Source organism: Athene noctua, chromosome 26, assembly GCF_965140245.1.
Source record: "Athene noctua chromosome 26, bAthNoc1.hap1.1, whole genome shotgun sequence".
NCBI lineage: Eukaryota > Metazoa > Chordata > Aves > Strigiformes > Strigidae > Athene > Athene noctua.
Window position 1 is genome coordinate 4,287,314 of NC_134062.1, and position 143,315 is coordinate 4,430,628.

General features: G+C 44.2%; 3 protein-coding genes and 3 non-coding genes across 6 annotated transcripts; all 6 read right to left on the minus strand.

The window, feature by feature from the left end:
- Positions 1 to 1,307: 1,307 nt before the first annotated feature.
- Positions 1,308 to 3,052, minus strand: BSX (brain specific homeobox). Its single transcript, XM_074927618.1, has 3 exons — positions 2,788 to 3,052; positions 1,663 to 1,859; positions 1,308 to 1,553 (listed from the first exon to the last, which is right to left on the minus strand). Exons 1-3 carry the CDS (start codon positions 3,050 to 3,052, stop codon positions 1,308 to 1,310), a joined length of 708 nt encoding a protein of 235 aa, XP_074783719.1.
- A 24,833-nt stretch (positions 3,053 to 27,885) lies between these two features.
- On the minus strand, positions 27,886 to 33,195 carry HSPA8 (heat shock protein family A (Hsp70) member 8). Its single transcript, XM_074927472.1, has 9 exons — positions 33,066 to 33,195; positions 31,995 to 32,204; positions 31,288 to 31,493; positions 31,041 to 31,193; positions 30,383 to 30,938; positions 29,850 to 30,052; positions 29,340 to 29,538; positions 28,798 to 29,030; positions 27,886 to 28,357 (listed from the first exon to the last, which is right to left on the minus strand). Exons 2-9 carry the CDS (start codon positions 32,197 to 32,199, stop codon positions 28,172 to 28,174), a joined length of 1,941 nt encoding a protein of 646 aa, XP_074783573.1. The 5' UTR covers positions 32,200 to 32,204; positions 33,066 to 33,195; the 3' UTR covers positions 27,886 to 28,171.
- Positions 28,617 to 28,713, minus strand: LOC141970799 (small nucleolar RNA SNORD14). The gene has a single exon (XR_012635229.1). It is a non-coding gene; the product is annotated as a small nucleolar RNA SNORD14 (small nucleolar RNA).
- On the minus strand, positions 29,624 to 29,720 carry LOC141970800 (small nucleolar RNA SNORD14). The gene has a single exon (XR_012635230.1). It is a non-coding gene; the product is annotated as a small nucleolar RNA SNORD14 (small nucleolar RNA).
- Positions 30,128 to 30,218, minus strand: LOC141970798 (small nucleolar RNA SNORD14). The gene has a single exon (XR_012635228.1). It is a non-coding gene; the product is annotated as a small nucleolar RNA SNORD14 (small nucleolar RNA).
- Positions 33,196 to 36,951: 3,756 nt separating the features above from the next.
- Positions 36,952 to 80,636, minus strand: CLMP (CXADR like cell adhesion molecule). Its single transcript, XM_074927537.1, has 7 exons — positions 80,468 to 80,636; positions 46,078 to 46,235; positions 45,178 to 45,379; positions 44,200 to 44,367; positions 43,750 to 43,872; positions 41,985 to 42,126; positions 36,952 to 40,588 (listed from the first exon to the last, which is right to left on the minus strand). The coding sequence occupies exons 1-7, from the start codon at positions 80,493 to 80,495 to the stop codon at positions 40,294 to 40,296; spliced, it is 1,116 nt and encodes a 371-aa protein (XP_074783638.1). The 5' UTR covers positions 80,496 to 80,636; the 3' UTR covers positions 36,952 to 40,293.
- Between the last annotated feature and the right edge of the window lie 62,679 nt (positions 80,637 to 143,315).

Here is a 143,315-nt window from a genome sequence, read left to right on the forward strand (position 1 = left end):
AAACTTCCCGTTAGATAAATAAACAACAACAAAAAAATGTAAATAACCTAACAAAACACTGACATACCACCAGGTTGCTGGTGCAGCGGGGGTCGCACGGATAACAGCTGAGCCAGCACAGCCTCTCCTCCAGGTTTTTACGGAGGAAAGCCCCAGCTCTCCCCTGGAGATGCGGAGCCTCCACCACACTCCCAGCTCATTTGCCAGCCCAGAGAGAAAAAACAAAACGAAAAAAAAAAACCAAACAAAACAATAAGAAAAAAAAAAAACACTTAAAAATTTTAAATCTTCGTTTACCTGGAAATTAAAACCATTTCCCTGGCAGGAAGATAAACGCAAAGCGAGCGCGGCCGGTGACTGCTCTGCAACGCGGGGCTCAGAGAAGCGGGGGTGCAGATGCAGGCGCGGGGGGAACGGGAGCCAAACGTGGGACCAGCTCTGGGGCTCTTTGAGAGGGGAAAAAAATTTAAAAAAAAAAAGTATCCGGAAGGTGATTCACACCTGGAAACCGTGAAGAGATGAGGCTGCCCATGCAGGTGATTCTCCAAAGTGTAGAAAATCCCTTTTTCTCGCCGGGATTGTGTTCGCTCCGAGCAGCCCTGGCAGCATGGAGTTATTCGTGATGCTCCCCCCTTCCTTCCCTTCCCCTCCCCATATCGGATTGAAAGAAACGCTGATTTTGGTCTTACCTGTTTCTTTGGAGGGCTTTTCTATAATTTGTTAGTATTATTATTGAGGGTATGGGTGTCCTGGAGGCTCTGCCCGGGATCCAACCCGACCTACCGCACTACGGAGGGCGAGGGCGAGCACTAGCCCAGCTGGAGAGGTTTTAGGGGCGTTGGGGCGAGGTTTTAAGGGGGGTGTCACGCCCTGTCTGCCGCTCTCAGTAACGACAACATGCTGGCACGGGTATACATTTATTTTAAACTCGAAGAAATTTTGGGGAATGGAGAAGAGTCCGATATTTCGAAGGGAAGGGGAAACTTAAAGGAAACTCGCCTTATTTTTTTCCGGTTTTGGTTTTTTTTTTTTTTTTTTTTTCCTCTCTCTCTGCCCCCATCAGGCAAAGCTCAGGTTTGGGGTGATGCTGGGGGTGAAGCCGACGGTACCTCGGGGTCCCGGGCCCTCCCGCCCACCGGCGAGGGGGCTCCCCCCGCCTCAGCACCCCCTTCCAAAAACGTGACCTCCTTCCCTCCGGGCTCCGGCATCACTCAAGGCTGGGGGGGCAGGGGCGATGGAGGGGAGCGGGGCTGGGGAAAAGCCCCCCTAAGAGAGGCAGGAGAGCCCGGGCCGGCCCCCTGTCCCTCCTAGAGGCGGTGGGGGCCGGGGCAGATGTCCCCCTCCTCCAGGATGTCCACCTCGTCCTCGGGGTCCTGCAGCAGGAAGGGGCCGGGGGGGCCCTTGCGGGGCTCGGCGCCCGCCCCCTCGGGTAACTCGGGCTCGGGGGAGCTCTGCTCCCGGCTCTCCTCGCCGCCCGGGTGTTTGGGGTCGTCTTGGGTTTTCCGCAGCTGTTTTTTGTGCTTCATCCGTCGGTTCTGGAACCAGGTTTTCACCTGGGGAGAGCAGGAGGAGAGAGCGGGGCGGGGGGGGGGAATTAAAAAGCGGAGGTGGGGATGCTGCACGGGATGAGGGGGGGGCGCCGGAGCCCTTCCCGGTGGGTACCTGGGTCTCGGAGAGGCTGAGGGCCGTGGCCAGCTCCACCCGCTCGGGCGTGGAGAGGTAACGCTGGATCTCAAACCTCTTCTCCAAGCCGGAGAGCTGCGAGTCGGAGAAAACGGTGCGAGCTTTGCGGCGGCGACAGTGCTTCCCCGGCAGCTCGGCGGGAGCGTGGTGCTGGAAGAGGGCTGGCACCGGCACTCCTGGGGGGGGACACGGCCGAGACCCGGGCTGCGGCGGGGCAGGAGCCGGCACCGGGGCTGCCCGGGGGCTTCCTCCCTCCGCGCCCCCCGGGTGGGCTCTGGGCTCTCCCCCTTGCCTCTTTTATATTTATTTTCGTTTATTTCGTTTTTCAGGACGTTTTATTGGTTTGGTTTTGGTTTGGTCTGGTTGCTCTGAGGCTTTGCAAAGCGCTTCTCCTCTGGTAACACCCCCCCCACACCCCCTACACCCCCCAGCACCGCGGGATGAGGCTGGCGGGGAAACCTCCACCCTCCCGGCAATTAAACCAAAACGAAATGAACGCGAAGAAAACGCAGAGGAGCCTCGGAAAGGGCTGAGGGGAGAGCGATCCTCCGCGGCCGCCCAGGTGCACAATTTGGGGTGCCCGGTAAGAAACTTTGGAGGGGGGTTTCCTTCTTTGAGCGGGGATCCCAGCACTGCTGCGGGAGGGGGGCTCTCCGAAGCCCGGGCACCGCCTGGGGGGACAACGCGAGGAAAAGGAGATGTTATTTGTCCAAAAAATAAAAGCAATTTTAAAAAAATAAATATATAAATAAAGGCAATCGTGTGAATGGGAAGCTGCAGGGCGGTGGGCTCCTTTCCCCGGTAACGAAGCCGGCGCTGCCCGGGGCTCCCCGAAGCTGCGGCCGGGCCGGGGGCTGCGCCCGACGGGGCTCCCCAAAGCCGGGGCTGCCCCACGGCGAGGGGGGCTCCGGGGGGGGGACGCAGTCAGGATTTCAGTGAAGGATGCAGAAAGATGACCCCCGCCGCCCCAGAGGGACTTTTCTGTCACTGCTGGAGCACGTCCCGTCTCTTATGCACACCACCACTCCCCCCCCGAGTCCCCACCTCGATGCCACCGGGCCACCAAAACTCCGCAGGTCGCCCCTGGGAGGGGTCCGCACTTACCCGAGGTGGTGAGAAAATAGGGGTGGTGGTGATGCTCCGGCTTGTGCAGGGCGGGGTGCGGGTGGGGCGCCAGGAGGGTCGGGGTTGGCATCAGGGGGTACCCATAGTCCAAGAGGGGGACGCGGGAGGCCAAGGAGCCGGGGAAGTGCTCGGGGGGCACCTCCCGCAAGGGCTTGGGCTTGTGCAGCAGGATGTCCTCGATGAAGAAGGAGGTGGGCCTGGGCGCGGAGACGGGGTGCACGGCGGAGGTGAAGTTGAGGTTCATTTCGGTCGTGGCCCCCCCGCCTTGGGCAGCGGGGAAGGGAGCGAGCGGGGCTGAGGAGCCGGAGGAGAGAGAGCGGCCGGCTGCACCTCCCGGGCCCGAAGATGAGAAAAAAAAAATAATGCGAATAAATAAATAGCGATTAAAAAAAGAAAAAATCCGGAGCAAAAATAAATAATAATAATTTTTAAAATGTGTATATATATATGTATATTCCCCCAGCCAGAAATAAACTGAAAGAGCCGGGGGGATGCGAGGCGGGTGGGTTTGGGCTGCGCGGGGAGATGCGCGCCTTTGAGGCGCGGTGGGAAGGGGGTTCTCCGGCGAGCCAATAGCGATCGGGCGGGCGCGGGGGGGACGGACCCGCCGGGCCACCCAAACCACCGCCGCGGGGGCGCGGAGGGGGCGCGGAGGGGGCGCGGAGCCGCGCAGCCTCCCCAAGGGCAGCGCGGTCGCCCTCAGCCCCGGTCCCGGCAGTGGGGTTGGGGCGTTTTCCCAAATGGGAGTGTTTTCTCCTTTTCTTTTTTTTTCTTTTTTTTCTTTTTTTTTAAAAAAAAAAAAAAAAAAGGCAAAACTTGGTAGAAAAAAAAAAAATTTAGTGGCGTTTTCCCGACCTGTCCCACGCTCCGCTCCTAACTTGTCCCCCGCACACTGCTTGTGCCTCTCCGCTGAGGTTTTTAGCCCATTGGGGTTTTGCTCAGTGTTGTGCTAATACTTCTCTCTCGATATTTTTTTTGGTCTTTCCTCTGTTTATTTTTTTTTTTTTCCCACCCCCTAATCTGTAACATTCATTTCCCCGGAGTCAATTTGCTAAAATGAGGGTGATATACCACATCATAGCCGAGATAATTTCTGTTCGCATCTCAGAAAATTGCTCCAATTATTGATGTTAAACTCAGGGAAATTAAAAGAAGGCACTTCTCCTTCATCTCCTGATTTTAAGCTCTAATTTGTTGAAATCGAGTTGTCATCACAATTCCAATCACTACCTTTAATAGTAAAAGTGTTCTAATAGAGCCAGAATTCGCGCAACCCATGCTATTAGATAATTAAGAAAGATGTTAGAAAGGCAAGTGCTAATCCTTGGGCACACGGACAGCATTTCCATCTGATCCAGCAGGTAGAACAAATTAATTACCAGAATCAATTAGTCCTAAAAGTACAGTTCTCAGGGAAGTGTAAGCCATGTCTTCCATATGGATGAGCTGGTAAATGGTAAATAGACGAGGGGAAAAAAAAAAAAAAAAAAAAAAATTCTTTAAAAGAATAGAAATGGCAACCGTTGGGTTTTAATGCATCTGGAACTCGGAGCAGCCGAGTTTTCCAGACACAGTCACGGGTGGGCAAGGGCAGGGGCAGCCACCCGGTTTTTGAGAACAACCGGTTATAACGCGTGGCAGCTTTTAAAATACAGATGCGGCTGCTTCATCTGTCCCCCTTGGCCAAAACTCGGCGGGGGGGACACTATCTCGCCAGGGGAAAAAAAAAAAAATAGGAAAAAAATTAAAAATAAAAGCTTTTTTCTCCATATAGAGAGGCAGTGTGTGCTGCAGCCACGCACACGCGTAGTGCCCGCATCATACGCTGAAGCGATGTATGTCTGCACAGAGATACAGCTGTAGATGTACCTATAGATCCGTGCCGGCACAGTATGGATGCGGGAGCACCGCGGCAGGAGCCCTTCTGGGGGGGCAAGGCTGGGGGAAAGGCTCGCTGCACCCCGCGGAAAGCCCGCGGAGGCTGCGCTCCTCCCACCGCGGAGCTGCTTCTGCCGGTGCTGCCGGCAAAACTCCTATTTCTCCAGGGAAAAAAAAAAATTAAAAAAAAAAAATTAAAAAAAAATATATATATAAATTAAAATAAATCCATTGCAGCCTCCCCTCCTGAAACGTCCCTTTCGGCATCAGCCCGGGATTTTGGCCTGGGGTTTCAAAATACAACAGGTTAATAACTTTCTCTGAGGAGCAAATGGGGAAGTAAATGAATTAACAGTGATGAAACGGGTCTAATGCCCAACTTGTTAATGGAGGGAGCGCAGGCAGGCGGCGTGTAAACCGCTTGGCTGGCCATTTCATCAGCTGAGATTGCTTCTCCGGGAGGGCTGGGGCTTCACTCATCACTGGAGGGGGGTGTGTGTATATATACATATATATATATATATATATTTAAAGCAGATCTGAAAGATTAAAGACACATTACTTCAGGCAGATCGGGTCACAGGTTCAGGACTCAGGCAAGAACTTGCCTACCTGACAGCCACAGCGAGAGGGGCTGCTTCTCGGAGTGTCACTTTATTTTGGGTACAGGCAGGGAGGGGGGAATGGGGGTCACTCTTTTGGTGTTACCTTGCACCAACAACAGCAAAACCCGGCCCCAAAAAATCACGGCAGCCTCTCCCGGGTGCTAATTCAAGGGCAAGAATTAGAGGTGATACCCCCCCGCCCCGTCTGTGGAGGAGTCCCCTGAAAATAAGGTGACCCCCAGGAAGGGGAGTTCTCTGAGCTGCAGTCTGCACACCCAGGGATTTTTAAAATTTAACATTTTGTGGCTTTTTGCGAGAGGAAGGAGGTGCCGGGTGCTTTCTGCTGTCGGCAGGTGTGGTTGGCAGGGCGGCCTCTTTGCCCTACAGGCCTCTTACCCATTTTTCCCCCTTTGGCCCTCTTCTGCAGGTCCCCACGGTGATGGGACCCAGCAGTCCCCCCCCGACGCTCCCAGCCCCGGCTGCACGCCCGGCCCTGCCCTCGGACCAGCCCCCGATCACGGATTAGCCCTTTTTTCTGGTTGGCCAGACCCGTGCACACAGGCGGATATTCCCATGTATTTTTGCGTACACACACAATTCCCTTTGCTGCCAAATTCATGGGGGAGTCAGGCCTCCAAAGAAACCCTCTGTGGTCTCCTCTCCGTCAAGCGGGGTCCCCCGTTGGGGGGATCCCACAGCTTGGGGGATCCCAAATCCCACAGATTTGGCAGAAACGACCCCAAACCTGGGCAGAAGCTGGGACCTCGCTGGGCTGAAGGACACATCTAGGAGAGAAAACGAGAGGGACGGGGGTCAGTGTGAGGCAAGGAGAAGCAGCAGGTTTTACTCACTGTGTGTTTCCCTTCCCACAGAGGGGGGGGACACGTGAATTGCCCCTTGTCACCCTGCTCTTGCATCCTGTCCTGAACACCCTGTGCAACCCCCAAACGATTCAGACCTCCTCCAGAGGCCTGTGAACCCAGGTAGCCATACTACTGTAGAGTTTGTTTGTCGTTTCTTCAATAAAATTATTTCTACAGGCTCAGAGAACTTTATAAACTTTGCTGGCAACGATGCGCCCCCCCCCTCCCATGTACGTAGACACACACATACCCCTTTCACAATTTGATAACACACATAACACACGTGTGCTTTGCTTACGTAAACACCAGTTGTCATTGCTTGCACGCTTAAGATCATCTGGAGGTATTTTGGGGAAATTTTACCCAGGAAAACAGGAATTGATTTGACTTAAAACCTAGGGGGTCATTTAAAAGGTCGGTGCAGCTACGTTGATGTTAGGAGCTTTATTGCGGTGTTGCATTAGAGACAAATTTGGTGCAGTTTAAAAATACATGCACTTACCTTCCCGTGGCTCTTGAAGAGGTAAGGTAGCTTGGGAGCCTGGCCTTTTCATGCCTTTCAAGACAAATCCACTCAAAAAGGAAGGGTTAAATTAAAAACAGACAGCCTTGATATGATCAAAATGGGAGCCAGGCAGCAGGAAAGAGGTCTGAAGAGCTCCGTTTGAGTAGCCACACAAGTAACATAGAGAGAGGTCTTTTGAACACAAAGCATGGCTTAATGGAGAATGTTCCATGCGTGATGCTTCAGGCAGAACCGCTCCCCACCCCGAAGGAGCGAGGTGCCTCTGCCCGGAGGCTCGCTGGGTGCTGCGGGCGAGAGGGAAAAACACTCCTGCCCTTCACTGCAGCCGCTTTCCCCTTCCACAGCCCATCTGCCTTTGCCTACACCTACCATTTCTCCACAGGTCTCCAAGACCTGTCTCACCTGGTGCCCAGTCCGGCCTCCGACCACCCTGCAAACTCACTGGGGAAAATTCTGGCTCCCTAGAGCAGGGCTGCTGCCCTCGTGATGAGAGATTTTATAAATTCAACTTAACTGACATGACATAAAGGCAGTGGTGGGAAGCCCCCTCAGTGCTAAGTTAGGTCTGCACTGGCAGCTTTTACCCGTATTTCCGTATCGCCACGGATAATATTTTAATGTCGGCAGCCCTCCAGCATGCCCTGACACCAGCTCAAGTTGGAGGAGGGCTCGGTGGATGGGCTTTGAGGTCTAGAGCTGCCCAGAAGAGCAGGGCCTGGCGGGTTGTCTCAGGACGGATAGTGCAAACGATGGGGCTGAGAGAGGGTGGGAGGGGTAAGAAAATGTCAGAGAAGAGTTTTTACCTCCTAACCAGGGTTGATGGCAGCACCAGGGGATGATCCAGGCTCACATGGCCACCCCTTGGCTTTTGTCGCCTTGAAAACACGGCATCCTCCAGCCCGTGGACTGGCACGTTCCTCCTTTTGTAGCCGAGATGAAGAGAAAACATAATGAGGAACAAAGAAGTAATCAGCATGTTAATCTTACTCCAAAACACTCAGGTTAAAAGCTGGGTCTGTATTTTTCTGAAGAACCACTGAATTTACCCACAAACATCACAGTAATTTCAGGTCTCCAGTTCTAGGTAAAAAGCCCAGGGGAGGATGGAAGTGTTGTTGATGCAAGGGGGCCACGTTAGGAAGTGATTGAGACAAAAAGGCACTTAGGCTTGTAGCACTACCAATAACTTCAAGAATTTTTGTGAAAGAAGGATTATGACATCAAGGATGGGCAAAAATTGTTACAGAGAGTAAAAGATGAGACTTACATCCTTACATGACTTCCAAGCCCAACTGTCTAGGCACGGGGTCAGGGATTTCATTCCTAAATCCAGAAATTTGTTTCCATACTGAAAATTTCCATCATTATCTGATAATCCTGAACATTTTCTGAAGGCAGGATATTGGCATAAGGAAGACGAAAATATTATCATGAACAGGTTTGGTCTAAACCCTTCCCCTAAAATAGTGACTCTTATGAACTAAGACCTAGGATCTTTTTAATTATCTAATATTTGTATTCAACTTCAGCAGGGTTATCTTTACTGTTTCAAAACACAGTAAGATTATTCCTTCTTTTTTTTCTCTCTCTTTTTTTTTTTTTTTTTTTGGAATGAGTCAGAAATTGGGAGGGAGGCTTAGAAGTTTCTCTGGGACGTGCTTTCAATTAGTCTTCACTTGGTTACATATCAATTCCTCCTGCTCGTGTGACCAACCCACGGGCATTGCTTACTCCCTCGAGGCAAAAGTGATTATTTCACCCAAGACCATCTGTACTTCGGGATCTCAGCTAATCCTTTGCTCTCAAAAAATCCATTCTTGCTGCCATAGTCACTGCTTTACCGTTGCCTTTAGCACATAAATGCTTATTCATTTTCTTTCGTTCCAGCCGTGTAACAATCTACACAACTCTACGTTTTGATTCATTTTTTTGCACTAATGACTTAGAACCTCCCCTGTTTCCCTAATTTCATGACATATGAACCTTGTACATCCTTGCTTTTAACCTTCAGGACAGGATAATCCTCCTTTTCCCTTTCTTATCCATTCAACCTTTATTTTACTCCCATTGTTTGCCTGTTACTCTTTGTAACTCTGATTATCTGTCATATTCTTTCTGTAGCACCAGGTTCCTTATATGCCTTTTCTACTTAGAGGAACACTTTGCATATTTAATCCCTGAGCCTTCTCTCAGGCTGGCATAAATCAGGAGTAATACATAAAAAATAATGGAGACTATAAATCTAAATGATGCAAATATGTTGATTCTTTTCAATTCCACTTACTTTCCCACTTTAGGTGTCTCACTCTGAAGCCTTAAAAAATAAAAATCACACAAATTACGCACTCCAAGTTCACAGGAAGCTATTATGACCACGCAGTCTGAGCTCCTGCATCACACAAGCCCGAGTTTCACCCAGTAACTCCTGTATCAAACTCAGAAAAAACATCCAAACGAAGTGGCCCACGGAATAAGTATATCAGTTTTCCAACTCTATAAATTACGTTTGATACCTCACAACATATACATAGGCAATGAGTGTTTATAATCAGGGTGATCGGCTTTCTCTTAGCTCTAGGTCTCTAGCACGCCTCTCCATTCTTCCGTATTTATTCTCTGAGTAGCTCCGTTGAAAATCCGCGATTATTCACAAACTCTACACCAAGCTTTTGTAAATATGATTCAGCCGTCAAGTTAAAAGGTCAATCTCTACTAGAGACTAGATTTGATAAGTCACTCAGGGCAAGCCTCAAAGTACTGCTTAGTTTTTCCTCCTCGTTTAAATACACAAATTGTTATATCACCTTCCGCTGAGCTAGAAGATGTCCACAAGTGTCACGTCTCACATCTCTCACACCATGTGTGTCATATGCACCGTGATGGCCACAAACTGATGCTGTCTTAGCCAATCATTTTGTTAAAAGAAAAGGAATCATTCTTTATTGAAAGCTAATTAAACCTTTTTTCTTTCATGTTTGCTCCAAACAGATTGCAAAACTAGTTGGACCTAGTTTACAAAAAAAGATAACCTTTTTGATGATCAAAGGAAGAGATTGGTTCCATTACTTGCATTAGTCAGAGTTGTCTGCGCTGTGGCCTTCAGAATAAAGGGAGAAATGTACTTTAGAAAGATCTGAGTAACACGCTTTACTCGAAACATTTTTGTATTATATTGCTTCTTGACTGTTTCAGCTTACTCTGTATCTGTGCACTTTATTTTAAGCACTCCACAAGTGGATGACAGGTCTGGGGGAAAAAAGATAGAATCTAGCCAGCATCTCACAAATGCATCTTCAAATAATGCTTTAAAACTGGGAATTACATTTTGAAATGTTTTGGTTGGTTGTTTTTTTTTTTTTTTTCTACATTTCCAAGGATGAGGTATTCAAATGGCAATATAATATTGTCTAATGTTAAAAAACATTTTCTTACGTTCGTTAAAAACTTTCTCACGTTTGTCAATATTATTTTTAAATGGAAATATTAAAATGCTGCAGGTCATCTGAAACAAATAATGATGCGGGTGGATGCCTCATGATACATTAGTAAGATAGTATTTGCATGACTTTTCCACGCTTCAGAAAATAAACTCAATTTATTTAGTTAATGTATTTGATTCAGTCCAGCTATTTCTCACTCTTTCTGATATTTTATTTTAATATGATTTCCTGCTAAAAAAAAAAAAATTAAAAAATGAGGCTTATACATCCCTCTCTAACTCTCTCCTTTCCTCTTAGCCTGTGAGGTTTTAACAGAGCAGCCAATTTCTGTGAAATTAGTTGGGCAAATAGCAGTCCCAAACACTTTCCCAAAATGTTTCCCAGGTGAGTGGTTGAATGGAAGGCAGCAGCTTCGTTCTGGCAGTGGGACTCTGAGCTGAGAGGCTGGAGGAACCACCCAGGCTCGTGGTCCCTGACCCCTCACTCCCCCAGACAGGGGATGCACGGCCAGGGCCTATTCAGGCAACAGGGTGGTGCTGTAGGATCACCTTTAATTATTCCTTAAAGTCTATAGGATGTACGGCCAGGGCTTACCCAGTCAATAGGACAGTGCTACAGGATTGTCTTTAATTATTCGTTAAAGTCTATAAGTGCTTCGAGGGGAAATGGCGGCTTTCTGACAAACGTAACTGGGCTGTGGGATCAGTTTTGCAGCTTGCATGCACGCTGAAGAATTTCACATATGGACTAAACACATTCTGGATAATAAAAAGATCTTGTTTGGAAGTTTTCGAAGACTTCCCCACTTTGAAGAAACACCATTACATACAGAGTTTGTCTTATTTTTTTAGAACAGGAGAAACATGATGGAAAACCGCACAGACCTTAGAAACATGCTACGATTTCTGACTGACGGGAGGCACAAATTCGGTTTCTTTGGTCTTGGTTTAGCTTCCACTCAGCTGGTATTTTAGTATTTATAATAACGAGCTATGGGGTTTCCCAGTTCATAAATACGTTATCTGCTCTTCAAAGCTAATGTTAGAAACAATCAATGCAATGTAAGCAACAGGTTCACCAGTGCAAAGAAAGTATTTGTTCTCTGCCAAAATCTGCTTTTGTTTTCTTTCGACTTCAGGGGGATCAAGCCTTGGCATTCGACAGCCTACAGCCGTCTTCGCAATTTAGTTTGCCATTTGTTATTACACAGGGAAAATTAAACCTAGAAGTCCAACAGGTCAAGAGCCGTAAGCTTGAATGCAGGAAAACAGCAGCACAATTGTGAGAAACAACGTATCATACAGAACGTCCTCAAAGCTAAGGGGGTATTTTAGAATATTATGTGCATTATTGGCATTATAATGCATCTTTCCAACGGGGTCCCAAATAAGAAACATGTGCGTGCACGCCTGTGTGTCTGCTTGTCTGTGCATTTCTGTCCAACTGAGATCAGTACTTGAGTCTCAGAATAAGTACAAAAAGGAGAATTTTCCAGTTTGTATCTTCTGGCGAATGCAATTTCCCTCCCAACACACATTAAATTCATTTAGCCTAGTGCATTTTTAATAGACATTATTCATCTATTACCTTAATGAGCTTGTGGTGAAAGCATATTGCCTCCCAATTTTAACAAAAGCAGTCTAATATTGCTGCAGCTTTTTCCCCTTTTGCCTTCTAAGGCAGCAGCACAGAGGGGGGAAGAAAAAAAGCTATAGAGACAGATAAGGTTTTTATTCTGTGTCACAACACTACATTAAGAATAAAACCTTCCACTTAAACACTTAAATGAAAACATCGAGAAACTAATTTACCATTTGTAACCACATGATTTAAGTAGGAGCAGCTTTAATTTTCTTCCCATTTTCCTCATATTCAATGTGAGCCCACATTAGATTTCACTGGCTCAAATCACAACACTTAAAGCCACTTTCATTTTCTTTTTGATTAAATAATTGAAATTCCTGTCACTGCCTGCACTTTACTAGCACACAAATTTTATGTGTAAAGATAAATACTCTTTCTTTCTCCATTCCCTGGCTGTAGGCTTTTTTTTTCTTTTTTTTTTTTTCCTTTTTTTTTTTTTTTTCAGTTTAATCTTAAAAGCAGGCAAGGTTTAGTTTATTGATGGTTCCATAAAATGGATCAGTACTCCATTCACCTATTTCGTGGAATTATACTGCTCCCATTAAGTGATTGTTTGGAGAAATTATGGAAAGCCATCTTCTCTAATTTAGCTGTCATCGTTGTAAGGTTATTGCTATCCAATCCTAAAAGGACAGGAAGCCTAGTTACTCGTGCGCTGTTCCCTCTCCCACACGCACATCCATTAATGTCTGGAGCCTTGATTTTTATTTAAGTATTTGTTTCAATTAGGATAACAAGTTTTATTAATGCTCCCTAATAAGTTACTCTGACAAAATTGAAGACACTTCCCGTGGCAGCTCGGTGAACAGCCCAGTCAATATGCAGCATCGCTTGGCGCTGCCTGTAATGAGCAGCGGACTCCAGCTCAAGGGAGAAAAACCCCCAAGACTCACCCACCTTGGCACCTCTACCACATCTTGCAGGGCTGCACTGAAGCCCGTTTCCATTCCTTTTTCCTTTCACCTGAAGCCGCAGGGGAGAGTTAGCCCCCATTAAAACAAGCCTGTAATGGATCCCCCCTCCCGGTGAGGTGGCTGAAGAGGCCGGTGCCAGCTTGTTGTCATTGTCCCACCTGGCTGTGAGGGTGGACAGTTGTCACATCCCCAGGGGACACGGAGGGTGGAGGTGCTCAAGCAAGGCAGTTTCACAAACCTTGGGCTTCATTATCATTTCTGGTGTAGACTTCGGAGCAAAGTGACCCTGCACAAGCCTCTTTGGTCTGGGTTCTCCACTGGAGTCAGAGCTCTCCATCCTTCGAGCAGGATTTAGAGTGGCTCACCTTGGTGACTCTGTGCTCACTTCCATACAATGACACACACATACACAGACCATGGGTGCTCTGTACTTTCCAACATCACGATTTAACACTTTTTAACGGCTACTAACTGCAGGAGATTTGACACAAAATAATAGGTGTTGCCTGAAAACCACAGCGAAAGACCTACAAAAGACATCTAAGGCATTTAGAGAGACTCCGGAGCCTCTGTTCCTTCTCCTAGCCAAATGACAAAGGCTCATATGAACCTTCGTGTGTCGTGTGCGGGGCCACGGAAGAAAACGGAGAGACAGAACCCGGTTGGATCCACACTGGGCCCTGCTGTTTTAATCTCTTTCCTAAGGCATCAGGTTCCCCTGACCAGGAGGTGTTGCAGAGTCATGATGGACGTGGGAGAGGAGCGAGGCTGTGATGGGGGATAGGGGATATGGAGATAAATCAGTAAGGAAAGGACTTCCATGAACAACCAGCTTCCATTAGAAACACACATTATGTTTCCCAGAAGATCCATTTTGCCATTGCACCGTGGTGAGTCCTTCCCTAATCTGACACTGTGGTTTTTCCTGGGTGATGCTTATGAAGTACAGAGGCATCATGCAGGAGAAGTAGCTACCGGGAGGGGTCATGAGGTGCAGGAAAATTTCTTTCTCTTCTGCAGCAGCGCAAATAAGAAGGGTGCCATGTGTTGCCTCTAGAGTGAGCTTTTCACTAATGTGAAATAAAGACAGAGCATGGACAGACGTGGCCTGAAACGGCAACGGGCAATGCGGTTGTACCTGATCCCCCAGGCAAGCCCAACACGAGCTCTCAGAGCCACGAACGCCACCAAGAACAAGAAATGAAGACAGAAATGAGACTCTGAGTCTAAATCAAGCCAGGTTTTAAGACGGGCAAAGACTGGGATAATAAAGCTGCCCAAATAATAGTCCAGCCTGCAAATGACTTTGTACTAAGCAGCACTGGCAGCCAGCAAAAGAGCTCCCCATGTCATCTCCCTGATCGTCCCCAAACAGGCCCTGTGCATCCCACCTGGAAAGGGACAGGTCTGACAGCCTGGCTGCTCAACTCCTCTCCGATTCCAGCTCCCATAATCACCACGATTTTAAGATGCTCTACCTAACCAGAAGTTTCATTCCTCAGCATGCAGCAACACCCTCCTATTTTCTCAAAAGGAAAAGTCAGGATGTTTTTACAGTTCTCACAGAATAGCAATATGTTACTGCTGACCTCATATCTCCACCAGAGCAGTGATGGCTTTGAATTCTGTGTGGAGCTCTTCCAGAAGAGGTTTGTGAGCTTCAGATGATGTCCAGGTTTTCTAATTGTATCTGCTGAGCTAGTGATACTGCCCTTTGCCGCCAGCCTGGCCAAGGCTGTCTCGTACACAATCAAGAAAAACAAAAAAGGCAACTTTCATTTTTATATAACACATCAGTCCATTCCACACAATTTAGAGGTCTTCCTGACAGTGTTGAACATGCATTTTCAAATGGGGGGGGGGGGGGGGAAGTAAAAACAAACTGCCAGAGGAAAATTCACCACCAGCAGTTCCAAGCAAGTTAGGTCCAGAAGTTAGGGACCTTTCTGTGACTAAGGCAGTGCCACAGCTTTTAATCCTGCAAGGAGGTCCAAGAAACAGAAGAAAAACAGCTTTGTGATTCCCCCTCCCTTTCCCTCTAACTATTCACCCTAGAGGACATTGTTAACATATAATAACTGGGCATGTCAGAATCAATTAGGCAACTCATAATAAAGCAGATGCTGCTATTGTGAAGACGAGGCACTGCAAGTATGGGTATAGGAAGGCCTTCAGTGCAGTCCAGGCTAAGCAGATATGATGCTAATTGAATTCTTGCTGGCAATTTTTCACCCCTAAATGAACAAGAAAGAGAGGAATCTTAGAGTCTCATCTGTTTAGCTTGCGAACGGGAAAATGTTTTCAAGCCCAGCAAATGAGCAACCTAATCCACAGGGATGGCAGCAGGAGGGGTTTCTTTAAAAGCGATGCCCCAAAACCCTGATACGTTGAATGTGAGTTGTGCCCTGTTCTCACAAGACCAGCAGGGATCAGGGAATGGGTTATTTTATTTAACCTTGAGGAAACTGAGCATTTCTGCAGTTTTCCCTTGCCCAGAGGCCGGCGGTCCCACACAAGAGGGCTTGTCACGCTGTCATCAGCGCACCCACCTGCCACGTGCACCAAGGCACTTTCGGAGCTTTGAGGCAGCTCTGATGGCACAAATATTTCATATACAAACAGGAGAAGGACTTAATTAGACCCTGGGCAGCTGAATTAAAACCTACTCCTCCCCACGGCCATTTACTCCTAAACTCACATCTAGAATCCTACCTCTTAAAACCTGCCAATTCTCTCCCTTTTCCCTTTTTAAGGCTGCTCGGGAGAGAGAAGCTCAGCTCCGAGCTCTGGAGCTGAAACCCTCTCAGGTCTCCCTGAAGCAGCCTCTGACCACCGAGCAGATGGAGGGACCTGCTGGGCAGGAAAACTGGGGTGCACCAGGACCCCATTCTCTCCTCAATGGTGCTCAGCGCCCCCCCCCAAGCCCAGAAAAGAGAAAAGAGACCTTCCTCTGGAGGTTTAGATGCTGGTTTGCAAGTTGAGCCTCACTAAACTGGAGGTGAGAGCTCCTCATTTTTTATGTGGACTGAAACTTAAATTCCAGGGTTAAACCAGCTGGGTATTATTTTTTGGCTAATAGCCTTGCTTTTTATTACTACTGGGACAAAAGAAGTGGTTTCTCCACCTCATAGTTATCAATGAGTAATTAAGTCTCTTCTAGTAACCCTAAGCTGAGAAGGCCTTTTAAATTAAAATATTTTCCATTTGATTTTGTTAGCTGCTAAATGAAGATTGGAAAAAATAGGCTAATTACAGCTATCCTAATTAAGCTCCTACAAAACCCCATAATTACACCCATATTTATCACCTTTGTGCTGGACACTTTAACCTGTTGTGGTTTGTAATTAGCACGTCTGCATCGGGGGCCGTAAGCCAGCATCTTCTCTGCCCTGGTCCAGCTAGAGTTTTCATTGAAAGTGTGGAAACAAACTCTCTGTTTGTGAAACTGTAATTGGGGTAATTTATGAGGCTTTCTTATTAGCAGCGAACCTAGGTTAGAGAGCCGGGCTGCGTTTTAGCAGGCTAGGTGACTCTAGGTGTATTTTATTAAAGCGAAATTGTGGCATTACCTTTGAGCAGAACAAAAGTGGCCTTTTTAGAGGAGAGAGAGGAGGCAGAATTTGATCTCAGATCGATGCCTGGGCTTCTGGCTGACCCGCTCTCAGAGCCTTAGCAAGTTATCTCTTGCATTTAGGGGTGAAAAAAAAAAAAATAAAAATCACCTTGTGCCTCAGTTTCCCCACTCGTAGGAAGGAGACAGGCCAGCGTTTCAGGGGGTTGAGTTGCCACCTGCACAACATTCCTGCTTCGACCCACTTTTCGATATCTTCAGAGCCTGGCACCCCCCCAGCCCCCCAGTCACCCACAGCAAGGGTGAGCCCCCCCCTCACCCACAGCCGGCTGAGCCTCAAACGGCACAGCCTGCCCAGAGGGAAGGAAAAATGTGGTGCTTACAGCTGCCCCGGGATGCCCCACGCTGTGCAGCGGCCGGCAGGTCTCTCCTTGTTCCTGATGTGAAGTCCTTCATCCTTGGGCTGGGAACGTGCAGGATGGAGCAGGAAAGGTGGGCGCACTGAGCCAACCCGCGTGCCCATTCCTATCCTCGGAGGAACCAGAAGATGCTTAAGGTGTGTTGCTGGACGTGGGCTCACAGTTCAGAGCAGGGCTAGTTCCAGTTTTTCTAACTTTTACCCTGGTTTTAATCTCCTCATGCCTTAAAGCACCATCAGGCACTGCTGTGGGTCTAACTGGCAGCTCCCTGGAGCTGACAACATCTTATTTCAGCTTTTTTTTTTTTTTTTTTTCTGTAAGGGGGTAATAAAAATAAAATGAACCCCTCACATCCACACGCTAACCCAGAATAATATTTGGGCGGAAAAGCTAGATTCAAACACCCCCAAAAATGTTGGGGAAAGGGTGAAATCCTCCCAGAGCCAACGGCATGAAATGCCAGCCCACGTTTTGAGGAGGGGAGATGTGGTTGTACTTAAACTGCCGGGCTGTTACGTGGAAAGTTGTGCAAGTTGCAAGCTCTCGAAGTTGTTGCACGGAAGCATTTTCCTTCGGCCGAGCTTTAATGGAGACACAAATGGATTTAGAGGGGAAAAGCCTCTCCCTGGCTACACTCTGTGGAGCCAGGGGCAGATGCTTCTGGGTGCCCCCTGCACCCCGGGGGCTGAGAAACAGCAGCTTTGCAGGCTCGGCTTAACGGTGGGAAAGCTGAGTTTAAAACACCTCTCAGAAGCAGGACTGATATTTGCTAAATTCAAACCGTGCCGACTGCAAGGGAGACAAATCCCTTTCCTTCTGGTGCCCCAAGAACTCGCAAGCTCAGAGGAGCTGCTGGTTTTTCTGAGGAAAAACCCAGTTGCCTGCAGCACAGCTGAGCTGGATGTATACGCTCAGCTCTGCAGAAAAACCCTTCCCTGGTGCCTGGCTCTGCAAGAAACCTGAGGGCTCAAAGCGTCCCGTGGTGTAAAACTGCAAAGTAGGCTTTTTTTGCTGCTAGAATGTTAGTATTTCACAAGCCCGGAGCCCTGTGGTTACAGGAATGACTTGATTTCTCTGGGCGCTCCAAGTCACCAACCCAAGGGGAAAACCACCTGTTCCCAGATCAAGGCTCCCACATTAAAAATCACCAAAACTCCCTGGCTTCCTCAAAACACCCAACAAGGTGGGCTTTCATTTCCCAATCCTTTATTTCTCCTTTTCTCTCTCCCCTCCATCAGTTGCTTTTCCTCCCTGGGTGGTCGGGTATTTTCTGTGCCCTTTCTGCCTTGGGTTAAGGGATGCGCTTTGGGGTCTGGGTCCCCTTCTCAGAAGATGGGGCAGGGTGGGGTGACTGCCTGTAAAACCATCCTGCTCTCCAGCACAAAATGTGAGTGGCTTTCTGGATGGATCAACCCTTTTCCCTGACAGACTTTGGGAGGTAAAACACACTGAGGGGACTCTGCGCTGCAAACCCTAAGCTGTTCTGCCTGTCTCGCCTTAATCAGCTGAAAAAAATAAAGCGTCCGTGGTGTTTATGCACAGTGAGATAGCAGACGTGATCAAACAACAAATTGTTGTCTTCTAATAAAAGCGCACTCGTCTCAATTAAACTGGGGGTGGAGGGGGTCAGTCTTTTGAGGACAGAGTTCTAGATAAACCCCACAATCAAAGCGGCGGAGACTTCAGCAGAAAGCAATCGGTGCCCCCATGTTTATTAGTTGTGAAGAGTTTATTGTAAGACACACACACAAAAAAAGTAAATATGAGGGGTGTGATCTTTGCACTAAACAACACTGCCTTTATGGCAAGACCCAGAGGAAGGATAGAAGAAATTTGTTAAATCATGTCATTTTACAGTTCTGAAATAATGGGCACCCAGCACTGCCCACACTTATGAGGCCATTCAGAGCTGATTTATTGCTTGAGACCACAGAGACAAAAATCAAGCCATTACAACCTTTTAAAAGCTTTCTTGCAACAAACTAAAAATATCCATTGCTGACAGATGCAAGCTGTCAATAAGGAATTTAAGAACTCAGTATGAAGAGTGGAAAGAGTGCAAAGTCTTGATAAACATCTCAAATTGGGTCTTACTCAGTGGGAAACAAGTAGTTTATAGTGGTAATTGTAAAGGGCATTTTACATGGAATCAATTAAATGAAAATCTTTTAAACCCTTTTTAAAAAGAGACCTTTTTAAGTTAACAGGTGATTTTAATTGGAACCATGGGACTTGCATCACGGGAGGCGGGTTGGGTTTTTTTGTTGAGGTTTTTTTTTTGGAAGCATTCAATATAGGGGAAAATCGATACACTTCCATCAGCATCTGAACTCCTAGAGTCTTGCAAGTTGAATAGTGAAACTAAGCAAGAATTACAGTTTCCTCTGGCTTTGCAAGGCTTTTCCTAGCAATTAAATATGCCTCCACCATAATTCCTTAATTGTGAAAGGTGCAAGAGAATTTATCAAGACTGAGTACCTCAGGATAATTATTTTTAGTTAGAATCCTCTGCCATAGCCTACTATAAACTAGCATACATTTTTAGAGATAATTTACCTTTAGAGGAGATGTCGAGCATCCCAACTGACACAATCAAAAGCAGTAATTGCATGTGAGCAGCATTTTACTTTTAAATTCCTTTTCTTACTTCCTCACCACCATCAAGGATGCTCTGCAGAATTAACAGCAGCAGGCAGTGCCTGCAAGCCCAAGGGACTAACGCCATGAGCAAAAAAAAAAAAAAACCCAAACTTTCCCTCAAAAGCAAATGACACTTTGAGCAATTGCTTTTTAAGAGCTGGTGAATTCTTTCGCTTCCCATTGCTCCGCACTCCATCAAACCCAGCGCTACCTGCCCTGCCAAGCTGCAAGATGTGATCCAGAAACACCAGCTACCTATCTGGGAGGAGGCTGGGGAAAACCAGGGAGAGGGATAACGTGGTCCCCAGGTAAGGACCTGGCCCTGGCCACCTTCACGCAGCAGAGAGTCAGCAGCTCCTGGGATTGTACTGTGATCTTTGCAGCAGTGTGAGTTCCTTAAAGCAACCCTGGAGTTACATCCGAGCGTTATCTCGAACAAATAAAAACGTGCAAGTCTCTAAAAAGGAGCATTCAGGCCTCCCGGGTGTGGAAAAAAAAAAAAAAAAGCGCCTGGAAAAACAGCCTGGCTGAATGCTGGGAGGAGTTCAAGGAGGCAGAGCAGCGGGGATGGGGCATCCCAGCATCTTCCCTGCGGTTACACCCTTCCCTCCTTCCCAGAACTGTAGGATTAAGAAAAGGGGCCAGCAAGGTTGAAGACATCAGGCATTGCCATGAGTTTATTTACTTTACAGAAGCGTTTGGGTCACAGGAAACATGAAACCCCCCCACAAGTATCAAACCAGCACCTCTCTGCTGCCTGCTTGTCCGAGGGTCAGGGGTGACTTCGCCGCCTCCTGCCCTTCCCCAACCCTGCAGTGCCTCTCGCCCTTCCCCACACACTGTTCCCAAACTGGTGGGTGACTGGGCGGCTCCAAAAAGCCACCAAATCCCAAGCAGGGCAGGTGGGGGAAACTGAGGCAGGGAGTGCAGAGAGGGGGAGAAGGCAGCAATCCAGCCTCCGCATCCCCGGCGTCGCGCCCGCCCTTCCTCCGTGGAATTGATGTGCTTCTGCCGTGCACTAAGTGATTAGTCTGTGGCTTCGCCGAGTGTAAAGTTATGGAGTGGGAGATCCAATCACAGGCACAACTCCGGCTGTGCTACAGGCCTATTTGAAAGGGTAAGTGTTCTGCATTTTTTTTCATGCCTGCAACAATCTAGGCAAATAGGCTTTTAAATTAAGCAGTGATTTGGAATATAAGTGAGTGCATTTAAGCTGCTAAGAGATGGAAAGATCCTAATGGCTGAAATATTTGTCATATCACAAATAAACTGGCTGTATCGGGAGCTACTAATGTAACTAATTTTTACCAAATCCTTCACTGCTCTGTGATAGAAAATGAGGTCAGCATAGGTTGAAGCAACATAAAATGAGCAGCTGCCAGAAGGCAGCACAGAATACTGATAAAGGACTCTGCAGAAACTGTATCACCTGCCCACAGGAAAAAGGAATCAGTTTGTTCAAATTAAGATACAGCTTTTCCAGAGCATTCAGGGTTTTAATGAAAAGGTGCCAACAAATACAGGCTTTCAGTGGATCTGGAATACAAATGCATACCGAGATACTTCCTCAGAGCCTCCCTGTCCCCCTAGACCTGGGTTCATCCAGTTTTTCCACGCTTTAACCGTGAGGTTTGTGTGACTTTTGAAAGGTGCTGGGGTGTGAGAGAGGGCAGGAGGGTGCCCCAGGGCAGCCGATGAGAGTCCCTGGGATTTCTACAGTTCCTCTGGGGCTTTCCAGTTACAGGAATTAAACCTTCGTTTGATCTGCCACTCACAAGGAAGAAAAGTGAAATGAGGAGGAATTCAGAGGACTTGGTCCAATTTAAGAGAAAAAACAACCCCAAAGCCCACAGTGTCAGTGCCTGACAGCGCCAGGAATAGCTCTTGCACCTCTAGAGGTTCAGGAACCAAGAGCAGCCCCCCCAAATCACCTCGTTTCTGCCATGCCCCAGCGCAATCCTGTCACACCAGTACGAGGTGCTCCCAGCTGCGTGTCGAGGATAACACACCCGGGGAAAAGAGGAAAATTCTCGGAGTCAGAGATGCATCAACAGACTGTGTTTTGCCTACCATGCTTTGAAGGCTGCCTCAAACATTTGGGACCAAGTGGGATGCAGTCATACTCCGGTTATAGGAAGAAAAACAACATAATTGTTTTCATTCTCATTAAAAAAAAAAAAATCAAGAACACTTTGGAAGAGGAATTTCCTCCCTCTTTTACAGGCATGAACAGCCTGTCTTTGAATAGGGGAGGATTTTGGTCATAATAATTGGCCCTTTCCATCCCTAAACCCCAAATGAGTGGGGAAAAGAAAAGAAAAAAAGCAAGTAACTCCAAATAGGAAATGTCAAATGGGAAACTGAGGCACAAAATATCTTCTGTAAGGGAAGAGACTGAGTGTCTTCTCCACCACGGCAGTCTGGGAGTGACTTCACCGTGGCAAAAACAGGTCAGAGAGGGGACCAGGGCACCCAGTTATTATTTGGGCTGGTCTGTTATGGCAGGCTCAGGCACACATCACCCCATCTCCCCGTGCCACGTGAGAGGCTGGCGATGCTGAGAGCAGCTCTCCTGGGATCAATGCACAGAGAGCCTTGGGCTGGGGAGCAGCGACTACTTGGGAACATCGGACGATTTAAGAAAAATAAGATCAACATGGATTAACAATAAAACTTCAAGCTTGCTGCATTTCCTAAATGGAATGTTAGAAGGGTTCATATTTGATAACCATTAAATGGTTTAATGAAATAATTATAACCCAGACTCCTGAGCCCGGCCACAATCAATAACTATGAGCTCTAAGCAACAGCATGATCCAAGTTCTGCCATTTTCACAGTGCTCCCCAGCAGGCAGAGCGTGCGACTATAAATGCGACTGACAGTAAAGTTGCATTAAAACATCCCCATCAAGGGCAATAATAGATTAAAGGCTACTGAGGCGCTGCAGTTGGCTGGTCAATATGCTTTATTTTCTGCATCACCCCCAATTTTGCCACCTTCCCACATACTATTAGTGGGAGTCGATTTGCTGTCAATGACTAGCCCCGGCAAAAGATGCATTAATGCACGCTCACAAAAGCAGTGCGCATGGCATTATCACTTCACTCGCTTTCAAATTACAGCCTAATGCTGTCTCCAGGCAGCTTGTGACACGTTAACACTATGTGCGATTTGTTGGTATCGGGCTAAATATTTCATGTCTAAAGATTTCATCAGAGATTTGATGACAGAAATAAACTACCGCCCAGTGGGAAATCGTTCCGAATAATAGAATTAGGCATTGTTGGAAAATCGACAGAAAAGGGATGGTGATGTGGGATAGCGGAAGAAGAGCAGAAAAAGCATGAGGGGAGAAGGAGGGCTGAGCAGAGGGCTGCTGAGCACCCATTTGTCTGCTACCTAAAGGCAGTGTTAGTAAGAAATCCAGTGATGGGGCAGAGATTAGATCTCAGGTGATTGTCTGTGCCTTGCTCCCAGATACCAGGCTTAGATGCTCTGTCGCTGCTTTGAAATGTCAAAGAATCCCCCATAACACGAGACACAGGTGGATATGCCTAGAGGATTGCTTTATTTTCTGTCAAAGCTCATAAACCGGCCCACAACATGTATGCCTTTGCGTCCCACAGGTTGCATTGCCCTTTAGTGCCACTGAGAAAGGCTTTGAAAACTGAAGGCATGGACCAGTGTGAGGATGAGGGGGGCACGCAGTGGCACAGCAGCCCAGGCTGACCCTCAAAAAGCACAGTGGGAGCAGGAATTGGGGGACCCCGTGAGCTCGCCCACAGATAACTCTGCATGGGGAGCGTGGACAATGCACCCGTAGGAGCTGGGGGTTCCCACCTGAGTGACTAGTCCTGCACCCCGAGTGCCGGGTCCCGGCCACTCGCACACCTGGGGGCCTCATCCTGCTTCCTGGGGAGGCACCCCAAAGGGGCTGAGCACCCCGGCTTTGCAGCCTGGCTGCCAGCAAAAGCCTTTATTCAGCGCTGACTCGGGCGCAGAGCTCACAGGCAGCAAACCTATTAATCCCTGCCTTTTCAAGGCCCCAGGACCTGAGCATTGACCATCTCCTCCAGCAAGCGCTCCCGTCTTTCAGCCTGAACAAAACAGCTACGGAGTCAATCGCGTGATGAAAAAACAGACACTTGACCAGAGAGAGGAGACAAATACAGAGGCTGAGCCGCGAGTGAGCTGCTTGGTCTCCTGGTTTAGTTGCTTTTTGTCTTTACATCAAATCCTTCCATAACAGCAATTTCAAATCGCAGCTTTGATTCCTGCTCTTTCCTTACAACCAGCCGTTGCCACCCACTACTGAACTCCCAGCTCTCACTATTTCACTTCTTTTCTCTTTTTTGTGTGGGTTCCTAAGGGTTGTTTGAAAGAGTTAACAACACTTTTGCAGTCGTTGGGGGTTAGGGAGTTCCCTCTCCTCCCAACACAGGAAAGTCAGGCACAGCTTGGTTAAGGCCACTGCAGATTATAAACCTGCAAAACATGAGTGTTTAACCCCAATGAACTGTCTTTCAATAATGCTTTCTTCTTCAAGAAACCGTGAAAGCTTCTTCAAAGCTCCCCTTCTTGCATTTTGCAGCATGTGCAGGAAATAAACTGAATCTGACTCCCAGAGCGCACACGGGTTCCCCTCCCTGCGTAGCAGAGTACTTAAAGTTTTATTGTAAAGCTGTATAAGGAACCCAAAGCTGCTTTCTTACCTCCGCTCCTGGACTCCCTGTGTAACCCTTAGGTTGTGTTTTTTGAAGAAACTGAATTAGGTGCTTGAACAGGGCTGCTTGGAAAGTCAGCCTGACTCTACCCCGGCTTTGGCTTCCCACTGGTTAGCAAGAATGAGGCTCTCCCCCAGCTGGGTCATGGGACAGCAAGAATCTCCTTCAAGACCAAATTTAAGCTGCATATCTTTATCCCAGTATTATACAAAAAAAAAAAAAAAAAGCACTGTCTCTCTCTCTTATGCACAAACACAGAGAAATTTGGCAATACCTTGCAGCAGGAGCATTTAGAGGGGGCAAGCCAGTAATATATTCCTTGTCTCTTCTACCAAACAGCTACAACACTCTTTATCTCTGAAAACAGATGCCAAAACACTTTGAAAAGCAAAAAAAGATTTCATTCACCTTGGCTAAGACACCCAGAAAGCAGTCAGCCATGTCCAAACAGACTTCTGAGCTTGTAAAACAGACCCTTAAGCTAATTTCTGCCTTCTCAACAGGCTACACAGCATGTTTGTGTTACCTGCAAGGGAATCAAGGGTTCCCTCCTCAGCAGAACCAAACTCAGCCTCTTCTGGTGAAATATCAGGTAAAAACTCTCCCTGAAGCCTATTTACTGAGACAGCTTTCATGCTTTCCTTTATGACAGATGACACTGGTCACTGACAGACTTCAGCTGAGCTGGTCTTCACTATTCTTTAGTCTCTGAAGCATTTGAGAGCAGCTGCAGGGAGAGGCTGTCCCTGGACATGAGCATTTCGGACTCCCCTGCGCTTCAGTATGAAACCAATGCAGAATTATTCCCTCAGCATTTCAATACCAAGCAGAGAGACTTGGAAAAGGTCCTCTGCTCACCACTGAGGCTCCAATGGGAAGCTGCAAGGCTAAATTCAAAACGAATGGTCTTTCCTTTACTGTTACAAATGCAGCTTCAGGAGAGGCAACCCAAATGAGACTTTGAGGAGGGAGATGAAGGCCCCCTAAATAAACTGTAAATTAACTTTGCCCTTTCCAGTAAGGCAGTAACCAAAGGAGGGAATTCATAGGGCCAGGTCTTTCACAGCCCTTAGAGGAGGGGACTAATGGGGCAGATCTTACAAGAAAGACAAAGTTGCATCACAGGGTATGGGAGCTGAGTGGCCCAAGATAAACATTCCAGTAGCTGCTTGGCTGCAAAACTCCCTAGTTCAGAAAGCTGGGAACCTGAACGGGGAGTCTGCCTCCCGCAGAGTGCTGTGCCTGTCGGAGGCAGCATCGCTGCTTCTGTTTGCCCCTCCCAGAAACAGCTCTTATTCATCGGTAAAGAAAATAAAGCTGTGTAGCCTCCCACTTTGGAAGAAAACAATATCCACAAAAGACGCACAAATTTAAATTGTGGAGCTGTTACCTGCCTTTGCTTCTTCGCCTCTGTTCTTGTATTACCAGCACCCAGCAGAGAAACACGACGGCTACACAGATGCCTGCCCTCGACATCAGCTTCAGCAGGTACAGCCGTGGGGGGCTCCAGCCTATTAACCACTCTGCCGCTCATTGAGAAACGCTTGTAACAAGGGCAAGAAAGCTCTTCGAGTTAAATTTTTTTAACAAAGAAAAAAATTGAATTCAAGTTTTTAAAGAAAAGAGCTTGAATGCAAGAACTTCTCAAAGTGGCCATGCATTCACCTAAAACCAGTCCCCCTGTTCTGCACACAAATCTTCAGGCTTCTTTGCGGTCGTGAATGTAAAAACTCACAAGTTTTAGCACTGTTTTTCATTCATTTACTTCACCAAAACTGCCCATGCCCTTGTGCAAGTGCCAGTGTGACTGGAGCCCCCTCACAGCCTGGGTCCCGCATCCCCCCGCGGCCCGACCCTCGGGCTGTACCGCTGCTGGTTCACAATTCACCCCACGAAACCTCACCCCGACACCCCCCAGGGATGCCCTCCTGCAAACACTGTGCTGGCTTAACCTCCTGTTTCTAAAGTACCACTTTCCAAAAAAACCCAAAAAAACCTTCCATTTAGTGTCCCCTACGGCAATAAAGGCATTAACGCTATTAATGGGAGATGATGCTGGGGACGGTTTTAAAGGGCATAAACGTTTTTGGAGGATTTAATTCAAAACCGGCAGGGGAGGGCAAACCAAAAAAAAAAAAAAAAAAGCTGCTTCTCTGCCATTCTGCGGTCAAGTGCTGTCATCTGGTGGCCAAACGCCGGCAGCGCTGGTGCCCGGCTGAAATGGGTGTGGGGTGTTCGGGGGTTGGTGAGTCGGGGGGCCTTGCTGGGCAGGCTGGGGGTGCACGAGGAGCTGGAGGGGGCACAGCCAGGCCCGCACCTGACCCCGGGTGACCAGAGAGCCCAGCCCGTGCGGTGTCGTGCTGTGCAGTCACAGCTGGGGGACACAGGGCACACACAGCCACCGCCGCTTGTCCCCCCAAGCCGCAGCGACCCGTGACAGAGCCCGGCTTTCCCGGAGAGGCCCTGCCGGCGGGACGCGTGAATGAACTCCGTTTCGCCGTCAGGCAGCTTTCCTTTACCCGTTAACCAGCTTTATCTCAACCCACGAGTTTTCTTTTTCTCCTTCTGATTTCTGCCCCCGTCCCACAGCAGGGGTGAGGGAGCTGCCGGCAGGCTCCAACCACGCCAAGAGGGGAAGGTGGTGATGTGGTAATTCTGCATTTTTTAAGTTTTTTTTTTTTTATGCTGTCCCTCCTGCTGCCCTCCTGGAGTTTTCCAGCAGGTACGTGGTGCCCTGAGCAGCTGGCTCAAGGTGTACCTGGGTGGGGGTCACTGCCCAGGGCCCCCTCCTCACTCATTACCCAGAGGGAAGGTAAGGGTGTGCTGCCCCCGGGGGGGTCTGACCGGGCTGACAGGGTGCTCCAACACTGCAACAGGCTTCCCAGAGAGGTGGTCGACACCCCCCACCTGTTTGAGGCCTTTGGACAATGCCCCCAACAACGGGCTTTAACGTGTCAGCCCTGAAGCAGTCACACAACTCATCCCACGTCCCTTCTAACCGACCAGGATTTTTATGGACTTCATGGAAATTGTCACCCCCCCGCAGCAACCTTCTCTGGGAGCACTACAACAGACCTTACATACACCATATACTAATTATATTTAAGCACAATCATTGCTAATTACCACTTAAAGCCACCTCCCCAGCCAGCAATGAGTTCTCTAAATGAAAATCCACCTTCCTGCAAAAATTAGGGGGGGGGGGGTGTGTCCTTGAGCTCTAAGTGCTTCAAGGACCAGAGGATAATTACCCACACTTCGCCATTTTAACATTCTGCTCTAAAGGTTCTTCAGTGCTGTGGGTCAGGGGCAGCTTCTCCAAAAAGGCTCAAGGCCTGTTACACCTTCTTTCCTGCACACTTGCTTTTACTGAACAGAGGCAGGGGGACAGCGTTCTCTGGGGTGGGGGCTCTTGTGCCACCCACTTACCCCCTCCTCTCCCCTCCACCACAGCTCTCCCCACACTTCACAGCCAGACGGGCCCTTGCAAGAGGGGAGGGTTGGAGGAAAGGGCCAAAAAACCCAGGTAGAAAAACAGTTCTGGGCCAGAATTCTTTTAAAAAACCTTGAAACTTAATTCTTCAGCCCAAGCCAAGAGAGATCAGTTAGGATCTTGGACTGAAAGGGGCAGTTCAGGCTGAGCTTTGCTAAGAGCAACACTCACATCCCCCAGAACAAGGCTTACTGTCTTCAGAAACTGAAGTTTAACGAAACACTTGAAGCTGCTTAACCTCAATCCTTCTGGCCAGGTCACATTCAGCTAGCTTGTGTAATCCTCTTAGATTGATCATTATTTTCACTTTATTTTTTACACTGGTCAGTGGGTACAAAGAAGTGAAGACAGAAACAGTGTGATGCCCATTAAATAGTTTTTATTCCTTAGGACATGAATTGCATTTCCACTTGTTTACAGTACTGTAAAGTGCAATGGTATTCATCTCCCCTCCTGTGCACATGTTCAAGTATTTAAAATGCCCAGAAAATGTTTGTTTCTTTTTATTTTTACAGCAGCTCAGTTATGGAGTTTTAATCTGGCAAAATATACCCAGATGTGCCTACAGGTTTGGGTCCTTCAATCTAACCCCCACCTGGGGGTCCTCCAATACTAACTGCTAGTGGAATGCATCTCCCAGCATCTTTAGTCTACCTCCTCGATGGTTGGTCCAGAAGAAGCTCCACCAGAGGGAGGAGCTCCACCACCGGGGAATCCTCCGGGCATCCCACCGGGCATTCCTCCTGCGCTCTGGTACAGCTTGGTGATGATGGGGTTGCACACCTTCTCCAGCTCCTTCTGCTGGTGCTCAAACTCCTCCTTCTCAGCCGTCTGGGAGTGAAGACAAAAGCTCAGTTATCTGAAGTGTCTGGGCTTATTTTCAGCCCAACTTCAGCCCCACCAGGTCACACCTGCACTAGGATAGACACAAGAGTGTTCTCCCTGTCCTAGCTCTAACAAAACCAACCTACTGATTTAGGACTGCTCCTGGAGCAACAGGACCTCAACCTAAATATTTGAGAAGCTCACCCTTGCACAAGCTAGGCAGCCTGAAGGAGGAGGAACAGAGCTCTACGCTCGCAAGCTGTGGTCGCTCAGACATCCAAGGAAGGTACTTGGACCAACACAAGTCTTTCGACTTCTGGTGGAAACTACGAATGGCTTTGGAAACACTTTCATCACAGCAACCGGTACTTCTCCATTCTCTCGAGCTTTCTTTGTAGCTCAGCAAGACTAGAACTAAGCACTGACCAACAACCAATGCGACATACCTGATTCTTGTCCAGCCAGTTGATGATTTCATTGCATTTGTCCAGGATTTTCTGCTTGTCCTCATCAGAGATCTTGCCCTGGAGCTTCTCATCTTCAACAGTAGCTTTCATGTTGAAGGCGTAAGACTCCAAGGAGTTCTTAGAAGACACTTTATCACGCTGCTTCTCATCTTCTGCTTTGTATTTCTCTGCTTCCTGAACCATCCGCTCAATGTCTTCCTTGCTCAGTCGGCCTGCAGAACACAGCAGTATTCACATCAGTTTTCTGGGTTTTTTTTTTTGTTTTTTTTTTTTTTTTTTAGCAGAGGATTAGGTTACAGCCTCCCACACAAGTCCTACACTTCCAAGTTGTAAAAGAGACCCATAAGCTATCAGGTGTCCTCATCTTAAACTACCTCATGGGCCTTCATAAACTCATGGATTACTGCACTGAAAAACACAGTTCATGGTTATCAAAACCCAGTTTACAAAGAGAAGTAGTTTGACAAGCCTAACTTAAGCAGCTCACCGGTGTCCCACCCTCCGAAATATACGACCCTTACCCTTGTCATTTGTGATTGTGATCTTGTTCTCCTTGCCAGTGCTCTTATCCACAGCAGACACATTCAGGATGCCGTTGGCATCAATATCAAAGGTTACTTCAATCTGAGGTACACCTCTGGGAGCAGGGGGAATTCCAGTCAGCTCAAACTTGCCCAGCAAGTTGTTGTCCTTAGTCATAGCACGTTCTCCTTCATATACCTAGGAACAAGAACCAGCAAATTAAGTTCTAAGTTTGACCACATGTTATTAAGTTATAATGGGGTATTATCCTGAAGTGACACAGTCGCTCAGACATCCAAGGAAGGTACTTGGGCCAACACAAGTCTTTCGACTTCTGGTGGAAACTACGAATGGCTTTGGAAACACTTTCATCACAGCAACCAGGTGTTCATTAGCATCCCTTGCTAGCTGCAAGAACACAACACCTCTGGCCTAAGGTTTACTTCAAGTATCAACTGCTAGAAGTGTTGAGTCCTACGATTATGCGAGTGCACTGTCAGCTTGCTCACCTGGATGAGCACACCAGGCTGGTTGTCCGAGTAAGTAGTGAACGTCTGTGTCTGCTTGGTGGGGATGGTGGTATTGCGTTTGATCAGGACCGTCATGACGCCTCCAGCGGTCTCGATACCAAGAGACAGAGGGGTGACATCCAACAGCAGCAGATCCTGTACGTTCTCAGACTTGTCTCCAGACAGAATAGCGGCCTGAACAGCTGAGAGAAGAAAAAAAACAAAACCGTGAAGAGCCCTACAACAAATGCACTGCACACTACAGTTAAGCCCACGGCTCGCTCAGACATCCAAGGAAGGTTTTGGCCATCATTAGTAGACTTCTGGTGGAAACTACGAATGGCTTTGGAAACTGATTCATCATTGCAAGTCACAGTAAGCTTCTTACTGTTTTGAAAAGCTTTACTCAATTCAGATGGAAGACCTAGGGCCTACACTAGTACCACTCTGAGACTTCAGATAGTACACCAAGTTGGCCAAGACCACCACCCAAACGGTTTTAGCATGCAGATGATGCAAATTTTTGTCATTACCTGCACCATAAGCCACAGCTTCATCAGGATTGATGCTCTTGTTCAGCTCTTTGCCGTTGAAGAAATCCTGCAGCAGTTTCTGAATCTTTGGGATACGAGTAGACCCACCAACCAGCACAATGTCATGGATCTGCGATTTGTCGAGCTTGGCGTCCCGCAGGGCCTTTTCCACAGGATCCAGGGTGCCACGGAACAGGTCAGCGTTCAGCTCTTCAAAGCGAGCTCTGGTAATGGATGTGTAGAAGTCAATACCCTCATAGAGAGAATCAATTTCAATACTGGCCTGCGTGCTAGACGACAGAGTACGCTTTGCACGCTCGCATGCCGTGCGGAGGCGACGAACTGCTCTCTTATTCTCACTGATGTCTTTCTTGTGCTTGCGCTTGAATTCAGCGATGAAGTGGTTGACCATGCGGTTGTCGAAGTCTTCTCCACCCAAGTGAGTGTCACCTGCAGTGGATTTCACCTCAAAGATGCCATCTTCAATAGTCAGAATTGACACATCAAAGGTGCCGCCTCCAAGGTCAAAGATAAGAACATTCCTTTCGGCACCAACCTGGAAGAAGAGATCTATTTTCATAATGCAATTCATTTTTTACTGCTAGTTAAGCAGGCTTACTAGTTGGGCATTGAAGACAGTAATCACTCCACAGCATACCTTCTTGTCCAGACCATAGGCTATCGCAGCTGCTGTCGGCTCATTGATAATTCGCAGTACATTGAGTCCTGCAATGGTTCCAGCATCTTTTGTAGCCTGACGCTGAGAGTCATTGAAATAGGCCGGTACAGTCACTACAGCATTAGTAACAGTCTACCAAAAAAGCAAACAAACTGTCAGTTATGTATGTTAACTACACACATAGGTGGAATTATTCATTACATTTCACTCGAATCCTAAACCTCACCTTCCCAAGATATGCTTCTGCAATTTCCTTCATTTTGGTTAAAACCATGGAAGAGATTTCTTCTGGGTAGAAACTTTTTGTCTCGCCTTTGTACTCCACCTGGACTTTTGGTCTGCCAGCATCATTCACCACTGTGAATGGCCAGTGCTTCATATCAGACTGGACAACAGAATCATCAAACCTACGCCCAATCAACCGTTTTGCATCTGGAAAAGAATAATTGGCCATATTAAATGTGTTCATGCACCACAAAACCCACGAAGCTCATCCCAGAAAATACATAAAATCCTAGTACACTACACTTAATCTGCAGTTATTACTGTCTTGCAAAGACTCAGCTGCAGGCACCTGCTTACAGACGTATCACCCCTTGGATATGCTAACTCATCGCTATCACCTCAGCCACCACAGCAAACGCTATGGCTCCCGTACCACAAACCACAACGCAGCCTAGGAATTAGAACGGGATACTTAGTCAAGGCCACTTAACACACCCTGCAGCAAAGCAAGTTTTTAACTGTAAGGTACACTTATTCAGTGCGTAATAAAAGCCTAACTATTAGTAATAGTTTTGTATTATTCAGACTAAAACCAATTAAGACATTTCAGTTTCCAAGAGGAAGCTTTAACCCTTCTACTGGTCAACAATTCTTATAACCAAGTAACATTTACCACCCCCATGAAGCATACAAATCTTCCAACCTCACCAAAAACAGTATTGGTTGGATTCATTGCAACTTGGTTCTTTGCAGCATCGCCGATCAGCCTCTCTGTATCTGTGAAGGCAACGTAGCTTGGCGTGGTCCGGTTACCCTGGTCATTGGCGATGATTTCCACCTTCCCATGTTGGAATACACCAACACAGGAATAGGTAGTGCCAAGATCAATGCCGACAGCTGGTCCCTTCGACATCTTGTCTGAATTAAAAAAAAAAAAAAAATTTGACCTGTAAAATTCAACTCGAACTGAAATTAGTTCATCAGTTAACCCACGTTTTAGCAACTGCTCATGAGCGCGCTGGGTTAACTCAGTTCACCGCTTTATCCGCCGCGGCCTAAGGCCCCACCACGTGGTCCAGCGCCCGGCCCGGGACTACCGCTCCCATGGTGCACCGCGCCGCCCGCATCACGTGGCCGTCGGCCGACATCTTAGGCGCTGGGAAATGTAGGCGCCGCTTTGCGGGGGCCGAGCTTGGCACAGCCCCAGCCCCGCTGCGACACCAACCCGCCCCGCGCCCGCCGGAGAGACGCAGCGCCCCCCTCCCAGGCCCCCCGCCACCACAGGGCGGCCCTGCACGCCCGCTCCTTCCCCCTCCCCGCCCCCGGGGACTACAAACCCCAGCATGCTCGGCCCCCCGCCCCACCTCTCCGCCCTCCCCCGCACAGCCCCAGGCGCTCCCGGCGGGAGGTAACATGGGCGCCGAGTCTCCTCTAGCTATCCTCCTCCCCCCCCCCCCCCCGTTTTAGCGGAACAAAGGGAGTCAAGCGAGGAAAATCGCCCCTAGGTCTGATTTCGCTTAAAAAAAAAAAAAAAAAAAAAAAAAAAAGGCGGCAGCAGCGAACAAAGCTCGACAAACCGGCCACGCTGAAAAAAAAAAAAAAAAAAACAAAAAACCCGACACAACACCACCGCAGCGCCCAAAGGGCCTCCACCCCCCACACCCTGCCCGATCCCCCACGACTCAGCAGCCCCTCCCGGTCCAGGGACAGATCACGGCCGGGCAGCTCCCTCCCTCCCTCGGGCCGCCACCCCCTCCCCACGCCGGCCCGCCCCGTTACCTGAGCGGCGCGGACAGGCCGGAACACGCGCAAATGAACCGAGGCGGCCAACACTGCTACTCAGAGACTGTGCGGGCGAGCTCCCCGCCGCTTTTATAGGGCCCTCAGAACCTTCCAGAAGCGCCCGCCTCTCTTCTCCGCTCCAGCCAATCAGCTCGCGGATTCCGCCACCCTTCCAGCCAATGGCCGCCTGCCGGAACCCACACCCGTCGTGACGCACGCAGGAAGGGGGCGTGCCCGCCGGCCGGCCGGTATTCTCGAACCTTCATGCGCTTTCGCCTCTCCCCCACCCCAACCGCTTCCCGCTCCGCAACGCTCGGCCCCCGCCCGCAACGGACGGAGGCGGGGCTTCGCCTGCGCGGGAGCCAATCAGAGCCCTCCAGCGGCCGCATGCGGGTGACGACACCGACGAGCGTAGGCTGAAGGAGGGGGCGGGGGCAGAGAAAGGGCGCCAGAGGGCCAGGAGTAGCCAATCGCAACGCGGCGCCGGAGGCTCGTTTGCATATTTCGCGCGCGAGGGGGAAGGCGCCGTGGGGCGCGAATGACCAATCGGGTAGCGGGGATGGCGGGCTCATTTGCATAGAGCGTTGGGGCCGGCGGGAAGGGGGAGCCGGGCCGGGGGGGTCACAAAATGGCGGCGCCATGCGGGGAGCCCCGGCCCTCCCCTGGCCCCGGCCGCCCGCCCCGCAGCACCCCGCAGCAGGCCGCTTCCCTGCTCCTGCGGCCGCCGTCCCGCCGGTTGCGGTGGGCTGGCAGCAGCCTTGTTCCGAGCACGGCTCCACGGCAAGAGTGGCCGGTTAAACCCAACTAAGAGCAGAATTAACGGCAGGAGAATCAAATCCAGGCAGAAAAGAGGCGTTTGGCTTTCCAGTAGGAAAGCCGGGGGTGCGGGGGGGGGGCTACTGTGGGAGATGCCCTCTGCCCTGAGAGGAGCGGCAGCATTTCTCCTTTTGTATCTCCCAGCTCGTTCCCAAAGGCCTCCAGCAGCGTTTGCTTCAATAAATCTCACTGCAAGACCCTGCACGGGCAGCGTGTGGCTGCTGTAATCCTCCATGTTCTGTTTCACAAAGCAAAAGGCAATATTCTGCAGTTCCTTCCCACACCCTCATTCTCCCCCAGGCAGAGGAAACCACGCTGTCTGCAGCGTTTTAGGGCAACGCCGGTTTCTCTGCAGAGCAGAATCCGGCCTCCACAGAACCCCCGGGTTTTCTCATCCCATCAGCAGGTAAGGGACAAGCTGACAGCCTTTCCTCTGCCCGTGCTGCTCCCTGCGTGCTCTCAGCCTTCAGTGGAACGCGGAGAGAGGCTCTGAACGGTGGAAAACGGGGGTGCTCGGCGTCCTTGGGGATCAAGCGAGCGGATGGATGACGGCAAACGTTCAGCTGGTCACAGCAGAGCCTTAGGCTGAAAGCTGATCAAAGGTCATAAATCATGTAAGGTCAGGCTCTAGCAGGAGTGCTGTGAATTGCATCAAATGTTTACACGGCATAAAATGCTGAGCAGAGGGAGTCACTAGGAGGAGGGTGACAAAAAAACTGTATCCTGGCCAGCCTCTGTGACCCTGTGCAGTAGGAAAAAGGGCAAAGGAACTTGGATAGTTGGGGGTTAGAATTGCATGGAAAAGCATTTTTGGTGCTCTCTTAATGCTGCCCACAGGGTTAACCTTTGACAAAAAACACTCCTGGTAACTGAAAAGTCCACTATGGGGTGGGCACTAATAAATCTCTCTGCCTTATCCCAAACAAATGACTGTGCTACTTTGCTGTGTGCAAGCCTGCATCCCGAGACAGATCAGTGTCAACGTCTCTCTTTCATGGCAGTTTTGAGTGACCTCTACTAGGGAACATGACACAGTTACCCTGGATCAGTTGACAGCTGGTAACCCATTATCAGACCACTAACGTGGTGCACATTCTCACTGCCACACGCCGCCAGGCTCCTGGGGGTGTGCTGACCCATGGGAAGTCACTCGTGTCAGAAGTCATTCGTGTCAAGCAGCAGTTTGCGGCTCTTATTCGTGCTCTGCCACACACAGGGCTGGAACCTGGGACCTCTGGTTGACAACAGACAGCATGGCTGGAACTTGAGTGTACAAGGTTAGAGACGGGAGCAGCAGCAGCAGAAGAAAAGGGGCTCCATATTGTAGGGTGCTAGATGTGACTTTTCTGTGCCTTTAAAGATAAGGGCTGTCAGTACAAACTGTCACCCCATATCTGAGCAGGTACAGCATGCAAAGTACACTCCACCCTTTCCGGAGTACGGGCTGCTGGAGCACTCAGCTCCCAGGCTCCACGGGAGATGCTTCTCGGGCACGCAGCCCTAACTTGCACTGAGCACACCGTGCGCCAAGTCTCATGGGAACCATGCTGTTAGCAAGGGATTGCCTTTGCTTTGGTTTTGGTTTGTTTTTTTTTTTTTTTTAAATCATGGGGAGAATTTCAGTAGGACCAATGAATAGCATTACCTCCACCTTGAAATTAAAGAGTGACATTTAGATGTGCAACCGTACTTCTCACAGCAGACTGATAGCAAGTGAAGGCAGCCTAAACCAACAGTGAGTCAGCGCAGGGAGGAGGGCAGTTTGGCAAATGACTCATTTCATTAGAAATTAAAGGCTGTTAACTTACTGGACTAAAGTAGCTCATTTACTGTATATCAGGAAAATTAAGGCTCAGCAGGCTGGACACTGACAAGTATTCTGTGTGTTTTTTTTTTTTTTTTTTTTCCGACAAATGATGGATTCCAACGTTATTTTTTGAAGCTGATTTAGTACATCAAGCACTGCTGCTTCTTTAAGAAACAGAATTGGCAAGAGAGTGGAGATTATCAAAGACACACTTCCTGTTCACAACAGCAGCATGTGTTATTTATACAATACTTGCATCTGCACACCCCAGCTGAAGTTTGAAAAATCACTCATTACCAAGGCAGCCCCTTCCCTCTCCCACTGTGTTCTCCCCCTTCTGGGTGTCAGTAAAAAATGATTCAGGTTAAAAATAACCCAAGATACCTGATACCGTACAAAAGTATGGAATTGCACAACGTCTCTCAAAATATGTATCGCTTAATCAGAATCTTGGATGTCACCAACTCAGGAGGGAGTCAGTAATAGCGTTTTCTCATGAGTCAGGAGCAGACAGGACACACCTATGAGACCACTGTGTTGTCACTGTGTTTTCTTTTAAATACTGTGTAATTATGTCGCAATTTTAACTCCCAGATTTCAGTAAAAGAAGATTGCTGATGTTGGGAGACCTCTGTGCAAAACACCCCCAGGGAAAGAAGGCTGAAGCACTGTAAGAGAAATCAACCACAGTCACGTTTAGTTACCCTAAATTTCACCTACATCTCCCTGACCGGAGATTCCTGTTAGGCAGTTCAAAAATGTTTATCTGCAGAGAAGATCTAAACTGTCTGAACACAGCTCTTAGTTGTTCAAAGTTTGTCTTCTCGTGCCCAGTTCAGGAGATGAACTGAAACGCAGCGGGTGGTTCAGGAAGGTCAACAGATGCAGGAGTGGGAGGACAGTGTCACTGCCCAGTATCACTGGAGTTTTGTATCTGTGCTGGCACTGTTTACCATATTAGCTTGAAGCATCTACATCCTCAGCCAAAACATCTCAGGTGAAATAGCTGCATGGAAGTCAAAACACCATTTACTTCAAAACACCCCAAGGTTTTGTGTGTTTCATACCGTGCCATGTAATTTAGACTGAAAAAATACCCAGGAAAAAGATCAGCTTCCCCACACTTTCTATGTAAATATGCAAATGGTCCTTGTTAGCTTAAAAATGGTATTTTTGACTCCATACTTTTTTCCTTGCATTCAACTTGACAGCATGTAACACATCATACCACAGAAGACGGAGCATTAGCACAAGTTTAGTTGAGCTGTAGCACTTCAGCTGCAGCACATTTATTTATAAAACAACCAACCAAGAAAAAAAAAAAATTATGAAACATTGATTCAAAGGAATCAATAATAAATATTCGCTTTCCTCTGAGTTGTTCAGACACAGTACAAGTACACCAATCATAGCAGGTAGGAGAGATGTAAGCTTAGTTTAGCTGCTGAGAAACAAAAGAAAGCTATGTAACATTGTATGCATTTAATCACACTAGTAATAACTGGTATATGACAGTAAATGCTTTAAGTACAGTATTTTACAAAATAGTTTGCCTTATGGTTCATTTGCTTCCCTTGTGCAACTCCTAATAGTATCACCCGGAGCTCAGAAAATGTCCCTTTGAAAATGTAATGCCTTTGAAATGACCTTTTTCTCATATTTCCTTTGAGTAATGAACTTTTTCCCTTTGGGCTTCAGGCTAGCAACTGAAGTGCAGAACAGACTTTGCGTTCACCTGCAAGATCACGGATGCGTGGTCTGAAAAGCATCGGCGTTTCAGACTTAGTGAGTTTAAATCACCGTGGTGCCCACGTTTTCTAACCAGAGCCACACATCTTTGGTCCGTGGCAGGAGATGGCCACGGTGCTTTTTTGGATGGGGTTTGTACCCAGGGCAGCCTGCACGTGCACCTCCCGCTTCCCGACAGGGCTAGGAACAGCCGGGAATGATCACACACACCAGGCTGCAGCAGTTGCTTCTGACTGACAACATCACCCCAAGGTCCATAAGCCTTTCATCCCATGCAATCAGATAACTCCTAGAACAAGGAGTGACTTCTCTGCTCCAGGAGAGGTTTGCCACGGCTGATTCATCCTGCAGCCTATTCCCAGAGGCCTCCAGGACAGAGGCTGCCAGGAGCAGGCTGGGCAGATTCTCCTAGCCAGCAGCAAGTGCCCTCCAGGCTGCAGACAGAGCATCCTCCTCTTTGCTAATTGCAAGTCTGGCCTGTGACTCAAAGCTAACCCACAATATTTAATACTCAGATTGTAGCCAGCTCAGCTGTTGGAATCGTTACCCTCATTTTGTGGTCATAAGCTTCAGGTTGCTCAGGCATGTGAGAAAAACACTCCTGGTTTTACATGTATAAGTATCCTCAGATGTAACACAGGTAACGTTGAGCACAGTAAGCAACCGTAGAAGCTACAAACTACTTCAGCAGTCCTGCTCATGCTCTTCAGAACTCTCCCAGCTCTGCAGTGCCTAAGCCTTCAGGGTCCAGGAAAAGAGCAACTGCAGAGGAACCCCAGACACTTCGAGCTGCTGCTTCCAAGCAGCGACAGCCACTACGAATCCACCAAAACTCAGCTGATCCAGGAATGTGCCTCTGGAGTATCCAAGGAAACTGTCTAGGTAAAATGACACAGTATCCAACACCAGGAGCTGTGATGAAAGTAGAAGCTTATCAAACACCTAATACCAGATGTCTCCTCTGTGAATGGAGACTGCCTTCCCCGCACAACGAGTACTTTGTCCTGCCAAGGGTGGCTGGGTTGACTCTGGGGTGGAGAGAGCAAGTGAAATTTTGATAGATGTGATGAAAATGGGTGGTGGCTCCTAGGAAGAGAAGTTCTTAGATAGTAGAGGGCAAGTTTCAAAACTATTTCCCATAAGGAAGTAGCCCAAGCAGGGCTTGGCTTTGATCGAATTGTCCAAGATCTCAAGCAAAGAAGAGAGAATTCTGGGTCTCAGTCAGAAAAGGAGATTAATGACAGTCCCTGGAGTGAAAGAATTATAGATTTGTGGTTCTTCCGTGCTGAGCCATCCCCTGTAAATGCATTCCACAAATTGGAGAAAACCTTCCCTCCCTCAAATGGGAAAAGAAACCCTCGAGGTTTTTGAACAGAAAATCATCAGTCCAGGAGTACAGGGATCAAAAACCTACAAGCTCAGTGTCCTGTGTGCAGCAGTGATCAGAGCAAAGTCCTTCAGAGGAAAATATAAATGACAGATCTGCCTCCAGAGGAAGCCCGTCCCTATCCCCCATCGTTTCCTATTAGCCTTCAACTTGCAATGTAAGACTTTCTATTCCTTGGAAATGTTTATTCTGTTTAATTTAATCACAAAAAATATTTTTATGATTCTTGCAACTTTTTAAGAGTTGTGCTAAGGTTTAAGCCTCAACAATAGCATGTGGCCCAGCATTTGGTGTATAAATGGGACAATGCACACAAGTGTTTTCTAATGGAAGCAGCACTGTGCTTATTTACCTGTCCCTGGTGCATTTTCCTCACTACGTGCTCTGTCACTCTATCCTTCAGTCTCACCCGCATGCCTGAAGGTCAGCTCAAGAATGCTGCTCATTCAGCCTTGGGAACAGCTCTCCATAAAGCTCCTACAGCATGGCTCACCCCAGAACTGGTGAATTCACAACCTGGCGATAGCAAAGATACCTTCCAAATGCTTCCTCCAGGCTTTTTGGTAGATTAGTGGCCCTCACTTTTCGAGGTACTGCCTTCGTTCTGAATTCAGTGCCCAATCCCCATCACACTAAGGCTCCTTTGCCACAGACACTGCTCCAGTGGAGTTACTGCAGCTTTGCAGTGCTGACCGTAAAAGCAGAGTCAGGTTCCTGGCTGTGTCTCTCTGGGTGCATCATTAAGTTTATTCTGGCAATTAAAGCACCTCTGTTTCCTTGACGTAAAGGGTCCTTTCTCTTTAGTACAAAGGTTATATAGTTCAGACACATGCCTTAATACTGTATCTCTCGATCTTCTTGAGTGATCCTTTCATTTCCACTTCAGTTACAGCCCCAAAAAGTATTTCACTAGAAGAGTGAAGTGCAAAAAACGTGAAGCATCTGTCACTTCCCTCTGAGGTTGAACACCAGACTACCCTCAGCAGAGAGTCTGCTTCAAAATCTTCAGATAAGACAAGGCATCTCTGAGAGAAGTTCTCGGAAACCTTTACAAGAGACTTTTCCCTCCCCACAAAACCTCTTTGGAATATTCTTTGTCTTTATGTCTCTGTCGATCCCTTTTAAAAAATCCTGAGGTTTGGCTTCGTTTCATTCGTACAGCGCTTAGCTGTTGTAGTTTTAAAATGCTCAGCGTTCCATTTCCAAAAAAGATAATTTAAAAAGAAGGCTCCCTTTTCCCTCATATGTATCTTTCTTCAAAAAAAAAAAAAATTCTGTACCAGAACCTCAGTGCTGGAAGATGTAAGAAAGAGTTGAGTGGGAGGGCTTCTTGTGGTGTGAATAATCACAAGTGATTAAAATTAAGCTGGCCAGGAAGATAACTAGCTAATCTAACAATTCCTATGTGGCTGGTGGTACGTGAAGTGTTTCTGGACAGCAGAAGTCTCCAGACGACGGGTGGGCAGTCACACAGTCTGGAACGCTCGGCTTTGGGCGGGCACCATGACCAGCGTCGCTCCCATTTTCATCAGGTTAGTGTAGTCGACTTTCTTTGGCTCAGTTTCTTTTCCTTCTGCCTCCCTCTGGTTGTACTGGGGAGGAGTTAGATGGGGAGTAGCTTCCGTTGACAAAGTCCGTTGGCTGCGAGAGGCACTGTTGGCTGTCGACCTGGTTGAGGAGGAACCTGAGCGCGAGCTCCTGGAACCAGAGGAAGAGGAACTGGGCTTCACGAGGTGGGCCTTGGGTGCCTCTGCATCTTCTCTGCAATCAAACAGATGACAGGGCTCAAAAACCACGAGAGCAGAAACACGTATGCATTTTACCAGACTGAAGTGCTGCTGCAATAAGCAGTTGCTTATGGAAGCTGCAAATCACAGGGCGTATTTGTCCAGCAGTTTGAGCGAGGTACAGGGTTTTCTGAATTCTGTGCTATGTAACTCTGTGGACTGAACTCCCTAATTCTCTGTGGAGCTATTGGTCAAATGGATTTAGAATACGCTGCACACGACCGGCTCTTTGTGAGCGGCTTTGAGGCCTGTGGAATGAATGCCAAGTGTCAGTGCAAACAGTTCAGATAGAACTGTCTGCTCTGTAATCCTTACTCATAGTGACAAATGACCTAGGCAGCACTAGCTGAGACCAGTTCTTCTGGTTAAAAAAAAAATGTGGGTGGTGAAAGAAGTGCAAGAACTGGGCCCAGAGAGAGAGAAGAGGTAACAGTCATGCATAAAAAGGTGATACAAGAGGCTGAAGCTCAAACTAAAACCAAAAAGGCATGCAAGATTTGAAAGCTGGGAGAACAGGAAAAAGGGAAGGGAAGAAATCAGCAGAGACTACCTTCTCGCTGGCAACCTGACCATCAGGCAGAGTAATCAGCTGCTGAATGTCACACGATGTCACACGAGGGCAGGCAGTCTTTTACAAATACACACAAGGATGGAACAAGGCAAGGACTTTCTTCAAGGGCACAGCAGCTACAACATATTCCTGGAAATATCTTTTCCCAGTGCTTTCCTTCCTGAGAAGTTTAGGCTTGATTGGCTCGAGACCAATCTCTGCTTAGTGGGGTTAAGTGGCAGGGCTCACACGCATGTAACAGATGAGCACAAACAACACGCGTCAGCGTTCCTGGTACACCCGCTCAGGGCGAGGCTTCTCAACTCTGCACGCAGCAGCTCAGGGGATTTTTTCACCCTGAGCTAAATCCAGAAGCACAGTTGTTCAAAAGACTCAAGAAAGACTCTGAGAACGTGCCTGCCTTACAGCATTCCCAACAGAAATTATAATTGAAAAGAAAAAAAAAAACAAAACAAAACACCCCACCAAACCAAACCTCGGTGGACAAGTGGATTGAATTTAATACTGGAGAGGATTATGCAAATGCTTTAAAATGCTGAAATTGCAAGTGTGAGAAAGAATATTTTGTTGACTTTTATGCTAATTTGTCCCGGAGGCAGGGGGTGGGAAAACACATTTTCATCTATCTAATTTTCTGGGAAGTCTTCACGAAGATTCTCACAGTCGAGAAATTTGTCACTGATATTTCAGGGAAAGTTTAAAAGCTTTTTAGAACAACCTTTAGAACAACTGTAGTGAAAAGATGTGTGAAACTGAAAGAAGGGAGGGTGGAAGGTGGGGGATTAATAAAGGGTGTTACCTGATTTCATTTGGTGCCTCCTCTTCCTCATATCTCTTTTTTTCTTTCCTCCTTATGGTCAGCCTCACCACCAGGAAAAGGAGGGAAAGCCCCAGCACCACACCACAAACTGCTCCAGCAATCACGCCGATATTTTGTGCATCTGTTGTCCAGAAAACAAACGTGCTAGTCGGTAAGCTCTCACTAGGGTCAAATGGTCAGATTCTAGTCCATACCACAATTTATAGCACTGGGTATAAAACAGAACAGAATGTTTTAGGCTGCTTATTTAGGCGTGTCTCCACACAGACGTTGAACCGATTTATCCTCAGGCTTTGTTTCTAAACCTGAACTAACAGGGTATTCACCTCTGGAAGGGTGGGATCACAAGTGCTGGGCCTTCAGCTGTGGGTCAGAATTGAAATGAGGAGGAAAAATCTTCTCATAAGAGCGCAGAAACCACAGAAAGTACAGAGACAGACAGGAAAGCCCACACGTGACACAAAGCACCAAGCAGTTTCCTACAGGAGGAAGAGTGTTTGAACTACAACTGTTTTCCCGTGAGGATTTTCTTTCCCCTTCAACTCACTCTGAAACGCTTACAATCCACTTGCAGAATGAATTATTCAGCTGGGGAAAGAAGTGACCTAAGGGGGTAAGAGAGGAAGGAGGAAAGGGAGACCATACTGTGCAGGTACTCAGCATTTTTCACCCAAAATAATGAAGTTAATGAGAGAATGCTTCCTAGCATACATGGGCCCTTAGTTGATAAGTTATGACAACTTCTTCCGATAAGAGTGGTTAGGTTGGATTTGGATGAAAGTTGTTTCTTTAAGGCTCGTCCCCATGGAGGGTTTAGCAAATCAAAGCGAGGTTTTGAACCAATTCAGTTCAATTGCCATGCAAGCTGCCTGGATGCTTTTACTTCAGATGCCTGAGGCAAATAGATTTTCCTTGCAATATGACCATATTCCAGTTATTTCAGGCCTGGCTGGGCAGAAAAATTCCAAAGCTATGGAATCTCCAACAAGAGACTTCTCTATTCGCAGTCTTTTATCACAGCAGTTTCAGCCCCTGCTGATCTCCCCTGAGAGCCGCCCATAAAAACCTGCTAAACCCTATTGTTTGGATTTGTCCTCAATGCTGGTGCCGAACTCCACCCTTGGCCTGGCATACATATGCAAAGGACACGGGGATTGAGGCACGCACACACCCTTGATGGGGTTAATCTCTGAGGATTTTAATCTCTGGTGTTCAGGACAGAATTTATTAAATCTAGATTAAAACCAAACTATGTCAAAAGTTGCTTTTTATCCTGCATATTACTTAATGTCAAAGTCAGCCTTTCCAGCTGCCTTAGAGATACTCTACTGTCCTAAGTGTGACAGATACATAACTTGGAATTGGAATAATGGAATAACCACATGGGGATTTTATAATTGAGAGTAATTTTATGCCGTCACTCCAACAGCCACAAGTACCTCAAAAGCTAGAGACTCTGGAACCTCCAACCCGCCGTGTTTTCCCTCCTATTTCACTAGTCGTTCTCAAAATCAAAATTTCTAACAGACCAAGACAATTTGAGCCCAAATGATGTATTTACCCCTTTAGGTTATACAGAGGACTGCTGTGCAAACCGTAAGTGCAATAAATAAGAACTACTTCACACGATTCAAGTCTGAAAGGGCGAAGGTGTGGCACAGAGGTTGGCAGCCCGAGGCAGGGCAGCTGGGAAGCAGCACTGCTTGCGTGGTGGTGCAAGTACTAGTTACGTGCCCATACTTACGCTGCACGGTCACCTGAACAACACAGCTTTCTTGTCCTGCCTCGTTGGTGGCAATACATTTGTATAACCCTGTGCTCATCTGTGTAAGATTCTTCAGCAGGACTTGTCCGGGATTAGAAATGTCTGAAACGGGAAAAGCCATAGTAGCGTTCAATCAAAAACGACTAAGAAACCTTAACAGCGGATAGGATGCAGAAGCACAAATTGAACTTCTGGATCAAATCAGTTCAAGAACAATCAATGATGCCTCATTTGCCGACCTTTAGCAAAACACTAAAACTCCTCCTGCACTTTCTGGCTCAGGGTGCAGCACCCCACTGCGGTAGTACTGTCCTATCACGGCTATCGCCGCCACCGAGTGAGCCCCCCGTGTAAAAAGCAGGCACGTGACTGTACACCGACATCATTCTGACTGTACCAAGAGCTCTGAGAGGAAATGACCTGACTTACTGACTCTTGATGTAGGCGGGAGATGTTCAGCTCTCTCGTCTTCCTCATTTATGCGCTGCCATCGGTAGGAGATGGGGGCAGTGCCAGCAGCAGAACGGCACTGCAAGGACAGCTCTTGTCCTTCCAGTAGCTCCCCTTCTAGCCAGCATTTGGGCTTGGAAGGTTTTTCTAGAAGAAACAGAAGACAGATCATGCAAACGCAGAAGACTGTTTTCTTGGTGGAAACCCTTTCTTTGGCAAAGTATGTAATTTAAGCAGCTCCCAAGAGCTGCCTTCTCTGGAAAGCATTAAGATGATGTTTGTTAGGGGACTTTTGCTGCAACTGTGTGCAACTTCATAGCCTAAGAAGCGGAGCGGGCTGGCTCAGACATAGAAATGACACATTATAATATTCTGGGGCAGCCTGCCTCATGGATACTCGCATCAGTGGAGCTGTATCACCGTGTTCCTCTTCTAGGTACTATTTAGAGAACAGCCTTTCCCCTCTCCCTACTTCTCCATTTCTTCCTTCTCCCCACAACACCTCTTCTGTGAGATGACAGAATGCGTGAAAAAGCCAACTAATGAACTGAAATCGGGAGAGAAATGCTAAACCTGGCAGCTTATTTGTCACCTGGGTCAGCTGGGGTCCTGGGACATGAACCCAGATTCCTCAGCAGAAGATCCGGACAGGGCGATCGCCAGCTAAGCTAGAATATCAGCCTAGTTTTTGTGATGAGATCATAGCAATAATTTGGCAAGAACAGTTCATATGATTTTGCAGGTGATTATACTTACCTCAGACAGTTCTTTAGGCTCTTCCTGTGTCCTGTCCTTTGCCAAAAAATTGCAAAGGCAGATATGGAGTTGAACAGTGAAACCTGATCGTGAAATGTCTTTGTATTTATACCCTGCTGAAATAAATCTCTCTCCAGGAAATGAGTCTAGAGATTTTTTATTTTTTTTTTTTCTTTTGGAAGAACAATAAAATGACCTTACCTACAACCTTCAGGGTGATGCGAGCCCATTCATACTGCCCAGCATTTTTAACCTTACATATGTACTTCCCCGCATCACTGGACTGCAGGGATACGATTTGTAAGGATGCATCTCCAGCAAGGAAGTTGGATGTGAAGGAAACGCGCCCTTTCTGTTCCTCATTCAGGTCATCATAAACGCGGCCTCCAGAGTAAGTGATCACCTGAGGAGCAGAGAGAGTCACTGAGCAGCTAGTTGTAATTTTACTTTCGCACAGAACAACAAATCAAAGCATTTCCAGGAACTGCTGGCTAAGGTTCTGCATGGTTAAGTGACTTGCCAAGGGTCACACAGAAAACCTGTGGCAGGGTGGAAAAATTAAACCCGGATTTCAAGTCTGAGACCGATACATAAACTGTATTTATGCTAGAGATTTATACTGGAGTATTTATACTACTGTCAAAATAGACATCTGCTTATGCCACAATATATAAAACCATTTTAATTTTGGCTAACTAATTTAAGTTCTTGCAGACCCAGTTTTTGTAAGTATTAAACTACTATATTTTTTTTTTTTTCCTAAGGTTTTTAAGGTTTCAAAAAGTGGGCCTACACAATCTGAGGTCATTTTTGAAAACGTGAAGGTCAATTCTGAAGCTTATCCTGTGACGACTGATTACATAACAGTGTTAGTTTAAAGAAAACTCGATTGTAACACAACCTGTTCCAATACAGTATGCGTGAATATCAAATAGCCATTCTAAATTGTTCTAAATAAATTATCTGTGTTTTCTAAACACACCTTATTTAATCAGAATAGCTTGCAAAGGTCACAGAAGTCTCTCTAAATCAATGGCTGCTGCTGCTGTCAACATTAACACGACTCTTTTCTCAGCAGATGCTAATTGTGGCTGAACCTACCGCTTTTTGTACTGTTTCCGAAATGTGCAGCAGCCACTCAATATCCAGGCTCCCTTGCTCCAGGAGGCCCAGGCGGTGGTGACAGGGCAAAGTCACGTTTTCTTCAGCCACTCTCTTAAACTCAGTCTGAGCCCTGGACAGCCAAACAGAGCAGGAAGCTGAAAGACAGACGCCGGTGGTCAGAGGCCAGGATTAAGGACGCATCTCTGCACTGACAAGCGTTGCTAGCTTAGGTTTCCCTGAATTCTTCCTTATTTGCTTCATAGCATCGAAGAAAACGCAATAGCTTGGCTTCCTGGACACATTTCAGCTGATTACGAGGGACATCTATACATACATAGGCAGTTTCACACTAATATTTAAGCATGAAGAACAGATGGCTTCACACTCCAGAGCTGTCAATGCTGAAGTTGCACCCACATCCTCTACGCATTCAAAATTTCAGATAATCTCCTCAGTTTTGCCTTCACCTTTTATTACCTTCATTCGTAAGCCGTATTTCCAACCAGAAGACCTGCAAAGCCCATCGTTTTATTCCTAGGTCAGTCTGACAAAGGTTGGAGTCTTTTCCCTAACGCTGGGTGACGTTTGTTACGTGCATTTCAGCACTGGAAATAAGAGACCAGCTTGGGAACAAGAGGGTTAACACCTTAAGAAAGGCACAGTACAAGTAGGCTACTGAAGTGTCTTTGAATAGCAACGTCAAAAAAAATCATAAGTTGTCGAAAAAGGTTTGTCAGGATATATATTTTTTTTTTTAAAAAAAAGGAGGGAGTAATTGCCAAGCTGACCCACTAGAGGGAAGCAAAGCCTTTTAAATGTTAGCCAGTAAACCCCAAAACGCACGTTAAATCCCCAAAACCTGGACCAGGAGACGGTGCACGGTAGAAAAACATGATGTTCAACCAGCACTGCGTTAATCACTGCGAAACTCGCGCTTTTCTTTCCGACTTTCCATACTGCATCCCTGCTAAAACTGAACAAAATCGGGCTGGGCTTTGCCCACCTCCAACTTTCAATTCCTCATGGGAATCACTATGGTAAATTCAACCTCAATTAAAACTGACCCCAAAGATCAGAGGTATGGATGACCATGGACATTTAGGTCAGGAAGCCCCCGGGTCTGCTATGACACCAAAGTAAAAATTTTCCAACCAAGTTTCTGCGGGGATTTCTGGGGCACAGATGCCTCCTGCCTTTTGTATATGAATCTTCTGAGTGCGGTTGGGTTGGTCTTCAGTTTTGCTGTTCAAGAAGAAAGCCTAAAAGCATTTGTTTGGTTGGTTTTTTTTCCCCCCCCTGTGAAATGAAGTGAGATGAAATATCTTGCTTCTTAGACCAATTACTGTAAAAGTGATGAAAACTGGGAGAGTTGGCAGCACCAGCAAGTTACGTGTGTGACTGACCACACAATCTGTGATTACGTAGCAAGATTACTGGCAAGAACATCAGAAGCTCTAGTTACATAGATGAATTCGTTCTTATACTTGTATTTCAACAGTTGATCTTTTAACTTTCCCTTTATCTTTAAGTGAAAACAAACCAAAACAGGAATAATTACATCCAACATGACACTTCCACACTTCTTCCATTTCTTCACGACCATCTCCAGCTTTAGAAAATTCATTCTGTTCCTGCTCCCGTACTGAGATCTGTCTCCGAGTTGTTAGCATGACCATCCCTCAGCTCCTGAGCTTCTGGTATTTAACCAATACTTGCCAAGGACTGTAGATACAAAAGGTATCATCTACTAAGTGCAGGCGCACATTTAAAACCCCTAGAAATTTAAGACAGGTGGAGTCTTGCAAAGGATTAAGCTCTTCTCCCCTACGTGAATCACTGTGTGAATCGATGAGACCGAAAGCTCCTTTTCAACCACATTAGCTGCTTTCTTTAAAGGGAAAATTAATCCAGTTTATCACTGGATTCTCAAGTCTCAAAGCTCCATCTGCCAAATACAATTATACATTCTGCCTAAGATGAACGCCTGCTTTCTCCTACAGTCCACATTGCTGCGGGCTGCCTTCATTAACATGCTGCTGCTCGCTAGATGACTGGTCAATAAGTTTAATTGAGGCACCACAACAGTGAGCATTCACATAACATTTGCAACATTTTCTAAGTCCTGTGCCAGCAGAGCACCGAGGCTTTGTGCACAACTCACAGGGGATTATACATTTTTTTAAATGTAGTTTTACATTAAAAGCCTTGACCGGGACTGTAAATCACCTTTTGAGGGAGTACAACAAGCATCATTCCTCTCTGGCTTGGACAGACTTTTCTTACGAGAGCTCACACCTTGGTCTAGCTCTTGTTGCCCTCAGCAAACATGTTTGAGAAAGAGCCCCGTGCCTATAAGCTCATCTTCTAAACGGATTGGGGACATACCCAACAAGATAGTGACTGCAGATTTTTAAAGCACCCGTTGTTTTTCCAAAGGTACATGCAATCAGAGATAATCTGGAGCTGATTCACCACTGAACTGATAACCATATTGTCACACACATTGAATACTTTTCCACGACATGTCTATCTTACTAAAAAAAAAAAAACCCAAACTTGTCGCTTTAACCCTTATTAGTTCTTTAGCAATGCCCACAAACTCAGAAGGAAGTCTGTAAGCCTTGCAGGTGTTCTTGTCTAGAACTTTATTTTCTCTCCAGTCACCTATGCCCGTACAAAGTCAGAAGGAAGCTCAAAACACAGCTTCATTAAAGGACCCAACTTAGGGTGCCAGTTACGAAAATTACCCACAAAAAAAATCAGAAGAGAGCTCGAGGTGAACAATCCTCACGCCTTTCAATAGTTTGGGTAGGGTCTCACTGTAGCAAGCAGTGATGACAGGGATTTTACTTTCAGATATGTGCTGGGATTTACAATATATGCCTTGGAAAGAAAAAGGAACTAGAAAGCATATTCAAGTCCCTTCTAGGTTATTTTGTTGTATTATTCAACAAAGAATAAACACCTTCTGAAGTTTTCTTGTATTTGCGTAGATGAGACCTAGTGAGTACAAGTCAAAAGACATGAGATTTTGCTGATAGTGCTTCTCCCATTTATTTCCCCCCCCGGCCCCTCAGTTTAAGTTTCATTTAAATGAGAACTAAAGGAGAGTGGCTGCTTATGGCCAGTCCCTTGTAACAGCAAACACCTCCATGTGGCGGCCAGGACACACGGGGGCTGTCCTGCAGAAGCAGCTGGCTCCTGGCCAGCCCTTTTGCTGGGCTGGATGGGCACACAGCTGCCTCCACACCTTTCTCCCTTTGAAAGCTTCCAGCCACAGGAGGGCAGAGCCTACTCAGAATAAAGCCTTAAGGGCTGGCTCCAGCAGACAATAGATTTGAGACAATAGACGATTTTCCCAGAAGTCGGATCCAAGAGTCTCGCTCAGTAATGCCACATATATGCAGGCTCCACAGTTCTTCCCTCCCAAACAAAACTCCCCTTTTCCCCTTCCACATCCTGCAGGGAGCACTTCGGGAATTGCGTCTTTCAGCCTTACTCAGGCCTTACTCAGCCCCTGTCCCATGACTTCAGAGGGAGGTTGGTTTGTTTTTCCTGCGGAACAAGAACCCTTACAGCATTTTGAAAACATTGGCCGTGGGCCTGAAAAAAAAAAAAAAAAAAAAAAAAAGCAGCCTTGGGTGCAGTTACCGGGCTTGCTGGCACACCACAGGCAATGCAGGGTTCTGTATTTGGGGGGAGAGGAGACCATTGTCATGTCTATTGTTCAGAAGACAATAACTCACTCAACACCCTGCAGACAAAGGAGAAAGATTGTCTTTCATCCCTCACTGATGTTTTAAATATCCAAGAAATACAGAGCAACAAATATTTTAAAAAATACCAAAGCTAGAGCACACCTAAACAGACAAACCGAAAGAGCACAAGCACAGATTTGCTAAGGGAAGGGCACAGACTGGGCCAGGGCACACAAACGGAGTTTTTAGCCCTTTCCATACCACGCCACTCCGCCTTGCATACATAGCAGATTTTAAAGAAAAAAAATGGACAATATCCTGCATGTTTCTCATGCAAAGATGTCTAGTCCTAAGGTATTTCACAGCACTCATTTCAACGTTTTTGTAGGACGACTGATTTCGAATGTATATTGCGAGAGGGTTTGAATTTCCGAGAAGTCAGCCCTCTGAAATGGATGTAGAGGGAAGGAACCATCTTCTGTGCAATGCAGCAAGCGCTGAGCAAATTGGGACTGTGTGTTTGGCTGCATCACAAATCCTGACCATCCCAAGCGGTGTTTTCATGTCTGAACCCTCACCGTGATCACACAGGCTTTCACATACATGCTGTGATGACGCTCAGTTTATCTTCACAACCATTCAATAGCAAGTGTATGTGCATACACAAATGCACATATGTACCAATAACATCAAATATACATAAACATACAAGCAGAATCAAAGTAAAAATAAATGTTTTGCTGACATTTTTATTTGTAGGCAAATTCATGTGCTAAAAGCTAAAGAGCTTCCAGATTTAAATCTTTCATTAGGTTCAGAAGAAGGTTTGAATTAGGGAGCAATGCTAAATATAGATTATACTTTTTAAAAAGTCCTAAGTTGTGCTAGATCACTGAACTGCTGGAATCAGGAGGAACAGCCTAGAAAAGCTTCAGGGAGTTGACATACAAGAAATCCATAATGCTTCGTAAACTTGGCCCAAACCATACCTACACCCAAGTTCATTTAAGATGTGAATATCCAAAAGTGAGCCTTGAAAAATTTCAGTTGCTCCCAGAACATCTGTGAAGTTTATTCTTCAGCTACACTTTCTATAATTTATTTTCCCCTTTTATCAAAGGTGGCGTTTGCAACAGACTAATCCAAGACGCTGACGTCCAGGGAGAAGTAGAAATGCAACTTGTAATTTTTCCTGCAAGCTGAGACATCCTGCACTAGCACCAGACAGAGGGAAGCGACTCAGATCTGCCGCTGAGAAAGCTTTCTTCAGTCCAACAGCAAAAGGAGGAATTGCAGTGGTGTCTGCACACACACACACACGTTATAGCATTGTCTGGACAAGTTCCATTTCACATGTCATAGGTGCTCGATCTGCTTTTCTTCATTGATATCAAAATGCTTCATGGATGAAAGTGTGACAGGAACAGTGAATGGCCACTGTTGCCAAGGCACATCACGTCCCCTCTGAAAGAAGAACAGTCCCCTACAGACAAGTTGTCAAGTGTAACCAATAATTTTGTGGTCTGGTTTTGAGTCCTTCGTGGGATACTCTTAAAAATTATTTTCACATCTGTGTGATTTCACTATCTGAAAATAGGGTGCTTCTGGGAAAGAAGTTTTGGTCCTATAGTCCCGAGTAACACACACTCTTCTCAAAATCCAGGGAGGCTGTTGGAATAAAACCACCTCAGTGTATCAGACAGTCCCATGCTATAGCTGGTCTCAGCTGGACCTGCAGGCTGAACTGCTTGTATAAGTCAAAATGATCCAAATCAGCAAAAACGTTTGACTTTTAAACAGTTTAAATTAGTTCAAAGAATAAATATCCGCTGAATTTTTCAAGCTTGTAGTGTTCCTCCTGCATATTTGACTCATTCTTGTGCTAAAAACATTTATCCCACTCCAGAAAGTATTTGAAAACAGAGTATGCCTGAATTAGTTATATCAAGAATAATATGTTTGAGAGTTAAGAAGCAAAAAGCCCAGCACAGCCTTGCCATATTGCAACTCTGAACCACTCCTTCATGCCAGGAATTTAAGACGTTTCACATCTGTTAGAGTTTGATCTTGTTACAGTCTTGTAGGAAATTATTTACTAAGCTTCTTTATGGAAAAGCAAAAGCCTGCTCTCTGTCCAGTGGTAATGAGCAAAATCTGAGCGGTTTGCAATAAGCAAATTTAGATTTTTTTACATGCTTAAATAGGAGGTTGACGATTACTTTTATGGCCTATGAATTACAACTTGAGGAAAACTTTCAGAGATGCTCAAGTGACTTGGAAGCTCAGATCAGCTAAACGCTCAAGACTCTCCAGACGTTAGTTCTCCAGCTGGGCATTTCAGGCTCAGGAGGCCTTAAAATTAAGCTCTCTATCGAGAAAGCAAACATTTCCCTCCACACACACACACTATTACTGTTCAGTAATGATGACAGACACATGCACATTAAGGCTTTTATCTCCCCTTTGACTCTTTTCCCCAGTTTCTGCTGTGGATAAACCAAGACAGGGCATAGCTATGTGGGTTTGTTCCAGAGCTGTAAGGAGAACCCACAAGGTCAACACCCCCTGCTCACCCTCAGACCACACCAGCCCTAACAGTTAGTTACCCTGATAGCATTTTAGGCCAAAATAAATATAAAACGGTGTCTTCTTACAGACAGCTATTTTGCATTCTTTGTGCAAGGGAAGAGAAGCTGGGGGCGGCCGAAGTCTCCTAAGGATAATTAACTCAGCCGAGGCTGTGCTCTGGGACATCTGCTTTCTGTATTCCTTGGCTGGCAGAGATGTAAAGGCCAAAGGTTGCCTTCTCCCGAGAGCTCCAGCGCTCCAAGTGACCAAGACCTGGCCCCCAGTGCGTGCTGCCTGCAGCCTGCTCCCCTCTGCCTCCCTTTGATTTCAGGAATTTGGTTGTGAAGCAAAAGCATCTCAAGTAAGAAAAATGTGAGCTAACAGTCAGCTCCCGCAGGAACAGGCTGGCTGTGTTAAAATAAAGAGGTCAGCCTATCCCCATCCATATCCACATGGCATTGCAGAGGTTCTCTGTAATTGGAACCACATGTGCTTGGGGCTGAGGTTGGAGGAGGCTGTTAAAACAGAAAGCAAAGGGGAAGAGTCCTGCGTGTTGCTGAATTTCCAAGTGGTGACGTGAAGCCTTTGGAATTGAAACCGCTGAGGAGCTAGGAAGGCCCACGGAGAAGAGAAGCAGCAACATTTCGCAAAGCCAAGCCTCCGATTTTTAGAGATTTGCAACAGCTAAGCAAGAGTGCAGGAAGGGGCTAGAATCTGGCTGGTGATACACAGGCTCCTACCAACAGAAATGCCACCAGCTGCAGAAGCACGGGCAGAAGTTGGCCACCGATCCTTCCCTGGGCAGTCTCGGAGGAGGCAGGGAAGCCATCCGCGGGGTAGCTGTGCAGAGGCAGCGCCCATGGAGTGCCTAAACCCACCGTGTGTTCACGCTGCCCCTAAACATGAACCAGATGCTTCGCCCAGGGCAGGTCTGGGTCTCACCAACGGCCCCCAGCAGCAAGGATGCAGAATTCCCTGGGGGAAACTCAGGGTTTCCCTGGTAGATTAAAGGCAGATGAAAGATCAGTCCTGCATTACCCAGTGGCCACACACAGTCTAAGGATCTTACCTATACATTCCTAGAATCGAGAGGTAAAATTCTGTCCCTGAAATTGCCAACAGGGAGTTTGCCTTCATCACCAACCCACACAAATTCAATTCCAAAGCATGGAGAGATTTTGGAATATTAGAAAAATATAGAAGTTTTCCATTTGCTGAGGATCTTCACAGGCAACCAGCAGCTATGTATGTCCTGGGGCTGTCCTTTTCCTCATTGCATTTGAAAATCAATTGCAAGCAGGAGATTCTGGGTTTACATCCCTGGAGACCAGAGAACAGAAAACAAGGCATCAGAACTGCATCTTCCTATTTACTGGTTCACAGAATGTTTGCACAGAGGAATGTGCCAGTCTCTTAGCCTTTAGTCCAAGCAATTTTATCAGTAAAATGGTCCAGGTGTCTCCTGTTTACGGTAACACAGCTCAGCTAAGCCTTTCAGTAATGCAGCTTGTGTGGACTAGATCTGTCCAGAGAGTTTGTCAGCACATAGTACAGATTCCTTGGGGGCTGAAGCACCTTTAGCTGACCGATATTCCCTTTCTCTGCAAGCATCTCTGGGCTGCTTCATGTACCTTACAAAAGCAAGAGAACAAGACATTCCACTCCTAAACATCAGAAATTTCACTCCTTCCGTCTGGTTTCAAATGAAGCTTGAAAGTCTGACAAGAAAGATGGTTTTGGTAATCATTTCTAGAGTGTCTTCAATCTGAGAAGTCTTCCCGTGAGCCTATAGTTGCTGTCAGTTGACAGACATAAAAATGAAGGCACACAGAAATGAAGTTATCTGCCCAAGGCAGACACCAAGCAGAATCCAGAATACAAACCAAAAGAGACAGCAACAAAACTGTTTTCAAAACAGTATTTGTCCATCAGATCTTCCTTCACCAATTGCAAAATCCATGGAGTAGGTTGCATCAGCTGAGGTAGCTCTGAAAATCGAGGAGAGGAAGAGACTTGAGAGGTTGATAAAGATTCCCAATAAAACCATTCTTGTACTGAGCATTCTGTCTCCTTTTTCCCCTTAGCATCAAAGTGTCAGGTGTTAACCAGAAAGCACTGAACTGACTGTGCTTCTCTGCAGCTTTTTGTCACAGAAATTCAGGTTGGTTTAAGCTTGCCAAAAAAGGTACCGAGAAACCCAGAAAGTATTCACAAGTACTTTCTGCATCTTCCTCTCGCGGAGATTTTCAACAGTTTGATGTGGATTTAAGGTACAGGCTTCAAGTCCCTGTTCAGCACATCCACGTTACCTCGGTGAGATGTTCGGCTGCGTCCTCATAATTGCACGTAACGTGGTATAACACTCACCTACCCACGACAAGCACTACTAATATGATACAAAATGAATGCCTCATGTATTAACACTCTGTCACTTTTCATATTCTCACATTCGCTCCATCTCAAATCCTCAGCTACAGCCTGCCCTAGGGCAGAAAATGAACAGCAGAGCAGCAGCAGCTCCTCCCCATCACCCCCATAAGTCTTGGGAAACAGATACACTGAACTCTGCAACGCTTTTGGGGCGAATACAGGGTGCAGTCTTCTGGCCTGAGCACAGGACCAGCAGCTTCACTCTCTAAGGGTTACGTTGCAGACACTGTCTGTGCAGCTGTCTGCAGCCGCTATTTCTCACCACTGCTACGGGAGTTAGGATCCGTTATGTTGCATTTACTGAATCCACCAGAGGTTTGAAAATTAAAGAAACCTCATTTTTCTTAATCCTCATCCTTGCACTATCTTCAGCATGAACCAGAAGGAAGAAAAAAAAGGCGGATCAGGTTCTTAATTATCACTAGGATTCCACTCTCTCCCTGCATCTTTCCCAGAGTTTGGCACGACAGCGTACCAGCTGCAAGCAGGCTCTGAGAACAGATACATCTTTTCTCTCATTTTTTTCCCACTGTTACCAGGAGTTATGGCATCTGGACATGTACACTAAAGTCTCAGACAAGTAGAGGCGGAGCTCTGTAAATCCCACTTTCTGAATCGGAGCTATGAATTGAACAAGTGGGGATTACGGAATACAAACCCCACTGTAAATGCTCGAAGAAATACCCACCAACTGCATTTTAGGAAGCTGGCATCAAGCAGACAATTCACTAAGTCTCTACACACTGAATATTCCTTTGCACCGTACTGAAGAAAGTCTAGTCTTGCATTTGGTGAGGCTCAAAATTATGCTGAGCTTCTTCCCAGTACATTTACAAATCAGAGACTGGAGTGAATACTATACTCCTGAGAACTTGCACTGGCTTTAAAAAGACAGAAGCATAATTTGGGACGTGTTCTCCCTTCAGAGGGACAGCTTTCCAAAGTGGAGCAAAACAGCTATTTCAACTGACAGCAACACTGCACAGCTGCTGCGAGTGGTTCTGAAGTTAAGAAAAGGACTGAAAAGTCAGGCACAGGAAATAAGAAGACATTATTTAACACAAAATATAAAGTATGATAGATCCCTGCACATACTTTTTTTTTTTTTTTTCCCCTCCCAATGCCTGCCGGGAGCACAGCTGAACCTAAGGCATTCTCGTGCACTGACAATAGCCAGAGACAGTGGAGTTTGAGGAGGATTCCACTACCCACAGCACTCCCAACTTCTGGATCCATTCCACTTGACAACAGCCTACAACCCTAAAAAGGACATGACTATACAATGAAGTTACATTAATCAAGTTGATTAAGTGCAGCAACAATGCTTCAACCTAAGAAACAACATAGGAAAATGAAGAATTACTCAGTTTTGTTGGTTTGTTTGGTTTGGTTTTGGTTTTTTGTTTTGTTTTTTTTTTTTTTTCCCCCTTCTGTGAAAGATTTGGAACATTTAAAAACGTGGAAAAGTGTACTGTTTATTGGTGTTCAACTGTCTACTTCTTTATTTATAAACCTGTGTTGTTAATCTTAGTGTAGATTTATCAAAACCCTAGTTTTACGTTAAAAGTTCAAAGCATGAGGTAAGTTACCACATGAGATGCTTGGAAAAGGCATAAGCACTAAAACAGAAAGCAGATTTATTTCACTTCCTTCAGAAATAGAAACATGCTCAAAGTACTGACTTTCCAAATCCAATTTTAACTGGCTTTCAAACATGCAGGTGGAAAGACAAAAAAAAACCACTTCGGTATTACTTGAGCTAAATAAAACCAGCAAACTGTTGGGGGGACTATAGGGAGGGATACTATTGCAGAGTTAAATAGCTCAAAATCTACCAGAGCTGAACCAGACTGAACTAGTTAAGTTCTAATGGTCTGATCAAACAAACTGCCTCTGCAATAGGAATGAGATTGGTGGGGAAGCAGATCTTCTCTGCTCACCTTAGGGCTCCAATGCCAGCAGCTGAAATGCACATTACATATATTTTGTGTGTTTGCAAATACCAAGGGCTCCGCAAAGCAACAAAATCTGCAAAAGCCTAGGGCCATAGCTAGGGGAAACCCTGAGTGAGACCGTGCAAGCATCATGCCTGCCAAATATTCCTGTGACCTTTGCTCAAAAGAGCAATTCGTTCTCCTCTGGCACATGTCCCTTTCCTGAAGCGAGGGATGCCCCAAGTAAGACCAGAGAGGCAGAGCCCGTTTTAAAAACAGGCACTGGGTATTGGCGCTCCGAGAGCAAAAAAAGCCCTGTCAGAGCTTCAGTGCATCATCGAGCTCTGGTGAGCAAGCACAATGTTTCCAAGATGCTGAACTGGAAGAGGGGTTTGAGGCGGGGGGAGGAGGAGGGAAAAAAAATGGGATTCAGGCAACAGTTGAACAAATTTGCTAATTGGATGTGAAAAGGTCAGGCATCTTATCAAGAAACATACTGTAAAGGTCAGGTGAAGTACACAGAAGTAAGCCTAGGAGGAACGGGTAGCACACATGACCAGCTCCACCACTGGGATTCTGAATTTCCGCCCTCCTTTTCAGTTTATCCGAGAGCTCTGCCCAACTTGAAAGCATCACTGAACTTTTCCTGTGTTCTTATTCAGACTGAGGTCCCTACTGTGGTAGGGATTTCCTCAACATCAAGAAGGATTTCTATCAACAGCCCTGACTTATCATAAAGCAGATGTTGAAGAAGCATTATCAAGTGTTGGATAAAAGACCAGTCTGAGAATAGAAAACAGACTATATTACAGTATTCCTATCTTGTGAACAACTGTATTTTGGGTTTTGTTGGGTTCAAAATATGTGTCCGTCATCTTTCAGAGTCACTTTTAAAACTGCTGTTGAGGGCAACAAAGAATATCGGTAGCACCCACCTCCCAGTATCTCAGTTTTATCAGAACTGCTTTAGAACCACAGGTAGTGGAGGTTGAGAGGGACCTCACGAGATAATCTAGCCCAACGTCCTGCTCCCAGCAGGCACGCCGGTCTCTTAATCATCTTTGTGGCCCTTAGCCGGACTCGTTCCAGTATATTTATCTGACACTGGGGAGCCCAAAACTGGTCACGGTACTTCACAGATGATCTCTCCAGTGCTGAGTGTAGACAGAGGATCACCTCCCCTGACCTGCTGCCTACACTCTTCCTAACAGAGCCCAGGATGCTGTTGGCCTTCTTTGCTCCAAGGGCACATTGCCGGCTTGCATTCACCTTGTCCAACAGAACTCCAGGTATTTTATCTGCAAAGGGAAAAGGATATAAGCTACAGGATGCAAGGACTCCAGAGCCAGTGCAGGAAACAAGGATCTCAGTGGGTCTGTACGGTCTGATGAGAAGGGACGGAGGAAAAATTTTTGCTGAATGATTTGGGACACTTGGTAGTGGGGAGTTCTCAGGAAATTCATCTGGACTTCCTAGCAGGAAAGATCAAGCTAGGAAAGGACCTCAAGCCCTGATGCAGATGTAAGGTTTCCTGGACAAGCTGCATCTTTTCTGCGCCTCACTTCTGTCCTTTCCAATTTATGTAAGAAAACCTGCATGCCTCAGGGATGCACATGTAAAGCTTACAGAGGGAACAACAAAATTACAGAGAAATCAGAGGCAGGCTTCTCAGAGGTGCACAACAAGTGGATGAGAGACAATAGACAAGTTCTAAAAAGGGGAATTCTGGTCAGATGTTAGGAAAAAAAAAATCACTATGAGAACAGTCAGCCACTGGAACATGGGCTCGCAGATTGTGGAATCAGCATCCTTGGAGCTATTCAAAACCGGACTAGCTGATATCCTGATCAGCCTGACATAAGCTGACCCTGCTTTGAGCCAGAGACCTCCAGAAATCCTTTCCAATTTGTACTGTTCGGTGACAAGCTCTTAAATCTTCCAGCAGGTCAAGGAGAGACCCACGAGACTCAAATCCCACTCCCTAAGCCTTTGGCCTTCCCGCTTCACTGCAACTTCTAGACTGCCCAGGAAAAAGCACACAACGCTCCTCTCTCACTGCCTCCACCCCAGAGCAGTTCCTAAGGGCCACAGTTTGCTTTCAGGCACCGTGACACACAAACTGTGTACACAGCTGCTACGTCGGGGTGGTGGGCTCCTCCATGATCGAGTCCATTGTCCTGTCTGGCAGCCATCTGCCAGCCACATTTACAGCAAACCCCAGCTCTTCTACCATGTGTGGTCTGTGGGGATAAATAAGCACATAATTTATTTGATGAATTCAACCTTTTTTGTTGTTGTTGTTTGGTGTTTTTTTTTTTTTTACTGCTGACAGTATCTGTGAGCAGGTCACAGCTATCTCCAGTTTCACTCCAGTACCACCTTTTTTAATTTTTCTCTCCTCACAATGGAAAAAAACCCAAGCTGTTGGAGCAGATCAGATACATCACCTGATATTGTTTCTTGATTGTCTGAACTTGCAAATAAAGGCATATCTATTAAACACCAGGTTCTCCCCAATGTTTACTTGGGCAACACTGAAATTTATTTCAGAGTGCCAGAAAGATAACTAAATCATTAACTGACCACAAAAAGGGACCAAAGAAAATGTACCAAATATTTGCACAGTACCTTACGTTATCCAGCAATGCTCTGATTTGGGGAACTGAAGCAAGGACTGGGGAGCTCAAAGACTCCAGTTTGCTTCCTTTGTCTCCATATCCTATTGCAATTCTGGAAATGCGTATAAACCCAGGTTTACAGGGAGGCACCCTCTCCCTTAGTCACAGAATATGCTTTCCTGCCAGCTGCCACCAACTTTTTATATTATTGCTATTCAGCATTCCAATGGGTTAATTTTGCCTTCAAAAATTCCCAATGCTCTTGAGCCAGAATTGCCACAAAACCCCACCAAAATATTTGGCTAGTCTCTGCAGTACTCATGGGTTTTTGCTGGTTTGGCTTCTCTAGGAAAATCCATTTTCTTTAATAGGAGCTGACACAGCTTCTCCCCCCCGCCCTGCTTTAAGAAGGCGTTTTCAGTCAGAAGGAAGCCTAGATATAAAAAACCTGTTTAAACTAGAGCACTCAGGTCTTTCTCTGCCTCCCCAAGGTGCTGTTCACGCTCATACCCTTCACTGAGGGCAGGCACAGCTGCAGGTCCTCAGCACCTCTGCAAACCTGCCATCAAAAAACCTCAACTGTGACTTGCTTGTATTTTACCTTGCACATCCAGAAATTGTGGATACTCAAGCCTATCTGTTACTCCTCAGGGATTTGGATATCACCAAAGAGAAATAGAAAAGTGTCAAGAAAAGTCTATCACTTATTTACTTGGCAGTCAATTAGTTTTGTATGCATAAGCAAAACCATCCTTAACGTTACCTTTCCCCACTGATGCCCCCGTGTGACTTGCACACATTGTACAGTTAAAAGGACGAAATCATGACTCCCCCATGACAAGATTTTTTTTTTTTTTCATAGCCCCATAGTGAAGCTCCTGTTTTCAGTTTGCAAACTGAAAAAAGCAGATACTGAAAGCTCAATTTGTCCATGGAATTAGTCACAAGGAGTTAGTGGCAGAGTTGGGACTAAGATCTACAACTCACAAAGTCCATCCAAATCAAACTACACACTGGAACCACCTCTTGACTGGCTGCTTGCAGAAGGCAGTAGTTCTCAGTGCCTCTAACCACCAGGCCAAGCTTTAATTCCAGCTGAATTAACTTATGGCACAGTCTTTTCGGTTCTTATAAAAGTCAAGTTACATTCAAATCTTATACACGTTACCACTTGGTGCAAAGAAAAGGCCACCGAAAACAGGCTGTATGCCCACTGTGCTAAATTTCAAAGACTGGCACCCTATACAGACCACAGTGGGAAAGGGGAAAGAAAAAAAGAAAAAAAAAAAAAAAAAATCAGCTCATGTCAGCTCATTACTTCTAGTTTCCAAATAGGACAGAAAGTGAAGCCAGCACAGAGCTCAAGCTGCAAGGAGGTAGCTGGCTTCTTGCCCAATACATCGGTTCATTTTTCTGAGGCCCCTTCAAGCTCCACATGGCTAAAAAAGGAAGTTGGAAAACGTTATATTGGAAAGGAGAAATGCTGCATCTCTCCCTCTCGCTCCCTGCCTGGAGGGAACATCTCTAGGTGAGCTTCGGCCACCCAAAGAAGAGGAGCAGCTGCTGTGGTGTCACAAAGCAAGCACGGGAACAGTGACCAGCCATCGGCCATTCCCGACACTCAGCATATTCCTGGCTGCTGCTCAACCACTTGGCTGTAAAACACAGGTGTCAGGTTATACCACATCCCCTCCAGCTCCCTGAGAAACTCCAGGTCCCGAAGAAAAACACTGCTGAGTTTCTTTTTCACGTAATGCTGGTGCCACGTGAGCAGAACTGGCAACGGACAGTGTTTCCTTCAAACCCTTGCACAATTGTTAACAAAACCTAAATATTTTGCCATTAGTACTAAAAATGGCAACAAAAATCCCTATCCACGCTGCAAGAGCCAGGTTTTCTTGCAAGGCTTCTACTGCCTGGAATTTCCATAGCACTGGGAATAAACGCTCTAGAAAACCCCATCGGCTCTGCTGCAAACATCCAAGTGGGCCCTTTCCTCTTCAACCTTCTGTTGCTCATTAGGAAACTGCCACTGCTGTGGTGTTGATTTTGAGAATCTGACCCTAGGTCACTGGATGGAGAATAAACCAGCCATTTCACCCCAAGCTACTAAAGCTGTGAATTCCAAGAAACCCCCTTCTTTCCAAACCAGTGTCCCCTCCCTCCATGACACCCCCCCCCGTACAAGGTTTTGGGACCAACAGGGTGGGGAAGGCAGTTACACAACAGCTGCAGGAATTGAGGGGGAGAATTAATGTCAAAACTTGCTAAAACATGAACCCAGGAGCCTTGTGGATTCAGTCTCTAACATCCATCAAACATGATTAATTTTAATGTCACAGCATTTTAATGTCAATTACTTTTAATGTCACTGCTTCTTAGTTACTAGTGCAACCACATTTTAGAGCCGATAAGAGATTCCCCCAAAGAACTTTTAAGATCAAATAAATAAAAAATCAAAAATAAAAGCGACAAACAAGCAGCAGCCTGGTGCCTCCCTGCTATTGTGAGGCTCTTGATGTGGTGAATCTATTTCAAAGGCTGAGGCCATTGAGAAAGAGCATCTCAGGCTCTCATGTTTAGGGCCAAATTACTACTTTGTAAAATTTTGCTTCTACTCCTGTTTTTCTGACTACATAATTTGGCTAATTGAAGATGTCTGTTAGACATGTGGCTCGATATTATTTACATTAGGCCAAGCCCTCAGACAAGGGTATATTTTGTTTAGATGCTCCATAGAATAGAGGATAACAAAGGCAGTCATGATGCTGGGTCTCTTAAAAATTTGTGTATAAAAGAGACAACAGGCAGATTGAGGCTGATGAGGAAACTCATGGAAGAGGACTTACGTTACCGAGTAGTTGGGGAAAAAAATTGCACAGCTATTTTGGAAAGCAACAAGAACGTTAACTCCTCACAATTTCAAACTCATTCAAATGTTGCAAATATAAAAGCCCGCACTTTGATTCCAATTCCTCTCGTTTTACACGCTCTTTGGCAGAGACTGAGAAGCAGCGGACAGATGGAAGAAGAAACAGCACAGAACATACACAAAAAGAGGGACAATGAAAGAACACACTCTATACCCACATATGGAATGTACTTGCTTGTTGCCTGCTACTCTGGAAAACAATTAAAACACCCTCCTCTTGATGCAAAGTTCAAATAGCTGCTGTGTATCCAGAAAGTCAATTGTTTTTAAAGGCTTGAGTCAGGCTGAAAAAATAATTGTGGGTATGAACAACAGGAAAAATTGATATGTGAACTTCTGTTTGTTAAGCATTTTTTTTGAAATAGCTGGAGAGGTTGACAAAGCCTCAAACCCCATGGGGTTTCTCAAAACAACAGAAGAAGCCTCGTATGTATCTTTAGAATAAATTATAAGACTGAGGATAACTCAGGCCACTCTTCTAATATGAAACTTATATGGGTAAGAAAAAAAGATATTTAAACGGACAAACTAAAGAAAACAAAGAAACTGGAGAGTAAATCAGTCACCTGCATGGTCTTTTTTAGAGTCTAGGAACCAACTGGGTCCACTCATTATTGATACATACTTGTCTACCCACATTTGCACTTGCCGCCTCACTTATTGGTAATGCACTATGCAGCTCTCTGGGACTACTGCAGTTTTACTTCAGAAAGCATATTTTAAGCCCGTAACAGTTCAATGGGACCTTTTAAGTGCATAGCATCCATCAAATTAAGTCTCAATTCACAATACAGTTGTAAGAATGAAACACAACATCTCTGAATAGATTTTTCAAAGCCAGAATAGATGAGTTTTGATCATCCAAGTTTTCACTACAGCAGAAAGCACAGAACATCCCCATGATGTTTGCACAGTTTGACAGCTTGCAGTTCTATTGGCATCTCCCTGCAAGCAATAGCCCTACTTAATCCACAGATAGACTGCTTCGGTGGCACATGAAACTCCCTGATAATTCCTTGAATCTTAACTTCTGTTCTTCATTTGTCAAGGTTTAGCTTCCAGCTACCAGCTCTTAACGACCCTTGCATTCAGGATTAGAGGGCCCTCTAAGAAGAGTTATCTGTTCCATACAGCAGGGGCTGCCCTGATCTTGAATTCCATCCAAAAAGGGTGAAGTTTAGCATGAACCAGCCCCAGCTGTCAGCTGATGTTAGGATCCAGGGCTCATTCAGAACTGAGGGTGAATTTGCACAACTTGATGAGTTCATTTGTCTCCCTCTTTTCAGAGAAACGTGCAATCACAGCACTCTGCCTCCTCATCTGGATAAAAGTGTCAGTCATGTCATCCTTGCGTCTGTGTCCACCTGGCCACACTGGTGCTCATCAAAAAAACCCCCCCACGTACGATAAAAGGTAAGTAGGCAAAACACGAGAGGAGCCAAACCGCACATTCTGACAGAGCTTTGTGGATATCTGACAGCAAGCACAGCCCAGGCTCATCTCCCAGTCCCAAACAGTCCACATTTAAACAGACTTCCACCTTTCCCTTCTGGAAAGGTCTAGTCCCACAGGGCAGAGGTGACAGTTTCCAAAACTGGCATCAGTAGCGGCCATTTCACCCTTGGTGACAAGACACGGTGGGAAGCACCTGGTGTTGCAAAGTTACAGACTGGCGAAGGCAGAAGACACATTTTGCTCAGGAATGCACCTTAAGAAACGGGAGCATTCAACTGCTAGAGAACAGATTCAAAGTGCTTAACTTCTATTCAGGAAGACATTAGTTATTGAGAAGGCTCAATCACAAGTTACATTAGATTTATTTCTTCAAGTATATATAAATATGTCATTTTCCCCAACTGCCTAATATTGGGCAATAAATTTCCCATACGGTATGTGATTCCACACAGTGTCAGTTGTGGGTTTTCTTCATCTGATACTGGACCATTTTGGAGAGAAACAGGCATTTAGATAAACCCTTAGTCCAGTAGTTCTTAGCTCCTTATTTCCGATTGCTCTCAGGCAGGAGTCTGACTCACTGGCTGAATCTATGTAAGAGAAGTGAAATACTTATTAGGGTTATTGTGGAGTTTCCAAGGCATCTGCCAGTCTGATGCAATTGTGACAGCTCACAGAACTGAATCAAGGGCATGAACGACTGTGACAAACCTGTGGGCCACAGCAGGGAGTATGGCTGAATGAGTACATCGGCCATTGGCTGACTACCAGTATCAGGAAAAATCTGGCCAGGGAAGAGCCCCTTTTTTGTCCTGTTCTTGTACTCTTTACCTCCAACCAGCTCCTATTAATAACTGGAAACAAGATAACGGGCTAAGTGGGTATCCTAACCCTCACTGTATCTCTTATTCTGTAACACACGCTTAATTAGATGCTGGCACTGTCTGGGACACGGTTTTAATGTGTGAACCTTGCACTGACAATTAACATGCCTGTTTGCTCTTTGGTTCCCTTATCTGGAGTGACAGGAGATACACACCCCTCATTTCCCTGTTACGAGCCTGAGTTTACCCTTCCAGCCTCTGCCTCACGCGTTTCTTCAGCCCAGCAAGCCTCAGCAAATGGAAAATTTGCAACAGCTTCATAACACTGGGAATAGTTTATTGTGTTTGCCTAGTAGAGAAGGAAGAAATCAAATGGCTCCATACTGTAGATAAGAGCAGTTCATCAGCCCCAGACCACACAAGTCTCCACATCTGGCCCTCATTAACATCTAGAAACAAACCCACAGTATCTGTCTGCCAGGCAATGGGTCTTATCTGACATTTACACAGAATGAGCCAGATAACATGTGCCCACTTGCAGGGCCCCAGTTGATCCTCAAGGATCGTTTGGGATGATTATAGGTAGCAGCATGATTGGAGCAGGCACCACGGGGTATCCTGAGTAAGATTTACTGTCTGGTTTGTGGTGAGGCCAATTCCCTTGATCAGCCAGCTGCTTCTGGCATCCTTCAGCATAGAAACTGCTGTTTGGGGGGATGGTGCAAGGAGCAGGACATTGTGATGGGTTTGCTCAGAAATGTTTTATTCAGGCTGTTTATCCTCAAAAGAACACTTTCCTTTTAGATTAAATTATCTGGATTCTGTTTATTCTAAACACAGGAGACAGGACTCAAGCATTTCCTCTTTTAGGAAGTATGGCTGAGTATTTCCTACAAAATTTATAAAGAACTGAAGTAAGGACTTGTATGGCTCCTGAAGATTTCAAACTCTTCTTCCCTCAATGCTGAAAGAGCTGACTGTCAGAGCACAGTTACATCCCAGCAGCATGAAATACAAATGCAAACAGAGAGCAGCTATAAGCCCTTTGGAAAGGGTAGGCTGATAAAAAACCGTAATCAGACTATTTACCAATACTCCACATTGTTTTGTCTGAAGACCGTAAGCCACATTATATAATGAGACATTTCCCTTTTTACAGATGGGGAAACCAAGGCTCCGAAAGGACTTGTGAAACCACCTACTGGGATTACAGTTGAGATGAGACAAGTTAATGAACAACAGATCTGAACCTTAGCAGTGAAGAGTTTTCATCCAACAGACTACAGAGCGACTACTGGAACTGGAAGGAAACCCACAGATTCCTGTTTTCCCATCTCTTCCCCTTACAAACAGTTCTGACTGTCTTCCTGTAAAGATACTACCAGGTTTTATATGCCATTTGCCATGCATTACACACACTGTACTTCCTATAGTAAGTCACCATTCTCTCCCTGAAGGACAAGGGAAGTGTCTTGCTCAGTATTCCAGGAGTCCTGAAAGTCAGATAATTAGCAAAGCTCCTCTGCCCACCAACCTGTCTCAACATTCACAGCACAGCTCAGGACTGATCAAGTGCAATTGTGCAGTATCTTTACTCCCTCACATCTTCCTAAAACATTTTCCCTGGCATCTACTCTGAATGTTCATGTATTATGTACTACTTCTGGATCAGAGGGGGATGTGGAGAATACACGAACAGTGACTGCTATTTAAAATGTCTGCAGAAATAACATTTATCTGCTACATCAAGTCTTCCCTGCCTGCACAGTCTGAACAGAACCGATGGTGGGTGTTTATAAAGCATGCATAATCGTTACCTGCTCCATTACTGTTATAACGCACGGTTGGCAGCAAGTGCTGCCCATTGTGGGGCTCCACCAGCTCCCTGTACTAGGGGAATTCATGTTTTCTTTTTAATTCTGCATCATAATTAGGCCCTAATTTTATGCATATTGGCTCAGGATATTTTTCCTTTCTTTTACACTGTCAGTCTGCTTGCCACATCCTTGCTGTAGGGGATTCCTCACTTTAACTCCTTCTCTTGGTAGGGCAGGATGGCCTCTTCTGGTTGAGGATTATAGACTCTGACAGTGCTGACACAGAAAAATAAAACCCCAGAATGATTTAAAACAATGAGCAGGGCTGTTCCCTGAAGATCAGGAATATATAGCTACTACTGCCCTTTCCTCCTGTAACTCAGACCCAGTCTAAACTTGGCTACTTATTCGGAGAGGCCAAGTCACAGACCCCTTGACAGCCTCCACCCCATCACACACTCTTCACTTGTTGATAAGATTATCAGTTTTTAGTAACAAGGAGACCACACACTGTGTCTCCCCTCTGTGAACTAAGTATTTATGGCCCAGTCTCACAATAGGAATGATACTAATTTCTGGGGCCGGGACACTAATGCATAAAGGGATGAAGAGCCTTTAATATACTCCCTGAAAGCCAAGAATATCACAGACCTTCTAAATCCAGGGCAATTAGATGATACTGCCAAGCAGATCCATACTGAAAGGGTGCTAAAAGGCATCTTTTCCAGAAGAGGGTATTGAGTGAGCTCAGTTCCTACCTACTCCACTCAGATGCTTTAGAAAAACAGAAATTTGCCTTTTTAGTGGATTTTTTTTCTCCGTTCTGCTTATACAAAATCATCATAAAAAAATGAAGAAGCTTTTAAATCAACAGCAAAGGTGGAAAAGCAGTGCCAATTCCTCCCTTGAGGGAACAGGAAATTAAATTTCCCGTCCAAGAAGGGGAAGGCTAAAGATGTTCCTATGCCAGACTCGCTGCAACAGGTGCTTTCAGCGTAGAGATTTTCCACCCCACTGCTGTGACACTGCCAGAATCTGGAGATTTACAGCAAACATCCCAGACCCCACCAAAGGCTTCCAAAGCCCCAAACCACGAGAGAAGATGTGCACATAGAGTTAAAAGAGCTTCAGCATACTCGAAGCATGTCTCATTGGCATGAAGGATGCCAGCAGCTATCCAAGTCGCTGTTTTTCTGGGGAGGCTAGGTTTTCCACGCACGTGGTTGCAGAAAAAGGAATATTGAGAGGACAACCCTGAGGACAGGGACTAAAAGGGAAGCTGCAGCCAGAAGCAAAGCACACTGCACACGTGGTTTTGCGCCATGTACTATGGGAGAGGCTGCAACTCTGCAGGGAAGACGGGAACGAGTGGCACAGGAAGGGGCAAGGTTCTTACCCATGTCATATGCCACTGCAAAGTGATAAAAAAAAGTGTTTGCATTCAAGGATTCTCCTCGGAGAAGGCAGCCTTTGTCAAAATAAAGGATGTGCCTATGCTCAGCACAGACTCCATTAAGTGGCAGTTTTAAAATATGTAGAAAGTGCCCAGTATAGCTGTTTCAGCAATAGTAAATCACTTCTAGCAAACTATTGGATTTTTTACTGTTCACTTAACATATCTGAGCTGGGTTAGGGTGTGTCATACACCAGTATTATATTCTATAAAACTAACCATGCATGAATTATCAGTGCATCGGTTTCTGGAAACAAAGAATGGAACAGAGAACGGCCCACATCTTCAGGAGCCCTCAGAGAACCACTAATATTGGGGAAAAAATTACAAAATGCCAATATTGTCTGACTGGCTAGTTAAAAAATAATCCTTCTACATGCATGAATAATCAGCTCCTCTCCCCATCTTTTTGCTCAAAGATGTTTCTAAGGAGGTGAAGGGCAAATAAGGAGAGAATGAATCTAATCAACATTTTAATTCCCTTTAAAACACCAGTATACAAGTTGTTCTGAAAGCTGAGAAAACCAATCTAAGAACATACCCAAAGAACAGTATTTATGGTTTCCTAGATTTAGATGTCTGTATGAGAGATGACCGATTAAAGTAACTAAAATATTTTTGAAAATGCCCAGGTTCCACGCTTTCAGAAAGGTTTCCAAATGATCCGTGTTCAAGGTCAGACGAACCCCTAAAATTAGTACTGAGCACTTGGCAGAAAAGCTTGGTGTGCAGCACTTGAGGTGTGGCACAAGTCTGCTCCATGCTAGCCAAGCCAGCACTAAATAAAAAGGACAAGCACAAGGAGCTCAGGCAAAGATAGAGAGGAGAAGCATTGTAAGAACTGAAACCAGAAATAATCAAATTATTCCGAAGACAGCTAAACTTGGTGACAAACTAATGGAAGATTTTTACCACTTGAGGCCTTCAAACCAAACCTAGCTGTCTTTCTGGAAGACAAGATTTTACTCAAGTGATTAAAATGAATGCAGGAACAACAATTATATCCTTTGCCCTCCAATATACTCTAGCAGTATCCAACACTGCCCTCAATTGCCCTTTTTCAAAGGTAAAGAGAGAAGGATGAGTTCCTTCTGCAAGACTACTTGAAAATCCTTGTCACTGCATGTGGGATCTCCCAAAGCTTTCTCAGATATGCCTGTAAAAGAGATTTCAGTTCCATTTTCTTCCGTTGCTTTACCGTGCTCAAATCCAGAGAATTCCAATAATCTTAACTGCACACTACAGGGCTGCTCAGTAATTAGGACCATTAGCAAAGTGTAATAAACTTGCTAAAAGTTACTGTTCTGTGATCTGGCCAGAACAAGCCCGATTTACATAAGCCCACAATAAGTGAGCACCCTCAGCATCCCACCTGAGTGATGGTTCAGATGTCTGGATGTCTTGGGTTCCCACTTTTCTGTCTTCTCACTGCATGAATTTATGCTCTAGATTTACACAAATAGATACTAACCCGCTGCCTTGGCTTGTTTAAAGAGTAGGCAGGAAGAAAACTCTGATTAAGACATTCTGGATTGCTATGCAAGCTACAGTTGTAGGAACAGCCCAAACAGGCAAAGAAAGAGAGTCCTTGACTCAGAGCACTTACAACCCAGAGAATATCATCCTAAATAGTTCTGTCTGGTGCAATAAGGCCCAGTTTGTTCCATTCACATTCTGGTTTTGGCTTTCCTCCTCTCTTCTGGTGCTTTCACAGAAGAGGATATGGGGCACGGGAAGATGCTCGCTGACAACTCGAAAGAAAAAGAAACACTGCAGCCTCCACTGCATTCAATGCCTTTTACTAATGGGTACGTATTCACTGCTATCCCACAATGGAAGCAAGATGCCCAGGGCATTACTAAATAGGAAAAAGATGCAAGCTCAAGTAATTAGAGGGAAAAGTATGGTGCAATGCAGGATCATTAACTCCAGAGCAGAGGAGCTCAGAGTTTTGAACTTTTCTTGTACCAGGTCATATTGGGTCTGAATTAAGTAACTGCTGCAGAATTGTCTCTTCTGTTTACCCCAGGGGTAGCCTTGGGCTAAATGGAAGGAGGTCTGACAGAGCCAGATAAGCTGGGATCCATTTGCCACACGGAGTGGCACTGATGGGAGGACTCCTCACCCATTAAACTAGTGCCTGACGTGTCCTAATAGACTCTGGCTTTGGATTTCTGCTGCTCCATTTCTACACTGATTTCAAAGCACTTTACAGCTCATGAGGGAAAGGTCGCTACACTTGTGAGAGCTCTTACACTTATTGTGCGGAACGGCAGCTGAGGCACAAAGCAGTTGAAATCAGCGTTTTCAAACGCATCCCCAAAACTCTGAATGCTTAAAGAACACCTGGCAGCAGACAGCTGGTGTGACCAAGCTCATGAGGGCCTTGACGTGCCTCTTCAAAAGTAATGACCCTTTATAACACTTGAAATGAAGACCCTCAAAATGAACAGGCACTTAAAAATGGAGACTAAATTACTAAATCACTGAGTCACTGGCCAAACCAAGAATGGAATCTAGACAGCTGAATGCTGCTTTGACCAAAAAATACTTGCAATTCCTCTTTGGAAAAGAAATTTTTAAAAATCACAGCATTTGTCAACACAAAAGCTGTGCTTTGTCTGGTTAAAATTCCCTTTGTCTCCAAGCAAGAGCTTGAAACAATAGAAATGAAGAGGGGGTTTGCCTCCAGCACAAACCACATTAGGACAAGACAAAGCTGTACTGCGGAAACATCCATCCAGAGAGGATGGATTCAGTAAAACAGTTCCTTATGTGAAACGCTGAGACTCCGAGGGGATTAGCAGCAAGCTCTCTGCAAGTGCCACCTCAGTCACATTCTTGATGGGTGCCTGCGATGGAATCGACCTGCTCAAGGCATCAAAACAGAAAATGCCACAAAAACATCAAGGCTGATGACCAGGAATGCTTTGAAGGTCTCAGAACCATAATAATGCCAAACTGCTCATCTGGAATTGAATTTCTGAACTTTGCTGACAAAATGTATGTAAGTCTGCTTTGTGCTCAAGTGGCAAAAAATACCCAGTGTTTGTGTGTTACAGCAGCAGCAGTTCTGCAAAAGGACACGCTAGTCCTCCCTTCCAGAACAGATGAAGCTGGCACAGGCAGCTCCCAGTGACATCCAAGCCCAGGCAGACCAGAATAAACACACGAAAATGAGGAACTCTACCACCACCTGAGGAACAACAAGAGGGGATTTACGGCAGTAATAAATACGTAATCCCCAGAACTTCGTTCGGACACATATCATCCCCACTTTAAAAGCAGAGGGTCATGGATGCTCAGTCACCCCACGAAGCTAAGCAATCATTTCATGCTGCTTTCCAAATCTGCTCAGGTCCAGGAGGCAACTCCCATCGTAAATTGACTCAATATCTGGCTCCTAACGTCAGACCAGGTCTGCTGCTCATCATCTATTAGAACAATGTAAGACAGTCTCCCCAGTTCACAGTCCTGGTCTTAGCTGGGGCCTTTAAGAACGACTATAAAGCAAATAAAGCAAGCGGTTGCTAATAATAACCCTTACACTCAGCAGGCCCAACTTCACTCGCAGCCTAGTGCAGTATGACTAAGGAAATCAAAGTGTGACTGAAAGCTGTGACACCATTTTAAGACTGTTTTTTACACTTGAGCAGTTTGAAGTAATTCTGCCAGAAACATCTGAAAATGAGGTAGCGCTCCGGCTTCCATTGGCAATCGTGTTGCTTTATCTTTTGAAGGACACACTCACTCATAGGCTTACCACTGGATAAAACAGACCATCAGATTCTTCACTTCGTGTACCTAGAAACCATGGAGGTCCCCTCAGCAGACTCCTTTCCCGTTTTGAGCACACTAAGCTCTTTGCTCTCCACGAGCAGTACTTTCGCATGCTCACGTCTTACAAGACCCACAGAGCATTTAGCAGACATTTGCTGAAGCTGCATGTTGCTGCGCTGAAATGAGTCCTAGTGCCAGTTAATGCCTGGGGAAAATGAAGCAATTTCCTTAATATTACTCAACAAGGCAAGATCTGCAGCAGGATTCCCAGCACCCCACCAGACACTGGCCTTGAGTCTCACTTCAGCAGATTTGCTCTGGAATTACCCCACCACAGCAGAGTTCCAAATCTGGCTCTGTACCTTTTTCTGCAGAGGTTTGATAAATGGTTCTTTGTTCAGAAAAAAAATAAAAGCCCTGATGTTTGGGAACGTGGGTCCTTTTTCCTCTCGTCCCTGGAATTGTGATTGGAAATAATTGGAAGTGTCACTGGAAGTAATCAGAAGTGACAGTCCCTGGGCTATAAGGCTTTTGCTTCAAGTCTAACGATCCCCCCGCAACACAAAACCTAAATTTAAACAATGAAGTCATAAAGTGATTTGCCTTCAAGGTTAAAACCCTGCAATATATTTTTTTTTTTGAAACAAACAAACAAAAAAAAAGTGCCTGACACTGTTTTAGTTCAATATTCAAGGTTTGCTGTGTTATATGAAAGACTTCCCCATGCACACACAAAACCACGCCACCATTTCCTAGCACTCCACAGCCCTACCTTACAGATAAAGGTTCCTATCTATATTAAACATTCCTATGGCCTTTAAAATTTTATCAAGCCTTTAAGAAGAAAAAATAGCCTAAGCAGGCTGAGCTATGAGACTGAGCCAACACGCATATCAAATATTCCAAATACTGGAAAACCACCTAATTACGTTGTTTTTGCTGAGGCACAAGAGGGGAAGAGAATGGAGCCACTTATGTTTTTTTTAACATTCAGGCTCTGGAAAGGTCTCTTACCAGCCCAATTTGTACTAAATGCCATCCAGGCACACTGCAAAAGAGAGAGTCTCTGCTCAAAAGAATGTACAGCCTAAACAACCCTAGAGTAAAAGTTGCAAGGCAGTAGAAAAGGAGTTACAGAGGGACCAACATGACTTGCCAAGATCTAGAACAGGGCATGGAACTGCATCCAGATTCCCAGCCCGTGCACTGACCACTCCCTAACGCTTTCCTGAGCTGTTGCTGTTTTTTTTTACCTTCAGACACTGCAGCAAAGTGCCCCATTTCCCTCTACAAAGCAGCCTTTGAGAGGCTCTTCCACTGACAGGGTACAACGTTGTTAGAGTTACTATGCCACCGCTGCTAGTTAAACCGTTATAAGGAGCAGTGCAATTTTTGAGTGCCTGCTGGTGTACACGCTTTAAGACAGACATAGAAATATTCCACACTGTCAAAAGTCACAGGGGAGGACAGGGGACTCCCACTTACCACTTAGTGTAGCTGGCTTCCAGGTTCTGCTCGGCCAAGCAGCTCAGCACAATGGACACCTTAACTGCATAAGATGACTCCACAGGTATAGGCTAGCTAGAAAAACTTGATTTTCCTCTTCATAGAATCAATTCAGGTTGGAAAAGACTCTTGGGTTCATCGAGTCCAGCCCCACTCTACAAAGTTCTCCCCTACCCCACATCCCCCAACAGCTCATCCAAACGGCCCTTAAACACACCCAGGGATGGGGACTATCCAGCCTTTTCCACTGTCTAACCGCTCTTTCTGTGAAAAATTTTCCTAATATCCAGTCTAAACCTCCCCTGTTGGAGTTTAAAGCCGTTCCCCCTTGTTCTGTCACTAGTCACCTGTGAGAAAAGACCAGCACCAACCTCTCTGCAGTGTCCGCAGAACAAAGTCATTCAGCGACTAAGCACACACAGCCCAGAATTTTCTTCCCATCAGGGCTCTTCCAGTAACCCAGCAGCCATCCACACCACCAGTGGAGTTTCTCAGCACGTTGGTACTCAAAAGTAATTGATACTTTATCAAGTATTTTATTACAAAGTAAGGATAAATCAAATCTTCCCATTGTTTGGAAGTCATCTCTCCAGATGGCAGCTGAAGGATCTCAGCTTGATAAAACGTAGCTGATGGATTCAGCTGTTGGTCAATGATCAGCCCATCATTACTTCTACCCATGTTTGAGGACATATTAAAAGGGAAACAGCTTTAAGTCGGAGTGTCAAGGGTTCTCGATATGTCATGTAAGTGCTACCTTACCTTTAGTCAGTAGGCACCCACCTGTGTCAGCTTCCTCCTCTGTTAGATGGACTTTATATATTTCTCTACCCAGAACGGCCCTACTAGACAAGTTACCCACAGCTTTATATAAAGCATGACATCACAAAGCATGCTACAATAGTACTGCAGTATTAGGGTAGACCAAACGCAGACTAGTCATGGTCATCAGTTGCCTCTAACTGTGCACGCTCCATTTCAAAAGACTCTTTCCAGGAGAGCAGCCTCTCTTCTGCCAATGCAGATTATCAGCACAACAAAATTTCCGCTGACCTTTTCCTACCAAAGGCAATTAAACTGCAGGCACTAAGCTGAATTTAGCCTTTCTACCTAGTCAGTCAGGAACAAGTCACATACACTAAGGCTTCAGATGCATTTTCCAACCACAGAAACGGGTGTCAGCTACACAGGAGAAGAGACAGGCAGAAAATATACTGTAATGTATATTGATTCTTGAAGGACAGCAATTCTGACATCAGGAATCCGGGTCTGGCTCATTAAGAGAAACGCTGAGTTACAACATTTGCCTGTTTCAACTGCCAAATGCTTTTTGCGTAGAGAAGATAAAGGAGCAGATGAGGACAGAACTTGTTTCGTGACCTTCTATCACATTCATCACCTTCAGTGCATCTTACAAGCGCATTGTGCTGTTGCAGAGAAAAGACAGAGCTACCTAATGAGCTGCATGAGGAAACCAAGGTACCAAAAAAGTGGCTTGAGAAAAGCCTAGCACTGGTGCTTTGCTGAGGCAGGATAGTACCCATCCTCCATCCTCCTCACGCTGCCCAGCTGCTTTTTATAGTACTCGGGCAGTGAGCTTCTTGGGAAAAAGGACCAGCTTTATTCTGGGTTGTTCCCAGCCACGACGCAGCCACCCTCTCTGTACTCTGCCCAAGGAAAGCGTGTTTTAGGCAAGGTTTGAACCCTTGGCTGGAAGAGGTGGGCTGTTTTATTCCACCCAGCAACCCTGAAGCAGCAGATTGAAGGGAGAAGAGAGTCCAATAGATGAACAAAATAGAAACTCACCCCACTCACTTCTGTTGACTTTCCATCACTTCGCACATTTTCCATTGTTGTGTTTCCTGCACAGCCATTTCTGCACCCTCCACTATCCTGTCATTTGAGTATCTATTCACAGACCTCAGTGACCTAACTTCACCCTTGGCTTTTTGCTGGGCTGCTTCTGTAAACTAACCGTTTCTAAAAACAGATGAAGAAACAGCTTTGGGAAACAAACAAACAAACAAAAAAAAGACCCATTCATCTTTTCGACAGGGCACCGCCAAGTTCCCACTGCACCCAAAGTAGCCTCTTTTGTAACATATTTGTGCGTGCAAGATAGGCACAATATTGTGTGCACGTGAGCCAAGGTGTCTCTGCAAGGGTATCCAATACGTTACAGACACACACGCAAAGATTACTTAGCCTTGGCTACCACAGGGGACTGGTTTAGCTAGAAATCTAAGGTAGAGCTTGACTAAGGCTGTGGGGATTATTTCTAAAGAGGCTGCAAGTGTCTCTAGTACCAAAGAAGTGGGGGGCTGCGAGCGGCTTTCTGTGCCTTTCTCTTCAGAAATAGTTCGGTGCAACAAGCACACTTACACACAAAAGATATTTCAAAACCACACAAGGCTTTGTCAGAGTGACTGTTTACATTCCTTTTCAGGCAGTTCCTGAAAACTCAAACAAATCCCAAATTGCAAACCTGCTCAATTCCCTATAAAGCCCTAGTCTTTGCCTTGAGGAAAACAGGGGTGTTTGTTGTGATCCCGAGGAAAAACATCAGGGTATCTCCAAGCCAGTTGTGCAATGACATTTCTGGGAAGCTTGAGCTGCTCTTGCACAAGATTTGCTTCTGAAGTGGGCCAGAGTACCCCACAAAAACAGACCACTAATTCTACATGGAGGAGACAAGGTCCAGGGTGGGCACAAAGGCAAAACACCAGTTGCTTTCCATGGGAAACTCCGACAAGTTGCCTCCCCTGGCTCTGTTTCCCATAAAATGAATTAATTCTCAGAATTTCAACTCAACTTTGGCATGCTGCTTTTCCTCACTCTGGAAGGTTACCTTTTTCCTCTTCTTCCTCGTGGTAAAGTAGAAAAAACAAAAATGATAAAATTAACCCCCAAAATAAACATTTTTTATTTTAAGATGCTACAAATCCGAATTACTTCATATAAAACAATGCACTACTAGAGAAAAATAGGCCATTTCTCATCAAGTGTCTTGACAGAAAATATCTGATGCAAACCATCCCTTGGCCTTAAAAGAATTTTAGTGTCTCACAAGAAGTGCTAACCCTGATATCCTGCCAGATAGCAACTCAATTATGTCTAGCTCCTTTGAATTTCCCCTGGAGTGCCAAATGGATATGCTGCTTTCCTTTGCTGCCTTTCCTTAGGTACTCCTAGAGCTCTCTTCTGTTAAAGAGCTCTTTGCCCTGTCCTAGAATTGAATTCACACTATTGTAACAGACTGAATCTTGCGTACAGTCGATATTTTGTTGACAGATTTTGTAGTCTTTAGGGCAGAAATGAGTTGTCAATTATATGAAGCTGTCCTTGGGAGAATAGTCTTTTGACCTAAATACACCAAGAAGTTACCTGCATTCCTTCAGAATCCAATGACACACAGAGAAGGTGAAGTCCACACAGCAAAATCACACACAAAACCCCTTTTCAGTTACAGATTCTTCTTTTTGTACTCCACTCCTGAGCCAAGGCTTTGTTTTTGTTAAGTGCTGTAAAAAACACGGGACAAAATCCTTGTCCCACCAGGCTTCTACGTACGCCATGGAACAGGCAAAGGCAAGAGCAAAGCCATGAGAGAACTAGGGAATAGCAAGTATGTTATATACTGTTATTGCTGAGGAACTCAGGACAAACCTGGAAAATCAGCAGAAATATAAAATCCATCAGCTTAGTTAGAGGCTGCTTAAAAGAGTGTCCCTTGTTTTTTTACTAGTTCCAGGCAGAAGCACTTCATTAAAATGTAAAACTTCCCAGTAACCTCACTGGGAGCAGGACTGATTTTTAATTTTTTTTTTTTTATAAGTAGCACCGCAGTGGTTTGTGGCTTTGTTGGGGCGTAGCATTGCAAGGGTGTAAGGAGAAGCATCTCCAGGAGATGTGATAGGGCACGCTGCAGGTTGCCTGTGCTCTTCGAGCAGAAAAGGCCGGAGTCAGTGTACCAGAGCACAGCCCCAGGCTGACCTACCCCTGCTGAACGCTGCAGAGCTGCTTCCATATCATCACGGATTTCCAAGCTAGAAGTCTGGAGAATACCTCGGCAAACGCGTGCTGTCAGACCCAATTGCTCATGCCAACAGGCGCTGGAAGGATCCACGCCATAACCTTTTTCCCAGTGCAGTGAGACAGTCAGAGTTTTGGTGTTCAGTGCAGCAGCTGTACACCCCTGGGACAGAACTGTAAGAGAGTCACTGACCTCAGAGCTTAGAGGGCAGAGCTCAGCGACGTCGGTAAAAAAGGCACTTTCCTACATTGGTAGAAAAGGTACTTTTGCTAATACAGCTGCACCAACTCTAACAACATCACCCCGGTACAGCACGTTGATTCTAACACACTGAACGTGTCCTTGTTCGATCGGACTCGATGTGTATTGCGGTGAGCAACCCCTAACACTAATGTAAATGTTCGCTGCCGATAGCAGGACACCAAGAAGCTGGGCAACTGATTTGGCTTGACACATCGACTGCTTTGAATCTTGAAGGCCCTGGTTTGTGAAGGGCAGAGCACACACCCTCGCCACAACAAGAAAGAGCGTGTGATACCAGTGTCAAAGCCAGGCAGAGGAGCATTGCCCATGTAAGCATATTTGATTAGAAGAAAATTATCTTTTTATTTTAATGGAAGGCTCATTGAAAATGTTCAAAATTGACTTGAGGGGGTGAAAAAAGGCAAAGGACACTACCAGCACCAGAAAATGTAAACCAGTTCAATAAAACGTTTAAATGAAAGCATTTGCTATTTTTTTTTACTGGCTGAGAAATACAACATTCTATTATGAAGTTTTGACACTGAGAAGTGAAGAATCACAGATATTTCCCTTGGAAATTTCCATCTTGATTTTTAAGTGCTGTGTGTTAACACAAAGAGTTTGAAACAATTTCGACCAGCTGTGGACGGAGACAGGAATCAGTATCACAAACACTGAGATGCTGGCACACGCTTTAGCATGCATCATCTTCCACTCCTCACTCCTTGCTTCATTCACCTAGCCTTTACTAGGGAAGCATGGTCACACTCTCGCTCACATTTCGGAAAGGCTTTCATCTTGTTTTAAAAGCCTCCTTAAAACTAATTGGCTTCTGTTTCCTGTCTCCTCACACCACTGCTCACTTGCCCCAGAGAGGCAGAGAGTGTAAAGGGCAAGGACTGTATACATTACCCATCCTATTAGTATGTTTAATAATGAAGACCCAAACCAGGCAATCTCCCTTTCAAGTTTGCTTGGCTTCTCTAAACTTTTTCTTCACACTAGTCTTTCAGTTTATCAGCAAGGAACACAAGCCATCATTGGCACTTCTAGACCTTTTTGCTGCAGAAAATCTGTTAGACTTTCTCTAGCTAGCACATGAGACTCCCCAACCTCGTTTTCAGGACAATCTAACACCAGGGAATCACAATACTTCCTTACTTCTCCCTGGAACATGCTTCTAACATTGGTAAATGAAGCTGGACGCAGAGCCAGAAGACCAAGTCACCTCTTGACAAGACAGGCAAGACAAGGGGCAGATCAATGACTAACGTGGTACCGGGAAACAAAACAGTCCAGGTTTTGCTGTGGCTTTGAGAAGCCACTTATCCTCTCCTCACCAGTGCTTGGACAACACCCACACAGAGGCTGAGAAACTTGACTCATGGGTGAGGGCATAAGCTGTTGAGGGCAGGGATTGTCTTTTGTCTGGGTTTATGTGTTACTAGCGTAGTGGAGATGCCTAAATCCCAAAGACATAAGAATAACGACGATAAAGCCCATTGTGTTTTATAAATAAAAGCAGCACTAGTCACTCAAAGGTAAGGTGTCACTACATTACAGCCAAAAGCACCTTTTCTGTGGCAACAGCTCACTCTTTTTGCTCCAAGCCTTCAACATACAGGACTATTCAGCAGCTGAGTTGGTGGATCAAAGACTGCAGTTGCCATTTGTCTCCGTCAGTGAGGTAAGCAACGTACCTTTCTGTCTGATTTCCCCAGAGCCATTTTCTTGGCCATTTCTACAGGGCTGACCCACCCAGACACCTCTGACAGAAGCCTAGCTGTTCTTTCTAACCTTGCTGTCTCATCCGGTGTCTTCTTTACACACCGTCTCCAGCATATTGAGACACAAATGGCCAGAGAAGATGTGCAGGGGGGTACAAACGACTGCCTGCACTCCCCTGCAAATTCTGCAGCGTGTCCAAGCCCCCTGTCGCATTCCTACAGATAAAACCTTCTCTAACAGCGATCCCTAGAGCACCTACACCTAGAAATCTGGCTAGTCCGTGTTCCACACCAGTGAGACTTAAGGAACAGGGCAGGGCTATCCCCTGCAACATTTCTTCAGAGTGGTCCAAAAACTCTGTTCTACCTGTGCCCGGCCACATCAGCCCACCACCCCGTGGGACTCAACTCTTCCCAGGGAATCAGAGACCAACCCGCTTTTTCACACCTGTACCCAGGTTTGTGGGGAACAGGAAGACCCAGGAATCACAGCCTTTGCCCTGCCACAGCAGATTTCAAAGCTGTCTGCCTGTCAGCACGATGTGGTGAGCAGCACGGAGACAGAAGCTCACTCATCACATTACAGTGCCTCTGGAGATGCAGAAAGCCAGGCGACTCCCGAGGCTGTCTTGTAGGCAAGCCCCCTCAAAAACCTCAGGGCTGCAAACTCTTTTCTCCACAGTCTATGGCTTTAACAAATAGCTCTCTTCAACCCTTCTGCCTTTACTCTCCTTTAACATCTCCTTTCCCATTCTCCGTTCCTCTCCAAGTCAACCTCTGCCTCTTTCCTTTCCCTTCTTTCAGCAGCCCTCTTTCTTCCCATTTCTTGCCTTCCTCCTTTATCTCCCTCTCCCATCCTTTTCCCCCTCAACTCCTCCCTCTTGCACTTCAACACATCTGTTTCTCATCTAAGGCATCAATTGGAAACAATAACCTCTTTTTATTTTAAAATCTGAATGTTAAATGCCCAAGCAAATCAAAACAGAGTTAAACAAATTTGACACTATGCCTGAAACAAAGAGATTTTGTTCACCACCTTTTTTGCCGAAGAGGTTCAAGCCCCTCACTAGTTCACTGCTTAGGCGCTGCCCTCTTTAAAACAGAAAACATATATTCCAAAAGGAGCCTGTTTTAACAGCCACTTCTAAAAAATGAATCCAGATATTAAAAGAACTCTGGCTATCAACCTGCTAATAAAGCAACAAGAAAAGCATCATATCCCAAACAACACGGAAATTGGAGTTTTACATAAAACTTTTTTCTTTACAAATCCCTTCCTCTAGCTCATCAGAAATGAATTTCAGTCATGCGGAGAGGGCACATGGAAGCTCGATTAAAAACGCTAAATAAAACCAAAAAGCCCACCTACCTAAAAAGAGAATTGAAAGTGCAGACATTCCGTCTCGAAGCAAGAGGGACTTTTCCTCCCTTTTTCCTCCTTTCTCCCAGGAACGGCAGGCAGACCTGCACAGGATTCAAAGGAACGCCTCTGGAATGCACTGAGTGTAATTGCATCCATGTGCCAGAAAAATAACCAACTTCACTCTTTCTTCCCTTCTGCTATTCATCTCCTCGTCCATATTCCATCCAGATTCACTGAGAGTTTTTAGATCTCTGTGGCCGGTAATTCAGGCCCTTGAGTTTCTGGAAAAGAAGAGACGGAGGCAGTGCAGCAAGGAGTTTACATCTACGGCAGCATAGAACAATTTTGCTGTCTGAAAAGGAGAGAAGCAGGGGAAAACACTGTGCTCAATGTTCACCACATGGCTGCCTCCCAGAAGAGCCCCTCCCTACCATCAGCTGGGATTAATAGTGAAGACCAGTCATGTGGGTGAGGTAGAGCTGATTTCTAGCAATAATATATGTATTTACTTTTGAAGGAGAAAGAAGAGGATTTTCTAGTGTCAAAACAGTTAAGTTTGGAGGCAGTAAAAATCCAGCATGGAAAAAAAAAAAAAAAAAATCAGATTCATCACTCAAGGGCTGGAGAGAGACTCTTGGAAAAAAACACACATGCTTCAGAATGATAAACACGCTCACATGTATACATTAGCTTTATTCACTTTTGTAGCTAGTAAATTGCAGAATTAAAGCTTTTTTTTCTTACTAGAATACTTTCTCCATTTGTTTCATGGTTTTCTTTTTGAGTTTCTAGGAGAGAAAAAAAATCCTGAAAACCCCCTAAAATTTAATTTTATGTTTTCGACGTGCTTCACTGAGGAGAGAAAAAGCCAAATCGAGCAGAAATTGGTTGTCTACATTTAGTGACCGCTGTGGGATGCAACTTATCACTCCCTCCCAAAGGCTGTTTTAAGGCAGCCCGAGGGACGCTTAGAGCCCATCTTCAGCTTCACCATAGTGCAGTTAACAAGTGGTAAAAACCAGCTCAGATATTCCATTTAGGCCATCACAGCAGTGAAGACAAACCTCTCAGTTCCTGTAAGAAGGATCAGATGTGGTAGGGAGTTCACAGAAAATGTTTTTTACCGTTTACTGAGCAGAACCAGCCAAAGAGAACTTTTTTTATTCGCTCACAGCAAGGCCACGGGGACAGGGATGTTCTGCGTGTGTGTGTATACACAACTGTTCTGATCTGTACTGCACACCCCTACAGCTCATGCTTACACCTTTATAGCCACATGCCCGAAGATAAATCTACTTAGAAAAGCAAAGCACCTCCAGCTAGCCTACTTGGCTATTAACAGAAGAGTAACACTGGCTACCTAACCCTCTGCAGTGGCTGTAAAACCATTCAAGAAGCTGAGTAAGCACCTGGGTGGCTATCCTGTGCTGATCTGGGTGTTGCCACAGCTCTACCAGGACCCCAGCTAGCAATTTTACACCTTCTAAGGTGCATCTACACATGCAACAATTGCGTATTTTTCCTAAATACAAAGAAATGTCCATCATACACAGCTGATAGCAAATCAAACAAGTGTACTGATCTTGTGCAAGTGGAGGCTGAAGGAAAGCTTTGGAAGGCAGAACAAAAATCCTTTCTCCTAGAAAGAGTAATGGAAGTATTTTTTAAGACCTAAAAGTAGCAAGCCACATGCAAGGCTGCCAGCCTCTGGTCTGAGACCTCAGACTTCAGTTTCAAGCTCTCATTAGCTCCATCTACACAGAGTATAGCTATAGTGTAACTCCATCTACACACAATTTCTATATACTACCCTTGTAAAATCAGGGATAGTATGCCGCTCTCCCTCTTCAGGAAGGAAAACTTAGAAACTCTAGGAATTTGTTACAGTACAAGCTTTTCAATCATTTACTAGAAGACAAGAAACACTGCTACCCTGGACAAAATCAGACCCTAGATTCAGGTAGATCCCATCAGAGAGAAAGAGGAGGCATAAAAATTATCCTTCTGCATCCTGCTTCATTAAACTTTAATTTTCCCCTCCCAGCCTCAGATGGAAACAAAAGCAGCATTTGTCTCCTCCTCTCCAAAACAGCGGTTCTCTCTAACAGTGAGAAAATGTTTTAATCAGTGTAATCAACTAATATAGACTGATGATACAAAAGCAATCGTTGTCAGGTGAACAGAACAGTTCCTGCTGAGCACCTCTGGCCAGCCCGTCAGCCCGTAAGAGCCAATTCCTTCAGAACTTTTCCCAACCCACTTGACCAAAGAGGCAGCTGGTTTTCAAACAGTTGAGTGGATCTGCAAGAACATCATCGATTTTCAGTGTAGGACACAAATCAATGGAGAAAAGTGCATTTAATCCCTTCCCCCGCTCCCCAGAAGCCAAGCAGCCCCGAGCTTGTCTCTATGCATTACGAGGCTGACAGAAAATGTCCCAAGCTCTGCTGTAAATACCCAGCGTGCTGCTTTGCTTTAATAGAATCAATGCATCAGAAACCAAGACAGGAATCTTGTCACCCTGCACTCACTGCCCAGCCTCCACTGAACTCCACAGAGCTGGGGGGGGGGTTTGAGGGATGTGGAGGGGGATGGAGGAGAATGAAAGAGGAGGCCACGCATGAAAAATCTCCTCTTCATCATCAGCTTGGACAAGTCATTCCACAGCCTGTTCTCACATTACATTCAGCCCCTTCAGGAAGCTCCTCAAGAGCAAGTTACGCTTTGGGGTTCCATGGGGATTCTCCCTCTGGTGTTCATACCCATTATGGCCAGGGCAGCTCACTGGTTTGCCTGGCAGTTCCAGCAAGAGGCTGGTAAGGGCCGGTGTAAGTACCTTTGAGGACACCCATGCCACTGCCACCAGCACATCCTCCCAAGAGCTTTGCTGATGGTGTTGGGGGGAGTAGGTCCTATCTGCAGCTCATGATTTTTCCCAGAAGGGGCAAATTCTTCTCGTAGGCTTGTGAATGCTTTCACCTGTTACTGTACAATGCTAGCGTGGTGGGGGAGACACGTATCATGCAGTTCTCATCAGGGAGAACGGTGAGAGAGAGAGAAACTGGTATCACCAGCATTAAGGAAAAAATCTGTCATTAAAAACATTTATAAACTGAGTTCATTTTTCAGGGTTCCTGTACTGCTATTGACAGGCCCCGGCTTTTAAGTCTGGGGTAGGTTCAGATTAAAATACCTGTGTACAAACATCTGTAGGTATCCTCATGGGCCACAGACCAACTTTTTTTGTGGCCTTTCCTATTGCTGTCTCAGTTTCAGCCCCTTCCATAGCTGCATGAGTGACCCCTTTCAGGAAAACACGCTCTCTCGAATCTACATGTCCCAAGAGCCCGCCCAGCACTTGTTAGCTCGTTCCTGCACCTCATCTAGAAGCATGTGGGGGGACCCTTTCTCTTAGCCCTACTAATTTTTTTGTTGTATCATGCTATTCCTTTCACCTTGCTCTCCCTCCTCCCTTGAGGTGTAGCTGCCCCCACTGCTGCAGAGCAGCACACTTTCTTCTCAACACCAAGTAGTGCTACATATCCCCAGCAACAGCAGCTCTAACACCCCCCTCATCCAAAACATAGCCAGAAGCCCTATTTTCCTCCAGAACTGTTATTACATAACAGTAGCACAGACTGTTGCTACTCAGCTACCCTCTTGCGTTGATTCTTTATGAAGTCTGTTCTCTGAGACTCCCCATGTAGACTTAACTCACGCAATTTAAATTATTTAAGTGGCTTATTGATACAGCCAGTGGAAGAACAGGGTTCATCCACCAGGACGGCCAGATGAGCACTCTGAATCTTGAGCAAAACCACGTTTCTGCTCAGCTTTTGGATTTGCAACTGAAAAAAGGCACAAAAACTACTGGGACAAAGAAAAGGCAAACCACACAAAGCAGTCTCTGAACAAAAAAAACTCAGAACAAACAACAAGAAATACTGGGGTAGAAAATAAAACCCTTCACAGATATCTTTTCACAATAAGCTGCTGGTAGAAAAGCTGCTTTAATACTACATCAGGACTCAGATATTAACTTATAAACAAGTTATTATTTAAGAAGCTCTCGTCTCTCAAGTAGGCTTCAATAATTGATTGTAAAAGCACTATTAGTCATTTAGTATTAGTAAAAAATCTCACTTCAACAAGCCTTTGCACTCACAATGTCAGTAAACGTATCTCTGAGCAAAGAACAAGCAAGTAAAAACCTCCTTAAAGCTCTAGCTAGTTTGACAGTCTGCACAGCTGGTTACTCCAACATTTATTTTAAAGTTTGTTTTACAGAAAAATACTCTTAGTACTTTTTTGGATAGCCTCATTTTTACATAAGACTATAACTGTACTCCGCATACGTCTTGCATCAGTCTGCAAGTGTACTCTTCAAGGAACAGAAAGAGTCCCTCACACACAAACCCAACGTTTTTAGTCTTTATTAACTTTATGTTGCTACGATGATTAAGAACTAAGTACAACATAAACTACTTGCATCATACTATTGATTTTATAGGAGAAGGCAAACCAAATCCAAACCTACAAGACTTCTTTTCATTAACAACAAAAGCTTTAGATAAGATAATAGGCAGGGGAATATTCATGCTGAGACTGAAACTGCAAGTCCTCAGCCACAGTCCCGAACTTTTGTACTTCTCATTTCTTCAGCCTCAGAGAAGGGGAGAGGAGGATCAGGCATTTCCATTGGAAATAGTCGCTCTGTGTGATTTCCACACAGCTGCTACCTTTGCTGCTGCTCTTTTACAACAGCCACCAGTTTGTTAGCAGCAGTGTTTTAACAACCGAGTCAGATCTTCCGCGACCCTAAGGAAAAGGAAATATCTGTATCAAACCAGAGAAGGCAAAGAAACAGCTTGTATCTTCAGAAATTTCTCTCTCACCTATTAACCTTGTCATTAGGGACCATGGCATGCATCAAGCTGAACTGTTGACTCAATTCAAGTTGGAAGTGGGCAGGAGTTTTTGCTGCGCCGTGGCTGTTTACACAGCCACAGAAAACAAATTTGGAAACTTCACTCAACTGCTTAGTGGCTGTACTAACCCCACGCATTGTTACAATGACCTAGCATGGCGGGGGGCGGGGGGAAGGCTGAAGTGAAAAATGATTAGTGAAGACTTGTGGGCTCATCCTTAAACAGTTTTTTTCTAGGTCAATGTTAAAAAAAAAAAAATACTGTGAAAATGACATGGGGTAACGTGGTTTGGAATGGCAGCTGGCCTGTTGCAAATCAGGGCCAGGCAGAAATATTCTGTGCCTGGAGCTTTGTTTTAGTCTTCGCTAAAACAAAGTTCCCTTAGAGTATGTGGAGGATAGAAGAGCTGATTTCTTCAAGGATAGCCCGTATAGAGCATTACCTGGAACGGCATGATGGATGCTGTGAGGATGATTGTGTGGCCTTTGAGCATCCGTGGTTCTGGACTCTGTTCTGCCCCTCTTGTCTAGTCTCTGAGATACAACAAGCTTTGAAATTGTGCCTCAGTTTACCTGTCTATAAATACCATGGAAAAGGATTTTTTGAGCTGCTCAGAACCAGTTTTTAAGCGCTTTGCCAGTGTAAGATGTTTGTAGGCTATAGGTAGTTTGGTTAGATGAAATCTGTTTCTTCCTTGGCTTTACAGTTGTTGCACTTGAGTTGTATTTTCTTTCTTAGCAGCCAGATTTTCTAACCTCAGTGGCTAGAATGACTAGATAATTTCATTAGGTATCCAGTGTTGCAAGAAACATTTACAAAGCTATTAGGACAAATTCCTTGTTTGCCAGCGCTGTGCTGAGCATCTAGTTCCTCAGAGTCAATTTTAGAAATGCTCAAATATACGAATGCTGAAGTATGCATGTTTTTATTGAAATTGCTCAATATCTAGTTTTAATGACTGTTCATGGCTGTCTTGCTCTTATTGAGTAAGACTGGCATATTTTCCTCTCTTGGATGGAGTTGCTTGAACACATTGTTGAAATATTTTGTTCATGCTATTCAGCTGTTGTATCAATATTGTGCAGCGTGCAACTGCGCTTACAGGCTCAAACGTGTGGAGTGTGTTTTAAGGTGACCTGAAATTTAAGATATTTCACATCTGTCTGCATGTTTGAGTCATCATAACTGGCTTTAAAATGCTACCCTTTGCCTACAGTATGAGTACCACCAGGAATTCTGCTTAGACAGCCATGTGTTACTCATTGATTGGGCTCTTAAAGAAAATAGCTCCTATTATTAGTCCGTTGCTGCTTTTACTGGAGTTAATCTGGCTAGATCTGGCTGTAAAAAGGGGAAAAAAAAATAATCAGGAAAATACTTAAAAATGTGCTGTGTGTCAGTGAATGACCTGCCTAGCAGGACATTAAATTTCTCCAAATATTGTCTGAATTTGCATTAACCACCAGGCGAAAAATTCCACATGTGTAACCCAACTCCTTCTCGGTCCATGCGGTGATAAATTCAAGCTGCTTATTTATTTATCCATGTTTTTAATAGGAAACAAATCGTGGTGAGCCATACTGGCTGGAACAGAGAGAACATGGCTAAATCCTGCAGTTCCGTGGTTATAATGGCATGTGAATGTTTCCAAACCTATTGTTTGACTTCAAAGCCCTTCTAGAAAGCAGCCCTTGTGCAACCTCTGTTTGTCGATACCTCTGGCTTAAGTGGACTGTATATGACAGTCTGCTAAGAGTGGGTGGAGCTTGGGGTGCTGAAGAGATGCCAAACCTGAAAATGTCCCTTTGAATCAAAAGGAATTTGTCATCGAATTATGATTCGTTGATTCATTATGATTCTATCATTGAATTAGAGGTGACTTCGCATGTTTGATGAGTACCAACTTTTGGTCGTGAAGCTTGATCTCTGGACTTGCAGTCCTGGTGTTTAAATATTTTAATGCAAGTGTAGTTGGACTCCTGCAGTAACTGTGGGCTGTGGCCCACCGTAATTGGGCCAACTCGCTACTGGTTCCAACTAGGAAATGTGGTGTCCTTGAATTTCTGAGTCTACTTTTATCTTGGTGTCTTGAACCTGATGTCTCATTCCTACTTACAGATGGTTAAGACTTAATCCAGTTTCCAGGAGAGTTAAACAACGCCTACATTACTCTGAAGGAATGTCTGGAGAGTGAACAGGGTTTTTCTTTCTAGGTAGAATGTTCTCTCTGGGCTTGTTTTAGAGGACTTGGTCTTGTTGCATCTGAGGCTACATTGTGAGTACTTTGTACGTCACTAAATTCTCTGTGCAATATGTACAAGGATTGCTTTATTTGATGACAGCTTTATTGCACCGGTTGCTAATGTAGTTGAACTTGTCTAAGTTGCTGCTGTAGACTGTATTGCACCACGCTGCTTAACACTATGTGTATTATAACTGTTAAATTTAATTACTACAAACGGATTTAGTGTACTGTTGCACTAATAAATAAAGCAAGGCAAATCTCTGTGTTGGTGACCCGAGTTGCTTCTTAAGATTTCATTAAATCCCTGAGACTTTTGGGTGCCTGACTCGAGGAACTGATGGTTCTGATTTTTACGGAAAGTAGTCATGTGCTGATGGTATAAAAATGGGAGGCTTCCAGCCTGCTCAGAAATGACTGTCAGGTGCAAAATGCTGGCTTTTTAGTGTGGATTTGGGTTTGTGCTCTGTGTGTCCATATGCTTCAAAAAAATGTTGAAGCTTGTGAACTTGCTGGGGCACACTTACATGTGCAAACATGTTGTTGTACACTGATGCATATATGAACTACATAATTGCTCAGCTTTTTTGTTGCGGTTTGCTTGAGGCAAGTGTCCTGTGAGCTTATGTTTAAGTAATGCCACCTAAGAGAATATTTTAATGCATATTGCTAGCTCAGTGTGAGCGGTAAGGAGTGAAGGTTCCAAGACCTGGTCTTTCAGCTCCTATTAACATGCCAGTGCGGTCACTGAGGCTGTGACACTGAGTATGGCTAAAAGACACTCAAAGGTTTACTGCTCAGCTGCTAAACCTTTTCTGACTGTCCTGGTTGCACCGAGGCCATTTAAGCCTAAAGGACTTTTGAGAAATGATAAGAACTTGAACGTGTGCAAGGGACACAAGGCCATGGGAACTTGTGATGCCAGCGCAGACAATGTTCTTAAAAGTTCCTTTTACAGCTCTGCCTTTGTTATCCAGCTGTGATGGGGTGAAATCCGTCCCATTCTTCAGAAGAGCTCAAGCAGTGAAATAAGGGCAGTGAATGCTACAGACTAGTGCAGGAAATCCCTTGACTCCTTCCTCGTGGTCCCATGTTCTTGCCTGGTGGTCTCAGTGATAGTCAAATTGTTTGGACATGGGGGAGAAACCTGGAAGAATCAGGACCATGGGTAATAGGAGTAATTTGATAACTGCTCTGGCCAGTACATGAGGCAGCAATTGTTTGTCTCACAGGAGACAGTAGTTCAGAACCTGTCTCTTGATCCCTGCCTTAGCTCGCTGAAGTGAAGTAAGGCTCCTGTCTCCTGTTATTTAACAAGAGCATCTATTCCGGCATCTATTTCTCTTTTCATCTCCTCTGAGGTATTACAGCCTGGTTCCTGTTGGAATTCTTCGTATAGATGTTGAGAATGGTGTGCTGGACTGACTCCGTCCAGGATGGGTCAAGTTCTGAAGGAGTCTTTCTTTGCTTCTCAATCTGGGTCTGAATAAATTTCAGCGTACGGTTATTGTTCTGTTCTTCACTTTCTTCCACCTACTGTGACTGTTCGTGGGAAATGGCATGGGTTTAAGTGTTTGGAAAAGGCTTACCACACATGTACTGTGCTGTGAATTAATCACGTTATTAAATGGGTAATCTATAAAAGGTATTCCTGGTTACTTGAAACTGGTTTTCTGTTGATTACAAGGAGTTCTAGTTTAAGGAGAGTGGACAGACAAGATGGGTTTGTTCAGGTTTCTTGATAGCAGAACTACAGTAGCTTAGCATCTCTAAGGAAACCAGTTTTCATGGTCTCAGCAGCAAGGAGAGAAGCAGAAGAATCTCCTTCCTGTGTGCATAGAAATATTCATGAAGATGTTGAGATTGCTAGGTTGGAGTGAGAGCGCTCCATCAATAAATAAAGAGCTTCGGTATCTTATGACATTAGTGAGGAAAGAATGACATCTCTTCTGCTTTTATTTCATTCTATTGCAGATCATTCAGGTTATAATATTCAGCTCAAAATGACATTTGAAGCAAGTTTCTGAGGATTTGATTTTTTAAAAAAGTGCTTTGCACTAAAGGAACCCATTAAGCTCAGTGGGGGTTGAGCAGCTGTGTAAGACTTCCCTACACCCTCTCCATGGGCATCTCAGTGTCTGAAAGCTCTGGCTGGCAGGTTTGAACGCCCTGACTTCAGGCTGGAAAGGTCCTGGAGGAATATCAGGAATGCAGGTTCCCCAGGAAGCCTGTGTAGGGAAGGAGGCAGAGCAAGCTGGTGGATTTTCAGTTTACTGTAAGGGATGGTAACTGCAGCAGAACTTCAATCCTGTATTTCCAGAAGGATCAAGGTTGGGTTTTTTTTTTAAGTAATTAGTCTAGTACTAATAAAAAGATGAGGCCTATCTAGCTGCTTTGTGAAATGCTGGGGTTTCAACCCCCAGCCCCAAATCAAGGTTGACATGTGGGTGATTCCCACAGCCCTTCCCAAGGGGGGTGAGGTTCCCTTTAGGCTTCCCCCCAGGGTGGGCCGGCCTGGCAGACAGAGCCATTGGGTAAAGGAGCCCCAGGGGTCCCGCAGTGAGTAACCCGGGGTCAGGTGTCCCCCCGAGGGATAAAGCTGGGACCCCTGCAGGAGGGGCAGTGTCTGTGTGTGAGGTGGGTGCCCTGTGCAGAGTTCCCTGTTGGGGAAGGACCTCCCGCCTCCCTGGGACTGGGCTCCACTCAGCTCTGGCTGTTGTAAACGCGGGCTGTGCAGAGATTCAGTCTGTGGCTTCCTTGGTCTTACGTGTTTGGCTGGTTGACTCGGTTGTCTCCCGTCCCTTCTCTGGCAGACTGCATGTCACCATTTATTCCCCCATTGCTGGTCGTGCGGTGTCGTTGTTGGGGTCAGTGGGGTTGATGTCGATTATGGATAATCTGACTTGTTTGTACCCCCAGCGCTCACCCACGTGCTGACCCTTCTGTATCAAATACAATTTGGTTATCGGTTCATCTTTCTGCTGGCCGTGTCCTTTATGCTAGGCCTGATAATTGGCAAAACACTTTGGTATCTGGTAAAATCTTTCTCTTATGTCACAACTGTTTTCTGACATAGATAATGAGAGCTGGTTTTAGACTATGCTGTTACTGTGTTTCCTTCAATAATTCCTTGCCCCTTCCAGGTTTCTCTGTTCAAGTGATCTGCTTATTGACCATTTACTTAAGATTTTAGCAGCCTACAGGCTATTGCTTGAGTCCTAATCCGAAGCGCATCACCTGAAAGGCAATATTACTTTTATTTGGGATTGTCTGCTTGTATGAAGAGCTGTACCATGGTAGACTGGGGGGACTCCCTTGCTGATTCTGTATGTAGTCCCCTCCTAAAGAGGAATGCTGGTCTGTCAGTTCTCCCCTGCACTGCCTCTGCTGGGTTAGAGATCTCGGTCTCTGAGAGGGAATTGGGTGGGAATCCCAGTGTTTCAATGTGATTCACTTCTAATCCAAATGTATTAAAGCTGACCAACCTCCAGACAAATGTTGTATATGCCCAATAGTTTTCTGGCTCAAGTAAACTCTAAATCCTTACATGCCTCTTTTCTATTTGCAGCACAGAAATTCTCTGGAAGTGCTCATATAGCACAGGAAGATGCTGCTCACTTAGTATAGATGCAGCCTGGGCTGGGAAGAGCTAAATTCATATTCCTATAGGGTTTGGAATAAAATGGAATTCTTCCAGCTGAGATTCTCCTCTCAAAGGTCAATAAGAGCTTTTGCTAAGTATCTGGGAAGCTGGAGGCTGCCACTTTGTTAACTTCTGGCATCTCTTCCAGCCCTTGAAATGAGCTGGTTGTTGTTGTGAAAGAATTGCAAAGGGGACAGCCTGCTCGGTTCCTGAAGAGGAGAATCTCCTCGGGATATCATTAGAGTCCTAGCCTCACGAATATGATCTGAGAGGCAGCAGTTCTGCCTGTGCAGACTGTGCGCACCTCCCCTGTAGAAGGTTCCTGCTGAAAGTGATGCTCAGCCTAAGCACACATGGCTGTTGTGGTACATCAGTGGGGTGGTGGAAGAGGAGGAGCCTGGCAGACAAACTCCTGTTCTGAATGACTTTACCTGGAGGTAATCTTTTCCGCCAGGCTGAGTCTGACATTAAAAATGGAAGAGGCCAGGGACATTTTCCACCCAAAGCTCAATGGAAAGTGGCAGGTGTCAGATTTTTGCAAATTTCTTTCTCTTAACTCACAGGCTTCTGCTGACAGGGACTTGAAGGCTCCAACCTGAAAAAGCTCCAAACTGAATTTGTGCAACTAACTTAATATACAAAATATTTTTAAAAGGTGCAGGGGAGGGGGAAGGACAGAGGTTAAAGGTAGAGATGGAAATTATTCAGCTCGGAGAAGCAGCGTGGGGGAGAAATCTCAGTTGTACACCACTAGTCAGCTGAAGATGTTCACTTGCATGCTGGTTTAGTCACACAGAATACTGTGCCTTTGCCAAAACACTGAACTCAGAAGAGGATTTTCCTTCTCTTGTCATTCAAATAGACATGGAGAAAACTGCTCACCAGTCAGGTCCTTTGGCTAACCCCTCCTGGGTTACCAGCTGCACCTTTTGTATTAGATTCAAATATGTGTATCCTGTATGTAAGCTAATTCTCAGTATCATGCTATTTCGCAGGCTACCATCAGATGAGGAACAGATGCTACAAGAAAGTAGATTCCAAATTTAGGTGACTCATTTCCTGCTTCTAACAGATACATGACAGATCTGTCTTGGGCAACACTTGTGTCTTTTGTCATGGCAATAAATTTCATGGAATTAATCAACTCTGCAGACTGACTTGGATAAGATACAGTCTTGAGGCATGCAGTGAAGATAAAGTGTTTTAACCAGTTCCTGTGTCCGTTGCATGGTGGTGGTCATACATACTCTTAGGCCACTGATTGCAAGGTTGTGCAGCGCAGTTTAGATTGTGATGGGAGACATTCAGTGCTTGGGAACCTCTGTATTAAGCTGGTGTTTAAACCATGTCATGCTTAACAGCAGTGTACAAATTCCCACCTGGGAGGCAGTGCTCTTCCCTCCCCATGTCCCACTCGTGCTGTCTGGGAAGAATAAAGTAAAATCAAACATTAAACCTTTGACTTGAGATATGCTAGCCTGAGACATGCAACCTAGAATCTGTCTAGGCTCCACAGATAGGAAGGCGACTGTGTATTGATTGCTTGGAGGGAACTGCTTCGGGTATAACCGGTTTGCAGCGAGGGGAACTGTGTGTACAATACCTGAGCAGATGCTTCGTCTGGATGGGAACTAAATGGACCAACTTTCTTTTGGACACTTTCATATTCAGATTAGTGAAGCAGAAGAATGCTTTTGGTGAACCTGCTGGCTCAGCTAGGCCTCTGGATGAAGGACTTGTGTTAATAAATACAGATGTATTGCGTTCATGGAATGTCAAACTAATCCTGGTTGGTTTTATTGGGAACGTTTTTCAGATACGCAATGTCGTGGCGTCGTACAAGAGTGTGAGAGGAAACAAGAATGGGAAGCTTTGCTGCCTGACAATGAGATCAATCTGTTTCATGTGCTCTAAGTGAGCTATCAGAACCTGCTACACTTAATTTTTTTGCTTTCAGTTTACACTGATTGAAAACTAAAGCTTGAAGTACTTCATTAAATAAACTTTTCTGCTTCAACCTCTAGTCTCAGCTAGCTATGCAGGTGAGCTTTCTTAGTGAGGTATTCTTGGCCTAGGATTCCCATTCCATGATCAATGGCCATGTTAAAAGAAAAATAATGCTGCATGGAAACAAGCAGCTAATATCCAGTGCAAACTGAAAGTTGAATTAATTTTCTTACAGTAATATTTAGTGATATCGCTTCGACATTTCGCTGCTTAAAGTCAGTGTGATGGTTTAAATTAAATCAGAAAAGGTAAGGATGAAAAACGTTGCCTTCTGGAATTAAATATTTTTATTTCTACCCCTCTGTCCCTCACATCTTGTTGGTGGACAGAAATAAAGTAATTGACACCGTTAATGTTGCTGTGAAACCTTCAGGTTTCAGTGGTAGGGGCGCCTTTCAAAGGAAAAGAGTTTCATCAGATATATTGCAGCTAGCTGTATGAGCTTTAACTCCCCTTCTCTGGATAGAATAATAATTATTTCCTCTAAGTTTGGTAACCTGAGGATGAGAAGTTAGAGTTGGGAGAGGAAGAAAAAAAAAAAAAAAGCTCTTTCCTCTCGGAGAAATGCGTTTTTTTGCTTTTGTGCTAAATGTTTTTCGTGAACTTTTAAACAAGTTGCCAATGTGTTGCTGTGAAAATTAACGAGTCTCCATAAACCGGTTATCCAGTAATAGCAATGTGAGACATGCTATTACTTCGACAGTGGCCCAAACATAAAAGGTTTTTAATTACGCACCCACCCACCCAGCCGTCAGCTCAAGAGCACAGCTGCGAGCTGAGAGCTCACAAGCTGGTAGAAACCTTCAGGGGAAGAGTGAGGGTAATATTTCTGAAGAGGCAGCGCTTCCATCGTTGTACCATATCCTATTCCGCTGCTGCAAGGTTACTTATTAGTCCTGTCTTAGTTGTGGTTGTGGTCATGCACAAAAATATTCTCCCTGCCTAGTGGAATATAAAATCTAAAGAATAGAACAATTGTACTTGATCAGAGCACAAGTCCAGAAATAGCAGTATCCTGTGTGATGCTGGCTCATAGTAAGAGCTTAGTGGGGGGAGTAGAAGCAGCGGGCAAGCACAGTATGACCTTCTCCTTTGCATCACTCTGATGTTTTACAAAGAGCAGTTTGGAGATTCCTTGAGCCAGAGGCTGTAACTGCCTCCCAGTGTTTGATGGTTGAAAAAGTAAGCTATTTTAACTCAATGGAGCTGGGGAAACTGGAAGATAAAAGCCTACTCTTTCCATCTAGTCTATTGATGACTCAGTACTGCTTCATACAAGTAGATGGCTCAATGTTTTATCTAGCATCCCATGTCATCGCTTCTGTGAGATTTCCAAAAGCATAAGCAGTCTTAGGCTTCAATATGAGTCACTGTGTGCTTAGTTCTAAGCGTTTAGATAAGATGGCCTATCAACATATTCCTGTGTTACAGAATAAAGTAGCATTACTGCTACTGAATTCCTTGAAGTACCTCATGTGTTTTTGTACTTAGGCTTGCATTATTCCTGTGCTTAGATTTACATACTGTATATAATAGCACACAGATAACCACATCTATGATTCTCTGTTAATGGAAAATTGGTCCTTTAACTGCAGCGTATGTAAAAAGTTGAGCTTTGCATGTTCCTTCAGTATGGGGCTCTGAATTATTTATGACTGACCTTCAAAAAGCAAGGAAAAAAGAAAACCCGGTTAATGGAAATGCTTTCAAAATGTAAATATCTTTCATAAGTACATTATGTGTCTGGAACTGAAGACAAAACATGTCTGGGAGATAAAGCAAAAAGCTCTTTGGAACATAAATTGCTGGAACTCGTGCCCCCCTGTCTCGGAGCAGGGGGATGCTGGGTGGTCTGTCACTTGGGGGAAGCAAGTTCTGGCATTGAAAAGTATGCAGATGGAGCTTTTCTCTTATGCTGTAACCCATTCTTCATAGTGAGAATTAAAACAGATAATTCACCGAGAAGTTCATTTTCTGGAAAAAGAGGATACTTAATCACTGATACTGCGATAGTTGCCCCAAGAGGGGTATTTCTGGTTTTGCTAACAGATGGAGCAGGCCATGTTCTAACCCTTGCTTGACATGAGTGTGGAGTTTAAATAGAAGTGACCTTGGACTTTCAGACAAAAGGATATTTCCATCAGTTTTGGCACCAACTTTTCCATCACACCCAGGCGGCTGTTTGACACAGTTTTTCCTGCACCACCACCTTTTGTTTGGCAGGAGGATTTTGATTACTTTACTGAACAACTGGAGTTATTAATCTTCTGGTTTTGCCTGAGCTTCAGAAGGGGAGTGGGAGCAGGGATGTGACTTTGGGTTCTGCCCACAGTTATTCTGCTGGACTGGATATGCAGAGGAAGGTTGCAAGAAAAGCTGATGCCCAGCAGATGCTGACAAGCACATTGTAGTGCGTGGTAGGGACCTAGCTATGTCCTTCTGCTGAAACAACTTTCTCCTGTGCAAGCAATAATGAATGCGATGGTACCTTCTCTGTTTATCCAGGTCACTCTTCCTTTCCCTGCTGTGTGTTTTCAGTCACTTGTAGTGAAGGCTTTGCTGATACTGAAGTGTTGGCTGTGAGTTGGCCCTTACGCTGCCTCACCGCAATGAGTTCAAGCAGGAACACAGAGCCCCTAAAGGTTGGGGAGCAACAGCTGCATCAGTGTCTGCAATTGGTGCTATTTCCCACAGTGCACACGAAATCCAGCTCGGTGTCAAGGACGGCAGTCTGTGTCCTTCCTTTCACCCTCTTTGCAAGCCCTCACTGCTTCCCAGAATGTCCCGTTACTGTGAAGTGAAATTATTTTCCCCCTTCGACTTTGGGTGACAGGGTTGGGAGGGAGCGCTGAGGGGTGGGAAGGTTGATGTGGAAGGAGCAGCAAATACTCCTCGGAGGATCAAAGACTAGCTATACAATGTTGACTCTTTGTGCTATCAAGGTTCAAGTGATTTGTTGCTTGTTCTGTTGATTGATGATCTATCTTGAAAGTGAATGTTCAGTCAAAGTTCTAGATTGACAGCCCTGCAGCCCTCACTTTATCCATTCCTCAGAATAATTTGACAGTAGATTTGACATGACCTCACTACAGTGGCATGATTGGATGTCTGAAGGGAGGAAAGGAGGTTGAAGCAGTTATGTAAAAGAGAAGGAAGACAGGAGATTAACTCCAGTGTTTCATCTGCTGATCAAAAGAGTGATGTCAGTGTTGTGAAGTGAACTTCAGGCTGGATGTGCACCTCAAGAACTGGATTCTGTGATGCTTGGGGAGTCGTTTGGGCCTGTGTGCTTCTGACGTGGCTATATGGACCTTTTGGGAGCTTCCCCTTGACGTCTGAATGCAGAAGTTCCACACTCGACTGAACGTAACTAAAAGGAAAAATATGGTTTGGGCAGATATGGAAGTTGTTACAAATACTGTGGTTTTTTTCAATGTCTAACTGCAAAAAGGAAATAAAAATGTTGCTTACTGAATAATTCAGATCATGCTCTGTTAGGATTGGTGACTCTAACTGGGCAGATGCCTATCAACATTGCTGTTTCTTGGTAGCTTCTGTGTTGGAATCTTGATGACCGGATGTTCATTGGTGTAAGTTGTAGGGTCAGATGGAGGAACAAATTGCAGGAGCAGTGAGGAGGCATTGTTGTAACCAGACAGCTCCGCCTTCATTTTCTAGAGGAGATGAGTGATTATAGTAGAGGGTAAAAGAGCTGAAATTGCTTTCTGTTCCAGAACTTTGTCTTCGAACAGATCACGAATATAAGAATTGCAGTGGAAGTCACTCACTGATGTGGCATAAATTCCGTGCTGACCAGTATCATCTGAGAATATTGTTATGTTCTGTTGTTTGCTTTAATTAGAATTCCCAGTTTTTACCAGATCTCTAATTTAGGCCAGAGGGAAAGGTTTTCTCCCATTCGTTTCTACAGTTCTGTTTGCTTGGTTTGGTATGAGAACAGAACTAGAAGCTGCTGTCAGGCAGGTGCAGCTGTCTTGGCATTAGCTCACTTTTGCTCTGAGGCTACATCCAGGTGTTGGATGGAAGACGAGAGGCAATTCTTGGGAGGAGGACGGTAGTCTTGGGACTCCTGCAATCACTGCTCATTTCCTGGCTCTACTACAGACGTTGTGGGTAATGTGGAGGTGTTTTCTTGATCTCTCAATGCCTAAATTGCCCATCTGAAAGGAGGATTATAATTTCACGGGTTTTTTACTCCATTAGTGTTTACAGAGCAAACTACTTGTAATGGGTACATGGGGTATTCCCCTCATGGAACAGAGTTTTGGCCTGTCAGGGGACTCTCCTTTTCTAGAGGAGCTCAGGGAAAAGCCACTCCCAAACTGGAAAATGATAGGGAGAAATGAGAACAATGCCCTGGAGGTGTTCATAGCCTGTCTTGCTTTCAGGGGGAGGACCTGAAATGAGGGAAGCCTTTCATGTGTTTTATGGGTTTAGTGTTTAAAGACTAGAAACTTGACTTTTGTGGGAAAAATCCAAATAAATTTTGGGCCTGCTATTAGTCATTCCTCTGGCAGGAAGGCATATCCACCATCTTTCAGAGGGATTCTGCCATTTGTGCATGTGCATGTACACCATATAGAGCGTGGTATTTGTCTGTAAATTTTTTCCTTCAGTTAGCAAGATGCTTGTGATTGCTGGTAGTTTGGGAATGCAACCTACTCCTACTTTGTGTTTTGCACAGTGAAGTAGAAAATGTCACCTTGCTTCAGATTCTCCTCTGTCACATCAATTACAATGATCTTGGAGAAGGACAGAACGATCTTTAGCAGCAGAACCCATGATTCCTGTAGCTTTCATGCTCTGCAGGAAAGGCTAAAAATTGTTCAGCCTGGCTATCAATATCCAATGGAGCTGGAAGAAAAAAAGACAGTTTCCTACTTATGTAACAGTAAGACAGTTTTCTTAATTAGGGATACATTTTTTCCTGGTTTGTGCCTTTTGTGTAGTATTGGTGGTGAAATCATCTAAGTAGGTGCCACTTGTACCCTGTGCTCAGGTAAGTGAGGTGAAGACAAGGACTGATTTTAATACTTGGATTTCAGCTTTGCATCACCTGAAGGTCTTGAAGAGGTGAGTTGGTTGAGAGGTGGTATCCTCATGGCTACACTCTGTTCTGGAGTTAAGATGGGCTAACATGGTATGTGTCCACCTGTGGATCTTCACCGTAACTAGATGTGCTACTCCGTTCTGTAGCCTACTTCAAGAATGTAGGCTTCTAACTTTGATCCTTAACTCACAGTTTGTAGCAGCTGTAATTTTTGCTTACATTAGATACCCACAAACTGTACACTGCAGGTATTAACATCGTTTTGGGAGCATTTGTTAAACTGCTACTGGGAAAAAATGCTATTACGTTTTTTTGCTAAGAAGTATACATATATCATTGAGATATAGAGAAATGCAACGTTTCTCAGCAGTTGCTGGCCACAGCATTTTAACAAAATCAGAGCATATTTATCATTTGAAGGTGGAATAGGAAAAATCTCAGACTTGTAACTTGAAATGGAACAAGGGACATGGAGAAGGAAGCCAGTGGTCTATTCCAGTCATTAAATATTGAGGCATATGTCAAAACCAATGAAACTGAGAGGGCTTCTGTTGATGTTATTGTTAGGAAAATCAGGACTGGAGAGGAGATGCACAGCAGGATGAAAGCTCTAGGGCATGACAGACAGGTTTATTAAAAGTAGAGACCAGAGAGTAGATGCTGTTAAAACAAAAAATGATACTGAAGCAAGCGTCCATGTCTCCTCCTGTCCCTCCGAGGGGGCAGATGGATGGTATTTGAGTTACAGGAGCACTGAAGAGCCTCACTCAGAGCAGTGCCTGTGGACAGCAGGCGCTCTACAAATGCAGACCAGCTACTGTCTTGACTTTTTATTTCCTAGTTTGGGGCAAAGGGAAAACTTGGCATTGAAAAGCTACTGTGTTTCATGAAAACGAGGATTCCAACTTCGGGGAAAAACTCAGGTTTTGGTATTTGGTTTTTAGGTTAATGTCTTGTGAAAGAATGAATTTTCAGGCTCTTATTCTTTTAGTAACGGTGCCACCTAGTGTGTTTGGGTGGGAAGAACCCTGAGCTGTGTGAAACTGGTCTGGGGGAGACTGGAAACGAGGGAGCGGAGCATGTTCCCAATGCTTTGGCAAGGTTGGCGTTTGCCTTATTCCCCTTAACATTATACAGCCTTACCTAGCAACAATTTTCTTGTTAACAATCACTTTTTACACTTGGTTCCTTAGTTACTGTCTGGTTACTTCAGACTTCTTGCTGCTGAGGTAAGAGAAGGCCTATTTGGTGGATTTTAATTTGCAGCTTTAAAAAGCAGTGGGTAGTAGCTTTGAATTTCCGGGCACCTCTATCAAATACATATCCAAGTAGTATAGTGCCAATATTAGCTCATTCATTGGAAATTTTAGGAACTTATTCTTCCGGAACACTGCTTCACTCAAGATTTTTGAAGGGCTGAGCTCACAGGTTGGTTAATGTAGTTAAATCCCACATCTGAGTCAGCCGAGGCATGGAGCAGTAGCTTCTTGAAAGTTCTTGCTATTTCTACTCTCTGGGGCTGTTCTGTAATCCTTCGACTTACCAGTATTGATGAGATGCCTTTGAAGAATGAGATCACTTGATTTTCTGTGGTGTTTTCAAGTCCTAAAAAAAATAATATATATATATATATATCTCCTTTTGTGAAAAGTGTTGATATACCTCTCTTCCTCCTAGTGAAAACATCTGGCACGTTTTCAAAGACAAGGGTGGTAGAGAGAACACTCAGACTCTTTGGCCTGCAGCATCAACAAAAATAGTTGCTACATGCTGTGATATCTTGTGACAGTGATGCACAGAAGAAAACAATTCTGTTAATAGAGCACAGGGCAGTTGCATAAATTTGTCCTACTCCTTTGCAGGGGAAAAAAAAGAATCCTTCTACCCACTACATGACTAGGGCTCCTTATTTTTGTGAAGAAATAAAAGATTTGAAAAATCCTTTAACTTCATAGTATGGCTATCTTGTTAAACCTAGACTTACCATGTCTTGCATGCGGGCAGAACTCCTTGTTTGGGCTCAAGCCGTGAGTCTCGTGTCAAAGTTACGTGCAGTGGCTTAAAACCAGTGGATCCCATCCATGAAAGGCACAATGTGTGCTCCTGCTATTTTCAAGGGGAAGTGATTAAAAAAAGGGGGCTTAGCCAAGAGGTTTTGGTGAACGGAGCCACATGGGTGTGAGCCACGTGTGTCACTAACCTGGTTGTTCTCACCTAGTCCTCAGCTGGAGTGGGCTACATGTCCCCAACCACTCAGCTGCTGAGTAATGCAGTAACTCATCGTCTACCCGAAGCCCCTTAGCAGCAATAAGCTTCAACACTGGTGTAGGATAGGCTTTTTTTTTTTTTCTTTTCACTTCTATTCCTTATCTTTTTGTTAGGAATCCAGCTATACCTCCCTAGGGATGAATCTCTTGTGTGCTGGGCATGTGGTATATTTATACAGTTTTTCAAGATGAATCTACGTGGTTTTCGTGCAAAATGTCACTAGTAACCTGTAAATTTCTTTATTGCTAACTATGTTCCTGCTGTAAAAGATAACCAGAAGAGTCTGTGGCCTGAAAAATTCGTGTACACATACGATAATTTTGATATTTTCTTAGGATTCGCTTTTTTCTATTGTTTTGCTGTGGAACAACCTGGTTGTGAAAGGGAAAACAGGTGTTAAAACACTTCATTTTTTAACTACATGCTTGTAGAATCTCACAAAGAATCCCCTTAAATGTAGAGGGTTGGGAGAAAAAAATAGAAATGCCTGCTTATTAGTTCATGCTGCCATTGAAATACTAGATTTCTCTGTCAAAAGGAACAAGTGTGTGAAATGAGCTCATGGGTTGCCTGCAAACCAGAAACATCTCTTCTCTTTCCATTTCATAACAATCATTCCTGGAGGAGACTGCCAACAGTTTTTACATGTTAGGAATGATTATCTTGATACACAGAATAAGCACTGCCTGACAAGGATTTGGGCCCATCAGAAAACATACTTAGCATAGACACTACAAATGCTAAGAGGATGTGAAGGTATGAAGTAAAAGAAAACAGGCTAGCTGGCAGGGAGGTGTTTGCTCTAGTTTAGAGCTGGAGCCGCTGTTCAGATGTCGCCCTTCTCAGCAGGGACTGGAAGCCACACTTGACTGTCGCTTTGTGAAGTCTCATTCCTTTTGTTCTCAGCTCTCCATTGTGAATGTTCTGGGAAGCATAGATCTGGTCTGATAAACCAAAAGATGAAAAAAAAATAAATAAATAAGAGCTTAAATAGAGCTCAGAGCCTGAATAAGTCCAGGACGTGCAGTTTTGTCTTACCCAGGTGTCTGCCTCCTGGATTTGCGGCTGTGAACGTGTTGGATGTACCTCAACGCTGTAACTTCCAGAGGCACCAAAGCTGTCTGCTAGCTCTTGATCCCTGGATTGGGAATACTGGGAATCCCTGTACTGGGATGAAGTGCCAGCAGACCCTGTGTCCCAGTAGATGGAGCCATTGCTGAGCCTTTTCGCTCTCAGTTACTGCTGCATCTGTTAAACACACCCTGGTGAGCAAAAAACTCTGGGCACGGTTGCAAGGCAAGGGTTAGTGGGGGAAGGAGGAAAGAGCAATAGTTGAAGGTTATTTCTTTGCATGAGCTGATCCAGAAGAGAAAGAAATTGCTACACAGGACAACAGAGATAAAAGAAATTGCCCTGGTAAACCCATTGCACTTAACAGCTTGAAAAATCTTGAAGCAGTTCTGAGCAGAGCCCAGTGCTTTGTCCCAGCTAGGAATGCAGGGAGGAGGACGCAGTAGGTTGGATCATGATCTAACAACAGTTTATTAAGTCTACTCATGTCATACCACATTAAAACTTAAATATGTTTCTCCCCAAGCCTCCAAAGAAACATAATGCCTTTCCCTAGTGCTTTTATCTTTCTTTTCCTTGTACTTCAATTAGAAACATGATCTTTTGCCGCTTCCCACAGTGATTTTTTTTTTTTTTTTTTTTCTAGGTCATGATTTTTATCTGGCAATGGAAGTTAAGCAAGGTTAGCCTAGGTTAACATTTGAATAAAGAGTTTTATTTAAAACTCAGTCTGAGGAGAGATTATTTCTGCTGGATTTCTTCCACATTACTTCAGTGGACAATGTACTACATGAGATGCATTTGTGGTGTGAAAGCGTGAGGTCCTGATGGCGTATGCTTATTGCTATTAAATAGCATGTGGCACTTCAGTCTGAAGTTATTTTTGGCTTTATTTCAAGGCAGACACTATCTTGTTATCTTGTTATTCCATCAAAAGGAAATATTGCCTGATCGCTTACAGTTCCAGTGTTTGACCTGCACTGGTGTCTGCTTTCTACCGCTGCTTCAAAGACTTCTTGTTAGGAGCGATATGCAAGTAAAAGGTGCTCTTCATTGCATGATAAATGCCCCAGGGAACAAAAGTTATTTTGGTACCAAATGTCAGGGTTTGTACTCTGAAGCAAATTACTGGGTCATGTACACTGGCCAAAGCAGGATGGTCTGCAGGTATGTCCGCTCACAGAATGGCTATTTTATACAATCACATTTTGTTGGACACTAATAGGAATACAGTAAACACTTTGTACAGAAAACAGATGGCTGCTTCAGCTGTTCACAGATGTCACAGCAATGTTCTTTGCAAATACCTGTGTATGCTTTTATCTGTTACTTGAATGCTAACAAAATCCCCCAAAGACAAGATGAGGAGCCAGGGTTTGTGCAATTAACATTTCATGCAGTCATTTGCTTTTTGGGTGAAAGTCCTTCGTGTAAGACTGGATGGGAAAGCTGCCATTTAGCATAAGAGGAAAGTAAATTCAAGCTGGAAGGTGCTTATTAGGCAATGCTAATTAAGAGCTAGTCTGGATGTGTTGCTGGTGGGGAAAGGGCATTTTACTATCAAAAGGAATTTCATGCAAGTGAATGTATGCAAATGTGTCCTCTGAATTGCTTAACATAAGAAGGATTCAAGAAGCACAGTTTTTGTGCTCTAGACTACATAATAAGTCATAAGAGGGCACATAAGGACTGGATTCTCCTGTATGACAGAAGCACAGTTGAGAACTTAAAGCAGGGATGTCTAAAATGAAGGATGGGGTAGAGGGTACACTGATGGTACAGGGTGTTGGGGCAAGAGTGACACTTAAGGAAGCATTGGCAGGGATTTCATATAAAATAGTCTTGTCTGAGTTTGCAAATCTACTTGGCTAACCATTAGAAGTGCTGGAATGTCTGCTTCATAAAAGTGATAGTCAGCAAAAGGCTTTGCATCACTGAAACAGATGAACAGAAGCCCTGCCTGATGGGCACTATCATTACAATTTTCCATTTGACCTCAAGTAAGGCCTTTCAAGGGTAAATGGTTGGAAATGGTGTCTGACTCAAAATACCTTGAAAGACCTCACTTGTAACCCTCCTGAGGTACTCTACTAACCCTCCAGGCCAGAGACCGCTCAACAGTAGGGTACGTAAATCTATTCCTATGATCATTTAGCATGTGGGAGCCTTAAGCATGGACAAGGAGTCTGTTTTGCTAGTGTTGTATAAACACTGCATAAAACACAGTTCCTGCCCTACAGAGTATTCTGCATGCAAATTGAAGTCAATTACAGAAAGCTTAAAATAACTCCAGCAATTTCTGTTATGCTGCAGAGAAACTAGGCCCTACCACATCCTGTTCACTGGAGTTTTGTGGTTGACATCTGAGTGGCTTCTCCAGGCTGAAAGACACAGAAGGCTAGCAGAAAAAAAAATAATGCTGGAGTTCCTCTTTCTTTGAGGACAATGTTTTTCTCAAAAGGGAAAGTTCCTGCTCATTCACAAGGGAGTAATATTATGCTTCCCATTAGGGTTTTTAATCTTCCCTGAGGACCTGTGGGAAGGGTGGTCAGCCTGTTTAAAAAGCAATTGATGCTTGCTAGCTGATGCCTGTAAGGAGTTGGTGCCTGCAAGTTGAAGCCTGTAACAATTAGTGATTAAAATGTACTACGAAGATATCCTAACCTTGAGAACAGATACATCCTGGCTGAATCACTCAAGGTGGGTAAGAAAGAACAGCTTGGCTGGACAACAGACTTGGGAAACATCCAAGGAGAAGAAATTGTCCTCAAAAGACTTGTGACATGAAAGGGATAAAGGAGTAGGGGCTTAATGTCCCAAATGACCACTGATGACCACCTGAGACCCCTGAGCATGTGTAGTGTAGTTTTGCAATGCCAGCATTATGTAAATATAGAGAGTAGTTAGGTGGGGAGGTGGAGATTTCTTGGAAAACGTGTGAATATTCATGTCTTTAAGGTATATAAAGGATGAACTCCTGTTTCACTGCGTGCATATTAGGAGGAATGATCCCCCATGCAGCCAGTGCCAAAGAAAGAAATGCCTGCTTCTTAATGCTACCTTGGTGTTAAGAGGTTTATTCCCGATTTTGGTGTGCTGGAATATGCCTTAGTGAAGAGACTGTGCTTACAGTGCTGGTCTCTTTTCCTGTATGGATGAAAGCAGTGGCACAAAAGATGGTGCTTTGTCAAGTAAATCCAAAACTTGGAAAGGGCTTTGACATCTTTAGCTGAGCAGTGATATTCGTTTATGAAGACAGTCTACGTAGCGTGAGTTAAGATGTTAAGCAAATACTTTGTGTAGGAATGCATGCATGGCTACACAATGCTGCGAGTTTCTATTTCTAGCATCATGCTCTTGTGTGAAGTGGTGTCTGCCTCTGTTCTTCAATACCTCCCTTTCTCTTTTTGCTGCCTTCTGGTATTCAGTCCTTAAACCTGACTTAGTAGTTGTCAGCAGTGTCTTGCTGGCATCCCTAGAGAGCAGATGATTTGTAGTAATGGGTATTCTCAGCAGCAGTCAGCCTGCCTTTCAAGTGGCACTTTGAAAATGTTGAACGTGGAAGGCAGCATATATATATATATATTTTTTTTTTTTATGGAAATAATGAAGTCAAAGGCTTGCTCTGAAACAACATGGTTTGTAAGGCTAGCATGAAAAAGCACACACATTTCTGCAGCATGAGGAACCACTCTTCCAGCTGGAAAAACATAGATCTGAGCACAACTGAGATGAATTGGAGCACCCTTTAGATGTGGAGTAAGGTTTGAGTGCAGATACATCCTTTATAGAGAGGTTTTGCTTGACCAAAGTGGAGGTTGTGGCGAGTGAGGCCTGACATGGCCAGGTGGTCTGAAAACAGAGGAGTCACTTGTAGGTGAAGTGATGATAAACTTGGATTTCTACTGACCTCGTCACTGGAATGCAACCCCAAAATGCTTTGTAGAAGCATCTTGAAACCTAAACACAGTGACAGTCACCTCTGGGTGGCAGCTTCTGAATGCAGTATGGCTACGCCACCTGACAGTTCAGGATGGGAGCTTCTGTGCACCTCCCAGGGAAATAACACAAACTGCCTCCTGTGGGGTAAGTCCATGTCCCTACTGGAAGTCTTTAGCTCAGTTATAGCTTCTACGTTAAGATCTTGTTATCATAAGGACAACCCTTCCCCCCACAACACCCTTTCTGGTGCAATGTCTCTCCTGCCTCCCAGTTTTGTACAGTGTGATGTTGTAGTTTATGTAGTAAAGGTCATGCTTGCGTTCCAGTTTACATAAATTTAAATAATAAAACTTAAATCAGGCATAGATTTACTAAAAGAGGCGAGGAGGGCTGAAGCCTATGACAGAAAACTGATAAGGTAATACATATGCTCACTTCACGTGATGTGATAGTAGTTCTTCCCTGGCTCAGATTGGGGAATGCATCTGCCACTGCCGTATGTCAAATGGGAGATCTAGCCTCTGGGAACACACTGGATAATAAAGCCTAGCAGAGAAAGACTGCAGCAAGAACACGAGTCTGGATAATACCAGCAAAAATAATTCATCCTCCTATATTTGATACAAACCCTGTAACTATTAAAACAAACAAACAAAAAAAAAAGTGTTTGGCATGAAATCTTTATATGAAGATCCATAATTTGCCACAATAATTTTGATTGTTCCAGTTTGGCAAACCTGCTACTACTCCAGCCTGTGAGTAGTCAATATAAATAACAAGCTGCTGGCATTGCCTGCCACATGTTATGACCCCTAAGTCTCACAATCTACTCGTTTTCCTTCTACATACGGGAGCCTGGCTGAAGACATCCACTTTTCAACCCTAGGAGACACGTTTGACACATTTTTGCTTATATCCAACCTGTTAGCCAGGAAGCTAACAAAGCACAAATCCTGAAGGAAGGACATGCGAAAAAAGTGAATCACAGCAAATCTTAGGAGAAGGACTTTTTCTCTCTAGACAGCCCACACTTGTGTTCTTTAGAGCATTTCACCTTCGAAAATGGCCTGGGTAAAAGATCAGTGTGACCCAAGTGTACATACAACAATACATGAACGCACTGTTAATGGAGCCTAAAAATACAGTTGAATTAGGGGGTACGTAAAGACTTGCTAGCTTATTTTGCATGGCTTTTTCAGTTTAGGGTTTGTTTTTTTTTTTTTGGCTGAATGAATTTGTTGCACTGAAGAGGGGAATATTGGCGAATGCCACCACATCTTTTTTCTTCCCCTAGGCTGTTCGCTAATAGATCTTGCACAGAATGATTGCTATGAATCTTTTACCTTGTTCAACAGGCTAGAATATGTTACCCCAGGAAACTATGAAATATGAATACTTTGGTGAACAATCTAACCCTTGGATCAAAGGTGTTCAGATAATCTGGATCTAGATAAGTGAATAATGAATTTGCATATAACTGTTGTCTATTGGAAAGCCTAAAATTGAAATTCTGCACATTATTCTGGAGGTAACTCTGTCAGAAGTCTCCAGCTCTTGTATTCAGACAGGCAAGAGGTTTCCCTCTATCCGCTCTTGCATGAGAGGACTTGTTTCTTATATCTGATTAGTAGAATCCTCAGATTTCATAACAACTTTTCCTTGATGCTTACTGAAATAATCTTATCACTACCGCAGAAGAGGTAAAATTGCTGTTTACACTGGATTATTTGTTCATGGTGTATTGTGTTAAGAAATGACAAGACCTTTTTGGCTTTCTATAAAACTAAGGTTAGCATGCCTCTTTTTTTTAAGTTAATAAGTTTGAAAATTCAGTCTAACAATACTGATTTTTTTTTTTTTTTTTTCCACAGTGTGTCTCTGGGATGTTTGTTTGCCACAGCAACAACAGGTTGACTCATTTGACAACAGGTATAAAATTTTCTGCCAAGGCAGCTCGTGTGTGTAAGACTACGCAAAGTAGACCTGAGACAGGGAAGTTTATTTAACAATTCCCATTCACTGTGTTCTTGTAACCCAAGGGCAGTTTTACACACTATGTTCCTAGGGAGATTTACAGCTGAGGCCCCAAGGATCTGCAGTAAAATATTACTTTGCCCCAGCAAGGGGCCCTTACCAGAGAAGAAAGGAAAAGCCAAGCCATAAGGAAATGAGGGCTAAAGGAATGAGTTATCCTGGGTTTCAGCTTGCCTAAATTTAACTGATACTCCTGAGAAGCGCTAGCGGGACTGGTTGTTGCTTCACATAGTGGCATTCTGAACGTTCATCTAGCTGTGAAAAGAAATTTCCCTTGCTTAATAGAAGCAGGCTGATTTTACTGTTAATTTGTCTACTGGAATAATTAGAAAGCTCCTACTGTCGCCACAACAACATGGGGTGACAGAAAGGTATGACAGGTAGTCTCTTGCTAGAATAAAATAGCGCATGTTATTCTAGCTGAGTTCATTTGCATACCAGACACCAGAGGGACAATTTATTGCTTGCACCTTAAAACCCTTAATTGGCAGGTGCTTGGTTTGGGTTCGGGTGATATAAATCGTCATGACTCTGCACGGGGAGGAGAGACTGGGAGAAAGGACTTGCTTGTGATTTATGCCTTATGAATAAGGGTTGGTCTTGACCAGTAGTGTTTAAGTTGCCTCTACCTTGTTATGTTTTGGGTGAGCTCCTCTATTTTGCTTCGGTTTCTGGAAACTGCCTAGATGCAGAGACAAAATTTAGAGCAGATGCTGTAAATCTAAGTATTCTGGTTACAAATGTTATAATCTAGGCTAAATATTAAATTTCTAGGTTTTAATTGTAATAATTTGTTACATGATTTTTCACCTTGCCTAAACGCATGGTTATTATTGTGTTTTAATAGCAGTAACTGGACTTTGTTAATCTCTGGAATTTGGATTTGTTTCACAGCTGCAGGGTTCCTTCTGGGCAGATAAAGACAAGCACTTGTAGTAAGACTTAAACAGGTTCTTGTGGAAGGAAGAATGGATTAGTATCAAAGTTTTTTTTCTCTATCGGATATGCTGTACATATTTGCATGTTGAAGTTTTTCATTGAAACAAATATAGTAGAGGGCCATGAAAGTGGAGAGGTGTTAACATTGCAAATCCCCAAATGTTAATCGTGCTCAAGTAATCAGTCTTCTGGTGACTGTTAACCCCAGTTATAATACCTTATTCTTGGTTTATAGTTTGGCAATAAAAATAGATGCCAAAGTCAACAAATCCAAAGAGCCCTTTGCTCCCTAACTATTTTAAGGTGTAATAAGTTACACTTGTGAGTATCTCTCTGGATATGCGTGCTTAACCCCATGGCTGTGGCCACAAGAGTTGAAAAATATTACAATTAGCTGGTTTGACTTGATTGAAGAGGTAGGAGCAGCTGCTCCTTTACTGCTGCATTCTTTCAGTTTGACTGTGTGAAATGAAAGCTTAGTGCCTTCTGTGTAGGGTGAAGAAACTGCCTTAGCTGGCATCGGTATCAAAAGCTCAGTTTTAAGAATAGTTGTGCTGAAGCTGCTGCAGGCACCTGATAGTTTCTCAGTGAATGTTGTGGAGTTTAAGGCATAATGAAATTAAGTGTGGTAGCTTGGGGTTTGGCATCTCTGTGCAAACCACTGACAGTCGGTAGTGTTCTGTGCTCCCAAGGTCGGGCCAGGGAATGTTTATTGTAGTTACTTATATTCCAGAAAGACTTGGAAAGTTTTGAGCTTTGAAAGCAGATGCTCTCCCCATATGCTCAATGCAGTTTCTTTTCTGGTATCACATTGGAAGCTTTCTCATTAGATTTTTTTTTTTTTTTTTTTTTTGGAGAGGAACTGTTTGACTCTTTAGCGGGAATGACGCCCTTGATATACTGGTAATTTTTCACTTGCTTTGTTGTTCTCTCTGCTGCTTTCTTCAATAAAGTCTTTATTGTTTTGTGTGTGGAAACATTAGAAAGAAGAAGGAATTGAAGAGCTAAATTTGGACAATGTATTTGTTTGTGCAGACTGGTTTTGGTATGGAGCAAACACTGAATATTCTAAATGACTCTAATAAAACAAGCTCAAGTGCTGTTTCTCTTCCCTGAAGGCCTGCCCTGATAGTTGAGAGCTGTATTAATCTTGCATTTATTATTAAACACCCTGTCCTTGAAAGAAGCCTGGAGGCCACAGTTTTCCTCATGAACTTTTCTATCTCTGGTATTTATTGTCTGCTGTTGCCTGTCTGTCTCTAATGTAATCCATAAGCTTTATGCTTCTCTTGGCCTTGGTGGCAATGACCACTTGGATGGGAAGGGGAAGGAGTGTAGTGGAGAGGTCATGACTCTGCTGTGCCTGGCTTCTGGCCTTTAAAAAACAAGTTGCTAATCGCAGCATTAATCTGGAAAACGACTTGGATTCTACCCAAGAGGGCGGCACAGCTCCTAACTCTGCCCCAAGGTTAGCAGCTGGTGTTTATATGCTCCCCCCAATGCACAATGCCCTTCTCTAAGTAGAACAAACTTGTTGCTTTGAGTTCGAGCAGCAAGCTGACATCTGAACTTGCATAAGGCTTTTATTTGTGCAGAACTTGGTAGAGATTTGTCTTTTTAGAAAAAGTGAAATTCAGAATTGCAAGATTGAAACTGGAGTTCTAAACCTGCCAGTTCTGACGGGTGTTTGAAAGAGATATTGTTAGAGGAATGGGCTTTTGTCACCAGCTTGGATAGCTCTGGATAGCTTAACCTTCCGGGAGATGGGGCCTTTTTCCCTGAAATGTATTGGTTGTAAATCTTTTTATTGTTGTAGGTGTTGCAAGGCTCTGGCCATATTACACAGTGTGTTTGATCTTCATACTCCAGCCTAGTATCTCAGGAAATGGGAGAGTGAAAAGGTTCCTCAAGAGTGTATGAGAAAATACATGAATTCACTTAAATCTAAGTAATAGTATTAATGTACCTAGAAAAAACCTTTTCAGAGGCATGTTAATGCTGATGAAATGTATTTAATTTGATAACTCCAGTGAGTTGAGACTACTCATAGGCATACCTAAAAATCAACGGAATCACCGTATCTAAATGAACCAAAATGTGATGTCAGGTTTTTCACTGTTCAGGAATCGTATCGGAGGCTGAAATTGGGCAAGTTAGCATTCTAATGATTTCAAAAAGGTCCATGTCAGCCTGTCAAGGACTTGATTGTCTTAATATCTTTGTTTCTTCTTGTTATTGAAGTGTTACGGATGGCAACAGGAACGGATAGTTGAAAAGTTTCACTGATGTGTAGTTTTGCTAGAAGTCTGCCAAATACAAGTAATAATACAAGTACAAATACAAGCAATTTTACAGCACGCGAGACTTAGATAATAGGTTTATTTCCTGAGAAAAGGAAGCTCAAAGCTATTGTGTTCGTTGTTGCCAGGTCTGTTTTGCCCACCCCCCTTAGGGTGCTACGGCTTTTAAGACTAGTTTTTTTGCATCCAATTACTCATCTGTGCTTTTGTGTTATTTTAAGTGGGTAGTCTGAAGTAAACACGAGTTAAGAGTAGGATGCATCAATTCACTGAAGAAATTCAGCACCTACAGTTGAGCATTTCTACCAAGAGTATTCAACTGAAGAAAAGATGCATCTGTTGTGAGTATTTTGCAAATCTGGCCTGCTCTCCATAACTTGAGGAATGTCTAGGTGTAAATAGCATGCAGACCAAAAACTCTTAACGGAAATGGTTCAGAGTAACTTGATATTGGTATTTTCAAGTTCTCTGCAGTGTGTATGTGCTTTACTTTCTCTGCTTCAGCACTCACAGGTACTAAGATGGCTTTTATGTTCTGAATTACTTGATCGGTTTATTTGAGACTAAATTTGGTTATATGGAAAAAAAATGTGGAAGGAAATTAGATCAAAGCCTAGGACCTGCTGCTTTGATAGAAAGTTTCCTGAAGGAATCCCTTTCATGTTTGTATAATATTTACTAGCTGACAAATTGTAAATCCAACCTTGTGATCAGCTGACGAATCTTTTTTTCTGGTAAGGGTATTTGGCTAGTTTAAACTTACATAATATGGACTAGCAAACAGTAAGCTTTTTGCTGAAACATCTTTTGAGGTATTTGAGGGTATATATCCAAAAAGAAGGTTAATCCATCTTTGGTTGTGTTGTTTCACATAAGACTCTCCTGAACACTGGATTCCATATTCCATAAGTCTCCATTGGGGAACAATCCTGCAGAATCCCCAAGGACACTGAAGAGATGGCTACTGACCTCTTAAATAATATGAAGTCACTCAAATTCCATGCTCTATCTGCCTTATGCAACAGCAGAAGCAGCTCAATTTCTTCCCGAATTTCCTGTCTCTAACTAGTATGCTTTCCATTCTTTGTCCTCCAGTTCACTGGTAACTGGTTTGCATCCAAATTTATGGGTGGTGGGAGGGGGAATAAATTCTACTGCTGTTTCCTGTTGGAATGGAAGGGCCGAATTTCACTTCAGGTCTTCCCCAGGGACTTTGAAATGAAGAATGACGGGTTTTTTGGCTTTTCTTTCTAATTGGCAGCTGAAAAAGTAAAAGCTAATCACAGCAGTTCCTAGCTGGATAGAGCCGATTGGAGTTGTGAATGATTTAGGAGTTGTACTTGCAGTGCTGAGCTTCCAGCTGCTTTCCCTACTTGGTTCAGGGCAGAAATGCACATGTGGCCCTGAACTTCTGCAAAAAGCAAAGCAATAAGATAACTGAAAGAGTTCTCCAGCGTGGGTAGGGTTTTAGTCCTAAATTCTAATCGCACATCTGCCAATCTTGTTCTGTTCTTCTTTATGAAATGGTGTGCTTCTGCCTTGAAGGGATATTATAACTTTCTGAAAGCAGGGCAGACTACGTAAGTGCTAAATCTAGTTCTGCGGTTTATTTCTCAGAGAGGTGCTGTCTGTGCCTGCTCAGAGGGGAAAAAAACCCAAACCTGTATTTGTGTAGCAATAAACCAACATTTGACTGGGTTCTTTTTCGGTCAAACAATGTTCAGAAAAAATTAAATGCTGGCTTTACCCTTAAGTCTTAGCAGAAAGCTTCCTATTTGGGGGAATAAATAGGAACATGTTGTGCAGTCAGGCTTAATCCCATGTCTAGGTGGGCTATTTCAAATGTCTTATTTCTTGTTTGTGGAACTGCTTTTCTTTTGCAGTTTATCAACATCCACATCAATCCTCGAGGTCAAATTCCATTCTCAGAAGCACTGGGTTAGCTTTGTGCTGACTCCCTTCTTGCGGAGGGGAGATTAAAGCCTGTAGGAAGTAAAATGGTGGAGTTGGCTGTAGGGGCACTATTTTTTTTTTCTTGTCCCAAGGGAACAGATTTAGGTTGGAAAATAGGCAGCTGGAAACCTGATGTCCAATTGCATAATTGCTGTAAGCGCAGGAAGAATGTTTTTCGGTACTAGTACTGTCTTTTTTTTACCTTGAAAAGTCACCATCTCAGCTCCTATGGAAATCCCTGTGGAAATTTGTCATTTTAAGAATATTTTAAGCTGTGCATTGACAGCTCTGTCTTCAATGATGCTTTTCTGAGCCATCAGGTGATGCATGAAGGAGTAGGTTTCTGGAAAGGGTCAGCTTTGCTTTTTATAGATGAGCACTCAAAACAAGGGAGATGAAGCTAACCTTAACATAACAAACTTGTGTGAGTAAGGGCTGTATTGGAGTAATAGCTGCATTCCTGATATGTTTTGGCTTCTGAGCACAGAATTTTTTTTCTTAAAGTCTGGTTAGACTAACCCAAGACAGTGATTATGATGTGAAGTTTGCAGTTTGGATGTGTGAGGAGACCAGTGCTGATTTTGCTTGTGCTGTCAGCCTGCAGATCAGTGAACAATTCTTCACTTGTCTATACTCAGCTGAGGAGCAGTGGCTTTAGTTTTGTGCTTGCTTGTATAGAATGAGTGTAGGCAAAACAGTTTCCTCAGTAAAAGGTCAAAGGATGAGGCTATATTTTTATGGAGTACTAGTACTTTATGCTGGGATGGGCTTAAATGCTGCCTGTTCTCCCAAGAGGAGAAGGCAAATTCACAGAAAAAGTTATTGGAGCAAATTTCCTTGCTTAACATCTAGAGAAGAGCAGTTGGCTGAAGTTGTTGGGAGGTGGCTGCGTTACTTCTTAACTGCTGCCTTGTGTATACACTACAAGCCCCTGGTAATCACAGCAGCCGTGCATCTTAGCATGTATAATGCTGCTGTTGTCTATTAGATCAGAACAATGTGTAAGTTGTATCCTTTGTGAAGGCGGACTTTCATGCTCGGAATTAGGGAGGGATTGTCTTTTCCACTTGAAGGAGTTGGGAGATGTAATTCTTTCCTTTTATTTACTCTATACATGCTATTGTGTCCATGAGCCAAGTACTTGAGCCGCACAGTGTGGGTCACGCCAAGGGCTACTCTGTTTGGATTGCATCTGCTACCCCAGAGAACCTGGGCATCAGCTCTGCAGTGTAGACAGACCTTTAGTCCCTGACTGCAGTTTTGTCTGGCTGCTCCAATACTCCTTTATGCTAGATACGGTTGGTCTCTAGAAGACTACTTGCTCTTTGGCCACAGTCTGTTCCATCCTTGCAAAACGTGATTGCACAGTCATGTGCCTTCGTGAGCGTTAAAGACCAAACACTGGAGTTTGCCCATGTCTGACTTAAAACTGACTTAAAGCTTTGAGAACAAACACTACAGTAGAAGTCCTGACTTACACTGTCTTGGGGAAGGAAGGGTGTTGGAGATGCTTGGGTTTTGTTTTATGGAGGTTTTTTTGGTAATCTTTTGTCTACACAATGTGCCTGAAGCTACACTTCATTTCTCTGACCATGGTCCATTTGCAGTATGTGTCTGGTTCTGAGTAAATGTCTTTGAGGAAACGTGTTTCTTCATTTCAGTTTTTCCTTTGATTAGAGTGGGAAGTGTCAACCTACTGAAAAACAATCCACCAGCTTTCTCTGACATGTGTTGCACAAGTCAGTCTGTCCCCTAAGACTTGTCACCCACAGAATGGGATCTAGTATTTGTCAGATCTAGAATTCTTGGGTGCTGTACTGAACTGTGGTAAAAAATAGACTCAGATATCAGAGTCTCAGGCTACACAATTAATTTTGACTTGATTACAGTTAAGGAGAACTTGGTGTCCAAATCCCTGGGGCATGTTTTTTAAGGAAGGACAATATGGCTTACGGTCACTGAGTTAGGACAATGTGGACAAACAAAGTAGGCATGAGAAGAGGATCACTTCAAAGCTGTGAGCCTGTTTTGGCAGAGGAGTGTTGTGCCACTCACAAGTGGTTTAATGCTAGAACAAACCTGATTACCCATTAACCTGCTCTAGCTCAGCGTCTGTCTTCTGTATGTCACTTTTGTCAAGTATATACAATCCCAGTGCCCCAACTTCTCTGATTCTGGGAATAAGTAAATACTCAAACTCCCAGAGAAGTGTATCCTTGCTGCAGATGGTGGGGACAGATGCACAAAACCTCTGACCTTCTCTAAAGTCCTCTGTAAACAGAGGAAGTATAAACATTCAGAGCACTTCCCTGGAAGATCCAAGCCGCTTTCTTTCCACCTCCAGCCCTGTGCCGTTGGGAACAATGTGGGATTCAGTCTAGGCACTGTTTTCTCTGTAGCAGACTCTTGTTCTGCTGCTGATGTGTTTTGTTTGTACCTTCCACATCTGCAGCTCTTTTTTTGTGTGGTTTTTTTTTGTTGTTGTTGTTGTTGTTTTTTTTGTTTTTTTTTTTTTTCTTGTTGATCTGGCAGCCTCTTGTCATTCCTTTAAATCTCTCTTTTCGACTGCATAGCAAAAATCCCACCTGATGTGGAAGAGGAGTTTTTCCAGGAGTGGCTACGAGAGGATGAACTGGAAAGCGAAGGGCAAGGAGGATCCCTGAAGGAGGGGAGCTCCTGCATCCTGCCCTACAGCCAGAAGAGGGTTAACGAGGCTCGCAGCTCCGAGCCGGCACTGTGTGCACTTGGCAGTGAGAGATGTGCTACGGCAGGAGCGGAGCGGAGCAGCTCTGTCGGGTTTGCCGGCTGTCAGCCTGACCCTCCATCTCCGCCTCCCGCCCCGGGATGGGCCCGTCCCCGCTGCCCGGGGGCCGTGGGACCCGGCCGTGCTGCCGGGGGGCGCTGCCGGAGCAGTGAGGGTCCCCCCAAGCAGAGGCAGGTAAGCCAGCCGCACTCCTGTCCCCGTCCCAGCCGGGGGTCGGTGGCGCCGCTGCTGGGTTTTGATGGGCTGTGGGGAGCCAGGCAGATAGGAATGAGACGGTGCTGGTCTCTTAGCGTGGAATAAAAAGTACAGGGCTCTGGGGACACTGTCACTGTCCCCTCTGGAGGTGGCTGAGGGGACTTGCATCGTCTTGGCAGCGACGTTCTCTATCTGAAACACTGAAGTTACCGCAAGTCAATAGTAAAGCTATTAACATGGTCCGTTGAAAAGGCTGTGATGGGAGAGGTTGGCTTTTGGGTTTGGAGGGATAAGAAATTCTGTTATTTGTCACAAGATTTGAATGTCTGAGACAGGTCTGGTGAGGGTCATGGTATTAAAATAGTACAGACCACGTAAGAACAGAAGGCACGGTCTCTTCACGCAGGAAGGATGGTACGTTCGGATAACGGTACACTTAACATTGTGTGGACCCCCCTGGATATTGCAAAATGCTCGTGCGGATATTGCTTCAGTTTTAAAATGAAGCTTTTTGCTCAGTTCTTGTACCACTCAGTTCTGTGGGTTTTTAAATGTTATTTCTTCGGTTTCTTTGAAGAGCAGCTTTTAGCTCAACATGTATTCCTAGCTTGCCCATTGCCTTGGAAATAGCATGCTAAATGTGAGTTAGCAGGCTAGTGAACGCAGCAGGTTAGTCTAGCCTTCTCATTTGAGTTGTCACTGCAACAAATATAGCTGGTTGTCTGTGTGCTTTTAGAATGAACTTACGGCTTCTGAATATCTTATATAATTCATACATATACACATATATGTCTGACAGCAGGCAGAACTTAGCACAGTAAACAGAGTTGCCAGAAATCCTTGGCTGGAGTGTGGGCTGAGCTAGACAGGGATTTTGACCACACGTTGATTATTCTGTGAATACCCTTGGCTCATAAAACATATACCCACCTAATCATATTAATAGTAATCTTTCTCAGAAGCAGGCATTCGGCCTTAAATAAAAGATGACACGGTTAATCTTGGCTGTTAGATGATTGTGATTCTCTGAATGTCTGACAGAAAATTTCTAAAATATTAACCTTCTATATTTGCATCTATAGAGAATGCAGAAATGGCAAACTTTTTAAGCCACTGGAAACCTGATCAAAATGTCCAACTTTGAAAGAAGAAAACAGGTGAAAGCTTGACTTAAGATCTCAGGAGCATTTCCTGTTTGTTTTTTTTTGTTTTTTTTTGTTTAGTCCTTTGCACAGCTGCTTAGTGTCCTGTTGCTTATAGCAATTGCAAGCTTGTAAACCAGAATGAAATACTACTGTGATTTGTGACCAGAGCTGATCTGCTTGTCTTTCATTTATCTAATAACAAAATGTGGCATCATGTGGCACATAATCCATTGTACCTGTGTGCGTATTTCATGAAAACATGCTGAAGCAAAGAGGGAAAAAGAAACTTAAGGTCAATATGGAGAGATCAGGTGCTGTTACCCTTGTCTGCTTTTGACCTTTCCCATATAAGAAGCCTGGAACGATTGGGTAAATGTTAAATAAGAGATTTGCTATAGAATTATATGAATTTTCATGTATTAAAGAATTATTGTGGCTTGGATCTTGCTTGATCTGGATTAGGTGACCTCTGATAATTTTTTCTTTCCCTTAGCAAACAGTATTCAGTAAATACTAATGATAAGACTGGAGCTCAGGTCTTGGAAAAACAAAACTGAAAGGCTTTTGGAGTTCCTGATGCCTTTTTCCTCCCTAAGCATGGAAGCAAGGGAGTGAATGCTTCAATCTTTGGCCTATTCTGGAAAGAATGTGGTCTCTTAACACTTTATAACATCAGTTTTCTTCTGTGAATGTAGCTGTTTATCAAGAAAACTCATCTGGCAATTTATCAATTCCTTGCTAGGAAGTCAGACAACAAAACGTCAGGAAGGAGCACGCTTAGAGCACCAGCTAAGGATGTTCTGGAGGATCCTGTGTGCTGAGGAGGCATCCTGTCGAGGTTCCTCAGAAGATGTATGCAAAAATATAACACCTCAGGGTAATGCCATGTGGCTGGAGTGTCTGAACATTCCTGGCTTTCATTTAATGGCCAGCAGCTAAGCACGTGCACGATTAAGTACAAAATATTGCTGTGGTTAACATTGCCTGGCTGCCTCGGAATAATCCATGCAGGGCTGAAGAAATGTCTGATGGAGTTTCTCCATTTTGACATGGCCCTTGCTCTGGAAAATGGAGAATCCCCTTGTTAGCCATTAGCGTGGTTTCTCCGGGACAACAACAGTCCATTGCATCTGTCATTGGACCCAGCCTGTGTCCCAGCTACGAAACGGTCTGCCTGTGAAGTCTGGGCAGGGATGGTGGTGTAAATCATGGGGTGAAGAGGAAACGGGAGGCTGTGCAACGTCATAAAAATGTGTGTATGTGGCAGTGGTGGGGAGAAGAACCTAGAAGAGAGGTCAACAATGTTAAACTTCTTGGGAATGTACGGGCTTTGTCACACACCCCTTCAAGCACCATGCCTTACCGTTGGCTTAGTGTCTCTCTTTATTCAAATTTCACAAAGGAAAAAGGATTCTGATTATTCAGTTAAGCAGCAGGAATGTATTTTGACCTTGATGATCAGTACAAGCTGGAATATGTACCACGTATAACTAACAAGTGATTTCTAGAGTGAAGAGATATTTATGGAAAGGCTGTGCGTGCTGCTGAAGGCAGAAACACATGATTCTGATTACCTTGCATCTTGAAAAAATTCTGAGTCTTGGAGGAAACTGTCATCCCTGGGAAGAAAATGAAGCAAAGTGCAACACCTGATGGGCAATAATCTTACTGTATGGCTAAACTTACTATGAAGGTTTCATTTATAAAAGACAAAGAATTTATAACTGACTGTTTGGGAAACACTATTCTTGTAGCTAGACTGTAATGTGCCTATATCAGAGGTGAATTTAAGTGGTGAGTTTGAGAATTTATTCAGTTCTACATAGAGCTGTTTACTATTTCTAAAGCATCTGTTGCTTTTTAATTATGTGAATGATATTTTATAAATATCTTATTTAACATAATTATGTCTACTCACACTCCACTGGAGCTTTTTTGTAAACAGACTTCTAAAGCCAAGCTTTTATCTCGAACCGAACTTGATGCAATGTAGAATGAGGTGCTGGAGTTCAGGCTCTTGGTGAAGGAGGAATCCTAAATTGATTTGGGGATGAGAAGTAATGTGAAACAGCAATAGTAAAAGGCACCATAAGACAAAAAGGAGGGACAAAGCATAGTCTCACCTGCCCTAAGGAATAGTCCTATGTTCGTGAGCTGTCATGGCGTCTTCTATTTTTTGATCCAAAAACTTAAATTGCTGATTATAACACCATACTTTTGGCAACATCTGTTTGTCTGGCTTGCCTGTAGTTAGTATATTCTTTTAGTGCAACATGCTTAACTGCTTCAGTACACATTGCTCTTGTGTGCTGCAGAGCAGGCTGCCACCCTGCTTGCCCCCACGGTCGCGTGTCATACATGCTGCCGTTGTGAACTTGGGACCTGTGTATCATATTCTCCTGAGACTACATAGTGATGCTCACTTGCCCTGTGCACTTTATGTCTGTCTCCAAGCTCCTTAAGGCAAAGGGTTGTGGTACACAAGTTTTAGTGATCTACTCTGAGAGTAGGTCTTGGGTCTCAGAACAGTGTTTTGTGATAAATTTCTGCAGTAATGAAATGCAAATCCGTAACTCTCATCTGCTTCCATGCTCTGATAAATCTTGTTGGGGAGGCAGGTGCAGGGGTGAAGGTCAAGATGTTTAGTCCCGTAGTCTCTGAAATAAGTTACTTCCTTACAGGAGATAGTTGAACGATATGGAAGCTCAACTACATTGGGTGCGCAGGCAGCAACCTAACGGGTACATACGGTGACTGTCATTCCATTTCATATATACAAATTAACCAGTGTGAAACTGTCCTTGGTCTTGAAGGCCTTGAGTTTGTCTACAGTTTAGCTACTCATGAAAGGCAGGATCGAGCCTGCTGTTCTTGGATGGCAGATGAACAGCAAGATCCATATTTTACACTTCTATATAAAGACATAATGACGGGTTGGTTAGAGTGCTAACATAGGCCACTTGGAGGCTTGACTTTTGTCCCCACTCCATTGTATTCTTCCGGAGGGACAATAAATATTGCATTTAAGGTCAGCCGTTATATAAATATGCTGGTGTTGATTTCAGTGGTATCTGAGTGTCTAAATACTGTTGAATGAGTGTGAGCGGTGCTGGCCCTCAGCCTCTAGCAAGGAGGATGCCAGCATCATCCTGGAGGATATTGTAATGATAAATATGTGATTATTTACATAGAGTGATTTATTTACATAAACAGTGATTGTAATGGGAACCAGAATAACATCTTAACTGATAGACTAGAGTTATGGTTGTTTCTCGACTAGGACTGTAGTTTTTCTTCCCTTCTGCTCTTCTCTGGACCACTTAAATTAGCTGCTTTCAGAGACAGTCTCTTCCTCTTGCTTGTGGTAGCTACACCAGTGACTGTCTCCAAGACATCACATGTCCTGGACTCCTTTACTTAGCTTTGACTCCTTAGAGACTGCTTGCTATGCCATTCCCATGTCTGCTTACAGGATTTGGGGTGAAAGCTTAATGTGAAACAAAGTAGTAGCCGTGTTACCTGTGGCAGCACCCGATAATGTTCGATTTCAGACAATTAGTGTGTTAGGTTTGGCTGTTGCTTGTCAGCCTTGCACAGCAGTGCTGTGGACTTATTGCCCTGCTTCTGTGGGATGCTACACTAATGTTGCTGTGGGGTCTCTTGAGCCCTTGAAGATGCGTGCTGTATAATCAAAATGTGGCATTCTACCACTACAAGATTGTGGGTAAATCAGGAATAGGTGTCATGGTTTTGGGCTGTACTGTTTTGCAGTTCCTGTTGATCCACAGGTTTATTCCTGCTATCAGCTTTATGCTACTTCCAGCACTTGTTGCGCATACCCACATCTTTCTGCAGCCTGTTTCCATCCTCCCCTTCTCCCTTGGATATTTGGCAAGAGTGAACACCAAAGAATTGGGCTTTTATAGGGATGATACTTGGCTTGCTAAAATAGTTTAAAATGGAGTGACCTTTATAAGGGATGGAAAATGTCAAGCTTCTGGCCATGTCTCTATCTGCTGACAAGGAAAATTTTGGGGGTGGGGATGGATGTGTTTCAGATGTGACTGGAACATCTTGCCCTATTCACGGATGAGGCAGGAGTAATAGATGAGAATGACCATGCTACATTCTAGCCTGGTAGCTGTCATGTTTTGTGCTGAGGTGTGTTACATACACCCAAATTCTATACCGTTGACCTGTATTTTTTCCACCACCTCTTCCTTGTGATACAGATGGATCATACAGTGCTAGTTGTGTCCTATGCATACTACATGGAAGGAAAAGGGATTGGAAATGCTCTTTGGAGATAATTATTATGATCTTCAGCCCTTATCTCGTCTAAGAGAAGCTAATGTAAAAGAACAAGCTGTCATCTCCGCCTGTGGTGTGACACTCATCACTGTGACACATGACACGGTAGAAAGGGCAGAGACCCGTGAGCTGTAGAACCTTGCTGCCCTCCTGCCCCCTCAAGCAAGGAGGAAACCTATCCAAAAAGTAACAGTTTACCTGATCTGACAGGCTTGGGTTTTAAGTTAATTGTGTAAAATCTGGAAGAGAGCATAAAGAGGGAAAGAAGATGCATTCTCCCCTGTGCCTTGTTTGTCTAATGCTAAACCAACTGGGTGGCTCAGAACCTGAAACTGTGCCATTTGGGGGATCTTTGCTTTTGGTAGGACAGAGCACAGCTGGGCAGGGAAATGAAACTAAAGGCTCCGTGTGCTGGTGTAGGCTGTAGTGCTGTGATAGTGTGAGATTTCTGCAGCTTTCTCACATTTCCATTTCTAACTAGGTCATTTACAGTAACCATGCCTAGCTGGCAGGCCCGATGGCTGCAGTAGAGCCACATGTTTTCTCTATTCTAGTTCTTACTTAATGAATAAGGTATTTATTTTAAGCAGTTTTCATGTGAAAATCTGCAGTGTGGGGTCAAGAAGAGCAGAATTGGCATGCTTGCAGGTCTTAAGGTCTACATTATTCGATGATACCACAGGAAAAACTCACTTTGTTACAGTTTTAATTAACTCTGTGGCAGGAAAAGAGGATAAATAACCTCAAACATTAACAGATAATCTGTGTTGAAATGAAAGATTAATGAAGGAGCACCTCTGGTACACTGCTGTGATTGAGGTGAAACTGCAGAGTCCAGCTAATGACTTTCTAGTTGGCCGAGGCCTGAGTCTCAGGAGAGAGCACTGTTGAGTTAATATTCTTTTTTTACCCAAATGATTCATGATCCTTCAGTTTTCAGAATTTGCTGGCAGAGTATTTGTTAAGTACTAGAAAGGGAGATGGGTGAGGTATAACTTATTCCATCTTAGTTCCTAGGAGCAGTTATTTCTATACCTGCAATTATCTATATGCAAGGCACCCAACTGTGACCTTAGATTGCAGCTTCTAGCAACTACCACGGTACAACTAACTATTGCAATGGAGACTGCAAGTTCAAATAAATGACTTTGCAAAAAGGTGGCTTCTAGACTAGGCACAAAACTGCCCACGTACCAGCATCTGGCATGACAGAGGGCTGGGAAGATGGCCTTCAAAGGTTTCTGAAAGCATCGTGTGCAAATATGCATGTATTTGTCATAAGGTTTTTAAAATGTAGGGAGATGTATTGTCCTGACAACAGGACAAAGCTGTTTAAAACATCTGCTAACTATTAAGTTTGAGGTATAGTAGATATCCTTAAAACATGCCACCGCCTTCAAGAAAATAGAGAACTGGCTTTACATAAGGTACTAGTTATGCACGGAACAAGACACGACTTTATCGTGAACATATAAAAAGTTCCTATGGAGAGTTAGATGTGGTGGTTTTCTGTTTTAAATTCGCTGTTTCAATCTGAATTATTTAAGCCTTTAGGTTGCTGATCAGGATACAGGTGTTACTGTGTTGTTATCTACAGATGGAGATTTGGTCAAGTGTTTTCAAGTTCTAAAAGGATTTGGGTGTCAGGGTACACCAGGTGAGTACTGCTCCTGTGGCAGCTGTGGATGCACCACTGCCTCAAGGTCCAGCTGAGAAAACAACTTTATTGAGTCTGATAGTCAGGCACATATCAAAGGGCACAATCCACTTTTTTACTGGTACGATACCGTTAAGGATACACTTGGATGCATTCTTCAAATACCAGTGCCTTGCACCCCAAGTTTGCAGGACACTTTATTTGATATGAGTCTGGGAAAGCTGCATCCAGGTGGCATTTTGTGATATAACTTGTAATGCCCGGGCTACGTGTGGTGAAGCTGTACTTCAGGGGTGGTGGCCTTGGAGTGCTGACTGGCAATACTACTATGTTTCTGGTAGAGTTTAGATGGTGCTGTGGGACTGGTGTGATGAGATGTGCAGAGTATCTGTGTTGCTAAAAATGGGAGCTCTGTGAACACTGCAAGGAGAGAAACAATCAGGCTTGAGTCCTAGGTTGTTCTGAAAACTTTTTTTGTTGGATGCAGCTGTAAGGGAGTAAGAAATACTGACACATTCATCTGAGGAAGGCAAGCCTCACGCAGATTTCTTCCTCCTGTGCTGAGAGACTTAAGTAATATATTTATGGCAAACAGAATGAGAAAATAGCCAAAGCTATTTTGATCGCTGGGTCTCTGTCTGTTGGATGTTCCCTTCCTTTGCTCAGTTTTAGTTCCTGTCCCTTCAGCTGTCCGTCCTTAGAACTCAAGCACACCGTTTTTCACTTTGAATTTGGTTTGCCTTTGCCTGCTAGATGTAAAACTATTTTGTCACTAATTTTAGCCTTGCAACCATAAATTCCAGGGAGAGAAATGAGAGCTCTGTTAGGCTTGGACTAGCCTCTTGCCTTTCAGTGATGATGCTTTGCCCATGTGCTTCTTATACTTTATGACCTCAATGCTTTTTATGCTTTACCTCTCCTACAGGTGGGGGAGCTGGTAGAGAGAGAGAGAGCAAGTAATTTGTGTAATGTCAGACATGTTTAAAGGTCAAGTTACAAAATCTACTTGGGGATTCGTCTTCTGTGATAAAACTTTGTGGCCATTGCTTGTAAATGTCTGGTAACTCGTAGTTTCATGTTAAGCTGTCCAGAGCTATGTTCTCTTTGCAGTATGTGCACTTCTGTGGACTCTCTTGGGTCATTTCCCTTGCAGGGTTCTTAAGCATTTAAAAATATTAAAGTCTATGGGAGGTTTCCGTAAACTTGCTGTGACGTGCTCACAAAAAAGTGGATATTAGTTTTACAAAATGCCCTTAATACTTACTTGTCCCTCAGCCCATGCCCGTTGCTTACCTTTTCACACTCAAGTTCAACTTATGACAAACATCCACAAAATTGTCCTGGTTCATTTTTATCCTGTTATTCCTTGCTTCATACTCTGGAGACCTCTTTAAAAGACTCCATTGGCTCTGTGATGTTCTATTGTATGAGTCACTGCAGCTGTCATCCAGCCAAGATGTACACATCTGAACTTTTTATTCTAGACTAATTTATCAGTTTCTCCCCTACTCTTACCGATTTCTCTCTTCTACTGGTCGTCTTTTCCTATCTAATTTGGCTTTTCCTGGCTCTAGGGTATCCAATTATTAACCAGTATTTCAGTTTTTGGTTTTGAAGTTGTATGAGTGGTTGGCAAGATAAAATTGGTGGGCTGGAAACACAAGTTCCTCAGGTCAAGGGAATTTCTTATAGCCAAACTACTTGGTTCTGTCACATTTTCCACTTGGTGGCAAAGCTGGCCGGTCTCCTGTGATCTTTCAAACTGCAGAATTAGTTGCCAAATCTGAGATCTTCTCCCTTGGCTTTCATTTTAATCACAAGCCTTTCTTTTACAGGATAGGCAAACCAATAGGTAACATTTGTCTTTAGTCTCATCTGAACTGAACATCTGCTCTTCCTTGCCTTTGCCAGAGAAAGCTTTGGGGATCTAGGCTAGATAGAGGAGGAAACTAATTATTATTAGAGCAGTCTAACTGTTAAAAGACTTCCCCCTTATCACAAAGGAGAGAAAGGGAAAAAAATGACCAGTACAGAGGCTCTGGAGTACCCTGGTACTTCGAGAGGAGCTCCTCATTTCATTTTAATGAGACCTTGGAGTACAAAGGCAACTCTGATCTGCCACTTAGCAAAGCTGGAAGAGAGCAAAACGAAGCAGTGTCCTTAAAGCTTTTAAATTTGAACTTCTGTGAGGCGGTCTGCTCCTCTGAATTGGGAATGCTTCAGCTTCTCTCCTGCTAGATCACTTGGTACTCATGGTTTTTGGCTGCTTTTGAGCTGTTTGTGTAGTGCTATATGGATGTCTCCGATCTGGCAATACTCTAATCTCCTGCACTGTGCTGCCCCTGAGCTAACAAACCCTTAGAGCTCAGGGATGTTTGTGTTCTCTTTCCAAGCCCTTGCAGTCCTATGGCTGGAGTAGGCACATCAGGCCAGTTTACTACTTGTGTAGGTAAGCCTTTTATCTCTTAATGGGCTAATATTTTGAGTAGCTAATGAGTAGTTTATATGCCCCTAGCATCTACAGGAGCTCCTTGGCTCTAATTCTGTACAAATAGCAGCATTGTTCTTGTGTAGGTATTATCCCTGTATATGTGATGGGGGAGACAGACATGAGGAATTTTCTGGGGAACAGGAAAAGTAACTGGAGCAGGAAATAAAAATGAGCTTTTTAATCTTAGTAGTGGTTTCGAATGCCAAACTGTTGTCGTTTTCCAGTGGAGTACGCTTGGTGCCAGAGCACAGATGAGATGGATTGCAGCTGGGGGATATAAAGCCAAGCTCCCCACTGCTCAATGCTAGCTGATGCAGCTCTATTAAAATCAATGGAGCTGCTCTGCTTTATGCCAGCTAAGAACTTTTGCCTGGAGTGATTTGCTTTTTAATGTGGTCCTGCAGGGCTGTCCATGTCTGTTCTTTTATATGGCCACATGTCTTGATTCATTGTCTCCTGTGACTGGCAATTGTAGAGACTGAGACTAAGCAGAGTAGGCCAGGTGGCATTACTGACAGTATTTCATTGGGTGTGAAGAACAAAAGGCATGTAAGAGCCTTCTAGAGAAGGAATAAGTGCTTTTGTTTTGCTTTCTGCAGGCATCGCCATTGAAGGCAAAATTCTTTTTGTAAACAGGTATAGTTCTCTTCCCAAGTTGGTCATCATCTTTGACTTGTTGAAAGACCAATTAATACCAAACAAAGCCGCTTAAATTTGGATGTGAAAAAGGACATGACTCGAGATCTCTGTATTTAAACATGGCTGAGTCCTCTCAGTTGAAACACTGTGGAGTAGAAGGGTTTAGAGGGGTTGTGGATCACCGCACTATATGGGAAACAAGACCTTTTGCATCTTCAAAACATTTTTTTGCTAAAGCTGATGTCAATAAGTACCGTGGCTCAAATTCGAGGCCCTTGAAAACCACTCCTAACCCAAATGGGGCACAGTGATAGTTGCTTTGTTAATTTCTAAATGCAGCTTAGTTTTTACACCCTTACTACTGTGAGATCCTGCAGTGCTTTAATCTGCTTGTTTTTAAGAGGCAGTTGAGTTTTTCAGGCAGGGGGTTTAGTCTTGTTTTCTATTTCCCCCCCCCATTTATGAAGTGTAGGGATCTAAGGAGTTTAATGCTGCTCTGATGTCAGCCTGTCCTTGTGATGTGTATTGATTTTTTTTTTTTTTTCTTTTTTCCTCATTACTCAGTGAAGGCCTAAATGAAACTATTCTGGGCTATAATTGTCAAGTGTAACTATTGCTGAAATGATATGCTTACTAGTGCCCTTCACACTCTGGAGACATCTCTTCATCTTGAAGGGTGAACAGAAACTGAGATTGCTTGAGGCCAAACCCTGTAAGCACTGTCCGCAAGAGAGCATTCTTCACATGCCCTGTCGGCAGTATGATGAAACCTTATATAAGAGTATGTAATTTATGATTAAAGAGACTATTAGGAGTGTAGGAGTAGCTGAGTGCTTCTAATCTCTGGCATAACCCTGAAAAGAGGGCTGAGGTTAGCTCAGTGGAGTCTACAGCTTATAGCAGCAATCTGGGAGTCAGCATCTCCTGCATTATGTCCTTCTGAAGATGGGCGTTGGGGACTGGCTGGATGATTCTGCACTATGGGTTTAGTGCAGATGCTTCTGGGTTTTATGCAACACACGATGACTTGAGAAAACTCCCAAGTTGGTATGTCTGTGTCTTATCCCTTGCTGCTATGGCAGCTGTAAGACTACCAGCTCCCCTTCCTCAGTTCAACAATGAAAAAAAGAACCAAAAAACAAACCACAAACCCCCCACTATTAATAAAACCCATGAAATGGCATTCACTTAATAAGCATATTTCAGTACCCTGTGTAACAGCACTTACGAATCTTACGGTGTGTTGGTGCAATGAAGCAGGATTGTGCTGGAGAAGTTTAGCACACTGCAAAACTGCCAGAGAATTGGAATCTGTTTTAAAAACGGGAGTTGGGCTTCTTCGTCTGCTACATGGGTTGGGAGGCCTGAGAATGGCAAAGCACATCTCATCTTCAACCTCTGTGGTAGGTTAAAGTACAAGGCTCTTGGGCTTGTTTCCATAAGAACCTTGGCAAGTTGCTAGAGGCACCTAAAGGTCACTTCAATGACCACTTCCATGAGTTGAGAGTAAGAAAAGTTTCTGAAAGGGGCTGTTCCTTTAGGTATGCTTTTCATGAGTTTTACGTATTGGTTTTCTTTTTCCGTTGGCTTCCAGCTCCCTCCAGACTCAAGAGGGAGGAAAAAAACCCTAATCACAGCAACATAGCAAATCCATGTTAATAGTTTTACTATGAGCATGCTCAAAAGATATGTGCTGCATATGTGTTTAAATATGAAAATAAATGGGGTAGAGTTTTGTTGATGGCAAGTAAGCTGCTCTGAGTAACAGCTTGGCATATTCAAAACCAAATGTGCTGCTTCCAAAATGTCATAAAATGTATGTGTAGCATTTGACTGTCTGTGTGCCATCTGTGTGTTTTCTAGTAAAGCTCTGAATAACTTGCTAATCGTTACTGTATGTTGTTCCTTTCTTTAGCACCCTTGGATTGTAAGGAGAATTCCTGAGAAGATTTTTTTTCCTAGGGGTTTAATTCAGCTGATTGTTATGCTTTACTGGAATTCTTATCTGAGGAGGAAATGAAGTCAGGAACTCCTACACCTACTTGAGTGTTTTGGATTAAAAAGTGATCCCATTAAAAGCAAAAGGCCCCCACTGAAAAGGGGAGAGCTCAGCTTCTATCTGTTGAGCAACAAAAGATGCAAGCTAACGCACCAGTATCAGACAGAAATAGAAGTAATGAAGTGATTTGAGGAGAATAAGAGGGAGAGAACATTATGTAGGCAGTTTGGAGAAGATTACTTAAGAGTAGAACAAATAAACACGCAAGTAGTCTGTCAAGGTAATTCTGTTCAGTGATTGTAGTAAACCTGAGAAATGGCCCCCTGAAGGGGGGCTGCTTTTTTGATTTGAAATTTGATTAAGTTACTGCAAATCTGGGGACAGTGTCACACTGCTTGTATGTTCTAAACTGCCATCTTCAGGGTGGTAATGGTGGATAATTTTACAACTAAGATGCTACCAACATGTTAATAAAGTTCTACTCCTATGGGAATACTTGCATTGCAATGCTAGCAAGGGATACGGGGAAGAAAATAGGGAATTTGCCATCGGATGCTTGGGTGGTTCTCAGGTGTCATAGTGTTGGCTGGGAGATGCAATTAAGGGATACGAATTTTGTAGAGACTGGGAGGAAAAAAGAAACTTGCACATATATTTCTAGAGAAAATATTGGTAGGTGCTATCTGAAGATAGCTTTTTGCCTGAGATCCCCTCCAGTGTTTAGCCCCTGAGTGTTGCACTATATATTAAATTTTATGTTTGTGAGTATTTACTTTTATGGAGACAAGCATCCCCTATTATCTTGTATTTTCAGAACTGGATAGGCATAAATACTTAGAGGAATATTCTATGCTGAGGACTGGGACAGACCAAACAGTTCTTTAGCTGTTGTCTTATTCTTGGCTGTTTATAGCCACCTAATGGCTTGAATTTTGTAAGTTCTGGGAGAAATGGAAAAGAAATGGTGAATAAAGTTCAGACAAGCTGAAGAACCTGAAATGTTTCACCAGGGATCTGTGCAATGTAAATTCCTTGTAAATCTCGGATCTGCGGGTGTGTGCCGATTTCTCATGTGTAACGTGCTAGCTCGCCCCTCCTCGTGAATAAAAGAGCATTTGCTTTGACACTGGATGGACAGTTTTATCCGAGGTCTTCAACACAAACCAAACTTAAAAACCCAACAAAACGAAACACTCCTGTGAAATGCTAGTGGTAATTGTGGTAATTGCGACTTGGTATATTTTCGCCACGTGTTGTCCACGTGGGTGGCTTAGTTCTGAATTAAAGCAGCCCACAGGCAGATACCCCAGTCCTACTGACTGCCGAATCCCTGCACTCCAATACCTGGGTCCTTCTACACGAGCATTTTAGTGTGGATCAGAAATACGCTTCTGAATCCAAGCTCCCAGCCTGACTCAGTGTGCATCACAGAACATGCTATTTGCATAGACCGGATGGCTTTCAGATGAAGCTAAACTGTGAGATGTACTCCTCACCACCGAATCTGCAAAACCAGCCTTAAACTATCTGGAATGTTTTCCTCAGTTTAAGAACTTCAAGAAAAGTTCTGTTAATTGTGGCAAAGAGAAGCACAGTAGCCCGAGAACTGACAGTGTTTTCAGCTTCAGGCTGTACAACACTGATGCCTCTTACGCCTATTCATACAATTCAGGTAGTCGTATGATTGGCAGTCCAAGATAAGCAAGACTTGTTTGTGTTTTTGAGATGTGAAAGAGTGGTTATTAGAGGAGTACAGATGCCTACTGAAGCTGTATGCAGCATAGTTTTACTTGGAAGGTGTTCACTTAATTTTTATTTTTTTTTTACTTATGTATTTGTTCCTGTTCATTTCACCAACTCCTTATTAAAATTGTTTGTCGGAATGAAACCAAAATTAATGACTTCAAATTGTGAACTTACTTTCAGTCTAGTTCTTGCTGTGATAATGCTAGCCTTTCACCCAAAGCTCAGCTTTGATTCTCTTCATAAGCATATGGTGAAAACCAATTATGAGCTCCAAAGAGACCCAATCGCATAATGCTTGAGTTTTGATGGCTCTGTTCCACTGAACTGAAATTTGCCTATTGAGTTTGTGATGCCTTTTTTTCCCATAGGTTTGATTAACATTTTGCAGTGGAGAAAGCAGAATTTTCCATTTATAAATAATAAACCAGTTATAAAGGCTGGAGAGATGGCTTAAAAAAAATGGATCTGCTGAAAGAGACAACTAAGGTTATTCCTGAGCCTCGAAGAGAGGGGATTTTTATAAGAGTGTGTTATGTGAGTTGGGGTTTGGCAAGCAATGGGGGGAATGTTAAGTCAAGCAGGGCAGGAAGAAGTTCGAGAGTTGGGGTGTAAAGTTGCAAAAACATGAAATAGCAGGATTTGGAAAGCTGGGGGCAGGCCAGGATATTGTGTGTGCCTTTGAATTCTGGTCTTAGAGAAAAAACTTGTCTCCCATAAACAACGTTAATATAGGAATAGCTTCTGCAAGTGCTGTGTGTGTAGCCTGTCTGGCTGTCAGCTGTGATTGTGTGTGCTTTCACAGTGTTTCACAAGTTCAGGGTTGTGATCTATAGCTGGATGGATAAATATGAGTTTCCAAAACAGAGTTAGAATACAAAGTCCTTTTCAGGTAAATATAATCTGAGAGAGAAGGGAAAAGGGAAACACAGAGTGGGGGAAAAAAAAAAACTGAGAAAAAGGCTGAAACTAACTCTGTACCTTCAGTAACTCTGCACAAAATGTTTCTTACATCAATGACAAAGCAGCCAGATGTTGGAAAAGCTCTTGTTTCTTTTCTGGAAGAATTTGACAGTACTGTATCTGTTTGAATGCTTCCTATGCCTGCCTTACCCTCATCAATGCTTAATGAATGGAGATAATGTTCCTGTCTTGCAGCTGGGGAGTGGAGGTGAAGATAATCAGCTGCTCAGATAGTTTCAAATAAACAACATTAAAGAATTTGACTGAGCTTAGTGGGCTAGCACGTGCTGATTAAGGATGGGATTTGACTCATTTGCTCCAGGCTTCTGATCTATTTAAATACTTATTTCACCACGAGCTGACAGCATGTCTTTACCTCTGAGTACCACAGAGGGAGCTCAGGATAACTGCATCAGACTGGGATGTTCAGGGTAGCTGACTCTTAGCCTCAGTGACTAGCACAGAATACAACAGTAATATGCATGGCTGTGGTTTAGTCTTCTGTCTTGTGATGAAAATGGGAATTTCCAGAAGGCTTCTTGCTGTTTATTGCATTACATGGTGCCAGTTCCAGAGTCTGCACTTCCAACATTGCCTCGAAGAATAAATGACATCTTTTTCAAACGAGGCTCCTCTGGTGATATTTGTAGACAAATAGAATGAAAAGTCACTAGAAATCTCTCCATGTTTTTCTTTCAGAGCGGGCTTGCGGATTTGTAAGGTTGAGAATAGTCGGGGTGGGGGGGTGTGAATTTATGGACCTCTCTGAACCTTGCTCAGCTTGGATCAGACTTATTTATGCCAGGTTGGACTGACTCTTAGGTTTGGTAGTAATATATAGTGTATTATAATGATATAGATAGGTATTTGTACACCTTCCGTGACTGTGGGCACTGGAATCGCTGGCCAACACCTTATCTTAAGTATGTCAAGAGTTCTTATGCCACTAGGTCTCAATGCCAGTCATGAAGTAGGCAGGTATTTGAGTGACAGCTTGCCTGGTTTGCATGGCTCTTGTTTTACATATTTAGATGATGATCAGTGAGATGTCTTCCCACACAAACCCCCTGCCTCCATCTCTTTGACAGTCAGGGCTTGTTTCCATGGAGCTATTTCATCCATACCTTAGGAAACCTTTTTTCTGTTCCCCTATAGACATAAATTGAGGTTTCTATGGCAACATCTGAGGAGGGAAGGCCCATGATACCCTGAGCAAGAACTGATACTTGGTAAGCCCCACAACACACATGATGGCAGTGTTCACTGCCCTATTAGTTATTCTAGTTTATGTCAAATATGGTGGAAAAAAGCCTGAGGAACTGCCTGACTTAATAAAGCTCAAGCTCTGAGAGCTACAGTTCAAAAAGAGAAAAGGAATTCTGAGCAGTTAAACATAACTGTGTCATGCTGTGTATAGCTGTAAAGACATTGGAGATCAGAAATGACTGGCATGATGCAACTTCAGTGTCAGTGAATCTTCCAGAAGGATAGTAATAAGTCCTGTAAATCCATAGAGAATCCATAAAGAAGTTGTAAAAATAAGATATTAAAAAGGAATTGTATATCTACAGAAAAAAATAGTTTTTCCTTTAAACCTATGATATTTATTTGGGGGAGGAAGGAAGTAAGCCACTATAAATTATGCGAATGCTAACACCAAGAGTGTCGTGTAACTTCAGGAGAATCAGGAAACGGAGTAGCGATCAGGAAATGACTGTTGCTGAAATAGTCTGATCTGGCTCTGCTGTGGTGGGTTGGATACATTCTGAACTGGAGCTGGTTGTGGAAAGGTACATTTTTATATTTGGAAAATATGAAGGCAGGTCTTAAACTACCTGAAACTGAGGTTTTTTTCACATTTTCCAACACCCTTGTTCCCCAGCCAGCTACTTGAACTTCAATTTGAACTGATTAGAGGTGAGAAGAATATAACAACAATTACTGATCTCTTTTTTTCGTGTCACTTAAGACAAATAGTTAAGAACGGGTGTGTCCTTCATACACCTGCATTCCACTGCGCTTCCAGAGATGTTTTACTTGGTCTGATCGAGTTGATGAGAGGTTTTGTTGTAGTGATTTCTGGATCACACCCTGTGACTTGAATCTCGAAAGATCCTTTGAAGAATCACAGCAAAGGAAAAGGTGCCAAAAATTCTCCAGAGAAACTTAGCCTTGGGCATGTGTGTCAGTTCAGTGACTTGGAGTTGTATCTCAGTGGTATTAACCGAGAGGAAGATGGGAGGGCTCTGCTAATAGCTCATCGATAGAGGGTAGACTTGCAATTTTTCTGAGTTGGCTGAAGTGCTCAGAGTCTCTGGAGGTAGATCAACTATTGCATTAAAGAAATGCCTGATGAAAAATGATGTGAACCTTGAGTTTTGTGTTAGAAAACTATAGCTCTTTGTATTCTTGTTGCTTGCCTTGAATTGAAATTGAGTGTAATGGAGTGTGTCCTGGGAAGGGGTCAATTCAACTTCTGCGTGTACCTCTGCTGTTGGGATTACTGACAGCTGTTTCACATCCTGAGCTGCAGTTCTTTTATTTCTCCTGCTCTGTGTGTGTTTTCGTAAGGAGTGCCTTGAGCAGAGAAACTTGCATATAAGCCTCATTCCCACTGCAGGCCAACTGATAATTCCTGGGAGGGGGGGAGAAACCCCTTGAGGCATATCCCAGTTTTTACATGTCCACCAGGCCTTCTAGAGTGAAAAAAGATGTCTGGATTTACTAGTCACTTAAGTTGTATCTTTGGTGTTCTCTAAGACGCACATTTTGTGCCGCCTTCAGTCTTAAAAACAGATGCTGCAGAAAAGTTGCTGCTTAGAGGAAGCACTGTGTGAGGGACAATCTCCTCATCAGTGTATGCCTGCAGGCCTGAGACCCACCTGACAGCTGCTCTGTTGCCTTCTGGTCCTTGTGGCAGCTGCTGTAGTAGCAGTTGGTGCTTGCAGTTGCTTTCTGCGCTTGCTGAAATGCCAGAGCAAGCTGTTAATTTACTGCAGCTTGAGGCAGATTAGGGCCAGTGTTATAAATGTGAACTCCGTTAGCTGTAGTCTTGTTTGCTGCCTCTGGCTTTGAAACCACTCCTAGGATAGCAGAGAGAAGGGAGGGGAAGATCCTGCCTGATTCCCGTACTTGATTCAGCAGGATTTCCTATGATCCGGTGACTCCCCACTCCACTTCCCCCCACTCTCTTCTGTCCACGTACAAATCCATACGGAGTGCCTTCCCGCCAACACTCCTGCAGCTCCCAAAGGTGATGAAATGAATCCAGTGCTGTGTTTTAGAGGTTTCCCTGACGAAGATAGCCATGGAAGACTGCCTGTGCTCTCTGCTGTTTGTTTAACCCCGTAAGTGCTGCACTTGTGCATTGTGGCTACTTGAAATGTGTCCTGTACTGAGGACTTAACTAGTCAGACTTAGCCAGTTACAGTTCAGAAAAGTATCAGCTAGCAGAAAGGAGAAAAGTGAGTAGAGGATGTGCAACAGTGAGTATTAAACAAGCTTGTCGACTGTAGCTTATGTTTTTGTCACGTGGGGCTGTAAGCAGCGATAGCAGCTTCCCCGATGTATTTGTGAAGGAAACGGCAATAAAAGTGGAGAGGTTTGCTAGTGGAACTGGCGTGTCAAAGTGCTGTACAGAAAAAGCATTGCGATGTTACATGGGTAAGTTTTGTAAAACAGTGATTCTTCACCAGTGATACACAGGTGAAAATTACTTAAATATCATTGCGCAGACTGTAAATATTAATCTGTAGTTGAATTGTATTTATAAGAATGTTAGATGCTCTGTTTTCCTAAAAAAAAAAAGGTTAGTAGTGAGTAGTTCTTCAGACAGATGGAGCTGGTTAGAAAAGTGTGAAGGGATCTCAAGAATGTGAGTTTCTACAAGCCTTTGGTTGGTATCTAAATGGATGTTAGCATCTTTTAGCTCATCAGTGGCCTCTTTGAGTGAAATAATGGATCCTGGTCTCCTTTCTACTACACCTGGCATAGGTTTATTTTTGTTCTGGATCCCTGAAGTTCTTTACCTGGGAGGTAAGTATCAGTATTTCTACATTATAGAGAGACCTATGGCAAAGATATGACCAAGGATATACGGTAAGCAGAGACAGAGCTATGCATAAAACCTCTGCTGTCAGTTTACCAAAAGATAACAAACCTATGCTGACACGCTTAACTCTAGCAAGACTGGTGTGGCGAGTCCAAAACGTTAATCCCCGGAGCCACAAATGCTCATTGCTTAGTTACACATCCCTTACCTATAAACCTGAACAAGAGAAACGGTTAAGCATTTGCTGCTTCAGCTGCACCAAAGCCAAACTAAGCTTTGCTTTAAGGATTGTTCTGAGATTAGTTTTTAAGTGTGAAGTAGTGCTTTGAATGTAAGCGTCTGCAAGCAGCACAGAGCCTTAAGCACATGTTGCAAGGCTTGTGTTTAGTGACTCAGAAGGAAGAAGGCCATGTACTGAGTCTTCACTGCCATTTCTTGCAGAAGCACAGGTTTTCTTTTGCTCTGATAAAATTTTGGATAAACCCCCCCCCCCCCCCTCGATCCAGCTCCTTTACAAAGCTGAGACCAGAGAAGAGGTGAAGTAGAAATTAAGTTTTTAACAATAGCGTCCCACAGATTTCAAGGTATTGTATGGGTGTAAATCTGACACCTTAGTAATAGTTATCGTGGGCTGCAGTCGTGCAAATGTACGGTAAAATAACTGCTGAAGAAAATGCTGCTGTGTGTTATAAATAAATATATATAATCTGTGGATGCTGTTTTCAGTTTATTATACCATGTTCTGTATGGACATGGAATTTTCTTGTAATAACACAGCAGATGTAGGTTCAGCATTCCTAAATAACTTACCTGCCTTGTAAAGTACATAAGCAACACTGAGTAACTCGTGTTACCCTCATGTCTCCTATACATTGTGTGGACAGCTGACTTACTCTTTAGCGGTAAAAACATAAGATGCGCTTGTCAGCTGATTCCTAGAGGGCTGGGTTAAACTTCCTAACTGGTCTTAGCAGTTGATGTTTGTTGGAGATTGTGTTTTTCCTCATCCCATGGCCTGTTCTACCTGGTAACTTTGCAGAATCTGGGATATATGAGCATGTTCGAACTCTTAAACGCTGTGATGAAAATTTGCTACCTTTACATGGCTAGAGCACGAGAAATATAACGTTTTTTTGTGCCTTGGAGAAGTTTATGATAAAACCCATTAAAAATGTGTAGCTGAATGTGTTCTGGTTTGAGTGTTGTTTTTGAGGGAGGTGGGGACCAAAGAATATTTAGCCATGTGGAACTATTGTATGCTCTTGAAACAAGAACGACCACATCTGTCAACAGGATGATGGCTACAGAGAACTGACTTTCTCATCTGACTCATAATGTGTGGAACACGTGCATGTAACTCTGAGAGGAAATGCTCCGATCTTTTTCTGGAGTGCAGCTGATAGTTTTTACTGCTGATCGCCCTGCAGTCAGTGTTGGACCTTCACAGTCTTCCTGCAATTTGTATTGGCAGCCCTGAGCACCACGCTTGAATAACAAATTTGTGATACCCAAATTCTGCATAGTAAATGAGACAGGTTAGTGTCACATCCACCTCTGTCACAGTTAAGGACCCTGCCTGAAATGAAGCCTGTGCTGCTTCCAGGAGGCTTCGTAACACTGAGGTCAACTGTGACAGTGGGAGGGAGAGTGAGATCTGCTGACTCAGGTTGTGTTAACCTATAAACAGCTGCAATGCTGTCTCTGCATTCCTCTCCAGGCTAAGGGGGAACATGGGAACATTGCACTTTAACATTGCATCTTCATTTGTTTCTTCTTTCTCTAGATTCCCTTCCTAAAAGAGTGTGGTTTGGTTTTTTTGTTTGTTTGTTTGTTTGTTTTTTTAAAAAAAAAGTCCTCTGAGAAGTCATTTGTGGCTTTCCCTTGTTTTGGTGTTTTTTGGCAAAGGGTCATTTGAGGAAATGGCTCGTGTAAGCACCTGCTGAGAAAGTGTGTCCCTACCATCGTCACTTCAGTAAATATCTAATTTCTGCGGTTGCTTTTGAGTGGGAAACACCACTTTTGAGTGGGTTGCTTTTGTGGGAAACACCAACCAGCAGTGACATGAGATGTAGATTCCCTAATCCCAGGGCGGTGCTGACTTGTATGATCACAAGTTTGGAGCAACTCCTCTGGAGAAGGATTGTTTTTTCTAGAGCTAAGAGTTTCAATTCCACGTGTATGTGAGTTTGCTTAAGTGATTTGAGACTGACAGATGATGATTATTTTTATTTGTGTGACAGAAACCTTCTGGATGTCTTGCGCAGATGCTGTTGAATCCTCACTTGAGGGGGAGAGACTCAGCCTGCTTATCCATCTGTCTGGACTTCTGCCTCATTATTAAGTGTTCTATATAGTTTAGACTAAGCGGACAGGTTGTTTTGATCTGAGCAGTTAGGAGAGGTATCTTCATGTCTCAGGCATACAGCTGTTTGTGGAGATATTAGTATACTTGTCCATCTAAGTTTGGAAAAATGGAGTAAGAACTCTTGCACAGCACTTCATTCCTTTGAGCACAAGTGGCTTGTAAAAAGTCCCTTCAATTCTTCTTACTCCCATACCAAGGTGGTTTTGGGGATAAAAATTTCAAGCAAGTTGGTGAATGTTAGTTCTGTAACATTCCAGGATTATCTGAAAATCCTTTTGAACTAGGACTGTGCAGAACCAAGGTGTATGAGTGCAGACAAATCACTTCACCCTCTACACATGAATGTTATTACGTAAAAGCTGGTAGAAGTATGAATTATCTGTGTTGTACTGCAGATCGAAGCTTAATTTGTTATCTGCAAATTTCCACTGGGATTCTAATGGTAATTCTACCTAGTGGTCTAAGAAAATGCTTGAATCCCATGAGCCATGAATTAAACCAAGGAGTAACTTAAAAACACACTGATGTGACTTTGGAGACAAATTCATATCTTCACATAAAGATCAAAGATGCAACAGGTTGAGTCTCTGAGGCCAGGGATAAGACCGTTCTTTTTGGAGGCAGACTAAGTTGTAGTGGAAGAGAAGGAAGATCAATAGGTCCCCAGGCTCTGTCCCAAAAAGATAGAAAGAAGTTTATTGTCTTGGTGTATACACAGACTACTTAAATAAGAAGCTGTACTCTGGGAATGCTTCAGGAATTGCATTGGGCAGTTTGAGGTGGTCCTACTGTTATCAGTACCTTTTAAACTCTCATTAATTATAAAACCCATTGGTTATTTTAAATCCAAATCAACCACTTAAGCTCTGTGCCTTAGATTTAATTACTAGATGTTATTCACATCAGGGACACTGATTCATCCAAAGTAGGTAATTGCCAGATCCCAGTGTATTAAAGACATTTATCTTGTGTCTTTACTGAGCTTCTGCTTATTGGGGCTTTTTCTTTTCCATTTAATCCGTTGGTTTTTTTTATTACAACTTCATAAAGGTGTCATTCTGCAGTTTAGCCCTAGGCAAACTGATAAGAGGCCCAGGAATATAATTTCGAAAAGTAATAAATGTCATTGTTTGCTTGTATCTAATACTGGTTGGCTGGGAAGAAGTGGGAGTTAAATTGCATGCTGGCAAGAATGAATGGCAGATATATTTATAACTAATGAAAAGATTCTGCAAAGAACTAAGTATTCATTCCTGCAGAGGTTATTGACTCAGATGCTGAGTCTGGGGTGAATAATTTTGTAACTAAGAGTCAGAACTTCGGAAAGTAAATTCACAGTTCAAAGATTTCTGTCTCTGGTTTCCAATTCTGTTCCAAATGTAGTGACATGGTTTGCAATTGGCTTTCCCCCCACCCTTCTCTACAGCTGGAATTCAACCCTGAGAATAGGATGTTCTGCTTGTAAATGATTGCTTCAGTCTCCAACGTACCGCATAGCCTTAGGTAGAAATTAAAAAAAAATAATCCCCAACCGAACAAAAAAACCTTTCAAAGACAGAGTTCAAATTAGAAATGTCTTGGTATGACTCTATCCACACACCTTCCCTGTTTCCTCTATCCCTTCCACTTTTATACGTGCTTCTAAAATTAGCAGTGGTTAATATTTTAACATCCAGAAACGGTCTGCTCTGAGAAAGGAGCACTTGATTTCTAAATTCGATAGACTAGGCAAAATGGGACAAATAAATGCCCCGTTTAGTTGAGGGAGAAAGTGTGTAGCTGCTGTACCAAGGAGCTTGTGTCTTTTGGTGCTGTTATGTGTACCTAATTCTGATTTTTTTTTTTTGTTATCTGATCTTCTCTTCAAGTGGACAGTATTGCGTGCAGTAGTCATCCTGGCCCTTGATTGAAGAATGCTGAACCTAAATTCGTGTCCTTGCATTTTGGAACTCACCTGTGACTGGAGATTATAGTTAAGCGTGCAGCAGTGGTCATGAAATTTGGTAGGAGCTGTAAACAGAGACGAGTGGCAGGGGATGGGTTATTAAAGTAGTGAGCATTACATTTAAATTGAGAATATTTTTCTGTTCACACCTTCTGAGTTATAGTTCAGACATAGTAGGAGAGAAATTGGCATCATGTATAATGTAACTGGAGATGTTGACGGAGAATTAAAGTTCAGCGAATAGTGGCACCCCCCTGCCCGAATTTCATAGAGGGAAAAAACCCCAGGACAGTAAGACTGTCATAGTAGAATTACTCATTTTCAGCAAAACAGATTTTCTAGTTCAAAAGCAGTTGGATTCCAATGCAAGGTTTAGCTTGAATCAGGAAGGAGAAATAATAACGAACTCCTTTAGCTTTTTATTCATTACCTTGAAACAGATGCTCATTTTGTACTGCAGTTGCTCTTGTTGGTGACAGGACATGGAATTTTCAGCTCTTGTAGCTCAGATGTACAGTCCGGGAGACTCGAAGACTTCATTTTAACTGTGTTTTGAAGATCACCATGTGACTTACGTACTTTCTTAAATTAAATTTACACGGTTCTAACCCATCAGGCAGCTGTCTTAATTTCAATTTTATCTGCAAGGGAGTTGAGACAAAATGTGAAATGGCTTTCTCTGAAGGATAAAGAATTGTATCCCGGGAACCCTGATGTCCAGTCTCAGAAACTAACTAGCTTGTGCCTCATCTCCCTGGCTTTAAGGAAAAATAGAGCCTTTTCAGATAGTTTTGCTTACAGAAGACTGTTCCACTGGTTGCAACCTTCTGAAAAGTGCTGAGAGACCATTTACAGGGTAGAAAAGGTGATGTGTGGTGCAAACCCTTCCCTCTGATCACAGACAAAACCTCTTAGTGCTACTCAAATCTGACATGCTTGCTGGGTAAAAATCTTGGTGTATAAAAATGAGTTATGATTGTTCAACATCACATAAACCCAAACAGCTGAAAAAGTGTCACCTGTTTGGTTCCGTTGCTACTTTTTTTTTTTTTTATTAAAAGGCAAACAAAGGAAATAATATTTTTAGTTTATGGTCATTACTGGTGTTTGTAGCTCTGGGGATTGATGGAATAGATAGAGCATGCTCTGGGCATGGTTAGTGTAAGCTTCCCCCGAAAGCATTGGACTGTGACCTTGATTGCGTGCCTCTGCAGAGTTTAACCCTTTTTTCCCCAAGAATCTCACAAGAGCATAATAACGATGATTTGGAGGAGAAATATGGGAAACAGGCTTCTGGTGATTGTGACAGCCTGATAGTTTGAAGCTGTTTAAGCAGAAAATGACCACGAGACTGATCCTCAAACTGTTTGGGACTAGGTCAGTGAAAGGCTCTGTGACACTTGAAATAGTCCGTGGATATTTAGCTTCTTTACAACCTATAGTAGCAGTGTAACCTACTCGGCAGCAAAGGCGTCAAGAGCCTTAGCAAATGTAGGACCAGATTGCCCCTGGGAAGATGTAACCAGGAGGGTGGTGGTTGGGCAATAGCTGGAATGACCCTTGCTAAGATATAGGGGATCTGCTACCTTCCTTAGCGGGTTGTGGAGGCATTTATCAGTTGTTTTGGGCTTGTACATGCATACTCGGGTAAAGCTCCTGCCTGAGGGGCGTATGCAGGGCTTCTACTTAGTGACAGGAAATACAGGTGTGAGCTTTATTGTCTGTGCGTATTTCATGCATCAAACATGTTTATGACGTGTAACACACATCAGTGGAGAGACTTGTATCATGTGTATGTTGAATGGAGGGAGGAGGAAGAAATGCCCTTGGCTGGCTTCGTTTTCATAACAGCAAGTGCAGGGTTGTAGATGTGAATGGCAAAGCCAGCTGGAGGAGACATTTTTTTTAGTTGTCCGTGAAGTATTTTCCAAATAGCTCTTTCAGAGATCATAAAGAAAAACGACAGTTGTTTTCAGTCATTTCCCTAACTGAAGGAATGGACTCTATCAGCCTTGCTCCTGTAGTTGTGGGTAATTGAGGTGATGGACAGGAATTGTCTTTACAAAGCAATTTCTATCTGCTGCTGCTTATAAAATGAGTTTACCAATCACAAGGAACCCTTTTTTGTCCTCCTGTCATTTTAGTGGCTCTTGGGAGTTCAGAGATAGTTTTGGTGGCCTCCATGTGGACTTGTTCAGAGTAACTCAGACATTTTTCTGGCAGGCATTCCTTCCTACAGTATTTTTGTAGGGCAAAGAAATGTCTTACATCTTCCTAGTTTGTAAAGAAAAAAGGAGGTAGATGACAATTACTTCAGGATTGGTTTTAGTTGTCCTAAATATAAGACAGAAAGTAGAAATACTTAAGACTATTCCGCTTCTAACCATGCTGTTGGTACAAAATGATGATTTACAGATAAGCATATAATTTATTCAGGCTTAGTTTCAGATTCTTGTTTTTTCTATATCAGTTATGCAAACAGCATGCAAGTCATGAGCTGGGAAGCACTGCTCTTAGGTGGATATAAATTTTAATTGGAGTCTGGCCATCCTAGAAAGGCCAATACAGGACGTGCTAAAGCATTTGGTGGTTTTGATTCTGAGCTAAAACAAAGGCCTGGGTGGGAAGCGGATTTATGGAACTCCTACTTACAGAAAAGGGACCGTATGTATTGCAAGAGTCTGAGTTGTTCTAATGAGGTAAAGCTGTCCTTTTCCAGACTGACTGCCTCTTGTTCAGGTAATCAGCTGCATCTTCCTTCAATGAGAAGAAAAACGACTTCTCTTGTGAATCTCAATCACTGGACTGTAGGGTGTTCTATAAGAAAACATCATTCCTTTTTAATTTTGTTTTAAAGTTTGGGTTGTGTGTTTTGTTTTTTGTTTTTTTTTTTTTTTTGTCCAGGAAGCAAATAGCAAAACTTGCTGCTCTTGTACTTCGGCTTGTCCTGTTCCTTATGAACACCAAACTTTTTTCTTTTTCAACTAGTAATGCCATGTACTTCGAGGTCTGTGCTTGCTTGATCAGAGGGGATTTTTATCTGTGGAAATTTCTTTGTGCTTTCATGCAGATACTATGCTTTTCTAGAGAAATCTCTGCTGGATGCTGATTTTTCAGTGTTGGAGAAAAGGGGCTATTTCAGTTATTTGTCCAAAATCCACAAGTGGTAAAAATTCCCAGTGCATCATGCTGGGACTTAAGCCACTTCCCTCATTTTTTTGTGGCTAAATTGAAGAGGGGCAGGAGCTAAGTTCTTACTGGAACTGTTTTGTGAACATAGCACAAAGCAAAATATTTGGATTTTTTTAGAGGGTAGGTGTTTACATTGCAATATCCAGGTGAATGTGTAAACTTGGGAGAACACTTACCCTGTGGTGAGCAACGCAGCCTGCTGCTTCGCTGTACATGTCTGTTCACATCTGCCTTCAGTGGAGAGCTTAACTTTTCTTGCTTGTGGTTGACTGTTGGCTGGGTTGCTCACAAATGCTACAACGCCTAATTACTGCTATGCTGAACACTCGTTAGGCTCTGATTTGGAATCCAGCTCTGCTTCTTGCATGTGGTTTAGCCAAGGGAAGCAAGGATTTATTTTAATGTTGCTGCTCTTGAGCAACTAAATGAATCTTGGGCATACTCAGATTTTTTAATAACTGTCACACCTGTGTAGACAATGAGTTTTATAGCTGAGTGAAATTTTTCAGTGGGCTTGGGGTCTTTGAGCTGGTGTGCGTGTTTCCGTGTGCAGGTCTGGGTTAAATACAGCAAACTTCACTGATCTGAGCCCTTGAAGCAGGTATTTTAGCTGGATAGGGAAGAACGTACTGTTCAGAGACTTTTTGTACTTAGAGGCTTGTTCTGTGGCTAATGGTGTGTGCTGTGAACTGTGACCCGTTAGGTAAGTGCTGTACAGGTCGAGGAATTCCAGGGAATTTGGACAGAGTCCCTGTGCTTCCTTGACAAAATGCCCGGCTCCTATGGAAATTCATTCTAATAGTCACCCTGTGTTTTGTGACAGACAGTTTAGCTGATCTACCCTACTTCTCCTCCTTTAGATTTATGAGAAGAAAGGAGCTTCCTTTTTGGATGTTCAAGTGAGAGGTCTTGAGCAGTCTAAATAGGCAGTGTCAAATTTGCTTCAGTTCTAAATTGTAAAGAAAACTCTGAGAAAAAGGTCCTGGCACCTTTGCC

Coding starts and splice junctions, on each gene's coding strand:
- BSX (XM_074927618.1), bottom strand. CDS start 3,052: ATGAACCTCAACTTCACCTCCGCCGTGCACCCCGTCTCCGCGCCCAGG. Junction 1,860..2,787: donor CTATTTTCTCACCACCTCGG/GTAAGTGCGGAC, acceptor GTCCCCCCCCAG/GAGTGCCGGTGCCAGCCCTC. Junction 1,554..1,662: donor TCAGCCTCTCCGAGACCCAG/GTACCCACCGGG, acceptor TGCTCTCCCCAG/GTGAAAACCTGGTTCCAGAA.
- HSPA8 (XM_074927472.1), bottom strand. CDS start 32,199: ATGTCGAAGGGACCAGCTGTCGGCATTGATCTTGGCACTACCTATTCC. Junction 31,494..31,994: donor TCCAACCAATACTGTTTTTG/GTGAGGTTGGAA, acceptor ATTCTTTTCCAG/ATGCAAAACGGTTGATTGGG. Junction 29,031..29,339: donor CACAATCACAAATGACAAGG/GTAAGGGTCGTA, acceptor TGTGTTCTGCAG/GCCGACTGAGCAAGGAAGAC.
- CLMP (XM_074927537.1), bottom strand. CDS start 80,495: ATGTCTGCACTTTCAATTCTCTTTTTAG. Junction 46,236..80,467: donor ACTTTCAATTCTCTTTTTAG/GTAGGTGGGCTT, acceptor TCTGTCTTTCAG/CTTCCTGCTCTGTTTGGCTG. Junction 40,589..41,984: donor GAGGCACCAAATGAAATCAG/GTAACACCCTTT, acceptor GTTTGATTGCAG/AGAAGATGCAGAGGCACCCA.